This window comes from Halichoerus grypus, chromosome 13 (genome assembly GCF_964656455.1).
Source record: "Halichoerus grypus chromosome 13, mHalGry1.hap1.1, whole genome shotgun sequence".
NCBI lineage: Eukaryota > Metazoa > Chordata > Mammalia > Carnivora > Phocidae > Halichoerus > Halichoerus grypus.
The window spans coordinates 74,705,051-74,837,771 of record NC_135724.1 but is presented as its reverse complement, the minus strand read 5'-3'; the positions used below and the strand labels follow the sequence as shown (position 1 = coordinate 74,837,771).

The 132,721-nt window shown below is 43.9% G+C and overlaps 1 protein-coding gene across 4 annotated transcripts; it reads right to left on the bottom strand.

The window, feature by feature from the left end:
• Positions 1–42,951: 42,951 nt before the first annotated feature.
• Positions 42,952–106,144, bottom strand: PITPNB (phosphatidylinositol transfer protein beta). Of its 4 annotated transcripts, XM_078060825.1 has the most exons (12): positions 106,032–106,144; positions 101,481–101,511; positions 98,492–98,637; positions 86,818–86,909; positions 86,169–86,176; positions 85,583–85,657; positions 83,907–83,990; positions 64,166–64,243; positions 51,563–51,673; positions 49,810–49,932; positions 46,156–46,241; positions 42,952–44,967 (listed from the first exon to the last, which is right to left on the bottom strand). In XM_078060825.1, exons 1-11 carry the CDS (start codon positions 106,049–106,051, stop codon positions 46,194–46,196), a joined length of 816 nt encoding a protein of 271 aa, XP_077916951.1. In that variant the 5' UTR covers positions 106,052–106,144; the 3' UTR covers positions 42,952–44,967; positions 46,156–46,193. The 4 variants fall into 4 exon arrangements, with proteins under 4 accessions (XP_077916951.1, XP_077916950.1, XP_077916949.1 ...); XM_078060824.1 differs by lacking the exon at positions 46,156–46,241; XM_078060823.1 differs by lacking the exons at positions 86,169–86,176; positions 86,818–86,909; positions 98,492–98,637; positions 101,481–101,511; positions 106,032–106,144 and adding an exon at positions 52,157–52,327 and having other exon boundaries at positions 85,583–86,090.
• Positions 106,145–132,721: the final 26,577 nt, after the last annotated feature.

Here is a 132,721-nt window from a genome sequence, read left to right as displayed (position 1 = left end):
GGGTGCCCCGCGCGGGTTTTGCCTCGGGGTCGGCGCCAGTGCGCTGGGGGGCGCGCCCTGGCCTCCCGGCGCGTCGGGCTGGAAGGGGCGCAGGCGGAGAATGGCGGGAGCTTGGCTTTGTTCACCCCCCTTCCCACTCGCACAGTTCCCAACTCCCCACCCCTAACTGAAGCGAGACCTGCGGGTTGGGCAGGGGGCGGGGAGGTGGGCGGTAAGCGGTGCGGGGCGCTCAGACAATGGGGTCGCCAAGCACAGCTCTTGGACTCGCCAAGGAAAGTCGCAAAGAGTCAACTGCGCTTCAGCCCCGGGGCGAACCCTCGGTTCTCCACCGCTGTCTGTCTACCAGTGGCACCCAAGTTAACCGGCCCTCGGATTTTTCTGGAGGTGGAAGCAGACCTGGAACCCCGAAGTTAGGGTTCCGCTCGAAAAGACCCCGGCGCTTGCTCACTCCGCCTCACTGGGGCGCGCACAATTGTTCCCTATCCGCACACTCTGGGGTTCCCCGTTCTCAGTCGCCGGCTTCCGCCCAGAGGAGCCATGACCACTCGGCTACTTGTGGGGGAGTAGGGGGTGCACATCAGATGAACGCAGAGCCAGAGCCGCGAGGCGGCTGGGAGCTTCGAGAAGACCCGCGCGCAGAGGGTGCACCCGCCCCCTGGAGCACCCTACTCCGGACACCGGGGCCAAGGCCCAGGCCCTCTGCGGGCGCGAGTTTGGCCTCCTTAAGAGATCAATTAAACTGAAGAGGCCAAGGAACGGAATTGGGTTGTGATACTAAAATCAATAGGAGTAATTTAATATCTGCCCTGCTCTTTATGAAATATTTATCCCAATAATCTTAGTTAAAATGTTTAGATCTTCCTGATCCCCACTGAGGCTGAAATCTATCTTACAATTAGAAGTTGGGAGTTAGAGGGGATGGAGAGTAGGGAAGATGTTTATTCTGTGTGCCTGCGTGTGTGTATTTTCCTCCCTAAAGTGCATGCAAGGGAGGAAGGGGGAGAAGGCCTGTAATTTCCCTTGCCATAAAATAGCACGAGGCGATTTTGCTAGCAGACCAGCATTCTTCGGAGAAGGGGAGGGGGGAAAAAAAAGAACTTTCTTTGAAGTGCCCCTGATATCGCTATTAAATCTAAATAAAATTAAGCATGGTGTATAAAAATGCCTTTTCCCCCCACAAAAGAAAGTGTTTATCACCCAAGTCTGTCTAGCGTTTGCTAAATTGCGCATGAAATCTGAAATGAAATAAACGTTATAATAAAACCAACCCCTGAGCCCTTTTTATTTAAAAACCTCAGATTAAGCACTCCACCGTCGCGGGCAGGAGTTAAAAAGTTACCGCGTTGTGCGCACACCAATTCATTGCTCCCCGGAGCCGCTGCTGGGAAAGCAGACTCTGGGTGTTCCTGAGCCAAAATGCCAGGAAAATGGGCTCCACTTCGGGGGAGGGGAGGCGGGAAGCAGGGTCTCTTGGAGGGACTCCGGAAGAAAATAACACCCCTCCCAAAAAGAATACAAATGAAAACAAGGAATAAAAACTTGCAACTTTGAAACTCGAGAGAGCCAAGCCAGCTCAGATCCAAGGTCCTTCCTGGGACCTTCCTGTTGTGGGTGTCTACAGATATTTTTTCCTTTTGAAATTAAAAATGAAAATTACCCCCACCAAAAATGGGGTCCATAAATAAGCATCGGGAAGAAGTATTTGTACAGGGCGGTGGAGTTTTAAAAGGATTTTTCTGCAGGATCAGGTTGTTGGTCTGTGATTAAATATTGATTTTGTGTAATTAGTTTTCATGTGAACTATCCTCTTGCTGATAGCTTAGAGGTTTCAGAACTAGAAAGAAATGGAATCGGACATGGAAATTATTACTTAGCAAAGTGACAGGGAAGTGAGAGCCGGAAAAGACTGGGGCTTGGCTGATTTAGGCACAAAGAAATAAAGGTACTGGGTAGGCCTCCAGTGACCCCCACCCCCACCCAGGGCCCCAGGCCAGAGATGGGGAGACCCTGAGCCTCCTGGTCAGGAAGGGGACCAGTAGGGGGAATGGTCGCCAGGAGGAGGACCCCACATGGGCAAAGGCCTATGCAAAGCTCATGACAGCTGGTGGCACGCCTTGTCCAGAACCATCAGTGCTGGGAAAGATGGGTGTCTCCAGAGCCCCATGTGAGGATTGTGCCTCGTGTGTGTCTGGAGGGAATAGGGGAAGTTGGGACCTGTCTGGAGGCCTGGGTGGGCCAGGGCAGTGGGAAGAATGGCCCACAGACCTGCAGTCTGGGGAGACCCTGGTTGGGGTGTGCTCTCGGCTAAGGCATGACTTCACACGGGGGTGGGGGGGTCCCCTGAACACCTGGGCAGGTTTCCTGTGGAATAATTCTGTGTGCTCTGGGGGGTGGGGGAGTGTGGGGGGGTGGTGGGAGTATTTTTCTGGGGCTGTTTCCAAGAGTCAGTCTACAAGGTGTGTGAGTGTCTGAAAGCAGGGTGTGTTTGGGTCTGGCTGGGTTTCTGTTCAGGATGTGTCTGGATCACCTTTCCTTCACACAAGAATGTTGTGCGGGTGTGGGGCGGGGGGCCTGTGTTTGTGTCTTCGCCTGTGTGGGGTGCGTGTGCCTTCGAGTACCTCTGGGTGTCTCGCTGAGGGTCCCTGGGGGAGGTGCTGTCGACCCCCACCCCCATGTCTCTCTGTGTGTCCGCCTGTGTCTGTCCCTAGTGCGTGGGCCTGCCTCACCCCTCGTGTGCCCGAGTCTCTGCTCGGGTGTGTGTGTTTGCTCTGCGAGTGGGAGAGGGGGTGCCCGCCTGTGGCCATCTGTGCCCGTGGACGCTCCGGCGTGTGCGTGCCTTCGTGGAGTGGGCGCCTCTGCGGGTGCCTGGAGGCGCACTCGGCCTACGGCAGCCCGCGGCTTCTTTGGAACAGACACATTGCCCCCTAGCGCTCAGACGACTCTAAGTCCCCGGCCGCCGGCACCGAGCCGGGAGCTGCGGGAGCCGCAGGGTCCACCCCCAGGCCCTTCCTTCTCCTTCCTGTTTCCCTTCCTTTGGCCGGGGCCCTCGAGGGGTGCTGGATGTGCTGGCATTCGGAGGGGGACTCCCGGATGGAGAAAGGGGACAGCTGGACCTGGGCCCCCGAGCTACGGAGGGATGCTCCCAGCTGGTGACAAGCAGCGGGCCGCCCGGAATGGCCCCCCGGGGAGCTACCAGAACTCTCCCTCCTGGGGCTGAGAGCCTGGCATATTCAAACCAGCCGGGGAGCTCCAGTTTAAAAGGGGGCCCCCCAAACAGTGAACACCCCACTCAGCAAAAACACAGAACAACCGACACTCAACACCCTTCACCTAGTAGACACACGGCCCTCACACCTTGCCCCTCAGGTCCCCAACACCAAGACAGGCACCCTCGCCCACCCACACCTCCATAATGGACATGTCTGAACACCCGCTACTGGGTATGGAAGGCTCGGTGTTAATCGCTTTCTATTCGGGGCCCCATTGCATCCTCATAGGAGCCCCATGAGGTTGGGGCTCTGAACCCATTTTACAGATGAGGACGTGGAGCCTCACACTGGCCAAGTGACTTTCCCAGAGTCCAACTGTGGCAGAGCTGGGATTCCAAACCAACCCAGCTGCCCCTGAGACCTGGCTTTTCACCACTGTCTGCTCTCCCTGAATGGGATCGTTCAGGTAAAGCCCTTGGCACAGTACAGGGAACGCGGTAAGTGCCAAGAAATGGTAGCTGCCTTTATCGCTACTGCCCCTATTATCACTATTAATATGATGGTGGCTACGATGAGTATTATTAGTCTCTGTGTGTTTCCCTCTCCTACGCAGACATGAGAGAGCAAGGCGCACATGCGCACATACACATACCTATATCCTCGGCCTTTTCTCCCTTAACCCCCATGCCCTTTAGAGCTTGGGAACTCACAGGAACCACAGCAGGCCTGAGTCTCTATGCAGGTGGGCTCCTAGGGGCCCCCGACAGGACCTGCTTCCCCTGATGCCAAGGGTAGAGCGTCCACGCAATGACTCCCTCTCCTGAGTCAGTGGTGGGAAGGGTATGAGTTTTGGCATTACGTAGCCAGATTCAAATCTTGTCTTCACCGCTTTTGAGCTGTGCAACCTTGGACAAAATACTTCCCTCCCCCCGGCCTCAGTTTCCCCCACTGCAAAGAGGAATTACAGCCAGTGCGTATGGAGCATAAGGATTGGAGACAATGCTCAGAAAGAGGCCCGGAGCATGACAGATGGCCTCTCTTATGATTATTATTATCATTATTATTTCTTCTGTGTTTGGATCCAGGGAGGTGGAGAGCAAAATAATGATCCCAGAGAAATTGGATTGATTTGACAAATCAGAGCCTTGCCTCACCAGCCAGCCTTTGAGAGAAAGGACGATTCTGTTAGGTGGTCACCGCAACCTCCCCGACCTCACACTGTGTTAGTGTAAATGGGTGCAGGCCCAGCACCTGTCCAGGGAGGACCCAGGGCTGAAGCCTCTGGGAGGGCCCAGGTATGGCCGGGGCAGAGGAGAGGGACTCTACGCCTGATGCCTGATATTTTGAGAGGTCTGTCCTCCATCTGTCCACTGAGCGCCTACTGTGTGCCACTGGGCTCAGGCTGGGAACTCGGGAAAGAGGGGAAGCTGCAGTCCCAGCTCTCAAGCCAGATCAAAGAAACCGCCTCGTATTATATACTACATTACATACTATAAGGGGTAAAAAAATTGCGCTGGGAGAGAGGGGTTCTCAGAGGTGGGTTTTGAAGGTAGAATAAGAGCTTAACAACCAGAAGAGAGTCAAGGGACTTCCCAAGCAGAGAAATCAGGTTAGAGCACATGGAGAAGGTTTGGGCAGCATTTTGTTCAGAGCTGGATGAGGCAGAGGTAGGTCTAAAGCTCAAAAGGTCAGGAAGACCTGGATTGGGAGGACCACAAGGCACGTAGGAAAGTTTGGACATGGTTCTGGGGAGCCAGGAAAGGGTTTTAGGCAAAGCCAAGTGACATCGTCGGAGGAGACCTGAGGATCTCTGCTTTCTTTGCCTTTCAAGGTGGACCCAAAAGCCATTTTCACTGGTTTCCCTGGAAACAGGGCCTCGGATGGGGGAGAGCCCCGGGTTTGTCCCCAGGCGGGCAGCATGGAACAAGGCGGTACCCGCTGGCTTGCCCACCTCGGGGTTGTTTGCAAAGACAAGGACTACAGATGCTGCTCCCTGCTGAGTAGAACTCGGCCTACCTGGCCCTCAGCCAAAGAAGTCCAAGGGACATGTACAAGATGTCCCAGGTTCAAAGCCCAGTTTGCCACCCCCTGACCACATGACCGTGGGCCACACCTGGACTGGAGCTCCAGTTTCCAGCTCTATAATAACACCAGTCTCCAAGGGTGTCAGGGAGACGGAAAGCATGGGAAAGCACCCAGCCCATACAATATCATATATGTCATACATAACATATCATTATATCCTATATTATATTAAACAGCTACCCTATGAGGTAAGTTCTATCATTTTTCCTATTTTATACAGAAGGAAACTGAGGCAAAGAGAGGTGAAAAGATTTGCCGCAGGTCATCCAGCGAGTGAGAGGCAGAGCCGGACTCACACCAGGCCTTGCTTGACCCTATGATCAGCCCCCCACCAGTCCACAATCTATGCAGCTTGGGCCTGGGTCTGAGCCCCTCCAGGGGAGGAAGGGGGAACTGGTCTCTCCAGAAAAACTCCTCCTTCCCCTGCCCCTGAAGACTCCCAGCAGGGTCCCCCTGCTTCTCTGCTCCTTTCTGCACACCCCCTGTTCCCAGAGGCCTCTGGGGCCTGACCACAGCATTTCAATGTGAGAGAGTCAGTGCATTTCCCCTTGAGCCATACTTGGAATAAATAGGACCTGGCCACTTTGCAGCTCACCTGGCTGGGGAGGGCTCCCTGTACAGGAAAGGAGCTCTTGCCACCATAAAGCAGTCCAGCTTCCCAGGGACCCGGACACCCAGGGGCCGAGTCTGTAACCTGCTTCCAGCACCAAGCTGTCCTTGAAACCCGGCCTTCCCTGGGGCACACTCCTCTTTCAAGAGCCTAGCTCATACCCAGTACCCATATGCTTAGGTGTGACCCAGGGGACCAGAAGCGGGACCAATGCTTAAACGTAAGAATAGTAACGTTGATAAGAGGTGCCTCTTTTCTGAGTGCAGAAACCCCCCTAGACTTCATTCAATCTTGAAAAAGATCCTAGGAGATAGGTAGGTGCCTCTATCATCCTTAGGAACTTGCTGGAGCCCACGTGGCTTGTCCATGGCCTGGCCTGGTCTCAAACTCCAGGCTGTAGGATCCTCAGGCATTCGGCCAACCCGTCCATCCACATACGAGGTTTTCTCTTCCCCAGACAGCATCCAGCTCTGAACTTCTATTTTCCATTCTCTAAGCGGAGTGTGCTGAACCCAGGCCCCAGTCCCAAAATAACTCAAACCAGCTCCACAGGCTGGAACCGAAGGCCCAGCGGCTCCGTTGCCTAGTCCCGCCTCCCTCTGAAAAAGTTCTCATTCAGCAAAATAACAGGCAGCACACGTGAGGTATCACGCAGCACACAATGAGTCAGAAAATGCGGAAGTTTGGCGGGGTCCGTAATTATTCAACAAACCTATTTAGCATGATGTCCCAGCCCCCCACCTTCATTCTGTCCCTGCAGCCATCGGCGATGCGAGCTCATTACCACTGAGAATCTAGCTGGCAAACCAGCTTCATAAACGGAACCGAACACGCATATATGATGGGAAAACTTTGGACCGGCCGGTCGTTAGCCAAAGCCTTTCAAATGGCTTTGTCTGTTGTTCCCTCGTCCCCACCCTCCGCTGCTGGGAGAAGCGGCTGCATGGTGGTGTCTCCAGTGGGGTTGGGAGGGGGGCCAAGGCAAGGGGAAGGTCACCCAGCCTTGGACCAGCAGCACCTGGGGCCGAGGACTTGTCTGCCAGGGAGGATTCCCATGAGGACCTGGAGTCTGAAGCCTGGCTCTGTCAGGGTCAGTGGCAGGGACAGACCCCCTTAGCTTTCCACTTCGGAGGGAAGGTGTGGGCTGGCGGGGCTCAGAGCGTCCCCCAGATGTGAGACCTATGACCTTGGACATTCTTTTCTCTGTGCCTCAGTCTCCTCATCTGTAAAAGCAGATCCCAGCATACCTACATCAAAGGATGTTTGGGGGGGGGCGGCGCCTGCGTGGTTCAGTCGGTTAACGTCAGCCGTTGGCTCGGGTCATGATCTCAGGGTCCTGGGATCGAGCCCCGGAGCCCCGCATCGGGCTCCCTGCTCATTGGGGTGTCTTCTTCTCCTTCTGCCCCTCCCCACTGCTCATGCTCTCTCTCTCAAGTAAATAAATAAAATCTTTTTTTAAAAGGGGGTGTTTGTGCGAATACCATGAAATGATGTCGGTTGAGTGTCACAGTCTCAAACCCCCCCCATGAGGTAAGTGGAAGCCAGTGTAGGAAATGGGGGGGGCTGGCAACCCACAATGGGAGGAACACGTTCTCCTCTTCTGAGCGCTCACTGCACCGGCCTCCATGCTGAGTCGGCTCCATAGATTATTTCTAACTCCTAAGGCAACAGTACCTGGGGTTATGCATGTACCCATTTTAAAGAAGGGAACTTAGAGGAAGGTACGCCGCTTTGGGAAGGAGTGCGGGGAGATTTCCTTCGAAATAAGACCCTTTGCCTATGGCCCAAAAGAGCCAGATGGGAAATACGCAGAACTGCCCGGGGAAGGCTGGGACTGGGGCACCCCACCCCCGCCGCTCAGCTTGTGGAGCGGATCCCGGGGCTGTTGGGCTTTGAGGGCCCTTCCCACTCCAGTGAGGCAACGGAGCCCAGGCCGAGTCACTAACGTGCTGATTGGAGTCAGATCCTTGGAAAAGTTCACAAATTATCACTGTTTGGCCCGTGACAGTACGAACAGCTCTTCCTTGGCGAATTGTTCCGTGAGTAAGCAGAGGGCCAGGACAGTCCCGAGGTAAGCGGGCTCGGCCTCAAATGCGGCCACTCACAGTCACTTCACCTCTCCAAGCCTCGGTGTCCCCATCTGTCAAATGGGGAGAATAATGGTCCCTTGGGTTGTCCGTTGGGGGGGCAGTGGGACCCAGCACAGGGTACTTAGCACATAGTTAACACCCCATAAACAGCCTGCGGCTACTCCTGAAGGGCGGGCCGGCTCCCACAGGGTGGCCCTGAGGAGGATTGATGAGGTGCCTGTTGCACACTTTTGCTCCCTCTCAGCCCCTGGCGGGGCCATTCGACGCCCCCAGCTTGGATCCGAGGCCTGGCAAGGCCAAACACCCAGCCGGCTCCGAGGAGGGGCAGCAGGCCGGCGTCCCCAGCCGGGGTTCTCTGGGCCAGGCCCCAGCTGTGCGGGGGCAGGGGGGGGGCCTTCCCCTGGCTCCCGCCCACCCCAGCTGAGGCCCAGCCGCCTCTGACATTTGCCACCAGGCCACCTGGTGAGCTCTGGGCAGGCTCCCTGCCCCAGCTGCCCCCACCTCTGGCTCGGATGAGCTCATCTGGGTTTGGTAACTTCCAAAGCAGCCAGGAATGTTTGCTCAAATGTTCCAGGCCCAGGGAGCAGAGAGAGCAAAACGGTGCCCTGCGCCCCGCTTGTGCATGCTGAAAGCAATCTGCTATAACTCAGACAGGCTGGCTTCAGCAGGCCAAGGAGATGGATACAGCGTTTTGGAATCTATATCACCCAAAAGGAAAATGCCTCTTAAATCACAGAGAATGGGGAGGAAGGGGGAGCAGGGACCTGATGTCACTCCAAAGGCAGGGCCACGAGGGAGGGGCTGCCTCCAGGCACTGGACCTCCTCCTGCCACCAATGTCAGACCTACTCCTTTGGAGGATCTCAGGTGGAGGAAGGGAGGTCTGGAGGGGCTCACCCAACTTGGACCCGCACCGGGAGATGCATGCATGGGCACGCGCGTGCACAAACACACACACGCATATCCCTAGGTCCTGTCAGAATCTCTCCTGGCCCCTTCCCTTCCCTGGTTCTGGCCACTACCCTCTCCACCCAGACGGGACTCAGGATCTAAATCTGATCAAATCAGATCACATACATCCCTCCCCCTGCCCCACTCCCACCCTACCCACATCCTTAAAATGTACAGTGGATCCCAGTATTTGGGAAGAGAGATCAAATTCCTTGCCACAGTCTGCCGGCCCTAGAGACCCGGCTATGCCCACCCCTGTCTCTCCCCAGCCACACCTCACAGGCCCTCCCTCCATCCTTCACAGGACTTCACAGGCCCAGTGCCCACAGCTGGGGGCTCTTCCCTGCCCATGTCCCCCTCCCCCACGGGGAGGCACAGTCATCCCTCAGCTCAGCTACCACATCCTTAGGGAAGTCCTCCCCAGCCAGTCCTACCTGAAAAGCTGACTTCGGGACGTTCTCCTCACCCCGGGACTGGGTAGTGTGGCATTCGTTACTGTGGACATCCAGCCAGCATTATTAGCTCGTGAGATCCTTTAATGAATCTCTGTCCACCCCACTCAGTAGTGAGTGCCAGGCAGGCAGGGACTCTCCCTGCTTCTGGATTCTTCTGGTTTGCTGGCATCATGTAGGTACTCAATCTACATTTACCAAATGATTGAATGAATGAAGACATTGTGCCATCCAGAGGAAGGGGTAATATTGGGGGTCCAGAACATTTCTAAAACCTAGTAGATTAAGCCCAACGGTTTTGCCAACCAGCAAGGGCCCTTGTAGTTCAGTCTTCCCAGTTCAATCTTCCCTCCCACTCCAGGGCCCTCCTCTGGGCTCATTGTTACTTGCCTCTCTGGGCCCAGTAAACTCCTATTCAACCTTCAAGGCCCCACTTAGTGCTTTTCAGACTGGAGGTTGTGACCAATTAATAGATTAAAAATCCATTTAAGGAGTGTGGCATCTCCATACGATGGAATATTAGTCAGCCAGAAAAAGGAATGAAATTCTGATACATGCTACAACATGGGGAGACCCTGAAAACATCATGCTAAGTGAACTAAGCCAGATGAAAAAGAACAAACATTGTAGGATTCCACCTACATGAGGTGACTAGAAGACGTAGTCATAGACAGAAAGCGGGATGGAGATCACCAGGGGCTGGGGTAAGGGGCAGTGGGGAGTTATCATTTAATGGGTACAGAGTTTCCATTTGGGGTGATGAAAAAGTTCTAGAAATGACCCATGGCGATGGTTGCCCAACATGTGAATATACTTAATGTTGTTGAACCATACACTTGAAAACTGTTAACATCACAAATGTACGTTATGCATATTTATAATAAACAATAATAAAAGCCTTCAACTATCTGGGTAAGTATCTAAATAAGAATTATCTAGTGAAACTTTTGTTTCGTGTGTGCTTTTGTTAAGGTGTTTGTGTAAAGTATATTTCTGACTTTGGGTCAAGGTTAAGTAATTTTGAAAAACACTGCCCTCTGGAGTCACGGATGCTCAGAAGCCTGCCCTGACCTCGGGGAGAGTGAGGTGTTCCCCGACCTCTGTTCTCAGGCCCCTTCCTGCAGATGCTCAGTGCTCAGCAAGGGTCCCCTGTGGTCTAACCTCACGTTTATCTGTCGGTCACCAGAATCAGACCACAAGCTCATGAGGGCCCAGGGCTGTGTCACACTTATCTCCACGCCCTCAAGATGCCAAGCTAGGTGCCGGCCCATGACCAAGATGCAGCTGAGTTCGACAGTCCCAGATCTGGATTCGCCCAGATTTCAAGTCCCAGCTCTGCCCCCAGTATGCTGTGTGAGCTTGGGCAAGTCACTGCCTCTCTGGGCTTCCATTTCTCATTAATTATAATAACAAAAAAACCACTCTAATTTATATGGAAGGCTAAGAGATTTATAAACATCGACTCGTTCAACAAACGTTTGAGCAACCACCATATGCAGCTCTGGAGATTAAAAGGTGAGCAGGACAAGTGGGTCCTGGATCTTTATCTTTGTGGATCTTTATCTCATCAAATCTTCCCAGCACCCATTATATAGACAAGAAGACTGAGGCCAGAAAGTTCTGACTCTAAGCCTGGCCTCTTTCCTGCCTCCCATTGCCCTATGGGGGTCCCATGGCTGCAGAGCCCAGGACTTAAGAGGACTCAAGTTCTTTCTCATCCCACAAAGACTTCAGTAGCCCTACTGTGCACCTGGCTCTGGCCCTGGCTGGAGAGAGAAACACAGGAACAGTCTGTTGAATGCCTGGATGAGGGAAGCTCTAGATCTGCAGGAGCAAAGAGGAGACCCTGGAGGGGGGAGGGAATAAAGCTGGGCCTCCTGGAGGAAGTGACATCTGAGCAGAATATGGCAGGAGAAGCAGGGAAGGGCATTCCAGGCCGTGGAACAGCAAGCCAACAGGGAAGGGCCCCAGAGAGCTCCCAGTTTCCTGTTTGGAGGGCTGGCTGGGAAGGCTGGTCCTCTCTACTTGGCATAAAGGAAGGTCGCACGTGCGTGCGTGCGTGCGTGAGTGCGTGTGTTCGTGTGTGTCCTGGAGGCAGGAAAAGGCAGAGGAGAGACAAGTGGAGGGATGGGGGAGCAGCCTGGGGTCGGGGGGACCCACTGTTGCTACAGGGGAGGCAGGAAGGCCTAAGTCCTCCCTGGCTTCAGGTAACCCAGAATCTGCATTCAAGACACCCACTGTCTGAATGAAAGCGCAGGAAAGGCCCCTTCCAGGCCCATGGCTTCTTCCCCTTGAGAGCACCAGGCACAGCCCTAACTACTCATTGAGACCACTGCCCCTGAGCCAGACATGGCGTGGCTTCCCAGGCACCGTGCAAACGGGGCTGCAGTGGGCCCTGCACTTAAGGAAACCTGAGGCAATAGAGGGGAGGAGACGAGATTAGGACTCCTACAGAAGACAGTACACTCCAACAGACTTTAAGTGAGCACCTACTGTGTGCTGCGTACCAGGATTGTGATGATGAGTTAAAACAGATGCGGTCCCCGCCTTCAAGGGCCCCACAGTCCAGAGGGAGATGGCGTATGGATGCAACAGTGACAGGAAGTGCACAGGATTCCAAAGAGATCAGGGCCCCAAAGGCTCTGAAGGGGAAGAAGACAATAGGGGCCACACAGCAATGGACTCTGAGTGAACTGGGGCACAGGGAGAACACATGGGAGCTAACTGAGTGAGAGAGAGAGGGAGAGAGAGAAAAGTTGCCCCAGGCAGACAGAATGGCACAGACAAAGGCCCTGAGGCAGGAAGCACCACGGGAAGTTCAAGAAATGAGACAGACCAGAGAAACCAGAGGGGGTGACGGGGGCTAGGCCGGCAAGACTCACTGACCAGAGGAAGCCTTTGAAGAGTAAGGGGCAGTGAAATTCATTCATTCATTCATTCATTCAATTAATCAGTACGCATTTAGCATCTACTGTGGGCCTGTCTTTGCACGGCTCTGTTCTAGGCTCTGGAGAAACAATACTGAGTAAGACTGACGAGGTCCCACCCCTCACAGAGCTGACCCTCTTGAGATCTGACTTGTCATATTTCATAAGCCATCCTCTCCCTCCCTCCCTCCCTCCTTTCTATCCCTTCTCACCTCCTAAATTAAGCCGTTCCTCCCCAAGATTCTCAGTGCTCATCCTTGTGTCATGTTCCCAGCTGGAGAAAACTCATCTTTAAGTAGCTGAAGTGAGATGGGTAGTGACCCCACGTATTAACGTCCTAGGGCTCCCATAACAAAGCCCCACAAACTGGGCAGCTTCAAACAACAGGAATGTACTCTCTCACAGTCCTGGAGGGTAGAAGTCCAAAATCAAGGTCTTGGAAGCCTGCACCCCCTCTGAAGGCTCTAGGGTGGGGGTGGGGGTCCTTCCTTGCCTTCTCCAGCTTCTGTAGCCTCCAGCCATGCTTGGGCTTCCCAGGCTCGTGGACACATCCCTCCAGTCTCTGCCTCCACCCCCGTGTGGCCTCCTCCTGTGTGTCTCTATATTCAAATCTCCTTTTCCTTATAAGGACCCGGGTCATACTGAATGGAGGGCCCACCCTAACCCAGTGCAGCCACATTGTAACTTGATGACATCTGCAAATAAGAAAGACCCTCTCTCCCAATAAGGTCACATCTGCAAGTTCTGGGTGGACCTGAATTTTGGGGGTAGGCTACTCAACTCAGTACACTCTGGTTCTTTTAAATCAACTAGAACGTTTCCCAGGGACTTTTCCAAGATACACTGGATAAAACCCATGGATAAGAATTGTCCAGATTCAGGGACACCTGGGTGGCTCAGTCGGTTAAGCGTCTGCCTTCAGCTCAGGTCATGATCCCAGGGTCCTGGGATCGAGCCCTGCATTAGGCTCCCTGCTTGGTGGGAAGGTGGGAAGGCTGCTTCTCCCTCTCCCACTCCCCCTGCTTGTGTTCCCTCTCTCGCTGTGTCTCTCACTGTGTCAAATAAATAAATAAAATCTTAAAAAAAAGAATTGTCCAGATTCAGCAGGCGGGACTCAATTAGGTACTAAAATATATTTTATCGGGTAATATCACAAAGCACTCCATTCCAATGACAGTCAATCTGAAGTTCATCTCACACAACATTTCATAGATTCAACCAATAATTAACAACAACAACAACAAAATTTTTTTTTAAAGATTTTATTTATTCATTTGAGACACAGAGATACAGAGAGAGAGAGAGCATGAGCGGGGGGGGGAGACAGAGGGAGAGGGAGAAGCAGGCTCCCTGCTGAGCCAGGAGCCCGACGTGGGGTTCGATCCCAGGACCCTGGAATCATGACCTAAGCCGAAGGCAGACGCTCAACCATCTGAGCCACCCAGGCGCCCCAACAACAACAAATTTTTAAAGACCTAACTGCAGACCAATTAGGCGTGAGCAACATATACATTATCTTTCACTCAAAGCAGAGGAAAAGTTTGATTGTGATTCACCTCATTATGGGATACATTCCCCTGAACAGTTAATAATAATTATGTCATAAACTAGAGTTATTTTATAATTATATTATGATGACAAATATTTTATATAATATTTACATTATTATAATAAATATTTTATAATTTTATAAAAAGGTGTAATCTGAGGGGGCCTGGGTGGCTCAGTCGGTTAAGCGTCCGCCTTTGGCTCAGGTCATGATCCCAGGGTCCTGGGATCAAGTCCCACATTGGGGTCTCTGCTCAGCGGGGAGTCTGCTTCTCCCTCACCCTCTGCCTGCCGCTCTGCCTACTTGTGATCTCTCTCTGTGTCAAATAAATAAATAAAATCTTTTTTTAAAAAAAAGTATAATCAATTTCTGTTACTTCGATCAACTGTATGCCAATGATAACTATAATGATAACTCAAGCCAGAAAAAAAATACTGTAATCCTTAGAGCTTTATAGCCACAGAAAGCAAGACAAATATTTAAAAATTTAAAAAAAATATGTGTGCAATAATTTGGCCTAAAGATGAGGACTGAGTCTGGGTGGTGAGAATAATACTTCTTTTTAAAGATTTATGTATTTATTTTAGAGAGAGAGAGCACAAGTGGGAAGGGCAGAGGGAAAGGGAGAGAGAATCCTCAAGCTGACTCGGTGCTGAGCGCAGAGCCCAACCCAGGGCTCGATCTCACGACCCTGAGATCACAACCTGAGCTGCAACCAAGAGTAAGATGATTTGACTGGGCCACCCAGGCACCCCTGAGAATAATATTTCTATAGCACAGGGCATGGGCTTAAAGAACTCACTGGGGAGGGGGCGCCTGGGTGGCTCAGTCGGTTAAGCGGCTGCCTTCGGCTCAGGTCATGATCCCAGGCTCCTGGGATCGAGCCCCACATCGGGCTCCCGGCTCAGCAGAGAGCCTACTTCTCCCTTTCCCTCTGCCTGCCGCTCTGCCTACTTGTGCTATCTCTCTGTCAAATAAATAAATTAAAAAAAAAAAAAAAAGAACTCCCTGGGCTCCTACTCATGTTTCTGATCCTTCTCATGCTCCTGCAAGACAAGGCACAGTGAGGAAGATGCAGTCCAGGGGACCTCCGGAGACCACCCAGCAAGTCAGAAACCACTCCCCACCTGGGCTAGCACCAGCTCTCCTGACCCCCAGTTGTGAAATTCCTTGGACCCAGGAAATCAGAACCCGCTTCCCTCAACCTCCCCGAAGGACAGATGTCAGCACAACTCCTCCAACCAAAGACAACTACTTGAGAAGCCCTTGATGTTCTGCAGAGTCTAATTTTGCCCCAGAGGCGACCAGAGCACGTAGGTTCATTCTACACTCAGGTGGAGAGCCCGGCTTTGGACCGTGAGAAGGGGCTCCACTCTCCTGCATCTCTCCCGGCCACCAGGCCTCCACCACACCTCAGGAGAAATGTCAGTCCCCAGGCACGGACATTTGGGTGTCTCCCGGCAGCTGGAGGAGCGTGTGAAGGCGAGCTGGTGAGCGCTGCTCACCCCACTTCACGGAAATACGTTTCAGTGACCACAGACCCTTCAACCTGGTTTGACAAGCTCCCCCCAGAGCCTCTGGGGTCCGCATTGCAAAGACAAGCTCCCGACAGCACCCCACACCCACCTTGACCTTGGGCCATTTGGGAAACCACACACAGGGCCTGACCCTAGCCCTCGGGGAAGGCAATGCCAAACCCCTTTCCAAGGCCACTGCAGGGGTATGTGGAAGACAGACCTGTGCTGCCAGAAGGCCACAGGCCAGCCCCCGGGCACCCAGCAAGCTCGGCACCCTCCTGGAGCCTCTACTTCTTCATCTATAAAACGGGGCCGTCAAAATCCTGCCCTCACAGAGTCGCTGGAAAAGCCACTTCTTTTTTTTTTTAATGGAGGTGAAATTCACATCATCTAAAATTAACCATTTTTAAGTAAACGATTCAGTAGCCGCTAGTGCATTCACAACATTGTGCAACCACCATTTCTCTCAAGTTCAAACCTTTTCGTCCCGTCCCCTCCGACGGAAATCCCATTCCCGTTAAGCAGTCATTCCCCATGCCTTCTTCCCCCAGCCTCTGGTAACCACCGGTCCGGGCGTTCTGTCTGTCTGGATTTGCCTACTCTGGATATTTCATATAAATGGAACCATACGACGTATGACCTTCGTGCCAGGCTTATTTTCACTTCACATAATGTCTTCGAGGTTCAGCCACGTCTGAGGTTCATCCATGTATCGGTACGTCATTCCCTTTGTGGCTGAATAATATGCCATTGCATGGATATACATTTTGTGTGTTCATTCACCCATGGATGGACACTTGGGTTATTTCTGCCTTTGGGTTATTGTGGATGGTGCCATTGCAAACGTGTGTGTTCACAAAGTTGCTTCTTTTTGAAGCAACCCTACTAGGTACCAGGCGTGGTAGCCGGCCTTGGGAAAGCAACAGGGAAAGAGCTAGGAACACGGCAACTCCCTTGAGCTCTGGGCCTACGAGACACGGCAGGAGATGAGGTGTGTGAGTTATAAAGTGGATTTCCTGCTGGACAGTTCCTCCTCGGGTTCTCCAGCTCCTGGCACATAGCAGGAGCTCAATAAATATTAGTTGCATGAATGAGTGAATGAATGAATGAATGAATGAACGAACGAATGAACGAATGAACCAGTCTTTGTCTAACTCATTACTGCAGCCCCAGTGCCCAGAACAGGGGCTACGTGTTGTAAGTATTCAACATACATTTGCTGAATGATTGGTCCTAAAACCCAATGCTTGGGGCGCCTGGGTGGCTCAGATGGTTAAGCGTCTGCCTTCGGCTCAGGTCATGATCCCAGGGTCCTGGGATCGAGCCCCACATTGGGCTCCCTGCTCAGTGGGGAGCCTGCTTCTCCCTCTGCCTCTCTCTCTCTCTGTCTCTTATGAATAAATAACATCTTAAAAAAATAAATAAATAAAACCCAATGCTTGGTCCCACAGAGGAGTGTAGGGCTTGTGCTCAGATCCTAGTCCACATCTCAGCTGTGCTCTTCGCACGTCGGGTGACCTTGGCCCAAGTCCCTCGCCAACACCTCATCTGGAAAGCAGGGGTGGAGCTCATGCCCCTCCTGGGTTGACTTCAGGGAAGGGGTTGCTGGCCCCTGCAAGGTGAAAGCCCTGCGGGGTCACACGGCTGGTGGCCCCTCCCGCCCCGACAAAAGGCCCAGTTTAACCCAGTGCTGCGGCTGGAGCACAATACAGCCAGCTTGTGGCCAGGGTCTGCCGATCAGATTTCGAGTAATATCCCCGCCAGCCTGCCCAGGCCAGCAGACAAAGGCCTCTTTGTTGCAAATTTGCTTTTTAAATCCCTGAAGATATTAGCAATGAAGGCGTGATCACGCTGCAAGCCGGTTCAGAAATGGTGTCAGAAGCCTGTTCCAAACGTGAGGGTGATCGTTCAAACGGAATCTGCCCCTTGCTTTTTTAGTAACAAGATTAGCTCAGGGCAGACTTGGGCCTTGGACCTGGGCTGGGAAGTCCCTAGGGTGAAATAATCCTAACAGCCATCATTACAACAGTGCTGGATGTGATTCATGGAGCCCCTAACAGGTGCCAGCCTGCCTACGCACGTGACTGCCAACCCTCAGCGCTCGGGGAGGTTTCGACTGGTAGTACCGTTCTACGGATGGGAAAACTGAAGTGTAGGGACGTGTGGGTCCACGTGACAGAGGCAGCCTTGACCTGGGTCTCTTGGATCTTCTAAAGTTGTTTCCTGTGTACCCTCTTCATCCTGTTGATGGTCACAGACGTGGAATACATCCCCACCTCTGAGCTCTACCCCACTGGTCACCCGAGAGGACATCCGACAGCCACTCGACCCCATGCACACCCTATTCCTTCAAGTTCACACGTGAGCACCTTCCCCAGAACCTCTCCGGCCGACCGGTCTCACCTCCTCCAAAGGAACCCCATTGGCTCCAGACCATGCCTGCACATGAGTTTCTAATAAATGACCGTGACAGTTCTTCAGGGCTGTGTAGTGCCCCAAAGGACACAGACCCTTCTCTGCCCCTCAGCATGAGGACGGCACGGGGGTGGGAGGGAGGGGAGAACTTGGACTTGACTCAGAAACACCGGCTCTACCTGGATGTTCACAGGCTATGTGACTGAGGGGAGGTTCCAAGCAGATACACGTTCCTCAAGAAGTGAAGCTGTAGGATTACCAGATGACCTAGCAATTCCACCGCTAGGTATATACCCAAGAAAATTCAAAACAGATGTTTGTTCCAACAAAAACTTAGCCATGAATGTACATAGCAACACTATTCCTAACAGTCGAGAAAGGTGGAAAAAACCCAATATCCATCAACGGACGAATGCATGAGCAAAATGTGGTGAGTTTCTATGACGGAATATTATTCAGCAATGAAAAAAACAGTGAACTACTGATCTGTGCTACGACGTGGAGGATCCTTGGAAACATCATGCCAAGGGAACGAGGCAGACGCAAAAATCACATATTGTGACGATTCTGTTTCTATGAAACATCCAGAATAGGCAGATCCACGGACACAAAAACCAGGTTAGTGGTTGCCTGGTGCTTGGAGGAGAGGGGGATGGGGAGTTAGAGCTCATGGGTTCAGGGTCTTCTTCTGGGGTGACGAAAACATTTTGGAACTACATGGAGGTGGTGGTTGTACAACACTGGAAATGTACTAAGTACTGCGGAATGAGACCCTTTAAAATGGTTAAAATGGTGAATTTTGTTATGTGAATTTCACCACAGTAAAAAAAAATTCGTGTAATCGCTCATGCCTCAGTTTCCCCGACCTTCACACAGCTGTTGTGTTTGAGAACACAACAAAATGACGTATTCAAGGAGCTTGACACCCTGTCCACAATAACAGCCGCTCTTTTTATTTTATTTCATTTTAATATCTCAAAACCATTCTTCTGCCCCTCTGCCAAGATTCAGAGGTGAAGTGACTCGGCTGAAGTCACATAGTTAGGCAGGGGCTGTGGCAGCCCCCTGACCTGGCTGGGTCTGGGCCTTGGCTTATTGAGGTAACCATGCCCTGCTTACCTCCTCAGAGAGAAGGGGCATCTCTGGAAAAGAGGACGTTCAAATGAAAAGTTGCCACCAACTCCCCACCCTTCGCTGGGTGCGTTAGCAAGAGCCTTGAACCTGCCAGCCACCAAATGAGCCCACACGGGGCTCGATCCCACGACCCTGAGATCATGACTTGAACCAAAACCACGAGTTGGACGCTTAACCCACTGAGCCACCCAGGCACCCCCACCCCCCACCCAAATGATCTTTCTAGAATCAAACTGTATCTTGAGACCTTAGGCCCACTCTAAGCTTCTGACTTTTCTCATGGGACCAGGTCCTGTGCATCGTGAGCAGCTGAAAACAGTCTCGATGTTTATGTACTGAGAGCTCACTCCGTGCCCACATCTGTCGGGGGCCAGGAGGTGGTCAGAGTTAGGGGATGCGATGGGAGCTTAATGAAGGGCGCTTCACCCGAGCAAGAGCCAGGGATCGAGTCTGTGAGACAGGTGACAAATCTGCACTGAGCGTGCCACACATACGTACACGCTCCCCAGGGAGCACTCGGGGGACAACCCCTGCTCTCTTAAAACTGGACAGCACCCTCTGTCAAGCTAGGACCAGCTAGGAGCTGATGTGGACACGGGTCCTAATTTGGCCCTTAGCCATGATAAGCTTTGGGCCAGTCCCTCCCCTTCCTGGGGCCTCAGTCGCTCCCTCTTTATCAAATGGGAGTTTGGGTGACATCGAAATGTCCCTCCAGCGCTGTCCCCTCTGCCTGCAATTCTCTCACCTCCCCTCTTCCCCAGTGCATGGCTGCCTCACCCTGCACAGATCACCTGTACGTCACTTCCTAGAGGGAGCCCCGATGTCACCTAGCTCAGTGCTCCCTCGGGGGACACATCACATTCCCAGATTGTCTATGTGGTTGGAGGGCACGCCTGCCTCGGCCGCTGCCGCCCCAGCCCCAATAGCAAGCAGCACGTGCGTGCACCAGCCTGCAGCTAACGAGCAGGTGGACATGTCCGCACACATCTATTGACCTTCATCGCTACACCAGATTCTGTGCTGACACAACTTAAACCTGAAGTTCAGTTAAGCACAGAGTCATGCCCGGGACCCAGCAGGTCCGCTCCTCGGTAAATGCCCCAAAGGACTGAAAGCTGGGGTTCCAACCAAAACGCTCCTAGCAGCCTAAAAAGTGGAAGCAGCCCAGTGTCCGGCAACAGATGGACAGATAAACAAAACGTGGAATATTAGCCTTAAACAGGCACGGAGGACACATGCACGCCACACACGGATGCACTTGGACATCGCTCTGCTTACGTGGAAGAAGCCAGTCGCAAGACCATGTATCGTGCGATGCCATTTATGTGAAGTGGTCTAGAACAGACAAATCTACAGACACAGAAAGTAGATTAGGGGTGGCCAGGAACTTGGGGAAGGGGGGCATAAAGAGTGACTGTTATAATGGGTACAGGATTTCCTTTGGATGTGAGAATAGTCTGGAACTAGTTAGAAGTGATGGTTGCCCCACTTTGTAAAGGTACTCGATGCCACTGAATCACTCACTTCATTTTCTTTTAAAGGTGTATTGATTTATTTGAGAGAGAGTGCGGGGGGAGGGGCAGAGGCAGAGGAAGAGAGAGAATCCTCAAGCAGACTCCCTGCTGAGCGTGGAGCCGGACTCGGGGCTCCATCCCAGGACCCTGAGGTCATGACCTGAGCCGAAATCTAGAGCCAGCGGCTTAACCAACCAAGCCCCCCAGGTGCCCCTGAATCAGTCACTTTAAAATGGTCCAAATGATCAGTTTGTATGTATTTTGCCACAATAAAAACATACATGTACATCACTCCCCTTTCAGGCAGGAGGCGGCATGGGGGACAGGAAAGAGCATCAAAGGACACAGAGACCAGCTGAGCCCTGCCCCCCATGCTGGGCGCACTTGGGTAGTGAGGGAACCTCTCTATGCATCTCTGTCTTCCACGTTCCCGGTCTATTGCTCTTGGCTCTGCAGGACCTCACAGGGCCCAGGGGAAGCTCAGGCAGGAGAGCCCATTGTTTCAAGAAATTGTATTATGGCCATGAAAGCAAAACAGGGACCGAACTTTGGGCTCCACGCAGACAGGTGACGTCCCTCAGGTTGGCCCAGCCTTCTTCCTTTTTCCAAAGGGCCCTGTTTCACCTTGTTCTCACAAAATCCCTGGAACTAAGGCAGGCCAGAGAGGAGGGGTATACTCTGAGTGCGAGCTGCCAATGGGGTCTGCCCCGGCCGGCTTTCGAGAGCGTGCGTATGGGTGCACACAGGGAGCACCCAGGGGAGCCTTCAGGTGCCCGCCTGTGCAGGTAAGGGCCCGTCCGTGTCGCTGGCAATCTGTCTGGGTAAGTAAGGGCGAGGAAAGCGGCAGGCACACCGGCCTCAGGGCTCCTGTTGGCACAGTATGTCCATTCTCACCTCTGGCCCTTTGCACACACGCTGTTCCCCGGGCCTGCAAGGCTCGTCCGCTGTCTTTGCTTCCTGACGCCGTTGTCACAAACTACTCCAAACCTAGTGGCTTCCAATAACACACATTTGTTATTTTACAGTTCTGGAGGTCGGGCTCTCACTAGGCTAGAATTAAGGTGTTTCTTGCTGGAGGCTGGAGGGGAGATTCTGTTTCCTTGGCTCTTGCAGCTTCTCAAGGCTGCCCCTTGCCAGGCTCGTGGACTTTCCTCTTCCCTCTAAAAAGCCAGCAACGTGGCATCTCTCCGGCCATTCTTCCACAGTCACATGTCCCTCTGAACACTCAGGAAAGATGCTCTACTTCGAAGAGCTCCTATGATGACGGCGACTCCACCCCAGATAAACCAGGATAATCCCCCAGCTCCAGATTCTTAACCTTGATCACATCTGCAGAGTGCCTTTTGCCATGCAAGGAAACATATTCACAGGTTCTAGGGCTTAGGACTTGGACATCTTTAGGGGCCATTGTTCTTTCTGTGACGATCACTGCCTCCAACCCTGACCTCTTCCATTCATTCAGTGATCTCATGCCCACATTTTGGGCGTCTGAAATGTCCCACGCACCGTACTGGGGAACGGAGTGGTGACCAGAACAAACTCACCCTCTGCCATGACGGACCTCCCAGACTGGTGGGTCTCAATATAGATGATCACTGCCTCTAGGAAGCCCTCCCTGACTGTCCAGGGGGCTCCTTTGAGCGCTCCTGTGCCCAGGTGCTACCCCCATCCCAATGCTGTCATCTCGTAAGGTCAATGACCCATCACTTTAACTAGATTTTTTAAGGTCAGGAATGTGTCTCATTGACCTCCACATTGCCAGGGCCCCCATCTAGCACAGAGTGGGTGCTCAGGACACACCAGTTGAATGGGTGAGTCTGGGTCTCATCCTGGTTTCTCTGCTTCCTGGCTGTGTGACCTTGGGCAATCCCTCTCCCTCTCTGAACCCCCTTTTGCCATTTCTACAGCAGGTGCATGCAGCAGCACCTGGCTTCAGACATTGTTGCAAAAATTAAACCCGACAAGGTCCATCCTGCATATCGTAGGTGTTTAACAGGCCGGCAGTTTCTTTTTCTCTTTGGCCTGTTTCACGGAGGCAGATTCTGAGCTAAGTGACCCTTTGGGCTTGATCCTGGGCCTCAGGTCTCTCTATCCAAGAAGTGGGTTATAGGGGCATTCATCAGAGCCTCATCTATGTGAGGCGCACAGTATGGCTCCAGGTGTCACCCTCCTGAACGTAACTCCCGCCTTGGAAGCACCAAATGCCATTTTCAGAAGATGGGGTAGAAGTTTGAAAGCTACATGTTAGCTGGATATTCAGCAAGAAAGCCACAGGAAAAATGAAACCATATCTATCTGCACACAGTAGGTGCTTACTATCCACATCACGTGCTGGTGAGAGTCTGGACTTTGGAGTCAGGGAGAACTGAATTCAAATCACCACTCTCCCATAACCAATATACTGACCTGGAACAAGTGCCTTCAACATCTCTGAACTTGATTTTTCTCCTAAGCAAAATGGGATAAGAAGAGGACCTGCTTGCGAGGAAGAAATAAGATGAGGGATAGAAGCGCCTGGCGCATGGTCTGGTCTGGAAGGGACCAGATCATTGTGAGAGCAATGGTGATCAAAGAAAAATCTCATCACCACCGTTGAGGCACAAGCCAGGAGACAGGGCCCCTGGAAATTATACAAGGTCAGCCTCCGATTTCCTGTAACTCGGCGACTCCTACTCGCCTCACAACTTTGGAAAATATTCTCTTAGCATTTGCAATTCTTGATCTGGGCCCAACACTGAAATTATTGCAGACATTTGTTGTTTTTTTTTTTTTTTTTTTTTCTCCTCTTCTTTTCGACAGCTTGAGCAAAAGGAGCTGTTTTTGAATTTCGGGAGGGGAAAAACACACACGCGCACGCACACACACATACACCAAACAGCATCATTTTGCAGGACAGAATGTCCCCTGTGCTCGAGCTCCGGCTGGACTCACAAACACTTAGTGTCACTGCAGGTTATGTAAGCGTGGTTTGGGCCCACGAGGTTGGACGTGGCCTTGGGTTTTAAAAGGAGGCAGAGGAGTTTGGGTGAGGAGCTGTTTGGCTCAAAATAAATCCAGGAACTCAGTGCAGGGGAAGAAAAAAAAATTCTCAAGACTCCAGTGGAGGGAATATTTAGAGGTAGAGTTTGGAGCGTCAAGAACTCAGAAAACTCGGGCCAGAGTTCGGCCAACGTGGTTTCCTGTGCCCCGTCATGCATGTGAGTGAGGCTGAGAGGCCAGGGAATGTAGGGTGGGGGTCATAATGTGACCCCTTCAGTGGGATGAAGGGCAACATGCAGACCACATGACTCCTGGAAGGAAAACGCCATTTCTTAATATTTTCAAAAATGGTGTTTGCTTTTGTTCGCTGAGTTTACAGCCCTTCTGTTGGGGCCCCCGATTTAGTGATTCCTACTGGCCAGGGGAGCCAGTAAGCAAGATCTTTGATCCGGGGGTGGGTGGGAGCAAGAGATGTAGAGTACCCAATTCATCCTGACTTGCCTGAGACCTTCCCAGCATTAAAACTGAAAGCCTCACATTCAAGGAAACCCCTCAGTCCACAGGGGACAGGGAGAGCTGGTCACCCTACAAGACAGAGTAACAATGATGACTATCATAGCCGTTATGGACCATCTTCTAAGTGCCCCTTGTCATGCTAAGGCTTTATATAAATAAATCATCTTTTCAGGGATATTATGCCCATTTGACAGAGCAGGCAACTGAGACTCAGTGGGGGAAGTCAAACAGCAGGAGAGTGGAAGATCCTCACAGGCTTTTATTAAAATCAGAGATCCCTAGGCCCCATCCCTAGAGAATCCAACTCAGTGGATGAGGGATCTGCGTTTTATAACACACCCTCCTACTGATTCTATGAGCAAGTAATTTCAGTGTGCAAAACTCTACCCAGCTCCACTGGGAATGGCCTTGGAGAGCTGAACACAGAATGGAAGTTCAATGGAGACAAGCATTGAAGCTGAGGGAACAGCGTGAGGCAGGGCATAAAGTTGTGGGGACTGATGAGTGTGTACCTGAATATAATGCCCTCGAGGGACAGAGAAGGAAAGGAAGCTGCTGTTGACAGACCCAGGTCTGGGGGGCTTCAACACCAGGCTAAGGAATTTGGACTTTATCTTGAAGGCACTGGGGAGCCATGGGAGGATTTAAACAGTAGTTACAGGGTCAAATTTGTACTTTGGAAAGATGAGTCCAGCTCCTAGTCAGTAGTTATGCTGGAAGGGGCTGTGACTGGAGTCAACAGAACAGTTAGGAAGAAAACGAAAGAAGTCAAGCTCAAACTGGCTTGGAAATGCATTGACTTACATAATTGCATTAGCTTCAGGCATGGTTGCATCCAGGCGCTCAATTAAGAAACCAGTCTCTCTCCATGTCTTGGCTCTGTTCTGGCATCTTTCCAGATAGATCCTCTATCTTTGATGATAGGATTGCCCCCAGAAGCTCAAGGTTTGGCTCTGTGGCTTAGCAACCCCACCAGGAAGAGAATGCCTGTCACACAGTACTTTCAGCCTAAGTGTTAGTGCTGCCACTTGCTGGCTGGGATAGACCCATTTCTCAGCCAATCACAGTGGTATCTCACTGGCCAGGTCTACATCAAGACCCACACTTGGAGTTAGGGAGTGGGATCAGCCCCACTCCAAAGCCACGGTCTGAGATGGTAGAGGAACAGGTCCCCAAAGGAAAATCTGGATTCTATTTCTAGAAACCTTGATCATGGACCATGAAGGGGAAGGAGCAAAGTAGCCCAGCCTTGGGCTGGAACTGGATTCCACTGGATTACCATCCCTGCTTCCCTGAAGTGGAAACAGAGAGGTAAAGTGACTGGCAGGAGGTCACACAGTAACGCAAAGTGAGTCAGGTCTCCAGACTTCCTTCAGACAACCGCGACGGCCAACAGCTCACAATACCCTGCAGGTGGGAGCTATGCACACTCCCTGGTAACAACCCAGAGAAGCCACCCATGGAGTCTCAAAAATATAAGAAGTGACTCTCTCTAGAAGCTGCTTTCCTGCAGGCATCATCTCAATATCCACTAACTAAGAGAGGGGAAGCCTCAAGCAACTTCTCGTCTAGAGTCAGGACTGAACAGGGCCTGGAAGCCCCCAGAACACATTACTTCGTGTGGGGGACATGAAGAGAGAGCCGCAGGTTGCTGGAGCTCAGGTGAGGCCCCAGGGACTCAGCGCCCAGGCACGGTGCGTACTGACTCGCAGAGCTGTGACCGCTGGACTGGACTGGGGTCCTCGTGGTATAAGCAGGGCAGCAAATGGCCCCGAGTATCCCCTCACAGCACAGCATGGCACTCACCGTGAGACATTGCCCCCTGGGCTGTGAGCTCCAGGAAGCCAGGGGCCGTGTCGCCTGTGTGCTCACTGTGAGGCCCAGTGAATGGTTGTCAGATTAACGGATGGCTGCCCCCGTGGTCTTGCACACCTCCAGGCACGGGAGGCTCACTGCTGCCCAAGCCAGTCTGTCCCTTTGTTGAACAGTCCAGCGAGGAATGCCATCCTCAACCCCCTCAAGACGGCAAAATGACAGAACAAGACTCAGAGATCTCCCACTTCGGATTTTATTCTCAGGAGAGAATTCAAAAGTGGCAAAAACAAATTATCCATGTGACGATGTTTGTTCTAGTGTTGTTGTCGTGGCGGGAATCTAGGAACAATGGGAACACCTCACGGGTGGCAAAGACTGTGTGTGTGTGTATGTGAGTGTGTATATGTGTGTGTATATGTATGTGTGTGCCTGTGTACAGGTGTGTATGTATATGTGTGTATATATGTGAGTGTGTATGTGTGTGTGAATGTGTGTGGGTGAGTGCAGGTGTGTGTATGTGTGTGAGCGTGCAAGTGTGTATGTGTATGTATATGCGAGTGTAAGCGTGTGTATATATGTGAGTGTGTATGTGTGAATGTGTGTGGGTGAGTGCAGGTGTGTGTATGTGAGTGTGTGAGCGTGCAAGTGTGTATGTGTGTATGTATATGCGAGTGTAAGCATGTGTATATATGTGAGTGTGTATGTGTGAATGTGTGTGGGTGAGTGCAGGTGTGTGTATGTGAGTGTGTGAGCGTGCAAGTGTGTATGTGTGTATGTATATGCGAGTGTAAGCATGTGTATATATGTGAGTGTGTATGTGTGAATGTGTGTGGGTGAGTGCAGGTGTATGTGTGAGCGTGCAAGTGTGTGTGTGTGTGAGTGTAAGCGTGTGCATATGAGTGTATGTGGTGTGAATGTGTGTGGGTGAGTGCAGGTGTGTGTATGTGTGTGTGAGCATGCAAGTGTGTATGTGTGTGAGTGTAAGCGTGTGTATATGTGTGAGTGTATGTGGTGTGAATGTGTGTGGGTGAGTGCAGGTGGGTGTATGTGTGTGTGTGAGCGTGCAAGTGTGTGTGTATATGTGTGTGAGTGTAAGCGTGTGTATAGGAGTGTATGTGGTGTGAATGCGTGTGGGTGAGTGCAGGTGTGTGTATGAGTGTGTGAGCGTGCAAGTGTGTATGTGTGTATGTGTGTGAGTGTAAGCGTGTGTATATGTGTGAGTGTATGTGGTGTGAATGTGTGTGGGTGAGTGCAGGTGTGTGTATGTGTGAGTGTGTGAGCGTGCAAGTGTGTATGTGTGTATGTGTGTGAGTGTAAGCGTGTGTATATGTGTGAGTGTATGTGGTGTGAATGTGTGTGGGTGAGTGCAGGTGTGTGTGTGTGTGTGTGAGTGTGTGTGTGAGAGTGCAAGTGTGTATGTGTGTGAGCATGTGTGTGCACGCTTTAGTTACTCCGGAGACACCACTGCACGGACTGACTAGCACCCACGAAAACCGCGAGCCAGGGGAAGCACATAGACACACGGGAAGTGGGACGGGACGGAAGGTTAGGAATAGCAGAACGTGCACTGTGCCTGTGGCCACGTAAGCTAAGTGTGCACACACAGGACAGGAAGGGGAGGGACAGGACCAGAGTGCAGGAAGAACATCGCTGTGGGGTCAGGGTGGCAACACCTCAGCTCGTTTTTAGAGTTTCTTTACGGTTACATCCCTTCATCCCACCAGTACTATTATTCCCATTTTAGAGATGAGGACATCGAGGCCAGGGAGGGCAGCCATTTGCATACAGTGCTGCTGGGACAGTCTGGGCAGCTGACTCTGAGGGGGGACCGTGAGCCCCTGCGGGGAGCTGGGTGCCCTCCCTGGCCTGCGCCAGCACCTTCTACCGCCCTCATGAGAGCTGAAGACAAAACTCTTGCCTCCGGGGCCTTCTCTTCCCCTTGCCGACCATTCCTGCGCCCTCACTGTCCCCCCACCCTGTACCCCTGCCCCAAGACTTGGTCTCAAGTCTCCCACTGCAGACCAGGAGGGACATTGGCCAGAGGAGGCTCCACGACAGGAATGGCCTGGAACATACCCGCACTGCCACAGCCTGACTCGTGCGTGAGTCTCGAGAACAAAGGTCCCCCGCGCCCACTGGCGCCGCACTGCCAGGCGAGCCAACATGAGTGATGTGTCAGATGGCCCGGGGTGGCCATCTGCTCCTTAGCACACAATTAAATCTGACCCAGCAATGATGACTTTGAGGTATGCAATGGCCTCATAACCACAGTGCATCCCCAGGCCCCAGGTTCAGTGGAGAGTTCTAGAGTGTCACCAGTGCAGGTAAAAAGCATGGTACACGATGCCAAGAGAATGTGGGGCCACAGAGGGCTTCCCTGAGGGAGTGCCATACAGGCTAAGAGCTAAAGTTCCGGGGAGGTAACAAAGCAAAGAAAGGAGAGAGTAGTACTCCAGGCAGTAGAAACAGCATGTGCAAAGGCACTGTGGTAGGACCCAAAAAGATCAGTGTGACAGGAGCATAGGAAGTGTCCGGGGAATAAAATAAATTTGAACGGCTCCTAACCCCAATGGTTCCAGCTAACATTTGCTGTGTGGCCACTACACACGGCCCCACACAGCTTCTTATATATGATCTCTTTTCATTGTTACAATACCTCCGTGGTGAGGGTATCCCCCCCTCTGTTTTTCAGATAAAAGGAAATGGAAACTCAGATGTTGGAAGTCCCCAAAGCCGGGATTCGACTCCACCAGCAGACTCAGTCCCTGCAGTGGCTCCATGTGAGCTACTTTAAACACATTATTTCGATGCAAACTTTCAGCAACCTGTGACACAGAGAGACCTTTATTACCCCCACTGCACAGATGAGAACAGTGAGGCTCAGACAGGACATGTGACCTGTCCCAGGTCACAGAGCCGGGATCCGAACCCTGGTGAGCTTGGCTCCAAGCCCAGGGTGGTTTCCACAGTCTCAGAGCTGCAGCAGCTTCTAAGTGTCCGTCAGGGCCAGCACAGGCCTCACCCCGAAGTCAGCCCCACCCCTGCCCACGGCAGCAAGGGAGGGATTCACGTGTCATTCCTCGTTTTTGGTGGGGAGGCTGTGCAGATTACACTTGGGGGGACCCACCCGAGAGACGAGGGAGCTGGGGTATGTATCCCCCAACGCCCATCCTGCTCTAAGGCTGCTCCTGGGGTGGGGCTGTGGGCGTTAACTTCCGCCGTTTGCAGCCAGCCTGCTCACTCACCTGGCTGGAGAGCAGAGCTACTGCACTGTGTGCACGTGACCTCCGGGGTGGGCCGGGCCATGACATGTTGCAGGGCATCGATTACAGGAAGTTTGTTCACCCATCTGGTCTGGCAGGCAGCAACCATTTTTTGGACCTCCACATGGCTGGCAGTGCTATGGTCCGAACAGAGGGCAGCTTGGAATGGTAGAAACAATCAAGCACCTACTATGCAATCAGGCTGCAAATATAAATACGTTATCATTCCAAATGACATGTGCACGTGGGAGCATCAAAAGGCCACTTCACAGGATTTTGCATCTGTTACTCACGGGCTTTGGAAACTAGGGCATATGAATCTCCTTGAAACCTCAGTTTTTCCATCCATAAAATGGGCATGAAATCAGTATTCGTTTCATAGGGTCGTTGAGAGGATTAAACCGTAAAGTTCCCGGAAACAGTGCCTGGCACGGAGTAAGCATGCCATAAACTGTAATGATTCTCCTAGTTTTTTCTTCTTAGCACCGTATTTCGCCAAATCTAGGACATTATCAGTTGTAAACCACATCCCAATTTTAGAGCTATTAAAATGCAGGGTGGGGAGGGAAGGATTTCTTAGAATTGACAGAACATGGCATTATTCCTGTTTTCCTGATTGGGGCATTGAGGCTCCGGGCAGGGATATAATATGCCTGTTCCCCCACCCCCCACCGCCCGCCATGTTCTCTGCTCCTGCCCCAGGACAGGGTCCTTGCCAGGTCACCCTGGTGTCAGGTTCGGGCAGATTTTGCTGTTAATGCCACGTTGCATGAGCAGACTCAACCCTTTTCAAGCCGTGGATTAACTTATTTTACTGCTGTGTCAAAGAGAAGCAGAAGTCTGGAGCAATTATGCTGATTGGGGACCCCACCCACCCAACACTCTCCTCCTGGCCTCTGCCAAGATGACTCAACCCAAATTATCGTCCTAATTGTCTCAACCTGTGTGGACTCCCAGCTGGGGCCCTCCTTCCCCCAAACTCACATTACTAGTCCTTGAGTGCTGCAGACAGGAGGAGATATCTGCTGTCTCTGAAATGGAATGTGGACTTCCAGGCCCTTCCAGCCTTCTTATAAACCCCGTTTCCACTTCCCTCTCCCCTCTGCCCACCCTCCTCTGCATACATGCCTGGGTGTCAGTGGCCTTTATGAGAGTTCCTGCTTGGAACAGAGGACCGCTCCCTGTGGGCATCCCTGTTTCTCCACCCCTGGCCTTGCCTTACGCTTGTTGACCTGCCTAAGAAAGGAGGGGTATTACATTTGAATCCCCCTTGAAGGGAGGAATGATCTTGTATTGATGTTTGGATCCCACCCAGTAGAGCTAATGGCACAGAGAAGCTATTCAAGACACGTGGTTTGAATAAAGAGAAGGAAAAAAAAACAAACAAGAACCGAGGGAAAACTTGAGTCATGGGAAGAGAAAAGACCTCCAAGGCATGGGGTGCTATAGCTGATCAAACTCCTGCGGCAGCAACAAGCAGACAGAAGAGCCAAAGCAACAGATAGAACAGCAAGAATAAGCAGACGCTGCAGTGTTCCATGCAAATCAAGGGATCAACAGACTGTCACGGGGAGAGGGGAGGATGCACTAGGAGGTGGATTTTTATCTGCAGGCTTCAGTAAAGAATATTTTTTTTTTGGCCAAGCAAGCTCTTCTAGTATATCGGTTTTATGAATGCAGAAGTTGTATGAATTGAGCAGGTAGTTAATGAAAACCCACAAAAGAGGCAGATTGAGGCTCAGGGGACCCAGGCCTAGACTATACCACCATAGGCTGGGAGACACTGAAAGTCTGACTTACTTATTTGGGGATATATTTTTTAAGTAATCTCTATACCCAATGTAGGACTCGACTGACTTATTTTTGATTGGCAGGTGCATGGGAATTAACAGATTCCCTCAAGGACACTCATCCAGGAGAGCTCGATATTATCATCAGTCTGGCCAGACTTTCCCCACCAGTGTGTTCCCCTCCCTGCTACCATGGACATGGGCCACCATGTTTTTAATGTAGCTTCATCGTTCCAGGACACCTGCCACCCCTTTATGTACATATTTATGTATCCAAGAACAACAAATAACAATGGGTGGGTAGGTGGTTTTTAAGAGAACGTAAGAGATACCATCTTCTGTGGCTTATTTGCAATTTTCTTTTCCCCATCAGTATTAATTTTCGAGATTCATCCTTCCTCCTTCCAACTACTATAGAATATTCCAAGGCATGACCATCCCGTATGTTATCTGTCCACTTCCCCATAGATGGAGATGCAAGTTATTTCTAACCCTGGCCTACATTTTCCTTCTTTAGTTATCTCTTCTATGAAAATGAGGTGCCACAGATGACTTCCAACCTCCCAGGAACTGGGCACCTGAAATGCAGACCTCATCCTCCGGAAGTTCGCAGTCCAGTCGGAAAGACAGGACTTGTAGACTCGTATGTACAGGAGAGGGATTTCACTGCGTGGCTGAATGGGGTGCCAACGTTGTTTCCTAATTCTCAGCTCTGCCGTCGGTCTCTAAACTCCTCCCATCCCGAGAATGCTTTACACAGTGCCTGGCACTCCTGGAAGAATGAGCAAGGCCAGTGAGGGGTCTGGCACTGGGGGGGAGGGGGCGTGTGCACCTCCACTGATTCCATCGGGAGGCCCTGCCTGGTCCATCAATAACAGCCCAGGCTGGGCAGCTTCCTGCCCCAGACTAGCAGGACGCATCTCACGGCACACAGCGGGAATCCTCTGGCTGTTATTTATGTTGGCTGCAAAATCCAGGAAATCGCCACTGGATATATAGCCCAATGTCTCAGGATTAAATCCTGTTAGTATGAATCTCATTCCCCAGTATTCCCTTGTGATCCAGACCACGGGGCCCGCCCGATGGTGGATCCAGGTTTGTTGTTACAGGGAAAAAAGAAAGAAACCAGAGCCCACGTTGAGGAAGCTCAGAATCAGATGTACGGCCTGGTGGAAACACTGCCATATGCTTAATTGTGCTCCAATTACACAGAATGCTCCAGAATCGCCGCTCTGGGGTAGAGAGACGCTAATGGCCATCATTACGTTTGGACAGCCCTGTTCGGTTATATTGTGATCTTTGCAACTACCGTGTGGTTCTCCGAGAGTCGCCAGCCTGGTCTAACATGGGAGAAACGTCAGAGTGGCTCACTTGCACATGCTTCCTGAGCACCCAGTGCAGACCACACCTGGCTCTGGGAACGGAGGACAGGGAAAAATTGACTCTCATGGAACTTCCAGTCCAACTGGGAGAGACCAGCAGTACACACGCGTGTGCATGCGTGCACCGTGCAGTAGCGATAAGTGCTGTGAAGGATAAGGAACTATGACAGATAGGGGGAGGGCCTGGTTTTATGTGAGGTGGTCTGGGAAGACCCCCTTGAAGAGGGAACACTGGAGCATCCAGGTGAGGCAAGGGAGGGAGCTGTGAGGGAGTCTGGTGGAAGCGTGTTCTGGACTTCAGGAACAGCTGGTGCAAAGTCCCTGAGGCGAGTTGCCTGGAGTGTTGGAGAGTGTTGGAGAAGCAGCCAGAAGGAGGCCTGCGTGGCTGGAAGGGAGTGAGGGAGAGGAGGCCTAAGAGGGGGTGGGGACAGAGTGGGGGTCCCAGTAAAGGAGACCTGTAGTCTGAGTTACATGGCAGGGCTTTGAGAGGAGGAGGGATGTGACCTGTCTGATACTTAAGTGAAACCCTCTGGCTCCTCTGTGGGAGGGGAAGGGGCCAGTTAGGAAGGTCTTGAGCCACCACCCAGGAAGAAAGGATGGTGGCTAGACAGGGTCAGAATTGTGGTGGACACAGTCAGAAGGGACGATCGGATTCTGGACCTGTTTTGAAGGTGGAGCCTACACGATCTCAAGTAGGGAGTGAGAGGCGCACTTGACCCAGTCAGGGAGTGGGGGTGTTGAGCCAGGTCTCCTGCTTCCTTCCACAGCCTATCACTGGGGCCTTAGATGATGCCCTCGAGCAAGCGTGCTGATGGCCACTAAATCCTGTGGGTTCGATCCTTTAAGGAGCACCCAGCTCTTTTTGCAGTCGCAGACTCTATTCCTTGCATCTGCTCCCTCTTGCCAACCTGATGATCGCGAGCAGGGTGTGAGACCAGGACCCTGAGCCAAGGGCAGTGTTTTCACAGACATGCAATGCAAACCCATGCAAATAATCCTTTATGTTTGCACCACAATCCAGAGGAGAGTCTTTCCATCTTTATCATACAGATGAGGTGGCGAGATCTGATCACTTAGAATAAAGCTGGGGGTTGCACTCAGGTGACAGGGGTATCACCTGGCTGAGCTCTGCCAGTTGAGAAGCGAAGGATCCTGGTGCTGAGATCCTGCCGGGGCCAGACGCTGGCTCCCACTCCTTTACCCTTGGCCCAGCTTGTTTTCTGGGCTCCCTGGTCGCCCCCCTACTCAGCCTGGAGAACTCACACTTGAGTCCGTCTTCATGCACAGCTATGATTATTTGGGGAGCTGCAGACTTCCAACATTTGAAGGCACTAAGGGATGTTGAGCTGTGATAATCAGGTACAAGGCATCCGGCCTCTTGTACTTTCTGCCTGCAGAAGCTCCCGGGACGATCAAGGAAGAAAGAACGATTCCATCGTAGAACATTCGCAGTTCCTGTCCATTCCATTTTAGAATTTCTTAGATCTAATTTCTTATTTGTTCCATCTTGGGACTTCCAAGGTTTTCGTTCCTTTAAAAAATATCCTAGATCTAATTCCTGCCCTAACTAGAATTTCCTTGATCCAATTTCTAATCGAGTCCATCCCAGAATGTTGGAAAAGTTATGTGGGAAACAGGTCTGGGTCACTTTCCCTACCATGAATATTTGCTTGTATCTAATTATTCCTCCAGTCTGTTTGGAGTGTCGACTGCGGGCCAGGCACAGAGCTGGGAACTAAGAATTCAAAAGTGAATGGGGCAGAGCCTCTTTCTTCTCTGGAGGGTCTCACTGTCGGCGGGGAAGCAAACACTCTACAGAAGTAAACGATGATGGCATTTGGTGCTAAATTCATGCAAAATGTCCTATACATCCAATCTCTGCTGGGCACACGAGGGAGAGAGCATGGGCTCTGTGGGCACTTGAGGCTTCCAGCTACGGTTCCCAAGTTCAATTGTGCACCAGCGTCTCTGCTGGAAACTGATCAAAATGCAGAACCCTAGGCCTGAGCCCTCAGGGGTTCTCCTTCTGCAGGTCTGGAGTAGAGCCCAAGTAGGGTGACCAACTGTCCCCTTTTGCCCAGACCTTAGGGGTTCTCTGGGACGCAGGACTCCAGTTCTAAAAGCAGAACAGTTCTGAGCAAATTGGGACAGTTGGTCTCCCATGACCCAGGAGTATGCATTTTTAAAACACTCCCCAAGTGATTCAAACGCGGGTGTTGCACAGGGTCTCGTGGGAGCTGACAGGAAGCCCTGAGCCCCAGTCCTCTCTGGGGTAGGTGGGGTAACATGGCCCACCTCTGAAGTCCAGAGGTGGAGTAGGTGGGGAGTTTACAAGGGCAAGTTTGGCTGGCAGGGGCGGGGTGGGGGTGGGTGATCCAGGCAGAGGGGGCAGTCAAGACCCCTGGGAGTAAAAGTGCCAGTGCGGTCAAAGCACCCCGAATCTGCTGACCTAGATCTCCTTCAGAGCATTCCCAGCGTGGCAGGCTAGAGTGGGGAGAAGCAAAAATGAAAATGGATTGATTAGCCCAACTGGGCGGAGACGACTGAGCTTGTCGATACTGCTGAGCCAAATTTCCCAGCGGCCCCTAGCTGGGCACAGCTGAGCTACGGCTTCTGTGAGCTGCAGGATATTTGAAGGAAAGGCTCAACCTTGAAGAAGTATTAATGAAAATGTCACAGGCACTAAAGTCAAAGCAGATGCGAAGCCGGCTACACGGGCAGACGTAGCTGATAAGAAACAGCCCAGGAGAGAACAAAACCTCTTGAGATTAGGTCAAGGGCAGACCAAAAAAAAAAAAAAAAAAAAAGACATCCGGGGGTCCCCCATGGCAACCCGGAGGAAGGCTGCCGCTCCCATGAAACAGGCTGACGTTTTTGTGCTGCTGTGTTATATATTGACAGCCCGACAGGGCAGCGTTCGGAGGCCTCCACATCAGCAAATAAATATTACGTCTCCATCTTCAGCTAAGCAGAGCTGTGGTGCATTCCTATTACTTCATGTGGATTAACCATCTGGAAGTTGAATCAAGCCACAGAGTAAAGAATGGGATCCAATTTTGCATTCACCAAAATAAGCCGTACTAGTCTCAATTTATGGCAGATGGTTATGCAGTCTCAGCGGGCCAAAAAATCTCTCTGCAAAAGAATAAAGTTTATGCCAATTACTGTAATAGGAACCAGCACAACAACTGCGTGGGGTTGACTAAGATCGCAGATATCGCCGTACAGCTCGTAAACCGCGGGGGGCCGGGGGAACGATGGGGACCCAGTTAATTCATTAAGATAACGCGAGAGAAATGAGGAGCAGAGTTAGTCATAAAACAGAAATATTTCCTCGCCAAGGATGGGAGGGGATCGAGGTGGAAGGGGTCCTACCGGGATGTGGCCTCAGCCGTGCTGCCGGCGGGGGTCAGGGGAATGGTTGGTGGTTAATGGTTAAGAGAGACGGCCTGGCTGCTCCGTGGGAAAAGGCATGGGAGGAGAGGGGTTAAACGTGGGGCTTCTCTACTCCATTCATTCAGAACGGATCTGCTCGGTGGGCAGGCCCCGAGCCTGCAACGGTGGCCGGTGCTTCTGGCACCTGTCCTTAGAGCACCCGGGAGGGATGCTGGCCTCGTCAGAAGGTCAAGGGAGGGGTCTTCGAGGACCTGGACCCTGGGCTGAGGCCGAAGGATGAACGGGGGAGGGAAAGGGACTCTGGGCCTAGAGGACACCGTGGCCTTTGGTCACGAGATCCTGGATCACAGAGGCGAGGGGCTAGGGTGGAGAGGGTGGCCAGGCCCAGTCAGGCACAGTGAGGAGGTTTGTCCCTGTCCTCAAAGCAAAGATGGAATGAGGCGATCCACCTCCCTTTTGGAGAGCCCCTTGGCTGCAGGAAGCTCTGTCTCTTTTCAGCGGAGGGCAGCTTCTTGACCGGTGTGTACCCTAGTTTCCTCAAGGATAGGGAAATGTGAGAACTCCCCGCTCCCCGGGGCTGGTGTCAGGGTGGAAGTGTGAGCCATAGCAGGGGATGCTCAGGTGGAGGAGGGATTCACGCTCTCCCCCATGGAATGGGCCTGCCTGAGCCAAGTGCTGCCGGGGGCCCCCAGGTCAGCAGCTCCTCCGAGAGCGACTTCCACCCAGTCTGCACACCCTACCCCGAAATCTTCTGTGCCCTATGAAGGCTGGAGAGAGGATTAGGCAGCTAGCTCGGGGGCACATCAGGCTACAAAACTAAGTTGCTTGTCCCCCATACTACGTTCATTCGGCTTTTGTTATTTGTTTTTTAAATGAATGCTGCTGGCTTAAAGAATGTGGACGTTTGGGGCTGAAAATAAGGTGACCCGCTGTCCCCCGTTTGCCCAGGACTGTCCCGGTCCAACCTCCCAGGAAACTCCCCTATCCCGGGTGAACTGGGATGGCTGTTCGTCCTCACTGATTAGGAGACCAACTAAGCGGCAAATCCGATGCTGGAGAGATTTTTCACCCATTACTTACACATTTCTTGTCTCAGGGCCGTATTCCGTGTCAGTGTTAGTACCCCAACCTTCATGGGCAGGACGCAGGGGCTCAGAGGGGCTGAGACGTACTCACTGGCCTGCGGCTCAGTAAGTGGACGTGGCAGACTCGGAATGTAGGCGTCGGATGCCAAAACCCCCATGTCCATCGTGGCCTCTCAGAGGGTGGGGGGGAGACAGCAGCAGCGACCATTAGTAAAACCCGGTGGCAGCAGTCATGGCTGCCAAGCTCCACATTCTCTGGGTAGGCTGACAAGGAAGGGAACGAAGTTCTTCGCAAGCAACAGTCATCCCGCTGTTCCTCACCTGGCCAGACGACTCCTCCCGACTCACACAAAGCCTGAGCAAACACAGGGGCCAACATTGCATCCTGGTGGCCCGGAGCCAGGGCTGAGCCAGGCTGTCCTCAGCCACGGGTAGAGCGCCCCCCGGATCCTGGGGGCCAGGCGGCGCACAAACAGCCCCGGGATGGAGAGGACCGACGATGGGGGGTGAATTCCAGGGCAAGTGGGAGAAGCCCCTGCTTGAGGCCTGGCGCTCCCATGTGCGGGGAGCCCGCCAGCCGGAAGGCAGGCGCTGACCTCAATCACACAAGTGGAAAATCTGAGCCTGTTGGGTTTGGAAGGGGCTGGGAGGAATCCTGAAATCCCTCCCGCGACGGCTTTCTGGCACGCGCCTCGGAAGAGGAGTGAGCTCATGGGCCACCAGCTGCAGAAGCAAAAGATCTTAGCCCCAGTGATAAAAGGCACGCCGGGCACTCGCGTATGGGGAAGGCTTCTCAAGGCCTGGCGCAGTACAAATCGAGTTTTCAATAAGATTCTCTTGTAAAGTGAAACACCGAAGACAATTTGGGGGGTCAGGGGCGGTGGGGGAGAACTACCCACAATCGCACCATGTTAACAAAACCACCCCGGCGGCTCCCTTCCAGATGTTCACAGGCCTCGAGATTTCCTGCAGGTGAGGAGTGACTGCAGCTCTGATTTCTCACCTCGACGTTGCAGACAATGTTTGTGTTTGCACACGCATTTCAGAGTTCTCGCTAAACCTTTTCCCCCAAATACTCTGAGGTGACGTACACAGGAGGCACGGAGACAGGAGAGCAAAAACCTTCCACTTGCATAGCGCCATCGCACAGACCAAGTGTGGGGGCTGAGAAGGGGGGGCCGGGTTTGGTGGGGGGGGAGGTGAAGGAGTTATGCCAGGAAGACTGCCTGGAGAGGTTGCCTCAGCTGGACACAAACTGCAACATGGGAGCTGCCTGACACCAAAGACTGAGGGGGAAATTCGACACTGTCTAGGAAAAAATGTTTTCTTGGCTCTGGGCTCTGGGAAGAATCAGTCATGGAAGGTTGCTCCTAAGGGATGTTTAAGAACAAAGGGTCCTCGATAGGATTTTTATCATTAGGGCTGCTCCTTCCTTCGACTCCTAGTAAATGCCACAGGCATGGACCTCAGCGGTCCTGAAAGACAGGGAGGTGGATGGGCAGCGGCTAGGAGTGACTCCGGTGTGACTCCCTGGGTTATAACCCTGCTCCGCCGCTTTCGGTAATGGGACGTGGCAACATTAGTCTGGGCCTCAGTTTCCTCATCTGTAGAAAGGGGGGTGATAGCAGTACCTAGCTCACAAGGCGGTTGTGAAGATTCAGTGAGGTCATTTATGTGTCATGCTCAGAACAAGACCTGACATGCACTCTTAAGTGCTGGCTGTTTTTTGGGGGAAGAGTCCAGAGTAGGGATTGGCAAACTATGGCCCTTGGGCCAAATGCGGCCCACCACCTGTTTGTGTAAATAAAGTTTTATTGGAACACCACCACACTCGTTGGTTTACGTAACATCTAAGGCTACTTTCATGCTACAGAGGCAGAGTTGAGTAGTTGCAACAGAGTCTGCATGACCCACAAAGCCCAAAATATTTACTTATTTATTTATTTGGCCCTTTATAGAGAAAGTTTGCCGACCCCTCACCTAAAGAAAGGAATGGAAGGGCTCAAGCAATGTCTGCGCATGGGTGTTCTGGGCCTGATTCTAAGCCTCCCTCCGGCCTTACTTGGGAGAAGTCTCTCGTCCTACACAGTGCCTCTCTGGGAATGACATTTTGGAGTGATGGCCACAAAACACTCACAGAACCTCTTGGTAGGCTGAGTTGTTTCAGGGCTTCCCAGGCCATGGGAAAATGGAGTCAGCTCTGAGAGAACAGGCCATCAGTATTCCAGGCTGCGGGGAGCCGGCGTGCAACGGGATGCCCAGAGGCGAAGCTTTTGTTTAGCACATACATTAATAAACACTGTAAGCCACTCCTCCGTTCCACTTCATGAACCTCCCTCAGTCTGGAGTGCAAGGCAATTCTGCTATTGACTGATTAGCAGGTGGTGTCAGAATATGTAAGGGATCAACAAGGCGGAGGCATGTCATGGTGCTTTACCGCTTCTCAGAAATTCAAGGAGTAAACAGAGTCGACCCGGGGTTGAGTGTCACAGACTCTGGGAAAACGGGGCTGATTTTCTAGGCAAAGGCCTGGCTTTAGCGTGCCCCATTAGGAGTCACGAAGCCAAGCTCGGGTTAACCTGTTAGCAATGGTATCTAGAGAGCCAAATTCTAATCGCGGAAAACATGTAGGGCATCTATGAGCTTTTCCGTGAGCACAGCATTCAGTTTAACAGCCACAGATGGTATTTTCTGGACAACAGACGACAGACAGTGAAGTTAACACATGCCAGTTGAGAAGTTTAGCTAACCAGCATTATCTTCATTGTATTTCAGGCACCAACAGCTTTTGTTAGCCCATCACGGCTCTTACCCTTCAACTTTCGGTTGGTATGGGTTGGCAATCTGATGGCAAACAACAGCAACTGTCTTCCTATGCTGAGCGCTTTCCATGGGCAACATCCACGCTACGCACGGTCCCTTCCACCCAGGCCTGACCACCCAACGGCCAGGAGGTAGACGAGCAGTGCTGGCCCCACTTCACAGACGGCGGGAGGCGGCTCTCGCTGGTCGCTGGTCACTGGCCTTGGCTGCACTGCTCTGGGCCTCAGAGAGCCATGCAGGTGTTCCAGCAGGGGGGCGGGACAATCAGGGGCGTCCTAGAAAGTCACCTGTAGGTGGCACAGCCTGATTAAGGGCATCCGGGCTCTAGACCAGAGCTTGGCAAACTTTGGCCCCAGCAGCCAAATCCGGCCCACCACCTATTTGTGTAAATAAAGTTTTATCAGAACAGACACACTTACTTGTTTACATACTGCCCGTGGCTGTTTCTGCATTACAAGGGCAGAGTTGAAGAGCGGTGCTACACCCTATGGCCCCAAAAGCCTAAAATATTCAGTGTCCAGCCTTCGACAGAAAGTTGGCGGGCCCCTGCCCTAGAGGAGAGGGTGGTTTGGGCTGGGCCCCGGAGAGGAGTGCGAGGTGGTATCACAGACACTGGCGGGCACTTGGAAGACTCAGGGACCACAGGCTTCCTGGCTTGGGCCGTGCAGCCAGAGATGCAGGTACCTGATGGAAGACAGTAGGCCTGGGGGAAGGAGGAAAGACCTGAATCTGGTTTAAGACTTCTTGAGTTGGAGGAGCCTACCAAAGCTCCGGTTTAGATGTCTGAAGAGAGAGGGGGAAATGCGGACCTGGAGCTCCCTCCTCTGTCCTCTCACCGTCAGCTTCCAGAATTACTACATCCTGTTGCAGCTCATGTCACGCTTTAATTCTCCTACAGCAGACATTAGACCTTACTGATGTGGGGGCTATACTCCCCTCCCCTCTGACCCCAAGACTCAAAAGGGGTGTTGTACAGGGCGGGCAGGGATGCGCTGTGGGCGAACAGAGCAGTTTCAGAGTCCAAGTGCCCATCAGGGGAGGCGACCGGGGTTGTGGGGGGGGAGGGACAACGGCGGCTCCTGCCCACAAGGAGGTCCCAAGCTAACTTGGGATGCAAAACACACAGACTCAGAAGATGACAGCATCGATTAATCTACTGAGGCAGCACGGAGTCCACAGGTGCCACATGAGGGGTGCGGGCTGCTGCAGAGACTACATCAGGTTAAGGCCGGCTGCGTGGAGCAAGTGGTACTTGGGCTTTGTCAACCGGGTAGGAGTCTGACTGCTTGGGGACAAAGCGGTCTTCTCAGTGATCTCCTAGGAAGAGGGTGGGAATTCTCTGGGCTCTCTTTCCCTGTCCTTTGAAAACAGGGCACACTGAACCCAAGCCATAGAAAAGGCAACTGGTGGGCAGCCTATACTTTTAAAGGCTCCCCCACGTGACTCTAGGGTGCTGCCAGGGCTGAGAACCTCTGGTTTACGTGCACTGAATTTTTTCGAACCAGTAACCCTAGCAGGACAGAACAAATACTCAAGAGATGGGAACCCCTCAGATGCCTGGGGAGAGAGTCATCCAGGGATAGATTTTAATTTGACTTAACTCGATGGAGGAGAAACCATGAGGAGGTCAGGAAGCAGGGGTCCTCCACTCCCCAACCCCCACCACCCTAGGGGAGTGCAAGCGATCTTGGGGAGTTGGGGAAGCAAACCGAGTTAGTTCTGAATCCCTTTTAAACAGTAAGCTGGCAACATGGCACTTTCAGAAGGAAAAAAGGAATGGGCATCGAAGCATAGGTGCCTCCAAGTGCTGAGCACTGCTTCAAATGCCTAGCGTGGCCTCGGATGACATGGCCTTGGAATAGCCGCAATTTCTACTTTTCCCAATGCAGTCTCGTTGAAGAACTGGTTTTGAAGAGACCTGCTGTTGCTTAGTATTTCCAAGTCAGAAGACATAACCTCAAGTGACCCTGGCAGGATTCCTAGGAAGCACTCCCTGTGGGCAGTGGATGCTCCAAGCTCAGCGGGATAATCTTCCACCTGTCTCCTAGCGCTTTCCCTCCCTCCCAACCATTCTAAGTCCCAAACTCTACAACTGCCAGTGAGGGCAACTTGAAAAAAAATCCTAAGTCATAAAACATCGTAACATTCCGTGGCTCTCTGGATGTCGGACTGGAGGGTCTAAGAACAGGCAGAACAACATTCTCCTTTCCAAATGGTCAAGAACAGGGTAGTACACACTGACCTTGTCAACGCAGCTGGGAGGAGATGAACAGTTAGTGCCTATTCCTCAGAGACAAGACGTGAGGAGGAGGCGGGGCTGTGAAACTCTACAGCTTAGCAAGTTGGAAACGGGGAGAGAGGTGAGCTTTATAAAAGCCAGGTGTTGGGTCCACTGTGGTTTTAGATCAACCAGGAGGCAGTCTGGTAAAGCAACGGAACAGGAAGGGAAAGGGCGCCCCATATGCTCAGGGACACTGACCCTGAACACTGCAGCTGGGCACTCCAGGACTCAGCAAGAGGCCAGAAGGGGTGATCCTGACCCCAGGCCCCCTGCTGGCAGTGCCCGCCCAAGAGCAACACCCTAGGCTCCGTGGGTCCCCGCCGCCCTGCCCAGCCGCCTGCGGCCTGAACGTTTGCTTTCGCACCTGCACGATGTGGATGACGTCTAAACTCTCTTTCAATTATCCTACTGAACTGTAATCGTCTGTGCGTGTGTGTCTCCCACACTGGACCGTGTGCTTTTATTCATCTTGCTGCCTTTGGCGAGACCCGAGTGCTGAGCTTTAGCGCTCAGCATCCCGAATGGCAGACTGGCCCTGCAAACACAAACGCTAACTCTGAGATAAATACTAAGAAAATCACCTCAGGAAACAAAGATCACCTGGAAATAGAACATTCTGTATGAACCCATCCATGTAGCTGGCCACCTCTCCTAATGCTGAGCAGCTCTAGAATGTAAGATGGGACTACGAGAAAATAGCTGTGAGGTGTCCCAAAACAAGAAGAGTGGAAATGACAAGGTCTCAGGAGAGGTGAAACGCGGTCCCAAACCAAAAAGCCACCATCTTCAAACAATCAGAGGCTGATGACAAAATCCTCACTGAGTGCTTCTAGAAATACTATGGGTTTTCCCTATTTTTCCCCTTGAAACATAATTTTAAAAAAAACACCTCTGAGACTGCCAAGAAATAACCCTTCTTTAGTTTTCTGCTTACTTTTAAAAGCAGAAAATTATCTAAGAAAGCAAATGTAACAGGTTAATATGGTATAGGCACATTTCATGAATAGGAGTGTGCAGTGAAAAATTTTTAAAAACCATGTTTTTCCTTTATTTTTCCCACAGTGGCAGGGCCGCACAACAGAGACTTCTTGAGAAAGCGGCAGAGAAGTGGTCCGCAGTGTGCTGAACCTAGACGTGGCATTGGGGAAACAACCACTCAAGCACACAAGTGGCATTTTGTGATCAAATTTATTTTTTGTTTCAATTTCATTTACTTTGTTTTACTGTAATTTACACAAGAGACTGCCAAGTAAACTAGATATTTTACATTCACCACGCATTCCCTCAAATCTCCACAGTTGTTAGGAAAACATTAGAATCCGTGCGCTGGGCATGGATTTCCATGTGCGCCCAAGCTCCCAACGAAGCTACAGATGCCAGTGAGAGTTCAGTCCATTGAAAGGAGAGGGCGAGACTCTTTATTTCACAAAATTAGCAATAATCTTCCTTGCACCACACTTTGCAGACAATGATTATGCTTTGACAACACCTATCTTATAACAGTGCCCAGAGAGTAAACATCAGTCTTGATCCTGAGTACACAGAGGACATATCTGACGTGGGGTTCGGAGCCAAGGCTAAGAGGGCATCGCGGTGTGGCAGTGATCCTCAACACCCTCGTCTGACTCACTGCCACCACCTCAGTGGGGACACAGGCCGTATGGGAAAATGAGGAGCAGGGCGGGCAGGACTGTCAGCAAATCAGATTACAAACGTGATAGGACTACAGGGGCCAGCGTGTTGCAGGAAGGACGAGAGGTTAAAGACGACAGTTTGTGACCGGAAGGCTTCAACAATATCTTTCTAGTCAAGCTTCCAGGACTGACGGGAGAAAAACCAGATTTGGACAGAGAGAGCTGATAAAAATCTTACCTAGCTATGGTTCCTTTCTTAAAGAAGGAAGGAGGAGGAGGACAAGGCGGCAGCGGCTGCCAACCAGCACGTTCATGATGCTCACTCGTGACAGGTCCCAATGGCGTCCTACTAGAGAGCACCTCCCCACGGGCAGCGGAGCACTGGCCCCTCAGCGGGGCCTCCCAGGCAAGGAGACCGGCCTGTGCTGCCTCTGAAATTCTGCTATCTCAAAGGCGGCGCCTCCCCCTCGGGGTGTATTTCAATATGAAAAGCACAAAAAAACCAAAACCAAAAACAAAAACAAAACCGTCACCACTATCTGTATTCTACCGTGTCAGCTGTGAGGAATCTAGATCATTTGCATAGTTTCCAAGCTCTAATTTCAGAAAACAGTCATTTCAGAAACAAGACTCCATGGAAGTGCTCTACTTCCAAAAGTTTTCCTACAGCCTACGATGCTATTCATTTCTTCATCAATTTCTTTGTTTGCCTAACAGGAGCCTGAAAATTGTATAGTGTTTATTATAAATCACAAACCATCATCTCCATTTTTGCTAGGTTTGATGTAGAAAAATATTGAAATTTAAAATACAAAAATCCAATAAAAACCAGAATTTTTTTTTTTAAAGGATTTTTTCCCTCAGGGCAAACAAGTGAAAACTGGCTGGTAACTATACTCCTTACTAATAGACATTGTCCAATTTGAATTTAAGATAATAACCATCCAGAAATAAATCGTTATAAATACATTCAGAGTTTACATTCCAGATTCACTGGAATACCAAAAGATTTTGAATAAATTTTTCTGTGGGAGTCTGTTGCTTATGGGACTAAAATAAAAATTTATAAGATTTAAAAGAACAGAAAGATTTAAAAGAACAGAAAAGTAATAAAAGGCTATATATATTGGTCCACAATTTGACATTTATGAAACATACCAGCTAGTATTACATTGCAGTCAATTTGTCCATTAATGGTATTACTCTGATAATTATTAAAATCTGTTCCAGGTATATATATTGAAAATATTTTCTTTTGCATTCCTGAAGATAGGTACAGTACTTTGGAGAAGTTGTACTAATCCTTTCAGTATGTCTGTATGTACATATATACACACGTGTGTGTATCTTGATCTGTAGCTCTACATGCGTTTTACATACAGCTACAGATACACACACACACACATATACACGTGGGTGGGAACCTGTGCGTGTGACTACATCATCACAAGCACACATCTGGGAAACGTCAACACTGCAAGATACTGGTCAGATTCTTCTTCACTCATCACTGGCGGCACTTGTTCCCCTCACTTGACCTTGATTACGTAACTGTAAAAAAAAGCGAAAGACAGGGCAATATTAAAACACAGAGACGCACAAAAAATGTTATCGTGTCACATACATTCTCCAGGGAAAAAAAAAAATCCTCAACATGGCAAAACTTTTGCAGAAAACGTACCCCAACTACTACATTTAAAAAATTTAATCTCTTGAAGATTTTGGTTTCACTATGACATAACATTTTGTTCCATCAGGGAGAAAATAAATTGGAAGTGCAAATAAGTCACAGAACTTAAAGAACTTAACAAAAGTAACAATAATTTTTTTTTTTTTTTACATGAACACTGTATTTAAAGACAGGGCTCTGGAGGAATCCGGGCAGAGTTTCTGCATTCTTATTTATACAACTACTTGTGTTCACAACTGAATACTCCATTTCTCCCCTGTTCGATAATTAAAGAGCAGGGAGCACAGTAAGGGGGCAGCAAAGAACCACAGGGAGTGAAGAGAGTGTTCTGTTTTGTTCTTTCCCTCAATACTGTAGCTCAACAGTAACAACGGGCAGCAGTGGACTGTCCCTTTGTGTGTACTCATGCTGGTTCTGGTATGTGGGGTAGATTCTGAGGCTCTTTTTTCCCCTCGAGGAAAATCTTATCTGAGCATATAAATTTGTGTTAGGGAAATAAAGCCATAGAAATGTTTTATATTATAGTGAAAGCCAAAGTGTATTTATACATATTAAAGCTAACTGTAAAGGTAACTGAAGATTCAACGTGAAGGAAGACACTGAGATGTTCAGAAAAAATTTCAACTACAATGAATCACTAAGGCTGCCCTTCTGGAATGGGATGGAGGATCTCTGGTTTAAAATGCTTTTACGTATTTCCTTACTAACCATATATGGTTCTATTGAGAAATAGGTCAAATAACTGGCCGTCAATGAAGAATCAGCTGGCTTCCAGGAAGCACTACGTGATGAATGAGTATGCCTGGCAGTTGGTCTCTGGCCCTAACACTAAGAACTAACTGGAGATTACTAAATTCAACCTGTTCCACAGATAAAACTCTTACAGAATAATAACTTAAGTGTTCCATGTCAATCTCTAAAATATGTATCTCTTTAAATTCTAAAAATTAAACCACATTTAATACTTAGTCTCTGCTCAGCAAGTTAACTACCCATTACCAACAAGGTATTGGTTTTTAAACATTCTTTTTACCCAGGTCTTCACTTACACAGTTTGATATTGTCTCTGACCCTACAGGGGACTCATCTAGACATCAGCAGCCGACGTGCCTCGGACGGAACCCTTCTTACGCATCTAAACGTAAAATAAAATCATGAGCTGCTGAAATCACAGACTCTAAATTGGGTTAGTAAGTGAAGGCAGAAAAAAGATCTAGGAAGATTGTGAATGACCGCTGCCTGTTCATAACCACATCCACACTGAGAATGAAGTTCTGAGGTCCCTCTAGTAAAGCTGGTTATGTAAGGAAAATCCTGCAAAAGGCTTTTCTTACAACAACACAAAAAATGTATATCTATTCTTGAATCCAGGAAACAAAAGCTGGCAGAATGATGGTATGAAATTATCAAAGACAGCCAAGGGTAAGTGAACCGTTGTTCACTAATACCATGTGAGAAAACGCCCTGATGGTCTGATTCACATTTTCCTAGTCCCTAGACCAGACAGGAAGACACAAGGTGTGGCCACCTCTACTGCTTCTGAGACTAGAGTCCCTGAGAGGAGTTCTTTATGGGAAGTTTATTTAAAAGAGGGAGGACAAAAGGAAGAACAAGTGAGCATGGGAACAATGTACGAGAAACAACAAAGGACATAAGGATGCATCAGAAAGGACAGGCATTCGTAACAGCAGACCACAGACAATTCCAAAAAAAACTCAATGAGAAAATCAGAAAAGAATGGACAGAAAAAGGAACAGATGTAATAAACACATTTCTAAACCTCAACACTTCTCCCCGACCCCCAGAAGTGCCAGTTGTGAACAAACAGGCAGAAAGTTTACCCCCAGTACTTCTTTAGCAGCTGGGCCTTAAACCCGTATTTCTCTTTAGGATTCCAGGCAGGGGCATTCCTGTCATGCCTAAGCTTTCAAGATGCTGTTCCTTTTCTCCAGAGCCAAATCCCGTATGAGCAATATCCAAGTCTTAAAATATTTGCAAATTAAGAAGAGAATTACAATGTATCAAACTCTATCATCAGGTGTCAGGGAAACAGGACCTCAAGAAAAGGGGAAATCCCTGGGTGGTAGAGAAGACTTGGAAGTGTTAAGCCTCGTCATGAGGCAGGTGCTTTCTGGGTAGGCACTTTGGCCTGCAGACATGCTACTGCCCAGAGTCTGAAGACACTAACAAATCAACTGTTAGGGCTCGAAGCAGCAGCAATGTGATGTGGAATAAAGCACTCCCCAATGACCCAGAGCAAAATAACTTAAATGGGATTTTAAGTTACGATGATCAGCACAGAATGCTGAAATTGCCTTAAAATGTTTTTCAGATCTCTAATAAAGAAACGGCCATGTACCCCCAAACCCTGAACCAACAAAAGATTTCTACCAACATCATGCAGGAATTAGTCAGGCTGAGCCATGTAGGCACAACAACGATGATATCTTCTAATAAACGGGGCTTCCGTGTAACTACTTGTCTACCTTACGGACCTGCACGGAGAAGAAAGGAGCTGAGCCTGCAGGCCCTCGGCAAAAGATAGGAGCGAGTGTCCCCACCTCCTCATCGGGGCACTCGCTGTGTTTACACTGGGAATGCTCTCTGTCCTGAGACTGAGAACTTGGGATGGAAGTAAGGGCACTCTCCTAAGGGAAGAGGTCCCAGCCAAGTTCTGTCCGAGAAGTCCAGAGGTAGGCAGGGTTCAGAGCTCCAACCAGGGAGGGCTCCATCCCTCACCCTCCAACCATGACCTCTTTTCCTCATGTTATGGACAGTCCTCTCAGCATAAAAATCAAAACCAGGGGCGCCTGGGTGGCTTAGTCGGTTAAGCGTCTGCCTTCAGCTCAGGTCACGATCCCGGGGTCCTGGGATTGAGCCCCACGTCGGGCTCCCTGCTCAGCGGGGGTCTGCTTCTCCCTCTCCCTCCGTGCTCATGCTCGCTCGCTCTCTCTCTCAAATAAAATCTTAAAAAAAAAAATCAAAATCAAAACCAAAACTCCTCGAGAGCTCAAACCAAGAAAAGTAAGTATGTTTTGTTTTATCTCAGCACTGGCAAATCCTTTTTGAAGATAGCAAGGCTATGCCGTGAGCTTAGTGAGAATGAGTGTCAGCACGCTGCTTTTTTTCTAATGTTCAGCTGAGCCTAGCAGCTCAGGGCTGGGGACAGGGGCAGGTATCTCTGGGGCCTGGAGCACGTAGAGGGAGCAGAATCAGGCAAGGCAGGGGAGAAGGGCCTAAAACTGGGCAGGAGCAGGGGTGCTTCTTAGAGAAGGGCACTGGACTCTTGAAAAAGGGGAGACAAAAGTGGGAGAGGGGCATGGGGAAAAAAGGAAGTACCCATGACTTACTCTTGCCGGTTTAAATATTAGGGGCCAGCCTAAAACTATGGGGGTGAGGGAGAGCCCTCTATGTTTGCCATTCTATCACCCTACTCCTGAGATCCAGAACTCAGAGTCATACTATTAGTATGAGAAACGGAGGTCAAAGAGGCTTCTATTGTCTGGCCTAGAAACCGAACTCCAATTTATTATGTTGTCTCCATGGTAAAACATGTCCCAAATTCCAAAAAATCAACTTAAAAACTTTTGGAACAAAATCCATTCATAAGTTGGAGACTGCCGAAAGTTTACTTTCTGTATAAGATAAGGTTAAAACATTTTATTGCCTTATAAAGAAAGTAAGTCCTAGTCCTCTCAGAAGGTTTGTATAAAGCTAATTAGAAGCAGATCTGCTGTAATCACCAAAAGTAAGCAATTTTAAACACAGATTCTTTATGATGCTGTGTGCCAGACAAATAGATTTCCTTTTGTGCCAAAGAATGATTTGCCGCCATTCTCCTGTGATTAAGTGGGGGTCCTGCCTCACACACAGGCGTTTGTCAAACACTCCCGCCTGCAGGGCTTCCAAAACTGGGACTGCTGGCGGGACTCTGGATGACTGCATGGAAACCACTAGCCTATCCCGGACATTCCTTGGGTTCACTTGCCCCCAGGAGGGCCTTACTTTCAACTGAAAAGCAGTGTAGTCCGGAGCAAAAGCAAAACCAGATACTGAGAGGAAGTGGGAAGAATCCATCCCTGGCAGAAAGGGGGTGCCCACAGGATGCAGCTGCCCTGCTCACTGGTGGTGGGCGGGAGCTTTAACTGTGAAACATGGCATGCTGACCTCCGGCCCAAGCATCACCTCAATTTCTGCCTAAAGCTTATGAAGAGCTAAGGATTCAGTGCTAGCTGTGGGAGGGAAGGAGGCATTTCTGGCATCTGTGACAGTATAGCTAGGCTTATCTTTTCTACAGAAGAGGGAAGTAGGACTTACTGTGCTAACATCAGTAACTTACAGTGATAACAAAATGAGCCAAAGGCAACTTGGTCTGATCAAGTGTATGCCTAAAAGGACTATGAACCAGGTACCATCAGAGAGAACTGATGCATGACAAAGAATACGAAACCACTGGGCATCTTAGAGGTAACCAACTCTAGATCAATAAAGCTCTATTCTGCTTTCATGGAAGATGCTCAAGAAAAGAGAAATCAGAACATGCGAGGGATGTTAGTGTCTAAGAAACCAGATTTTGATGAGGGTAAATATTAAAAAACGGCTTGTAATGACACTCTTCTTAATCCTAAATCTACACTTACTCAGCGCGCACACAGTTTTAGAGAGTGGCAATGAGAGAATTTGCACAAACAGGGAAGTCTTACTGTTTCTAGTTCTTTCTGAGTTTCATCCTCCATTCTCCTAATGTCTTCCATTGTCAGATCAATCCACTTGTCAATCCAACAAAAAAGCTGGCGATGAAAGTTTGTAAATATCCTTTTTTCTTGCTTTTAAAACAAAGAAGAATAGTAGTGTAAGACAGCAAAAATCTAAGATTAATAACATATTAACTTTCTACGTCCCAATTAACCCACGCAATCTCCATATACCTGGTTTGAAAAGGCCACTTTGTCGATTAGTGGCAATCTTAGTTCCATCCCATTATCATTTTATAAAACAAAAGAAAAAGAAAAATCTCCCTGTGAAATGTGAAACAATCTTTCCTCGCAAAGGTAGCACAATTTATCAGGAACGGAAAAAACCATGGCGCGCACATTCTGATCCAACATCAACTCCTGCTAGACCTGATCTATTTTTACCTTTTTCTAAATCTCAGTGACCAAAGGTCAACTCGATTTCTTCTACTATAGACTATCCACAGTCATTCTTCTCTGCAATTCAAAGGAATACTGTGAGGTTGAATATAATGTGTACTGAAACTAAAGAATCCTGGTTCTTTGGAATAAGATGTTTATTTAAATCAAGAATTATTACACACTCTCCATCAATTTTTATACTCCCGTATTACTGTCACTACACACACACACACAACCATGTACATAATGAGTGGTTTTAATTGCTGCATTATTTAAATTTTACTAAACTTTCCCAAGAAGAGAGAAAAATGCACTGAACAGTGAGTACTTTAATACTTTTGGACAATCTTCAACTCTAAAATTTTTTTCCACGAACAGAAGGGACTTCATCAATTACACGTGTGACGAACTAGTTGTTAATCTATTACTATGATCCAAGAGGAAGGAAGGAAGCCAACATTTACAGAGTGCCTACCGTGGGCCAGCTGTAAGCAGGCCCAAGAGTAATCACAGTTTCCAGCACATTAGGACCCTTTTAAAAAAAATGTCAGAGCGGTTCCAGCTTAACAGCAGAAAAGTTATGGTGGAACAGATACAAGCAGTTGTGGGTTCAGAGGCGTACCAGGGGTTTCTTAATAATGGTAATAGAAGAAATAGTCATACTACAGGAAAAGTAGACATCGAAGAAACTTTTCATGTTCCCTATGTGTTTTCAACATGTGTACCTATTTACACAGCTCCAATTCTCCCCTTTCTAGATCAAATTGTCCATGTTACTTTCACTTTAATAAAAAAGACATAAAAAAGAGGTAATCAGAATTCGGATCCTCAGATTCTGTCACCCTAGGTTCAGAGTGTAACTATTCTCAGTAAGGACCTCTAAAGAAAACATCTCACGAGAAAGTGCAAAGTATGTAAGAAAGTGTATGTCAAGAGAGAGATGTGTGGAGGGGGTGAGTGAGTGGCCAGCTGAGCTGGGACAGAGGAGCCCCTCAGCAGGGAAGGCCTGGCCTCTCCCTCCAGCCGATGCCAGGACACCAGGTCCCCCATGCTGTACATGGAAAGGGCTCTCTATACAGCTGGGCAAACCATCGGGAAAGGACTTGGAACAAAAAACTCCTATGCTCTTCCCCAAAGAAAGCCACTTAAAACCTGCTGGCATTTGTCTTTGCTGTTTCTAGGGAGAAAAAAAAGAAACACAGAGAGGAATTATACAGAAGCAATAATTTTTACCTCATAAGTGAGAAAGAGCGGTGCTAAGAGAAAATACCCATTAATAGCTACCTAAATTTAAGTCACTGCATTTTGAACAGCCCTTTACCTTCTGAATGAAGTTTTCTACTTTGCTTTGCAGTCCCCACCACTTGAATTTGATGGTCACCAGCTTATAGGCACACATCTGAGGACAGTCAGGGTTGTTTGCCAGCTCCTTCTAGATGAAGAAAATCGAAAAGGAAAAATCATGACTTAAATATTTATGTTTTGATGAAAATTGACTGCTGTGTAACGACATCACAGACATACATGAAGAAAAGTACAATCTCGTATGTGTTTAATTCAGGTATCTGGAAATTCAAAATCATTTTAGCAAAAGCAGCGGTACTCCCCTGCTGCAAACCCTCCTTCCACAGATGAAGTTACTTCCTGGCTCTGCAGTTTAATAGGTGCATTGTTGGGACGCCTGGGTGGCTCAGTCGTTAAGCATCTGCCTTCAGCTCAGGTCATGATCCCAGGGTCCTGGGATCGAGTCCCACATCGGGCTCCTTGCTCAGTAAGGAGCCTGATTCTCCCCCTCCCTCTGTTGCTCCCCCTGCTTGTGCTCTCTGACAAATAAATAAATAAAAATCTTAAAAAAAAAAAAAATAGGTGCATTGTTGTGTCTCCAACTACACCGTTCAGATTTCATATTAAATACCCAATGCGATCCACCTCGCGCCAACAGTGAGCTCGGGTGCGTCAGGATGCTCCTGACGGCATTATCGCGTTCCCGCCGTGGCTGTGCTGAGGCTCCACGAAGAACCGTCGGGAAGCGTAGTCGGCTCCTGTGTCTTCTAACACTGGCACAGGGAACGGCACTGTTTGTTAACTGAGGTCGTTACGGTAAAAAAAAAAACAAAAAAGGGGGGGGACTATTAAAAAAAAAAAAAAAGGAACAAGGGAGAGAGGTGGGGGCTATCTGGATTAAAAGACTAAAGAAGTAATAAAATACAATGTCTATAATGTACTTTCAGAAAACATTAAAAAGCAATTAGAATTTGGAACTTCAGATTATGTCAACCTAGGTTCAGCCAAAAATCTTGTAAATATAATGCATTTGTGTAGAGAGAGGGGGAGAGGGAAGGAGAAAAGAGAAGAGGAGAGGGGACGGTGAAGCGCTAACAACTGGTGAATCTAGGTGGAGGTGCTCATTGTTCTTCCCAGTTTTTTCGGTGAATTTTGAAATTTTTATTGTAAAAACTGGGCAGGGAACTGCAATCTATGTATTACTGCCCATTTCTGTGAAACTGAGTCAGGCTTCTGCTTTGGGAAGTTCAAGGCACTAGCATGTTTATTTTGAGGGATGGGTTAAGGAGGGGGTGAGCCAAGAGCTTCATGTGGGTCTTCCAAGGTGTGTGTGCAGGAGAACGAAACCCTCCTGGGCTGAGCCAGAAGAGCGCCTGGGACAGGCTCATGCCAGTGAGCAAGAGCAGACACGGTCCTGCCTCTGGAGCTCACAGTCTGCATGGAAAGGACCATTCGGTAAACACTAAGCCCCAGGGCTGGTGTACTTACAAGATGAAAGCTATGTCTCAGGACCCTTTTGCCAAGTCTGAGTAAAACAGTGTGAGCTCCGTGCTTAGCTGGGGGAACTCAAGGGCTTAATACATATTACTTCTCGCTCTCCTTTATTCTTTCATAGAGTAGGAATTACCAGTTTGAGTTTGCAAAACAATTTTAAATAAAATTTCTCAAAAGGGTACAAAGTCATGTGCAACACTATGGGAGCACTTTTTATAAACACTGAATTGGTGAGTGAAAAGAGAAATGCAGCCTTCTATACAAGGGTTCTTCCCCCTTCTTCACCACTGTTCTCAGCTTCACCCCACACTCAAGACGCTACAATGCCAGCACCGGTCACACTGTGTGCCATGTCCCTTCTTGTCAGCTGCAACCCATTCGCACATCCCACTTTCAGGAGGTTCACTGTCTGTGGCAAATACTCGTTCCATTCAGCCATATGTACATACGTGTAAAAAATCATGAACTTCTACGTCATGTTCTAAAACCTCAAAATTATTCTTCATTTATGCAATCATAGCACCAGACCACATTTCCCCCCAAATCCTCAATAATGTTCCAGTTTCAAGGGAATTCTAAAGACAGGATAGATGAAAAAATTCTTTCTTGGTATTATTATTAATATGATTCCACGTTTTATAGAGTCCTGCATGACTGATCAACTTTTCTCAGAAAATCTCCTGTCATAACATTTCATCCTTTTTTTTTTTTTTTTTTTAAAGATTTTATTTGTTTGAGAGAGAGAGACACAGTGAGAGAGGGAACACAAGCAGGGGGAGTGGGAGAGGGAGAAGCAGGCTTCCCGCTGAGCAGGGAGCCCGATGTGGGGCTCGATCCCAGGACCCCAGGTTCATGACCTGAGCCGAAGGCAGATGCTTAACCGACTGAGCCACCCAGGCGCCCCACATTTCATCCTATTAATGAGCTGGTACATGGGTTAAATCAGTGAGGTAGCACCATTTGCATTTAAATGAAAACATGATATATACAGCAAACTGTCCTTGTACATGTGAGTTCTATGTCAACAGAAGAACTTGGTTAGCTGAGCTCCATTTTCCCTCCCATAAAAGAGTACTAATGTTAAAAGTCAGCATGGATGTGTATACAATCCCATACACTTTATGAACAAACTTAATTCAGCAAGTATTAAGAGGGTGTCATTTACAACCCTATCTGTCCTAGGTGTTGCAGAGGACACAAAAGTGGCCAGTAGAGTAATTACATGTGCATAAATAACGATAAAACCACTATCCTTGGTGCTAATGAACTCTACCAGAAGGGACACCTTTCTGTTGCTGTTGCTGTGGCCCTGGCCTGAGACATATTTGCAAACCGCCCCCCCCCCCAGCAGGCCCCATGCACTTCAGCTGGGCTCCTGTGTGTGAAAGTAGCCAGCCAGCCAGCCTTCCACAGGACACAACTAGCTTCTGAATGCCCAGCCTCATGGAAATTATCACAAGCCTGGCCTTTCACATATCATTTTTTTCAATAAGCCACGAGCCAGTGTTGAGGTACTCTCTAATCCAATGAGTGTCACTGAAAACCTTCATATGAAACACAATTTTGGTATATGAAGAATATAGTACTTAAACACCTGTTAAATGGTAGTGTTAGACTAGGAATAAGGGGACATGGGTTGCAGTTCCCATTATGCAAAGTAACTTTCTATGTAAGGCAGGCAGGACCCTTAACCTCTCTGGGCCTTACTTCTCTGTCAGTAAAAGGCAAGGCTCAACTTTTCATCCTCCACTGACGTGATACCAAAAGCAAGGATGAGTGAACTCAGTTTGTCCGGGGTTGGCGGTGGCCCAGTACTACAGGCGGTAAGCACATGTCCTTGACATCTGATAGCCTGTCTTGTCTTGCCATTTCCTTTAATTTTGCACTTTATTCTATAATGGGCTTAGTGCAATATCCCGCCCCCCCCATGCACTTGGGCTAAATTTTCTCTACAGCTGAGAACCTCTCATGCACCACGATTAGCCCTAAGATACCTTCCAGATGGAACATTCCAAGGTCCTATTAATTACAGGCTGCTGATCCCTTCGTTCTGAAACTCCGAATCATTGCACACCTCGTGCTAAACGAAAACCTTGGGTGTTTCCAGCAGAACACCAACTCCTCAGAATTCTCCTACCATTTTATAAAAACAGCGGGATGAAGCATGGTTCTAATTAAAGAGTAAGCTAAATTTAATACAAATATGCCCATACCACACTTGGGCTCCAAGAGCAGAGCATACACACATGACTTCCAACAATTACCTAAGTCTATTTCTCATTCTTTCTAGTGACTCTGGCAGTCTGTTCAAATCAATTAAGGTAATACTGGTAATTTACAAACTAACACTGATCTATAAAATTTAGTTTAAGTGATGGGACAAAATGAACCTGTTCTCTGAACTATCTTCCCCAGATTTAAAATGTGTATTCCAGTCTCACTGGCTTTTTGTTTTCCATAAAACTTGTAAGTAACTATTAAAGAGAAGAAAAATTCAGGAAATATGTACCAATTAAAAAACAAACAAGTAAACAAAGAGCCTGCTTCCTTTATTTCTTGGCCTAATTCTCTATAGTATCAACACCTTACAGCATAAAGCACAGAGGTGACTTACAGAAACATAATCTCAAATAACCAGAGCAAAAAGCTGAGAACAAAGAAGTTATGTATTTTTTTCTTCAGTTAATATATATGTGATATTTAAGGTCTCATTCAGTTCTTAAAATGACTCACGCAATTCGCCTCTTATTTCGAGCTATGTATGGCCTTAAGACTAATGGTTAAATTTAAAAATGGCTTAAAAAGTCTCCACACTTAGGGGTACCTGGTTGGCTCAGTCGGAAGAGCAAGTGACTGTTGATCTTGGGGCCCTGAGTTTGAGCCCCACATTGGGTGTAGAGATAACTTAAACTTAAAAAAAAAAAAAAGTATCCATACTTAATGGTGAAACCAAAAATAGAGAGATTTCCTAGATGTGGTTAAGTAAAAGCTGAAAGAATACTTTTGGCACCATCTTCTTGGGGTAGAATCTGACCACACATCATTACAGAGCCTTAAAGCTGTTCGTTTCCTATGTATACCACATACCCTTTAACCTGGTAATTCCACTTTCAGAGATGTATCCCAGTTCATCAGGTAAGGAAACAACAACACTACGGATTTATTTATAATTGCAAAAACCTGGACTTAACGGTGAAGTACTTCATAAACCTTCCAAACAATGGGCTACTACGCATACAGCCATTAAAAACCATCTTTTCAAAGAATGCTTAATAATGTTCAAAAAAAAAAGGCCTAATATGAACAGAAACAGGTATCTGTGCACGGTATAAACACTTATTAACAAAACTACATAACTCAGGAAATATAACAAATAGCAATAATTATATGGTGAGACTATGATTTTTACTTTCTTCTGTGTACAATTATTTTCAAAACCTAATAAATATATATCATTTTGTAATCAGGAAAAAAACCAATATGCTTCAAAAATACACTACAGAAGTTTTTGCCCTAAGCTGAGTATTTTAGGACAAAGAATTACTTTGCCCTAAATTATCTGGGTACTATTTCAAATCTTCATTCTTCTTTGACTATAAACAATCTAAATGTTTTCCTGCTTCTTTTCGTTTTGATGTTTAATAAATAAAAGCTACACAAAATCAAGCTAAAAGCTAAATTAAGATTTAAATATCTAACTTTAGTCCGGTCCATACTACATTTTTCCTAATCTTAAACTTCTAAAGTAAAAAGGAGGTACACATGCAGAGTAAAATATGATATACTCCTCAGAGTTATTAGAAATATTCTTGTGAAAAAATGTGTAACTTTTAAAATGTGAACAGTCTCAACGGGGCAAATATTTGGGACTCCACATTCAGATGAATGTTCTAGGATCCACAGAACTCAAAGGAGCTCCAGCTTGTCTGCCCGGCTCTCAGGAGGCTCACTGGGGCCGAGCAGAACTTCCTCTCTAGCCTTAAACAATACAAATGTTTTCCAACTCTTTCCTCTTCCACCAGGTAAAAAAATAACCCCAAGGCAAATAAAGCCAAAATCCAAATTCAGATCATTCACACATAATTCCAACGCAACCCAAACTTAACATTTCCTAACCTAAAGCAAAACAGGATTCACTCTTTCCTAAACCTAGAAGTAAATACAATTATTTTGCTGATAAATATGAGTCGTATGTAGATTAAAGCATAAAAATTTAAAAGAACAATTAAAAATAAAAGGTATAGACTGTTGGTCACCAAAAGACAAGGACGGTCAGAAGTTTTAAATGAAAACCCTGAGCTAATTGAAGAACCCCAAATTATGACTCATCTCTACAGAATTTAAATTTCATCTGTAAAACAGCAAGCACAAGCTAGTTGCAAAAACGTTTCCAAAATTTTATTTAGTTTGTGTATTCACTGAATTCCTTACATTTCATGTTTCTAACCATAAATGAAACCCCCAAAATCAAATTGTGTTTTTAATTTAACGATGCGTATTAGGTTACTCTGAGGTATGCGGACTGGGCCTGAGGGAGAGTAATGTATACTGCAGCCACGCAACAGAACCAAACAAAACGCAGCGTGTCTGACTGGAATGGTGAGCAATCAGGCCACGTTATCCACAAGAACTAGTTTCTTGTATCTGTGACAAACAAATATAAACAAATGTAAAAGACAATTAGAAAAAAGCAAAACAAACCCAAAGGCATTCTGGAAACTCATGTTCTGAAAATGTGGTCCTCTCACAGTTCCATGCTACACGGCAACTCCACACACACTTTTCCGGCTTAAAATGCGTTGGGATGAAGATGAAATTGGCATGTGCTCCAGTTAATCAGAATTAATACTTTGGAAGGACACAGCAGTTTCTGGTAGGCTCACACTGCCTCCATATTTTAATTTTTCAATTTAAGGCAATCTGAATGCTCAATTTCAGCTGTTGATTTCATAATGTAAGTTTCCAACCCAGATTTCACTAAGAAAGTTAAAAATAAATGCACTGCTGGGGCTGTTGCCAGTGCATCCATCAGTAAATATCAACAGAAGATTAGAGAATATATGTGAAGTATGCGTACTGAAATTTCAAGCAAAACCCAATTCCTCACTCAGCCATACCATTCCCTCAATTTTGTTTAGATTTTGGTAGCCATTTGGACAGACCTACAGTGGGCATTATATTCTTTGTAAGTACACAGCAAGTCCAACTTTGGTTGTGTTTTATTTGGTTTAAGGCAGTTAACTTGAATCCAGCAAATACTTACTAAGCCTCTCCTAGGAGCAAACCTCTGTGCTAGGCAGTGCCCCATTTAAGTAGGTCAGACACAGAGCCTATGGCTGAAAACTCAGTGTGTACCAGGGGACAAAGGAGATGGGGAAGGAAGACAGTGTGAGCACATAAACCACTACCCTGACATGAGACACACGAAGTACCATGAGAAAGGTCACCGACTAAGGACTTCAGTAGGGCTCAGAGGTGGAAGATTCCATCTGACTGGGCAAATGGGAAATGTTATATGGAGTAAGCAAATGTGAAATCAAAGTTCAAAAGAGTAATCACGGGTTAAACTAGTTCCATGAAAATAAGACACGAAAGCTTCCTTCCTGTGGCAGGACAGTCAGTCACATTTTCCATGTCTCCAAACTTAGTGTTTTTGTAGCTCACACCCATTTTACTAATCAGAACTATGACATGTGCTTCGTGCTCGTGTCCAATTCCGTTAGGAGTGACACTATGTAAAAGTGACACCACAGGTTCACCCTTCAGATAATACTCATGAAGAAAACATCGTCCCCGACAGAGTCAGTAAGAACTCTGCAAGGGGCCCATCCTGTCAAATCACCTCTCGAACTCAAGTAAGGCACTCCACCTGTCCAAGCCTGAATCCTTCGGTGCTGCCTGAGAACAGAGGCATTCAGTATCCAAGATAAGGTTAGAACTAATCATGTATCACTCCTGGGGTGGTCAGCTTCTTGAAGACATGGAATAGCTTTTTTGGTGTCCTCTGTAGGTGTTGGGTAATTCATACATACCAAGTGTTACTTATTTTTTACGATGTATTAAAAACCTAGTTTTCAAACCAAATGCTCAACAAACAAACAAAACAACCATGTTTTAAGGTCTGCTTTATTATAGATAATCCACAATGTGGTCTAACCAGAAACTAATTATTAAGCCTCTTTATGCCACCCACTATAGGTTTTTGAAAGTGAGATTATAGGGAGGGAACACGTTTTAAACATCTTCACATCCTTCCTGGGACTCACAGCGATATCTAGATGAAGACAGGAGAGCACCCTCAGTCTCTCTCCTTGGGGGGCTATCAAGTGTTCAGCAGCCTCTTGAGGACTCTTGGGCTGTTTTCTTGTCAACCTCTATCTCAAAGAGATTTCCACAACTGAGCTGTAACTTCTCCCACACCCTCACTTCCATTCTTCCCATCCCTGGCCAACAGGACCTTGAAGTATCTTTACTTCAGGCCACTGACAAGCAAGGCTTCCACCTTCTTTCCACAGATGTGAGGCAGGAGGAGAAAGGAGTCCTGGTAGCAGGGCAGGGAACAAAAATTAGCGTCCCTATACCCCACAAAGATGGCTACCCTCCACTAGCTTCAAGGATCCAGAACAGCCTCTCTGGTAATTCAAAAATGAGTCTAAAGCAGGACTGAGCAGGTAAACAGCATGACATAATGTTATGAAAGCTCCAACTGCCAGAGCTTTTGCTCCAGAGTGGAATTAGAACATTAACCGGACATGCCTTTATGGTTAGAAAGAGCACATAATACACATATAAAGATAACATAAAAATCCCAATTTCTAGATCAGTATCTTTATTTGACCTGATCCCCTGTACCGCAATGTTCAGACACTAGATGGATCTTCGAGACATGTCAAGCACTCTAAGGGCCAGACACTCTGGCAAAGCCTCCTACAAAGACCTTCACAGGCCTAATTATTAACTACCTCATATACGTAGACACAGAAGCTTAAGTCTTCATGAGGCGTCTGGATTAAATGAAGAAAGAAATGAGGCCTTGCCATAGGATAAAAATGACACCATAATCTTCAAAGATGGTGTTTCAATTTGTTAAAATGACAACTTTTCAGTTCAGAGGAGGTAAACTGGAAAGCTAAAGGAATCCACATGTACGTTGTTTTTGATACACCATTAGAATAGGCAGCCATACCAATGTCATAATACACAACAAAGCCCCCAAAACCGAAAGAAACCAAAGCATGTACACACACACGCATGTGCATGCAGTGCCACAAAGAAATAAACATTTAAATCCATAAGAAATGCACAAATCTACCTTGAAGCAAAAATCTTTATCAGGTTATAAATCACTCTATTCATATGCACAGAATCACTTAAATGTTGAACCCTACATAACAAAATAGAATTCATGTGCTCAGATTTTAAAAATTATCTTTTCAGAGGGAAAATGAATATATAACTAAGGCCCGCATCTCTGGGTCTGTAGTTTTCAAAAAACAAAAGGTATGTATCATACCACAGGCAAAAAAAAAAAAGCCTGTACTCTAACCTAATTGGAAAATATGAAAATCTATTCCCTGGCATCCCCATGATCCCCTGCTAGCAAAGACTCCCTAGCCTTTATGTGGCCTCTGCTTCATGGCTGACCTAGGCCAAGCACTCATTAAACATACATAACCACAAGGGGTAAGGAGGGGTGAGTCAAGATGAGTCTGACAAACCCAGATACTAAAACGAGGGAAGCCCTGGATACTAGATAGAGACAAGGAATATCTGTGTCATAAATAGGGTAGCTTATGCATAGATGTAATCAACCCCAAGACATGAAGAGGCTTTTCATTCCCAAAGACCCAAGCTTCCTGAGCTGGGAATGTGACATTCATTACTTCATTCAGTCCTGGCAACAACCTTCTGAGGCAGTTACAACGTCCCTCACATTTTAGAGATGTGGAAACCCAGGCCCAGAGCTAGGATTAAGTTACTGAAGTCACAACTTGTGACACATGGGATAAGGGAATGGATTTCACCCACAGACTCTCTGACCATTGGAAACGTACAACTGATACTAACAGGAATTAACAAATTCTGGCAAATACCATGAATACAGAGAGCCACAAGTGCCTTGATGCAACAGGGCATAAAAGATGCACTAGTGACTGGGGAGTCACAGGCTTCTGAGTCAGAAACTGCCATGTCTCCGCGCATTACACATCTCTGTGCTGAGCACGGAATCAAGTGCTGTAGAAACGGGAGGCGTCCTGCTGTTTCTCCTACAACTATTATCTGTGTTTCTCTGACCAAGTTTCCCATCTATATAATGAAGCAGTTGCACTTACCCCACACAAAGGTCGTGAAGATTAAACACAACCTTGCATAGTGCCTGGCACCAAAGGAGAAGTTTCTTTTCCACTCTCCAGTCTGCGCAGACAAGCAGTAAATACTGCAATAGTTCAGAAGAAGACACCAGTGTGGGATAAGTAAGGAAAAGTCTCAAAGAGATCACAGAGTTTGCACTTAGGGCTGAATACACTTTTGAGTCTGTTCTTGTAAGGGGAGTTTCTCCTGAGGGCATGCAATGGGAAGGAAGACTGAAGGGTGAGGGTGGGATGGCACATGGAAGGCCTCTGGAGGGCTGTGGAGCTACCAAGCGGCTCTGCCACAGGAACATTCCGACATACACTCTGGGGTAAGTGGGTCCAGAACAGGATTTCTTCGTCCTTTCTGCCCTAATTACCGTGTATTCCTTGCCTCTTCTCCTACTTCAGAAGTATAGAAATCTGCAACTATCATCCAGTGCTGCCCTCAGTGCCATGAGGAGTATAGTTACTGACAAACGGGGCCTCCTTACAAGAGACGCTGAGAAGATCAAGTCAGTCCACAGTTTTCTATATGCTGAATTAGCAGTTATTTGTCATCCTTTCTACTCTTTTATTTTCCTTCAGGGGAGTAAGCAGATGGTGTAATTACAGCAGGTCCCCTTTATCCATGGGGGATATGTTGCAAGTCCCCCAGTGGAGGCCTGAAACCACGGGCAGTACTGAACCCTATATATACTATGTTTTTTCCTACATGTACATACCTATGATCATGTTTGATTTATAAATTAGGCACAGTGAGACATCAACAACTAATCACGAAACAACAATTACAACAAAATACTATAATAAAAGTTACACGAATGTGGTCTTTCTCTGTCTCAAAGTATCTTCTTATACTGAGCTCACCCGTCTTGTGACAATGTGAGATGATAACATGCCTACATGGTGAGATGAAGTGAGGTGAACAACACAGGCACTGTGATGCAGCGTCAGGCTACCACTGACCTTCTGACCTCAGAAGGAACAACTAATTCCAGAATGCAGTTGACCACTGATAAACGAAACCTCAGAAAGAGAAACTGCAGGGGGGCAGGGGGAGCGGACGACGACACACTACTGGTTATTTCTGAGATCATGGTAATTCAATGAAATTCAGTTAAGCAGTAACTCCATTTGGAAGAGTAGCTACATCCACCATCATTTGGCTGAAGTTAATAACCAAGAGATAAAGGGGTGGAAAGGGATCACTATCAGCCAGCATCCTCTCAGAGAAATAATAAGCAACTGTCTCACATGCGCGCACGCACACACACAAACACAATGGGGGAAGAATGCTATAATATAACCTGAAAAAAATGTAAATTTCACATTATTTCTAAAAACTAACCTATTCTAGAATTTTAATTAATCACTGATTGATGATAAAAGACAAAGCAATTTTAGTTAAAAGGGTAAATCATAAATAAAAAAGGAATAAAAATCAAATTCCAAGTTCCTAAAAGGTTGGAAATTAGTCTCAACTTTGCGCTCTATTCCCTGTAAAAGCATCGTTAGCTAGCGTTAGGACTTAATGGAGCAAGACGGCCTTCTAGAAGATAGGGCTGCCTTTGAGGTGGCCACCCATCTACTGCTCCAACACGAGACTCTTTTTTTGGAAGGCCAGGTTAAATCTCAAAGGGAAAAAGACTTCTCCTCTGACTCAGTGTGAGTTCTAAAGTCCACAGTGAGAAATCTACAAAAGGGTGGGGAAATTCTTTAAATCCATTCAATGAAATTTAGATCACACATACTGAATTTGTTCCTTAATTTATAAGTGACATATATCACTTCCTGGGAATTAAAGTTAAAAGTCTCTGGCCATGACCATTCAATTGGGAGAATCTTGAACTGAACTCTACCCAGAGAACAAATGCAAAATTAAGATAATTATGAATCATTTCTTATAGAACAAAGTCAGACTCATTCTTCATTTTAGCTGATGTGCAAGACAGTCTGCAAAACAGTCCAACACCCATGGAGAACCACTCAATGGGTTATTTGTGGTGCTGTTATAGTAATCCTCTATCTGCAAGCAACAACTAGCACGCAGATTAACTTTTATCAATGATCGGTGACTGGATTCACCATGAAGAGATTGGTTACCAAGTAAAACACGCTGGTGGAAATCTGCTTTGGGCATGTTTAGGTTTTAATGTTCCCTGCTCCTGTCAAATTAACTGTAATAACTTGCCATCACCACATTAAGCCTTCTTTAAGGGTCTGTCGTTTAGTTTAGTGGCTATCTTTAAAATGCATTATATTTCTATAGCAATTTAAATGATTACCTTGACAGTGCTTTTCCTACTCCCATGAATAAAGTAAGGATGTGTTCTTTATTAGAAAACGACTACTTGCCATCAAAATTGTTCTCTGGTGTCCTGGTTTCCAGAACGTAACTATAAAAAGGCCAGGAACATGAGCTCAGGTGAATGCAACTTGTTCAGTTTTTACTAAGACTAAATTAAACTATAAACCTTCATTTAACATGGACTTTTGTACTGCTTCAAGTCTCAGAAGAGAACATTACAATCCCCAAAGACTACATCACTTGTCTCTTTTAAGAGTGATCGGAAGAGCGTTATGCTGAAAGTGACAGTCTGGCTGTGTTCTGTTTGTTAATACAGCACACACCTGCTGGCCAATGCAACTGGCTCTAAGTCCTTATCACAAATAAAACTATTTTTGTGCCATTTCTATTTTTCACTTAAACATCACCAGCTCTTCCAGACTAGGGACCTGTCAAGTGGTTTGTTGCCAAGACTCTGCCTGTCAGAAAGGTCAGCATCCAGTACCTTCCAGTTGGGTCCCAAAGGGCCTCTCTTGGTCTTGACTGACTGGAATAACGCTGGGTCTTCATCAGCTTTGTAGTCCTGCAAAGCAAAACAAAGTCAGAGGCAGAGAAGAAACTCAGAGAAAATTATTTAACCTTGCCAGAACAGCTCTTTGCAGCTACTAAAACACAGGACAGAAACTGATTAGACTTACTGTGCTTTTGTGTAAAAGGAGCAAAATGGTTCATTACATTAAGTTTTTGGTTTGGTTCTCTTTGCTTTACACACTTTAACGTTAAGGCAAGACAACTACATAATATTTAGTCATGAAAGTCTCGATGAGCAAGCCACTGGTTACCGAACAGCGACCTCCAAGAACAAATATTCCCACATTTTTTTTAACGGTTTCAACATTTTGATATAGTCATATTCGAGAAATAAAAGGTACTCATCCTAGTCTTGACAACACCCAGAGGTGATGACCGAGAGCGACTACTCTGGCTGGGAACACAGACTGAACTACCGATCCTGCAACACCCCCATCTCTTCCATGGCTGGGTCTGTGCCGGATGCCTCAATGACTAGGCCAGCCTCTCCAAACCCTTGTCCAGAGACCCATCAAGTGCAAATCCCTTGGCCTGCTCATAGAGGGACTGCACTCATGGCAGCTCCTCGTTGTCACAGAAGGCGAGGGAAGGGTTTACGACTCCGTGATGGGACTACCTCAGTTATATCTTGTCACAGGGGAATGGCCCTAAGACTTAGGTTTTAAGCAAAGTTCTATAGTGTGTGTCAATTCTATTTCCCTAACATCCTCTTCTGTACAGAATGGAGAAAATGAAAGAAGTAAATCTTTTTAAACCTGTCTGCTTTACCAAAGTTCTTTTGTCATTGCACACGTATCTACACACAATCCAGCAATAGGAAAAAACTCCCTTTGAAGAGCTGAAGTCCAGATTTAGAAAAACAAATGAATTTTAATGGTACCAGTGAGCAGAGGTCAGTTGGAGAGTTGAAAATCCTACAAAGGGAAGCCCTTGCCTTCTCGAGTAGAATTTCTGAGCCAAGGGTCCCTCATGGCATTCATGGAAGGACCAGAGACTTTGGGGGAAACGCCCAGACAAGTCAAGTATGAAAAATCATTGTTCTAGAGAAAACAGCAAGCACTGAACATACTCTAAAGTAGAAGACAAACTTTCATAAATCAAAGAAAACATGGTGAGAAGCAGCCACTCAGGATTCAACACTTACTTAGGGAATGCACATGACATGTCAATAATTACTGACAAAGTTATAGGTAAATTGTGTGAAGAAGGAAAAATGTGAGGTTCAATTAGAAAACAAAACTTCAGAAAGGCCCCCAACAGCACACCATAATTATTAAACAAGCACACTTAGCTGGCTACACTGGGTCTTAGTGCTTTAAAATACACAGTGTGGTGTAGCCACAGGCATTACGTCAGTCAGCATTATCCGGGAACGACAAACCTGGACGAGCCGCCTGCAAGGAGTTGGAGAACTGGAGTTACTCATGTGTCTGGGCACATCAGCAGAAAGTTCAATTACTGTCAACTAACACAAATTTTTAAATTCCGATTTAGAGCTACAACTTCAAAATTAACAACTTCACTGCTGAGCAAAGAACCAAGTGGGCAGGTGGTCTCAAGACCTGGGTTCACAGTGCAAAATCAGCCCTCCTGCTAACGTAAATAATCACGTAGCGCCATCAAACATTTTCTCTAGCTCGGAGGCTTGGAACTGAAACCTAGAGACAAGCTCACTTTTCCCCAAAATTGAAAATATTTAGCATTCTATCAAATAATCACTTTTGACACCATCTCCCTCCATCAAGGTCTACTTATTCCATAGCCACCACACATAGAAAGCAGCACACAAGATGCTATGAGGTAGTCCAAGGGCTCTGAGGGTGTAAGGAGAACCAACACACCTACTTGGTGCTAGCTAGCTCCTAGAAAGTCACAGTCGGGCTGGGAGAAAAAAAGACAGGCAAACAAAGAAAAGATAATGGAAACCCCAGAGAGCACAGGTTAACTGCCAACAGGAATGGAGAGAACTGTACTCAGAATCGAAATCAACCGACATAAGCCAAGGAAACGTATTCTTAAAAGGAGTTTTAACAGTATGTTTAAAGGTAGAAAAACCTTAACTGCTAAAGTATATGTTAAAAATTTTTAAGATTAGGGGTGCCTGGGCGGCTCAGTCGTTAGGCGTCTGCCTTCGGCTCAGGTCATGGTCCCAGGGTCCTGGGATCGAGCCCCACATCGGGCTCCCTGCTCGGCGGAAAGCCTGCTTCTCCCTCTCCCACTCCCCCTGCTTGTGTTCCCTCTCTCGCTGTCAATCTCTCTGTCAAATAAATAAATAAAATCCTTAAAAAAAAAATTTTTATGATTAAATTGTAATTATCTCTACAATGCCCAGAGGCCTGGCGAGTGTTCTATATTTCATCCTGTTTAAAGGGAAAATACTTTTTTTTTTTTAAACCGTCTCAGGTGTGACCTCACTGTGGGTATGCCATTCAAAATGTTCTTTTTAATGCAAAATCTGAGATATTATGGAGACTGGCCTGTGCTGAACAGTAAATATCAATTTCCCAAATCTGAGAGGCTGTCAGAGGATGCTCCACCATTTTATGTGCCATTAAGAAAGAACACACTCAGCCAATAAAGCATGCCACAACTGGAAGACAAACCCTAATTTTGAATGTATTAAAATGTGAGGAAAAGAGGGCAGGGGAACCTTAGAACTGATGAAATGGAGCCTACAGAACTACTGCACGATTATGGCACCAGTGAGGGTGAAAACGAACAGATGGATCAGGCAGGCTTCATTGACGACACTCCTTCAGGCCCTTCCCAACCCAGCTCCATCCCAGGGTGACAACTCAGGGCTTCTCCATGCCTATTTGATAAATTAATTAACTGAAGAACATGGAATAATGCTTCCAAACTTCTCCACTCTCTACCCAACACACTGTTGCAGTCTACTTGCCAGCCTCCATCATTAGTGCCAGTTATTCACTGCGATACTTTTCTGAACTAAGAGCTCACAGAATTATACAGGAAAACCCAACCTTGAAGACCATCCGAGCTGCCTCTTTCTGCAGATGAGGAAGCCAAAGTCCCGACAAAGAAGTGGTGAGTTGAAAATCTCTCTTGCCCTAGGGCTTCAACTCAATCCTTCTTAGCCTCCGTCCTTGGCTCACTCTAGTACACCACAGAGCAGGTGGCAGAAGAGCGTCCACAACTGCCAGATAAGCAAAACACATTTCAAAAACACCAAGAAGCAGCAGCAGCAGAGGTATCAAAGTAGATCTGCCTGTAAGGCAGGAGTGTGTGCATATAAAATACTATACACACATACACAGAGCTCCCAAGGTAAATCTTCCTGGCTTTTTTTTTCTTGACTAAAAAGCAGCAAACATTAAAGGTATTATACTGAAAACGTAACAGAACCCAATTATTAACAATAGCACCTTAACCCTGACAGATGAGGATAATGCATCTTGTCAAAACCTAGGAATTTTTGTGTTTTTTTATGTTGGTTTGAATACGTAAATGTTTAATCAGTTGAATTAAGTAGCAAGGTATTAAAAAGCGGGAAGCAGGTGTAGTTTTAACCACCTCAGTTTTGTACCTTTATAACAAACATTTAATTTTTTGGAACAGAATCGTCTTTGCTACAATTTTATTGCTGGGTATCTAGTTTGGTCTTTCCATTTGAAAACTGGCCGATTTATATCCGTATCACAAAGAACAAATATATTCCTTCATGTATGACAGTTTCAGCATACAGAATGCAACCTCAGCTACCAATTATAGCTGCAAATGAGCAATAGTGTGGAATGAGACAGCCTGCTGGCTTTGTTAGTATTCTGTCTCCTTTGGGATCCCATGGGGAATGGGGAGGCTCTGATGAAGAGAAGCCCTTGGCTCATGGTTTATTGTGCTTGCCACCAGCTGCAGACTTCTCATCTCATTAGTTCTTTTAGAATACTGTGGGTGAAGACAGCTGTAGCCTACTTGAGTCTTCAGCTCCTGGGTATTCTGAAGGCTGAATTTGCTATGCACTTTCTGTAATCCTTGGGAAAAAAAGAAAGCAAATTCACTAGGCCAAGGAAATGTATTTTTAAAATCACTTTTAAAAGTAGAAAAATCTTATTGCTAAGGTGCACTGTGTTTAAAATTTTTTATGATCAAATTTTAATTATCTGTATAATGCCCAGAGGCCTGCCAGGATAAGGGCTTAGTAAAACCATCATTATCAAGTTAGGTGTAATGTCCCTAGACGCTGCTCGTTCCACCAATACTTTAGTGGCCGAACAACAAAAAAACACAATGGTATCAGCATAAGGTAGATTCGGATTAGTGTTAATACAACTCTATTTAATTGAAAACTCTTATTTAAGTAAAAAAAGGAGGCAAGTGAAAGTCAAGACACCCTATGGAGAACAAATAAAATATAATATGGTAAATAAATGGCTTACTGAGTCTCCATGCTGGAGCCACAGAATACATTCATTAAATTCTCATAAATAGCTGTTTTCTGTCACTCGAATACAAAAGTTGTGCTACCTCTTGGGTGTACATCTGTTACTCACTACAGCTCTCAATAGAAACTCTCAACAGAAACCAGATTCATTCTGAAGACAAAGAATATTAGTTTTATGAATCTTTTAGCATAGTGGCTGTCCCCCAAAATGCAAGTACAAAATCTGTGCTGAGCCAACCTAAATGTCCTTGAGCCCAGATTTAACTCATGATTATGAATGGGGAAGTGAGTAGGAGGTGGGGGACTTGGTAGGAGTTTCTTGACAGCTTGTGGAAAAATCGAGAAGAGCTCCAGACACCAGAAACTGCTTAAAGAACCATACATGGGTTACCACAGGTGAAGCTAAATGTAAGCTGAGGAAAAGAGTGTCCAAACCACAAACATTAGCAACCCCTCCACACCTGCTTAAAAAAGGACACACACACACACACACACACACACACACACACACCCCCCCCGCACCCCTGCAAAAAGAAACAATTCTACAGGGTAAAAATAAAAACTTGAGAGAGATATTAGGATCCTGCAGCATGCTGTAAAATGCTTTCCTTTAGCACAAGATGATTAATTAGGTGTCTATTCAAAATAGCTCAAAGATAATCACGAAGTTTAGAATGCACGGGTATTGCTGCTCAACCTAGCAAAGTGTATTTCCTCTAATCACATCCTAAAAGTAAAGACCAGGATGAGGGTGAAAAGACCAAATTAAATATGAAGATAAGTAACAAACATCGTCTATTAGCACTGCCCTTCATTTTTCAGTACATACTGTGGCACTTGGAACACAAGGAGTTCCTGGATCCTATCACTGTTGACCCTAGTACATAACTAATTGGAGCTGACAAAATTCAAGCCAGACTCCAGAGGAGAAGCCCATTAAGAAAAATGTTTGCATTAAATTTTGCAACAGCAAGTAACAAAGGTGTAAAGACAAATAACATTTACGAACTTGTTTAAGAAACTCATTTCAACAGTTATTTTCAAATAAGCAGCTTTCTTTCCTATTTTTAATTACATCTCCCCAAGGACTCCTCACCCTTTCAGGTTCCCACAGAGCACCATTAATATAGTATAAGTAAATCTCATTAATTCAGGTCCTACCACCTTGGAATTCATAATTCGGACAGGGGCTGGACTGAAGTTTATCTTTGCGTGATCTATGAAAAAAAGATTTGCTACACAAATTAATAGAGTAACAAGATCTCAGGAGGGCTGTTTAAACAGTTCAGAAGTGTTTTAGAGCAATTCAGAAGCATTCATTTGCATATAATTATTATGCTAATTACAAATCATTCTTATCTATTCATTAAAGCAGATTCCCAAAGGACCACTAATTGTCAATAACTTGTTGGCCTAGTTTCTGTTACTGAATGTACCTCAGAGGAACAAAACTGCATTAAAAAATATTCTCTAATTCAGTCCTCTCATTAATCCTTACCGGCTTCCCACCAATGAATCCTAAAAGGAGAATTTTTAAATAACTGCACTGAGAACAGAAATGCAGTCAAACCTACAGGGCCGAAGAAAACACTTTTTTTTGTGATCTTTTTAATCTCATAGAGACCCTGCATAGAGATCTGGGGTGGGGGGTGAGGATGGCGTTGAGCATGGGAAGCAGGCAGAGGCTGTCAACAGAGCTCTATGTTAAAAGGTGGCCACAGCCCAGAACACAGTCTGGCTAGAGCACAGCGAGGTTAGAGCACAGTCAGGCTAAGCGCCTCTTGCATTCTTTCTCATCTTATCTGTATCTTAGTCTGAGATGGCCGACACTGTCATGCTTATGAAGGCAGACCTCCAAAGCCTCTGGAAGGTTACAAGTTAAAAGAGAAAGAAATCAGAATTCCAGGCCTGAAAAGAAGTTACAACCAAAAGCCTAATGTGACAGGGGCACCTGGCTGGCTCAGATGCTAGAGCATGTGACTCTTGATCTAGGGGTTGTGAGTTCGAGCCCCACCCTGGGTGTGAAGCCTACTTAAAAAAATAAAAATGAAAGTTTAAAAAAAAAAAAAAGCCTGATATGACAAATCCATCTCCCACAACCCAACAGGGAAACCAAATAGTTGTGCTCTAAATGAAATGTGGGCAAGTGGGAAAGGGGGTTTCTGGATAGCCCAAGGCTGGTAGGCTACTCCTCAGCCCTGCCCTCAGAGTAGGTGGGCTACTACTGGTTTGGGTAAGCTTGCATTTCATGCACAAATATACGTTTGTTACTACAACATATTTTATTATTATGTTTATATACTTATTAAAGCATTTTAAAATGAAGATATTTTAAACTCTTCACACCAACAAGTTTTAACATGTTAACAAGTCAATTTTGTTAAAGGTGCTTGTTAAACATTATTTTAAGATTAAATTGCAAATGCCCGATATGTAGTATGTTCAAGAAAGTCTTAACACAAAATGTATGTATTTCCTTAAATCACAATAGATGATAAACCTATCATATTAAATTCCTTAAACTAAAACAAGGGGGAAAGTCCTAATGAATATTCAGGTGAGCCCTTTCCAGCAAAATGTCCATGTTGGTCTATGAGCTAACCTTCAGACACAACTGCTCCTAAGACCCAGGACTCCAGTTAACCCATAATCACTAATTTAACAAACATTAAGTAGGAAATAATTGCAGAAAAAAATACTTTTTTTTTTTAACAGCAAGAGCAAAATCCAATAAACAGCATCATTCTTGCTACTATTTTTGGAGAACTTACTTATGTGCCAGGCACACACATTCTCTCAGTTAACCCTCACAATGTTGGAACAAAGGTAATACCACCACTTCTGGGGGTGGGAAAATGAAATCCCTTGCCCTTGTGGAGCAGAAGAACCAAGACTCAGATGCTGCTCTGTCAACACCCAGGTCAAACACCATACTTTCACTGCAAATATGATGTGATTTACATTTTTATCATTTGATAAGACTCAAGTACCTGAAAGGATTTTTGCTCCCTCTCTGCCTGGAGAACTTTCCCTAAGAAAGAGTAACACTGCTTTAAAAAAGAAAAGAAAAAAAAAAAGACGGGTGGGGGGGGCTTTTATAAGGAATACACTTTAAAAAAACTCGATTTGGAGCCACTTACGCTAATTTCTTTCAGCTGTTCAAAAATGCATTTTCCCCCCCTCCAGAAACTGGAGCAATTCTACTTCACACCTCACCACCTCCACCACCCCTCCCTACTTTATTTTTAAAATATGGAAGAGATCAAAAATAAACATTAAGTTAATAGGTTCTAGTTGAAAAAATATTTTATGCAAAACATACTGGTTCATGCAGATTTTTTAAGATTTATTTGAGAGAGAGAGGGCACACAAGCACTCTTAAGATTTAACCAAGCATGAAATAAGGTCATGGGGGGGGCGGGGAAGAGGGAGAGAGAGACTCTCAAGCCGACTCCAAGTGATAAGGGCTCGATCACCTGACCCTGAGATCATGACCTGAAACGAAACCAAGAGTCAGACGCTTAACCGACTGAGCCATCCTTCATACATTCAGATTTTTAAGAGAGATTTAAAAATCCCTTAAGATTTAAACCGAGCATGAAATAAGCAATATGTTATTCTCCCACAAGAGGGCACTGCCATCCAACTATGCCTTCAAATACACTAGCACATTCTCTAAATCCATGACTGGATGTAAATCTTTTAAGAGTTCCAAAAGCTGACCATGTAAGGTAGCAGAATAAAGTCGGAAACATTTTTACATTTCTTTTTAATAAAAACTATGCTTATGTTTATTTATATCCCCTTTAAGGAGGGGGGGGGAACCTCTATTACTACAAAAAGGATTTCGACAGTGGCTTGCTTCACAGCATAGAAAAGGTGAAAGGAGACGAGCATTTGACAAGCGGAAATTTTGTAAGCAAATGCAAAATCACTGCTACCTGAAAACCTGTATTTGTTTTGTTTTTTCTTTTCTCTGAATTCAAGGGGGCTACTATTACAATTAGGAGCTGGGTCAGACGTCTCACCTCTTTATTACACACACACTTTAATAAAGAGCTTTTGGCGCTCTCGCACATACATCAGAAATATGTTACAAACTTTTAAGATAGAGATTGAATGCCTAGCTTCATTTATGGCAAAAGGAAGAGGTATTCTACTAGATCAAGTCTGCTCACGCCAAAGAGAACAACTGAAACAGCGTTGGCAACCACAGGCTCTCCTCAGACTCAATGGATCTCAGCCACGGACTTTTAATAAACAAAAGCTCTCTTCAGGGCTAAAGAATTAGGTAGCCACTGCACAGCTCTAAGAAGTAGAAAGCCCTTCTTAGGAAGTAAGCGGCAATAGTTGGAATGAAAGTAACATCTAGAACTGCAGAAGCTTTTTGAAAGCTGTGAAAGATGATGAACCAGTGTTGACCACTAGCATTATCATCCATCAAAGATTAATTTGGAAGGTCTGTTAGGTTGACTCCCAAAATGTCATTTATGTGGCTCAAAAGCTGACAAATATTAACAATTTCACAAAGTCTGACCTAATATTTAGTTTTTTCCAGCCAGATTTTATGTTTTTAATTTAAAAAAAAATTAATCTTAAAAAGGTTTAGAAAGCATATTTTATGATTCTTGCATTTCTTTAAAATTACGAAGTTTTTTCTAAAGGCAGTACAGTAAAGCATATGTTGCCAAGACTATATACTCAAATGTGTAACATCTGGGCACCGTCTCACGGAATGTCTGATCAAAGAAAAAGATATGCCCGAATCCTTCCTAGAGCACCAGAAACAAGCATTGCTGAAGGTGTGACCAAAACTTACATGCCTAAATAAATTAAACCAAGTTTCATCAGCCTTCCAAGGCTGACATTCAAGAAGTCTCTTTTAAAAAGAGCAATAACTAAAAACAATATAATATACACTCGTGGTTTAAAACAATTAAAAAGTGTCAGACTGTTCAACACTCAAACAAGGTAATGATGTGTTCAAAGTAAAAATGGCTAAATGCAAGGAAAAGCAGGCCTTTATATATTCATTTACAAAGGCAAATGGGATTTCAGATAATCAGGTGTTGCTTAGCATTATTTCGGCTCTCAACTAAATTGCGGCATTGTTTTGCCTACCAAAACATACTAAACAAAAGGTTCATAAACAAAGAACAAATGGGCAATGCTAGAAAGAAGCAAAAAGCACAAACTTTAAAAACCAACTCATTTGCTTTGACATCACAATCCTTAAAAAAATTACCAAGGGATTTCTACAAATGGCTTAAGTGAGCAGTTTAGAAGAGCCCAACAATTCCATTATTATGTACAATTAAAATGGGCCAGGGCTCTTCTTTTAGTGAAGTACAAAACTCCAAGCTTCCAGGTTCTAGTCAGCCCTCGAACTCCAACTTTGGCTACAGCCTGGAGCCCAGCACTGATTTGTATCAGTTGTGATGGAAAAGAAAGAAAAAAAAGAAAAGGCCCTTTGGTGCAGGGGAACTTAGCACTGCACGCTACACAAGCAACCAACTCCAATTCACTTAGAAACACTTTAAAGTGTTCCTTGATTAAGAATCTTGAAATCCCTTCAGACAGATACAATTATTCCTTTATCTGGAAAAATATTTACCATACCAACACAGAGCAAATAGCAAGTTCCAACAGATGTTTTCTAAGTGAACATATGAGAAAACACATGAGGGGTGTTCTCCATTAAACAGTGCCCAGACCAAAAGACACCTTAGTGGCTCCAATCCTTTTATTATTCTATTGCATATATGCAAATTTCAAAATATCCCAGAGTCTAGTGGTTATGGGAGAGGGTGACCAAGGCCACTGCTGCTTTTCTGGGGAACCAGGGGAGATGGAAAGAAGAGCAGGTGGTTGGTTGTTTTAAATAAATTAAGCATGCTCTTAATATACTGTAAAGGAAGGAACATCATATGGTGAGAAGATGCTCTAGAAAGACAAAAATTAGCAGCCCTGCTTTTGAGTCCCCAACTTCCCTTTCCAGCGCTTATGTGGTTTAGAGAAGTTACAGCACTTCCCCTGGGCTCAAACTCCTTAACAGTAAAAATACAGGTTGAGGTGAATGTTTTGGAAACTGGCCTCCAACTGAGATTCCCTCCGCTTTTTAAAATCTTCGAAGAGTGCCCACTGTGCAATCTTCAGCACGTATAGTGTACTAAAGCATGTCCCAAGTGACCATGCACAGAAATCGCCCAGAGAGCTGGATGGAGCCCAGAGTGCCGCCTAGAGACTGACCAGGGTGGGAGCTAAAAATCTGCATTTCTAACAAGCTGTCCCTGGGCAAACCTAGCTTGAAAGGAAAGGGCCCCAAGCGTTTTGGCCAGAGTCCTAGCTAAGGCTCTGAGAAGCAAGCTGAGAGTTAGTCACAACGCTCCCCAGAGGGCCTCAGGAACCCTAAATAGAACCTCTTTACTTCCAAGCAATGTTCAGAGAACTGGACCTGTGGGCAGATTCAGCCACAACTGGGATTCCCACATGTACAGACCTGCCTTCTAGCCACAGTGGGGATGTTCTCCAAAGGAAAATAAGCAAGGGCGGGGGGGGGGGGGGTGAAGCCGAGTGGGCTGGACCAAGGAAAGCAATTCCAGGTACTTCGAGGAAGGGTGAGCTTGATCAGCAGCCCACCCCCTCACCTGGGAGTGCCTGTGTCCCGTGAGGTATCAAGGAGAAGGGCTGTGCTGCCAAGAGGTGGCACAGAGAGTGGTCCAGAGTTCAGCAGTGTGATGACCCAAGGACCACAGCTCAGGAAGTCTGGCTCCGCAGGGCAGGCATCGGGGCTGCAGCGTGGCTGTAGCACTCAGCGACCACACTGCAGGACACAACCCCCCAACGCTCCCCAGGGGGGTATTTACAAAGGAGAGGGGCTGGGAGAAAGGATGGAGACTTGGACTAAATATGACTTAGTAACAAGAGGGTAACAAGAGGTTAAAAAGAAGGAAGAGGTAGGAATCTGAGGTTTATCTTAAGAACACAAGCTTACTGGGTCACTCACATTCAAACGGCCCCTTCATGCTCTTCGGGGAAGTCCCCAGGAAGGACCCTATCAGTCAGAGCACACCCTGCACATCCTTTCTGTGACCCAGAAATGACCGGCAGAATACCATCTTCAGTGAAACACCACTACAGTTTCATATCATTAGTATTTCCTTATTACTGATGTTTAAAAAACAGTTGGATGTGAAACCATATCACTTTTAGACTTGTGAGCCTTAAAAGCTTCAATTAAACATTATTTCTATGAAAATAAATTCTTGGAAATGATAAAGTCACACAGCACACACTGCGGAGGAAGCATACACTATGGAGGAAGACTGATACAGTCCTTTCTGGTTACACATAAATACCTAAAAATGTGGTTCCAATTTCTTTCTTTTTTTCAAACCGTGCTCATTTTCTTTCAAATTACTTCCAAAAACGAAGGTCTCTCTCATGTTAATTGTGTGTACACTTCGGCTTACACTTTAAAGAGTCTTCCTCTCCTGGGAAGTGACTTTTGTATACAAATCATGAAAAGCTACTTAGACAAAGTGCTGGAGATGATTAAAAGAGGCCAGATTCGCATTTATACCTTAAAAAAAAAGCAGACGCAGATGTCAACTGACTCATTTGTGTATATTTTGGAAATAAGTTGAAGATATGCATGTGCATTTCATCAGGACATTTAAAGAATTCTCAACTTTTTTATTGTGATTCTGTATCAAAAACGACTTTAGAAATTAAGGAAGTTATATTCTGGTATCTTTTGTATGCTAGATAAAACCTTGACTCATTACAATTTGGTCTAACTAAAACACCTTTTAATATGACAAAGCTACTTGCTCATTTAGAAATGAATTTTTAGAATTAAAGGCATATCACATATGCTTCATCACCTAGTATAAGTAAAGAAGGAACTAGAGTAGCATTTTGTTCATTTAATATCAGAATGATAAAAACTTCAATTCCTCCAAATGGTCTTCTCCCCACTCCACCTTTTTTTAAACACAACAAAGGAAAAAATTGCAAATGCTTTTTGATTCACCAAACCTTTACTGAAAAGTTCACTTGATGTCATGCACTGAGCATCCTGCTAGGTCCTGGAAACACAGAGATGATGAGGTACAGTATAGTCTGGGCCCCCAGTGGGTACCCAATTTATTGAGGAATAGAAGAAGGCTTTTCAGGAGCAATTCCTGGGTTAGATTTGAAATGGAGGAGGGGCCAGGAGGGCGTAGGGGCTCAGGGATGTGTTCTGCTGGAACGGCACACCAAGCAGGAGCCTTCCTTCTTAAGGGATATAACACCTTAACCCTTCACTACAACGCTGCTTTCCCCCAAAATAGGAAACCTGCTTTGTATAGTGGCCAAAGGAAATTGAGTGGGGACATTTGTGCAGAAATCTTAGACTCCTCAGCTTGTTTCATTAGGCAATCACACATCTTCTAGAAAATTACAGAGAATGGTGGTTACAGTAACAGTTCTATACAGACTTTCCAAAGTAACCAACAACAAAAAAAATGAATAACCCATACATTTAAATATATATGATTTCTGAAGCAAACTACTGTGACCCTGGGTCATACTGACAAATTTTTACAACAAATCCTTGTTCCTAGAGTTACTGTGACAATGTCACCCTTCGATTATGTACATATGTCAAAGCATCCACTTAAATATTTAGTTACTCTGTGGGTCTAATCACATCCGTTCTATGCATGGTGAAGTACAGTTCGTAAGCACGGCCAAAAACCAGCAAGTCTACAAGGAGAGTGATATACGAGCTGTCTGAAACAAGCAACCCAGCAGAGAGTAAATCCTAAAAGTAATCAACAGTCACTCTGAATTAAAATGTTTAGGGCTGTATTTGAATTAAATCCACCTGCAGTGACAGAAAACCCCCACCAGGTGGAGTTAAAAGATGCAAGCTTCACTTCCAAATTCTTGGGTTTCCTGAACTCCCAACTATTTCAGATTTCTCCTGATTGAGAAGATTTGGCTATTTATCCTCTCAAAATTACTAATTAACGGCTTTTATTTCCTTTAAAGCAAGTAATAGGCAGGAAAGAAATTCAACCATTTAAGAAGTTTTGGGAAAAATTAGCTTATTCAAGAAAAATCGGAGTTCATTAACAACCAAATGAAAATCAATGGATTCAGTCAGACTGAGACCAAAACCTGTGGGGATTAAGGTGCCACAGTGTGAACTCTGATAGATCACCACATCTTCACAAGGTCTCCCTACCAAACATCCACCTGTTGGTCCAGTCAGAGTTACCAAGTTCTCAATTCTAGTGTCCCTTTAATTCCTGAAGAGCAAGTTTTAGGTACTAAAAATTGACCAATGCCATGGCAGACATCCCCTAAGATGACTCCCATAATGAGTCACACTCTTGTATAAGCTCCTCCCCTGAGCACAGATGGAACCTGTGACTTGCTTCTCACCAAGAGACTATGTATGGCGAAGGGCTGTCACTCCTTTGATTAGGTTGCATTACATGACCACTAAATTTGTGATTTGTCATGCAGCAATAGGAAACCGATACGCTAAGCGAGAAGAGGACATTTAAAATTCACTGCACACATTTCTGACAGACCTCAACTCTTCCACCCCGTTCCCCAGACATCTAGCTCCCTCACCACCGTTCATGAAGGAAATCACTCTTCCGACTGTCTTACACATTCTTCTCGAGCAGCTATACATGAGCAATCAAGTACATGCATACAGATATATTTTCCCCCTTTTACAATATTCAAATGGAAGCATCCTGTAATACTCTTTTTTATCTTTCTCCAACCACATTACCTTGTGAATGTGGCATTGTGCTCACTCCCTTTTAATAATTCAACTTAACTCCATCATACAGAAGACCCATAACGTTTTTAGTCCTTGTTGATGGAGACATTTAGACTCCAGAATGTTTCCAGTCTTATGTTTATACATTTCGCACTTCACACCGAGATCAATTCTTAGAAATGGAATTCTGCTGGGTCAAAGGGCATGTACATTTTTAATTCTGCAAAACAGGCTGCACTGATTTACACTCCCATGGGCAATGTATATGAGTGTTTCCTCACCCCTTGCCAACCCAGGTGTTACAAGTTGACATCAAATTGATTTTATACAAATTCTTGACTCAAAAAGGTTAGTTTCATCATTATCCTCAAGCTCATCAGGTTCACTCTACAAATACTGATGAAGTACTCACTCTGAAAAGGGGATGGGTTTCTGAACATGGAGAACAAGATACATCAATGAAACGAGTAAGGGCAGAGGGGTAGATGATTCCAACATGGGCAAAATCTCCCTGGAGGAAATGGAATCTGACCTACAGGACACACAGGCCTTGGACAGAGAGGGAGGCCCAGAAGGCACGCCAGAACAAACAGCGAGGAGAGGAAGATGGCAGCTTGAAGAGCAACAAAGCAGGGCCTTAGCTCCGAAGGAACCAAGAGTCAGTAGAAAGAACACTGGATTGAAGAGTTAGAATTTCCACTTCTGGCACTGGTTGAACGACCTTGAAAGAAACTAGTTTATCTGGGCTTCAGTTTCCTCACTTATAAAACAGGGTGGTGAGCCCTGAATCAAACTTTCTGTAGCTGCAGAACTAACTGTGTTCAAAGTAAAATTATAGTGAAGACTAATGTCAGACAGACAGAACCGTGCTGGGAGAGGGGGACGGAGGGAATTCCTCAGCCCCACTTTCTAGTGGCTCCATCCTGACAGCCTGAGAAACTGGTAAACTCCAAGAAATTCTTAGGATTATGCAAAGTACAGTTCAAAAGCAATGAGACCTGGATAGCTCAGGTCCCCTTCAACTCTAAAAACGATTCCAACTTTCCCTTCAGTGTTGGATAATGCACCTGCAACTCTGCTTGCCTACACCGCATTCATTCACTGAGTACCTACTATATATATAACTCAGGCACTCTTCTAGGAGCTGGGGAGACAATAGTTAAGAATACAAAGATTCTTCCCTCTGAGGTTCAATCTCTACTCAGGGAGAAGAGATAAAGAAGTAAACAAATTTATAGTATGTCAAAGAAATGAGGGTAAGAGGGAAAAGTGTAACGAGGGTGGGGGTGGACTGTTCCATCCATTAAATCCTACTCTCCCTCATGTTACGACTCTTCAATTCAGTCTTTACAGATTTTTGTCCTCACAGATCATTTTTTTCTTTCCTCTAAAATCCTGCAGCACTTTGGACCATGCATTAAGCCTCTGCCATTTGTTCACTATTTCACTGTGCTGGGCTTGTTTCACCCAGATTGCAAGCCTCTCAAAGGTTCTATCCCAATCTTGGATAGCTACTGCAGGACTATTCCAGCAGCACAGACAGAGCGACAGAGCCCGCACTCAATACCTGTTAAGGGCTATGAAAAACACTGTCATCTGAGAATTACAAATGTGTGCTTAACTTCCTTTTCCCAACACCACGGACCAAAATTTTTAAAGAACTTAAAAGAGCAGAACCAAGGGGTGCCTGGGTGGCTCAGTTGGTTAAGTGTCCGACTCTTGATTTCAGCTCAGGTCATGATCTCAGGGTCATGAAACTGAGCCCCACATTCGGGCTCTGAGCTGAGGAGTCTGCTTGAGATTCTCTCTCTCTCCCTCTCAGCCTGCCCCTCCCCATGCTCCTGTGCTTCCTCTCAATCTTTCAAATAAATAAAAACTTAAAAAAAAAAAAAGAGCAGAATCAAATGAACAAATTAATGCAACAGAAAACCAAATTGGATCTAGTAAGTAGTAAGGATGGCCAGGTGGTCCAAGTGTTTGCATTAGACGTTAATTCCTAGGATAAACATTAACTACTCAAGGCCAAAACTAGATGGGGTGGAACCTAAAGGGAGAGTGTCAGGGTGAATGTCTGTGCCCAAAGTGTGGAAAGAAGAGGATGAGCAGAAGAAAAGGGCAGACCCAGAGTCCCTGCCCCACTATGTCTCTTCCCCACCTCCTTGCCGGAATGGGTGCTGGCCCCACACCCCACTCCCCAATCTCCCCCTCAGCCTTCACACATCCTCAGGCAGCTCAATGCTCTGTTCCTCATCCCCAGGCTTCAAAACTGCCCAGGGTACCCTCGCCTCCTAGCACACAGAGTTCCCTTTTGCACCAGTCAGTATGCATGTCAAGGTTCCTTTTTTACGTCCAAAGGTCTAAGAATCCATACATGGTATCAGTTTACTTTCAGTATTCACAACTGAGAAAATACATAAATAACTACTGTGACACAGTTTTTCACAGCAGCACTAGTTACAATAGCCAAAAGGTAGAAACAACCCAAACCTCCCTCCCCAGATGGATGCATACACAAAGGGTGGTGTATTCATACACTGGACTGTTATCAGCCATGAAGAGAAATGAAGTAATGACACACACCACAGTGGGGATGAAAACAGGCTAACGTACAAGAAGCCAACACTGTAAGTCACATACTGCTATGATTCCACTTCTATGAATTATCCTGCATAGATAAGTCCATGAAAACAGCTTAGTGGTAGCCAAAGGCTGGGGGGAGGGAGAAGTAGAGAGTGACTGTTAATGGGTACAGGGTGTCCTTTTGGAGTGATGAAATGTTCTTGAACTGGACAGTGGTGATGGTGTGAAGGTACCTGTACTAAATGCCACTGAACTGTACATTTTGAAGTGGTTAAAATAGTAAATGCTATGTGTATTTCATCACAATAAAATAAAGTACTAGGAATTCAGTCAACTTTAAAATAAGTTTGTATCTTACTAATCTCAACAATGTAATTGGCAAAAAGGAGCTGTGAACACTGAAAAACAAAACCACACATACCTACTGATTTACTCCCCAAATAATGCTTGGTGTGAAGAGAGTTCTCAAAGCTCCTGCACAACCGTGGCCAATCACAATGCCAATAATGGCGAACATTTAGTAAACTAGGCGCAGCTCTAAGTGCTCACACTTAACACTGTGAGATAATTAGCCCCACTTTACACAAGATAAAACAGGCACAGAGAGAGGAAGCAACCCATCCAAGACTGAATAGCCAGCAGGTGGCAGAACCTCAGAACCTGAATCCAATCTAGTTTCAGAACGTATGTTTTTAGTCATAGCTCCACAGACTCAGAATACAGACACTTCTCATTCGGGCCCAATCCCTTCTCTTTCCCCATGTATCCAGCCCAGACAACGTTCCACCACAGGGAAGCACCCGCTTGACCTCTGCATGTGCAGTGCCCTTCACCTGGAGCACTGATCTCAAGTGCCGTTGTCACACCCCTCAAGGCCAGCAGCGCCTTCTCTCCTTGCTGGTCTAGGCTGGGGTGGAAAGAATGAGACCAGGGGCCTCCGGGGCTCTTACACAATCGGCCTTAACTGTTCCATCTACTTGCATTCATGCCTGCAAACATTGACTGAACTCCCATTTTAGCCTGAGAACAAGAACAAAGAACTCTTATGACCTCAGCAAAACCAAAGGTGCCTTGTATTCTGCGGGAGAACAACCTGGAATGCAAACCCATGAACCACAAGATCGGATTGTTTTGTCTGGCTGGCACAACTTTTTCAAACACCAACAATATAACCTGAATGCCTTCCCTGGGGCATCCATACTGTCACTAGGCATTATCTTGTGACCTGCTGGTCCAAGCACGTAGGCTACCCTGACCTAGCCCATTAACCGACTCACTCATTGCTCACTCCCAAGGATTTTTCCTCCTACCATCATTCTTTCACATGCAGTAAACATGGCTGGAAAAGACACAGAGAAATAAAAGGCAAAAGAGAAATCTGAATATTATTTTTAAAACAGAATATACATTTACTTCTGAGGATTAAAAAAAAGTCCTATATAATTTCAAAGGTGGAATTATCCTTAAAATTGAAATAATGGCAAATCACAGCACAACTAAAATTTAAGAAGTTCTACAACAAGGATCCCTCATTAGTGTTCACATTTCTAATCAGGGACGGGGTCCTAGCAGAACAGGACCTAGCCTAGCAGAGGGTCAAAGCTGGCAGTCTCAAACCCAGTGATTTCAGAGAAAAGATGGGGGACCTTTGTTTTAGAAGGTTTACCTTTTTTTTTTTAAAGATTTTATTTCTTTATTTGACAGAGAGATAGAGCAAAAGTAGGCAGAGCGGCAGGCAGAGGAAGAGGGAGAAGCAGGCTCTCCACTGAGCAGGGAGCCCAATGCAGGGCTCAATCCCAGGACCCTGGGATCATGACCTAAGCCGAAGGCAGACGCTTAACCCAGTAAGCCACCCAGGCGCCCCTAGAAGGTTTACCTTTAAATTTCAACAGCAAAACCAGACATTTTGTTTGGGTTATTTCTGTTCAGCCTATAACACTGCTCATGTTCAGACAATAAGCACTGAAAATGAAATGGAAAGGTCATGAAATAAAAATGCTAACTGAACACGCTGGGCTTTACCATGACAGAAGAACTCTTGCTCCAAAGCTTTTGCTCTCTACACCAGCATAAAGAGGGCCAATGGTTGTCATAACATAAAGTCCACAACTGTGCCCTGCAAAAACAAGCAGCACCAGCATACTCTAAGATAAGAACTGAGTTAATATTTTCAAACTGCAGCAAAGTAATACAAGGGTCTTACTTTGGGAGAATGCAGGTCTTCACTTCTGGGGGAGGGTGGGTTATTAAGTCAAAAGCCTAGAGTATGAATATTTACATCTAGTAAAAATCAAGATTAGAAAGCTACACAACTGGGGGCGCGTGGGTGGCTCAGCTGGTTAAGCGACTGCCTTGGGCTCAGGTCATGATCCTGGAGTTCCAGGATCAAGCCCCGCATCAGGCTCCCTGCTCAGCGGGGAGTTTGCTTCTCCCTCTGACCCTACCCCCTCTCGTGTTCTCTCTCTCTCATTCTCTCTCTCAAATAAATAAAAATTAAAAAAAGAAAAGAAAAGAAAGCTACACAACTGTTAAGCTTTCTTAATCACACTTTAAAAGTATAAGGGACCAACATTATTTACAGAAGCCCAAAGGAGAATTCTTTTGTAAAATAATGTTGTTAGTCTTTTCCCCCCGCAATGAAAACAAACCTCTATATATCTCAGGTATATTGGGATTTCTCAAAGGGATCATTTGTGAAAAGGTGAAATCCACAGAAGGAAACAAATAACCCTCTCTCCTACTCTCTGGTCTTTTTGCTGCACAGACCCACACCCAAACTCCAGGCTCACTGCAGTGTAGAAATGCAGGCCATACAAGAGAGAAAGATCGTGTTTAGATGTAAGAGGCAACAAGTTAAAATGCCACTGAGGAGTATGCAGTACTTACTGCTGGTTCAACTTGACTTCGATCTGCAATATCTATGTGGACAATTTCAACAGTTTTCCATGTGTTCGGATCTAAACCGTGTACCTATAAATGACAAAGAGAAATGAAACACAGCAAACTGTAGACTATTCTTATTAGGCAAACTATTACATATATAATCTTTATCTGAGTCTTTTAGACCACATTACGAGGAATAAATAAATCCAAATTGTTACTTCATTAAATTAACGGTCTGAAGTCTTAAGGGATCTAGAAATCTTTTGTTACCCTTGTATACCTAAAAAATAAGTGTGGGGAGGGGAGGAGGTGTGAGGATGCTGCCAAATTAACAGAAATCTGTCACCATTATTTTCTGGTAACCCTTAGAGATGAGTTATATAACAAAATGTACCTAACCTATGTTTAACCCAATGATACACGACCAAGTCCTTGTAACCTTTAAGTCCTAGACGAACATAAGGTGACATTATAATTAGATTTCAAGAAGCTACACCGTGAGGTTTAAAACCTTTCCTGAATTTTCAGTTTTGAAAGGACAGCAATTCCTCCACTCCTCATGTTAACTAATCATTTCTACAACTCCCTCTATGAACCAATTAAGAACTGTTTACAAATGCCAAAGTTTGTCCATTTGGAAGCTAGAAAAGGCAGATCAACTCATACACAGACTAAAGCACACCCAATGATCTCATTTAGATTCTAAATTTTAGAATTACTGTGGAAAAAAAAACCAACATGAAATGTCAAATGATCACCCGGAAGAAAAACTCAAGTCAAATACTACCAATTGTAATTCAAAAGTTCTATTAATTGGCACCAATCACATAAAAGCGAAAAATACAACATGAACTTAACCTCCTGTAACAGCGTAATGGTGAGGCTGGAGCGGCAGTTCTCCAACTGGAGCTCTTGAGCTGGATCGTGTACAACACACAGCATACTGAGCCCCACCCCCAGGGATTTTAATTCAATACGTATCGGGCGAGGGCTGAAAATGTGCATTTCTAACAAGTTCCCAGATGCTGCTGCTGGTCCAGAGACCACACTTTTGACAGCCACTGGGCCAAGGGCATCGATCCATACCAGATGGTTTGCCAAGTTCTCTAACACATCTTATCAAAAGTTAATGATTACACTGAGTCTTAAATGATTTTCTTGAAATTTATTTGAGGGATAAATGTGCTCCAACTTGTAAAAATCAGAAGCTTGTCAACATTTTTGTAAAACATTCACAGTTGCTCCTCCTCCTCGCCTTTTGGCCATTTCTCTGACATCAACCCAGCAAAGCAGAGTGGAGGTGAAAATTAAAGCAGTCAATTTTGCTTTGTAGAGTAGCTCTGACAAACATACAGAGATGAAAAGATGAAAGAAATCTAAAGTTAACGGCTAAAATCGGTTTGTGAATTTTATCTCTGCTCTCCCTGTCCCAGAGAGAGAGAGCTGATAAAAACAGCAACTCTCCCCACAGTCTGCTCCCGCACCGAGGCAAGGGGGCTGAAAGGGAATGCCCCGTTTGTTGCTGGTTGCTGGCCTGCCTCACTGTAATCGGACATGCCCTGGTGTGTCCAGGTACCGGTCTCCCGTAGGTGATATCACTCGGGTGATGACAGAATGGACTACAACAGTATTCCCATTTCCAGAGGCTTCTGCACTGAAAGCCCAGAGTTGAAACTTACATTTTCTAATGTTCCCAAGTCTGGTTTGTGCCATGTTTCAATTTTAATGAAGAAATCATCTTTCATATATTCATTCTGCAGAAAACACAACAGCAAAATGACAGTGATCTTTCACTGGTTCTTTGCGGCTTTTGTCTGCAGGAGCCTTCCCCAGCATAAGCATCCGTGCTTTGACTCTATAAGACCGATCCTCAAGTGACAAAGAATCATTAGCTACCTGTTTTTATAAACTTGTCAAGCAAACCAAATGCTGCATGCTTTTAAATAATTTAAACAACCCTACTTGTCATGCAGCATAGAGGGCTAATATTAAAGAAGCTGGGAGGTTTGGTGAGCAAATATGGCATTCAAAGGAAGTAGCAGAAGCAAAATAAAGTCAACAGGGAGGTTTTGAGACAAGGCTGGAAAAAACCCACTAACACTGTGAACATGTGGTGGAGTGTAGGCTGGTGGAAAGAGCACAGAGGAGGAGCCATGCAGCGGTGGGCAGTTTTATTTTAAAAAGCAATGAATGACTGAAAATAATTATTATGTAAAGCAAAATTTAAAGATGAAGAGTATGTGACACAAAAATAGTTTTACTCACCGTTACAACTGAGGCATAATTGACAGGTGGGCAATAAAAGGGGAAAAATTTCAGAATATTAATCGAAGTCAAAACAATCTGTCATATTATTTACTGTCACGATGATTAAACTCCCTGAAAACACAGAGCATTTAGTAGTTTATGTCTGCAAAAGTTTCTATACAAGTGACACTACAGTCTACCTTAGATTATAGAGTCAATAATCTAATTTTAAAACAATGGGAGAATAATGTCACAAAAGCAATATATCACTTTAAGGCCAAATCAGCAAACAACAGGAAACTGTTTCAGAAGTCTGCCATATTCCTACCCTACTATATGTGGCAATATGAGGAAAAATACTATTAAAACTACACCAAAGGACACTTCTGAGTGTGGATGACCTTTCAGGTCTCACCCCTGGAGCCAGTGAGGTCAGCGAGGACCTCAAGGTGCTCTCATCTGGGAATGAACCAATGCCCCTCACAAAGGTCTAGGGGGAGGAACCCAGAGAAATCTCTCCTCTGCCACAGCACCTGCAGTGACTACCCAAGAACCCACAGAGGACTTCCGTGAGTGTCACCCTTCTCAAAGGCATCGGCACCAGGAGTCCCTCTCCTCCTCAGCAGTGGGGCAGAGGCGGGGAATGAATGCCAGGAACCAGGCTTACTTGTTCTACAGTAGGGGTACGCGTTCCAGGCTTTCTCGTGAAACACCAAGGAGCCCTCCGGAGCAATCATCCTGACGAACGCAGGAACTTTGCTGTGAAGTGAGAAACATTGAATATATTTTCAGTAGTACCATCACTTCTTTGTTGGCATCTATTGGGCAACCTCAAAGAGTACTGTCATCAAAGGTGATTACGTTCTAAGTTTCATCAACTCAGGCTGACTGTTAGCAACATGTTTCACTTTCAATCCCAAAGTAATCAAGTGGAAAATTAATGTAAAACTACAACATGATTAAGAACATTTAGCTGTATACAGGATTTAAGGGGCAAAAAAGAAACAATTTTGTGTCGGGCTTCTGCTCTATTCCCCTAAGGTGAAATCTGAAAGTTAACTGAAGCTATTTAAGCTGCGCATAATACAACACAGAAATTCTCTCATGTGGTTAGACCACATTCACTGTTTAACACAAAAGAATCCCTAGAATATAGGAGTATCTCTGAATAAAAGTCTTTAAATACATTTTACAGAACAAACTTAAAGAAAAGTAACAATCTGAGGAACCCAGGTGGAAATGAGATCTTAAAACATATCCAAGTATTGGGGTGCCTGGGTGGCTCAGTCATTAAGTGTCTGCCTTCGGCTCAGGTCATGGTCCCGGGGTCCTGGGATCGAGCCCCGCATCGGGCTCCCTGCTCCGTGGGAGGCCTGCTTCTCCCTCTCCCACTCCCCCTGCTTGTGTTCCCTCTCTCGCTATGTCTCTCTCTGTCAAATAAATAAATAAAATCTTAAAAAGAAAAAAAAAAAGCATATCCAAGTATAAAATTTTGTATGTCTGGACGATGAATGTCATTTGCTGCCTCAAGTATAGTCGGAAAAGGGATAAGTATATAATACATGAGGAGTCTGTGCCAATTCATAAGGTAATCAGCAAAGATGCCAACAGGTAAGTAGGCAAAAGACATCCCCAGACACGTTACAAACAGAAAACACAACTGGTTAACAAACAAATGGAAAAATCAGTCTTTTCAGTCTTCAAAGAAATGCAAATAGAATGACCACTTCTAATGATTGTAAAGAAAGCAGTTTTACATGCATAGGCTTTTCATACAGATCAGATTCAAATCCCAATGTTAGCACTTAGAAGCTGTGTGACCTTGGACACATCACTTGGCTCTCTGAACTTCCCCACGAGTTGAACACAGTTCCTATGACCTACTCTGCAGGGTTATTGGGAGGATTCAGATTAATACCTATAATGTATTTATTAGCACATTGCATAATACAGTAAAAGCTCAAAAAACAGTAGGTACTGCTCTTTAATTATAATTTGACATGAAGCTGAGTACTTTCACGTGCCTTTCTTCACTTACATCCTCCAACAGCACTGCAAGCTACACATTAATTTATTATTCCATGTAACCAGCATTTAAGTGGCTAAATAACTACATGTCAAAACTATATCCTCCAACGTAAAGCCCTACATACTTTTTCTGTATCAGAACGGCTTCTCTGAGAACTGTCAAATACAACTTAACTTCCTAAGCTAGGAGAAAGAACAAACTAAGGAGGAGACTTGGGTCCCAGAAAGGACTTATGCCTCCATACTAAGATGGAGCAGGTAGCCAGAGGCATCCCTATGAATTTTGGAAGCTAAGCAAGATGAATGTAAGGAAGCCCCACCAGCCAGAGAGCCGTGCAGCTATAAAAGAGGTAGTGTGGATAGCCCCTTCGTTGCCTCCTCAGTACACAAGAACATATGTATGTCTTGGAGCTTCCGCTACTGTGGCAAATTAAACCACTGGAAAAGAAAAGCTGAAGCACTATTATACGTGACATTATAATCGAGATTCCAAGGGCACACAGATTTACCTGTGCCTTTACACCCTGAAAAGATAACAATAAAGGAGAATTCTTTGAGCACCCATTCTTTGCAAATCTAGAAGATTCATGCAAAGGGGCATAACCTCACAAAAATAAAGCCAAGATACCTGAAAATACTTTCATATTAAAAGTCAAAGACTATCTGAAGTCCACATTATTTCTTTCATTGCTCAAGAACTGAAACCAAAATCCCTTTAACTGGGAGAGGTCTCATCAGGGTATAACGTAATACATATGGGTGATTTTTAAAATATACCACAGGATTACCTATCCATCTAGAGTATGACAAACAGATCTATCACTGGTTCATGTGGTCAAAGTAGAAAAAGGCAGGAAAGAGGTGCCTGTGTGGCTCAATTGGTTAAAGGTTCGACTCATGGTTTCAGCTTAGGTTGTGCTCTCATGGTCCTGGGATCCTGGCTCTGCACTCAGTGGGGAGTCTAGGAAAGATTCTTTCCCCTCTCTGTCCCTCCCCCACAGGCCCATGCATGCTCTAAAATAAATAAATAAATTCTTTAAAAAAAGGGGGGGGGAACGCCAGGGTGCCTCAGTCCGTTAAGCATCTGCCTTCAGCTCAGGTCATGATCCCAGGGTCCTAGGATCGAGTCCCACATCTGGCTTTCTGCTCAGCAGGGAGCCTGCTTCTCCCACTGCCTGCTGCCCCCCCTGCTTGTGCGCACACTTGCTCTCTCTCTCTCTGACAAATAAAATCTTAAATTTTTTTTTTAAAAGAAAAGAAAAAGGCAGGGGAAAAAAACAGCTGCATACTAGCTCAGAAACATATTTTAATTATCCTATTTATTCCCATAGTGCCCAATAGTCTAAAAACCTTAAACATTCATCAAAAGCTCTAAAATTTGCTGACCCAAACAGAATACTGGCAGTCAGTCACTAAAGGTCAGCAAGAACCAAATCTACAAGAAAGTTTTAACATGTCTTCATTTTGCTCCCAAATGCCTGTTTTCTTATTTCCAGGATACTTTTCCACTATGTGAATCCCAACAATCAACTTTTTGACTTAGTTAAGAATGACCAAACCTCTGAGCCAGTTATTTCAAATTGACTCGCTTTTTACATTTAACACGAGAACACTAACAAACATCTCTCCTCAGTGAATCTAATTATGGACTAAACACAGGGAAAATGCATACATGGAGTAAATAAAATTATATTTCAATTCTGCTTTAAAGGAGAGAAATTTTCTTCAGTGGCCAACTTTAAAATATTCCTAACAAGGTGGTTCAAATGAACCACTTATATAATTAACAGCCTATACATTGGTTTCCTACTTCAGTATCACCTACCTAGGAAGTAAATTCTGTTTTGGAAGCTTAGTGTCTCAGAAAAAGAATAAATATTAACTGAATTAACAAAATGGAGGTAGGTCTTCAAAAATAAATGAACAAGGACATTCCTCCTCTTGTTCTCCCAACGATCATGAAATGTTCTCTCATGACAAACCAACACTCATGACAGTGCTTAACTCAAGGTAAACACTTCTAGATTTGTCTAAGAGTCAGATATAAAATAATGTCCAAGAGCACAAAAGGTTCTTTGCCATACATAGTCCTTTTCCCACCCCAACTGTGAATGCATATAAAGAACATTTAACTTCAGGGTAAAATTCAACCAAAACGTTCCATCAATTGTGTTGACAGGAAATAAATATTAAAGGAAATAAATATTAAGATTTAACTTCTATAACAATGGCTGTGAACCTGTTAAGTGGTAAGACAACTTTGTAACAGTGGTAGAGGAAAACAAAGGGCTTATATGGTTTAAAAGATATGTAATAAATGACCGTAATGTACACTGAACTTCTGATCTAGGAGCATTCTTTTTTTTAAAAATCTGTTCCTGAGATACATAACACCTTGGGAAATCATTTCAAACTGCACTTTTCCTGTGGAAGTTTTACATCCACTTGTAAACAAAATGAGCAAACTGCTGAGTTCTATTTTTCCATCCTACAACCTACTGTAAACATCAAAATGTAGAAAAACATATGGAAGAATCTGAAGACGAGATTAATTTGCCATAAATAATCTTTCATTTTATAATCAAATGAAATATACCTTAAATACACTGGGCACCTCACTCATTGACTCACTCAAGTATTTATTTACTGAGTGTCCACTGTACCAGGGGCTACGTAAATAACTGTGTAAATGAACAATTCCTATTCTGAGCTCACCTTCCAGGGAAAGAAGCAGGAAACAGAGCAGTAAATACCAAGAGGCAGTGAATTACCTCTCCCAAAGTGCAGCAGTCAAGGAACAGAGGACTGCACAAGTGAGTACCTGGTTTAAGGGTGCCCAAGAAGGCCTCCCTGAGGAAGTGAAAATACAATGGCGATCTGAGGGTGAGGAGGGCCAGCCACATAAAGACACAGGCCCCGAAGTCCTGAAATAGCTAAAGACTTGGCCTGCTTGGGTCACTACAAGGCTTCCAACATGGCTAGACTGTAGTGAAGGGGGAACAGAGGGACAGACACAAGATGAGGATGGTGAGGTGAGCAGGGGACAGGGAGATCACAATAAGACCCATTTTATAAGCCGAAGGGTTTGGGTTTTATTCTTTCTATGACGGGAAGCTACTGAAGGCTTTAAGAAGGAGAATGACACAACCAGATTTAAGTTTTAAGAACATTCTGACTCAATTTAGTAGTCATGTTAGTAAATGAAAATTAACTGGAGTGGGCAAGAGTGGATGGAGGCAAAAATTAACTCAAAATGGATTAAAGATCTATATGTAAGAGCCGAAACTGTAAAAAAAAAAAAAAAAAAAAATTTTTTTTTTTTTTTTTGAGAGAGCGAGCAAGCGCCGGTGGGAGGAAGGGGAGAGGGAGAGAGAGAATCTTAAGCAGACTACCTCCCTGCTGAGCATGGAGCCCAACACGGGACTCAATCTCATGACCCTGAGATCATGACCTGAGCTGAAATCAAGAGTCGGATGCTTAACCGACTGAGCCACCCAGGTGGCCCCTAAAACTATAAAATTCTTGTAAGAAAATGTGGATGTAAATCTTTGGGACCTTGGACTGGATGATGGTTTCTCTGATAGGACACCAGAAGCATAAATGACAAAAGAAAAACAAGTAAATTGGGCTTAATCAAAATTATAAACTTTTTAGGGGTCCCTGGGTGGCTCAGTCGTTAAGCGTCTGCCTTTGGCTCAGGTCATGATCCCAGGGTCCTGGGATCGAGCCCCACATCGGGCTCTCTGCTAGGCAGGAAGCCTGCTTCTCCCTCTCCCACTCCCTCTCTCGCTCTCTGTCAAATAAATAAATTAAAAAAAAATCATAAACTTTTTAATGCCTCAAAGGTCACTATCAAGAAAGTGAGCAGAAAACTCAAAATGGGGGGAAAACTGCAAATCATGTATAAGAGGCTAGTATCTAGAATATGTAAAGAACTCTTAAAACAGACAACCCAATTACAAAACAGGTAAAAGATTTGAACAGATATTTCTCCGAAGATCTACAAATTAACAGTAAACACATGAAAACATCCAAACCTTGAAATACCACCTCACACCCATTAAAATGGCTATTACAAAAACAAAACAAAACCTGATAACAGCAAGTGTTGACAAGGATATGGAGACACTGGAGCCTTCCTACATGGTTGGGGGGAATGTAAAATGGTGCGGTCACTTTGGAAACGGGTCTGGAAGTTCAAAAGTGAGGAGTTACCATATGACCCAATAATTCCAACTAGGAGAGTGTGTGTATGTGTGTGTGCGTGCGTGCGTGCGCACATCCAAGAGAAATAAAAACATATGTCCATACAGAAACTTGTACACAAGTGTTCATAGCAGCATTACTTATTAAGTCAAAAGAATGGGTGGCAAGAGATCAGTCTGGAAGCAACTGGAAAAGTTCAAGAGAAAGAGATAATGGTAACTTGCACTAATGTGGTGGGTATGAAGATGGAAAAAATGGGTAGAATAACAGGAAAAATTTACAAAATGACTTCAAATCCTGATTTGTGGGAAAAGAGTAAAATAACCAGACACAAGACTTTAAAGTTTTAAGAGAAATAACAAAAAGAGAGAGGGAAAGAAGTGCTTTCCACATAACAAAACAGATTAGCAATGAGAAACAAAATATACCATAAAAGGGAAACGCATTACAGAAGTATTTCTGATACTCTTCTGGAATAGGATCACTCTTTATTTAGACAACTCTGAAATGTGCAAAACTGAAGACTTAGAACTATACACAAAGATAAAACTTTGCATTGATGACTAATTTTCAACTCAAGAATGAATTACTATATTGAGCTGATATTTATCAATTTCTTATGTATACTTATTCAAAGATGCTCTCTGATGCGAATCATCACGTATGATCGATCTTTGCATTTTCAGGTGATTTAAACTTTTCATTTTTAAACATGAACGTAACTTTAGTTCCTGGCAAATGACTCTCTTGCTTACAAAAATGAGCTCTTAACTGGAACCACATGAAATTTTAAAACGATTTTCAATTAAACCTCTGTTGTTTCAACCTTTGGGGAACAAGACCATTCAGGAGTTGGCATAGCTTTATGAATTCTCCGTCATTCAGGACTGACTGGAGATGGTGAAGATATAATGCTGATGAAGAATAAAAGAGTAAAGCTGATTTTCCCCAAGAAGCGGAAAAAAAAACAACAAAAGGATTGGTCAGTGTGTTCCGTACTACGAAGTCTCAGGAGAGCTGCAAGTTTTTCTCTAAAATAACCATCTCAAAGGCTGCAACACATTTCCTTGCCTTGCTTCAAAATTCTTTGCCCGATAAAGTCTGTCCTCCTTCCCCACCATCCACGATTAAGTGTTTAAGTATATATTGAACATCATAAGGAAACACTCAAACTTCCATGGTAAATGGGGTATAAGACAAATATGTACACGTGAAATACATAATCAGGTGTCAAAATGAATAGACATGACAAAAAGTGATGGAGTCTAGGGAAGAAGAAAAGTAGTCAAGGAATGCCTCTGCACAGGACAGAGCTGAGCTATGCTCAGGAAACTGGGTTTATGGGCAACCCCACATCACAAGAAGAAAAGGACCTAAGGGGCTAAACATGGCACTTCTAGAGGACAATGAAGAGTCAGGCTTGCTTAGAGCCAATAGTTTTTATTCTGAACAGTTAATAACAATTGGAGAGACATGGATAATCCTGAGTGGCTTATTAAGTTTAACTTTATTCTGGAAGATGACTTGAGACTTTAAAGACTATGAGAACATGGGATACGGTGAAATCCATGGTCTTGGGAGAATTTCTCTGTAAACTCCTTTGGCATTCACTTCAGAAAATGGAAAATATTCTAACCCTCCCACAGGGCTCAGCAGTAGAGCAAAGTGATTAAGAGTCACAATGCCTGCCTGGGTTCACGGCCTATCTCTGCTACCAAAAGCAGTGACACAGGGGCTAGTTACTTATACCTTTCTGGACCTTCATTTCCTCACTAAAAAAGGTTGCTATGGGGAATCCCTGAGCTCCCACCTAGAGCATGTACAGTGACCAGTAAGGATTAGATCCTCTGGTTAGAATTACCATGGGCAACTACTTACCGTAAATTATCAAAGGATATGGAAAGATATCCTGTAAGATTATTACTTAAGATTCAAGAGGGCAAAAAAGTCAATGGTCACTAAATTATGGGGTTTTTTAATACCTTGCCAAGATTGTTTCTCAATCTTCTGGTTAAGATGAAGTGTATCTTACACCCAGAAGTGTTTTTGCTGAAATGGGAAAGCTTACTGGCCAGAGAACCCAGAGAAGTTGATTCCACTGGGTAAAGTGAATCTCAGAATTTCAAGTTATCTCAAATGTACAACAAGGTGTCGGTGGTCTCAGGCAACAAATTTAGCCTGCCGAGTCTGCAATTCTCTTGCTGCTATACAGTGATAGTGCACACAGCACTAGAAGTTACCCAGTGGAGCCCAAGCTGAAAAAGGGAACATACATTACTGGACACAAACTTAACTTCCTCAGGGAGTTAGCTCTAAAACTCTCTAGGAACGTGGGTAAGTCTACAGCATGCTGAGCTTGCTGTCCCTGCAGGACACTGCTGTCTGACAAGCTGCGAGGCCAGCCCCGTGTCGTGATTGCTAGCTTTCCTACGGCACAGTGAAGGCCTCAGCACTCACTGCTAAATGATTCTTTGCCCTTCCATAATCTAGTTATCCTGTGGCTATTGGGCCTTCAGCACAACGCTGATGCCTTTGAGCATGTGGACTTCTGACTGCCGTGCCCTGTGACTGTTCCCTCCCCCCAGACTACAGCAACAGTTGGTCCTGGTTTTGTCTTTATTGGCTGACGGGTTTTTGGTTGTTCTTCACTGTCAGAGAGGCTACCACCCGCCACACTGCCTGAGATCCATTAGTGCCATCCTCTTTCCTTTGTTCCTTTCCTGTATCAGGCCTCTCCATGCTGTCCCCAGCTGCTATCTTTGTGTGACAAAGCCAACCTTCCCTGGGCATCAAACAGCTCTTCCCATCCAATCAGACCCCCTTCCCTCCCTTCTCATGGGACACCTGTGCTCATCAGGTCCTGAGTGCTTGTTGTCAGGGACTTGGGACTGCCTACTTGTGACTAAAAAGCATGGGATTAGAACCCAGAGAATCCAGGTCAGTTACCATTCTGCCACTTACTAGCTGTGTGACTTTGGGTAAACATGCACTTCAGTATCCTCTTAGGTACAAGAGGCGTATCACCTATTTTTCAACAGGCGTAATAAGGAGTAAATGAGTGCGTGACAGGGTAAAACCAAAGGCTACTGGGAATGATTTCAGCTCCTTCTAGGAATGAAGAAGTCATGAGAGCACTGGGAGGCTGGCCTCCAGAGAGCCACGATTTTCCTTTATTTAATCTATTAAAAGCCTGAGAAAAATTCTGAACCTTGTCCCCAAATAAGCTCTGCAGAACAATAACATCTCTTGAACTAACCATATTTATATAGCCCTCTTCAATTTAAGAAATTTATTATTTATGGCTGGAATGTCATCTGAATCAGATGTCTCAAAATATTTATCATTTTTCTAATTAAAAATGCAGATTAAAAAAAAATTTAAATCACCCATAATCCCACCACCAAGAGAAAAAAAAATTAACATTTTAGTGAATCTCTTTCTAGGCCTTTTCTGATTAGTTTTTTAAAAATACATGTAATGTAGTGCATATTTATATTTATGTACATATTTGGCAACTAATCTTTTCCATGTAATGGTATATCAAACATTTCCCCAAACTTCCAACTCTCAGTTTTCAAAATGAAGGGTATTTTGAATCTATTTCATGATTATTCACACATGGACATAATACACCAACAGAAAGTTTTATATATTGAACTTTCTGGTTAATTTTACAATCCCCAGAGAAAGTTAAATGTTTACAATAAAAAAAGTTTTATGTGTTGGTAAAATTCAAGTAATGAGTAAATGTAAGATACTAAAGAATAAAACTAAGTATACATAAGCAAATTCAATAGTATAAATACTATGTAGATCATACCGTCTAGATGCCACATTTTTCTCCAACTGACACATTTTTTTAGATATACTTAGGGTGCTAACAAATTAACAGGAACCATGAATAAGACAGTCTTATGGGTAACTGATCAGAATTATTGCCTTCATTCAAATCTGCATCAGAAATAAAGAAACACTGTGTTCTAGGAGAAAAAAAAAAACACAATAAAATTTAAGATTCTGTAAAGTGATAATCTACTTTATATTCATGTATCAGTATAAACCAAGCAGTGGTCTTAAACTGAAAAAAACAGGAAACACTGATTGTCACAGCTCACCTACAACTTTAAGGAGCTCTACAAAAACATGGGTGTTACTCATTTCAATATGAAGACAATAAAGGCAAGAAAAGACCAAAGATCTTTCCTACCTTTTTAAAGATTTTATTTGTTTGAGAGAAAAAGAGTGAGCACGGGAGCATGAGCAGAGGGGGAGGGGCAAAGGGAGAGGGAGAAGCGGACTCCCCTCTTAGCAGGGAGCCGGATGCAGGACTCGATCCCAGGACCCTGGGATCATGACCTGAGCCGAAGGCACACACTTAACCAACTGAGCCACCCAGCCGTCCCGATCCCTCCTACTTTTAATAAATTTGAGGGACTACTGACAAAATGGACTCTTAAAAACCATTACTGATCTTTTGCCCTTAGACAAATACTGGTATGCATTTTCTGTTTTAAAATATTTATGCCGGGGTGCCTGGGTGGCTCAGGGCAAGATGTGTCGTAGGATCGAGCCCCATATCAGGCTCCATGCTCAGCACAGAGTCTGCTTGAGATTCTCTCTCTCCCTTCCTCTGCCCCTCCCCCCACTCACTCGCTTTCTCTTAAGTATTTTTTAAAAAATATTTATGCCAAAGAGAGAGATGAGACAGCCAAACTCAGGAGAACTTCTATAAACCAAAGAGAGAAAAACAATGAATGAAAGATTTCAACAGTCAAGTCACACAAGAAATTCAAATGGTCTACTAATAGGAAAATACATTCAACATCACTAATAAGGCCTGCAAATTTATTTTTTTTTAAAGATTTTTTTTTTTATTTGACAGAGAGACAGCGAGAGAGGAAACACAAGCAGAGGGAGTGGGAGAGAAGCAGGCTTCCCGCAGAGCAGGGAGCCCAATGCGGGGCTCGATCACAGGACCCCAGGATCATGACCTGAGCTGAAGGCAGACGCTTAAGGACTGAGCCACCCAGGCGCCCCTAAAGCATGCAAATTTAAACAAGAGACTATTTCTGCATATCAAATTGGCAAAAAAATAAATGGAGAAAAATATGGAAAATGAACACTACCAAACACTCGGAGGGCAATCTGGCAGTAATAGAAAATTTTAAATAAGCATGTCCTTGCAGCAAAATCCCACTTTTATATATTTCTCCTAGAGAAATAGTAACCTAAGGCATGAAGACATGTACAACCATGTTCACAGAAATATTATTTGTAACCTGCAAAAAGGAAAATATCTAAAACACCTAAATCGACTTATCATTTAGAGAATAGTTACATCACCTATGCTTTGTTCACACTAGGAAAGGTCACTCAGCCTTCAAAAGGAGGACATGGACATTAAATAACACAGCAGGGTGTTCACAATGTGTCACTCCATGAAAAACAAAGCCAACTGCAGAACCATATGTATGGTAGGATCCCGTTTGCCGTAGAAAACAAAAATAACACAAGTGATAGTTTATTTTCATTTTAAAAACTTATTTGAGGGGCGCCTGGGTGGCTCAGTTGGTTAAGCGGCTGCCTTCAGCTCAGGTCATGATCCCAGGGTCCTGGGATTGAGCCCCGCATCGGGCTCCCTGCTTGGCGGGGAGCCTGCTTCTCCCTCTCCCTCTGCCTGCCTCTCTGCCTACTTGTTCTCTCTCTCTGTCAAATAAATAAATAAAATCTTAAAAAAAAAAAAAAAAAACTTATTTGAGTATGTACAGAAAATGATCCGGAAGGAGAAACTGTTTCTAGTGATTCTCCCTGGGGTTATGAATATGTGATGGCAAGAGACGGGGACTAAGTTTTTATTTTATAACTTTCCCTGTCGTTTGAATTTTTTTATGAACAATTATATCACTTTTATAATTTAAAAAATTACCAATAAGGGGGGGGTTCTCTCAAAAAATTAAAATGCAACATATTGTCAGAGTAAAATTTAAAAAGTACCTCAGCACACGGCCCAGGAAGTTAGGGAGTTATCTGCTCAATAAGTAAGCTGGAGAATTAAGGCATCATCTTCAATAGAATGACTAAGTACCAGATGTGAACAATCAGCTTACCTCTTTAGGTGATAGATTTTGTGTGTATACTGTCCCTTTTCTCCATCCTTCTCATAAGGTTCATTTTTTAAGACTTCAATTCCTTCTCCACCACCAGTTTCATTCTTACTAGCTTCTGCAACAGAGTAAAGCTGCCCAACCTGATACTGGAATTTCAGAGCACAGAATTTCATTAAGCCAGTAGTACCTGCGGAAATTTCCTATGCTAACATCTTACCATATATGATATAGAAAAGCTTGTCCAAATCATTCAGCACATCTGTTCCATATGAAAACATGACTCAAGTTAAAAATTAATGTTTAGGAAGATTAAACACTAGGTGATCATACAGTTTCAACAAACTCTAATATTTTACAAGATTTCCATGATTTGAGAAAACTGCTAGTTACAAATACTCTGGGGTGCCTTCATATGTACTACCCACTTATCAAGAAAACACCTTGATGCCTGGCCCAGCTTTTTGTATAATATATATTTGTATTTTCCAAAGCACTTTCATGTCTATTCTATCTCATTTAATTTCACAAAATTCTGAAGAAAAAAAAAAGGCATGAAGGAATAGAATTGTTACTCTGCTAATTAAGAAAGATGAGCAACCAGAATACCACTGTCAATGATAATGAGGAGGTATATAAAGCATAATTTAAAAGCCTGAAAATACAAAGAACCATTACAGTCCAAATTTTAGTAGACCTCTGGGGTCTTTTTTCCAACGACTTATGCCTGACATGCCCAATTTAGCCCTTGTCCACCTCAAGAGAATCAATACTGGATACCCAGGATCAAAACTGTTAACTGTAAAGTTCTCCAATAAACAGAAACTGTTTTTAAAGTATTACAAATACACAAGAATTACTATAAAAGGCAAGAAATTGCTGACAGTGGCTTCTCTCTCATTTTAAAGTGAACCAGAATCCTCAATGGCCTGAACCAATACCTGTGAGTGGGCAGTACTGTTCTGTGCCAATCTGGAGCTGCTAACAGTTCCAACAAATAATAAAAGGCAAAGTTCTCATGTTCTAATTTGTTCTAGTGACTCAACCATGGCACGGTTTCCAATCTCTTCAAATTTGGCTAAATCTCTTCCTCCAGGTGAGGACAGCCTGAAGAAATGCTTTTCTTTGTTTTTAAGCACATTTTCAAAGAAAAGCTATCTCTAAAAATGAAATTACTGAAAATGAACATTTTATTTGAGACAAAAAATAGGAGTAGTTGTAAGCTCAGTAAATATTTATATTTTAAAAGTCCATGGGAATATGACACTATCTTGAAGCTTAATTTAAACACACACTAACTCAATCACTCAATTTGGGTTTAGGAAGCTAGAACCAAACACACTTCTTAAAAGCAACAAAGATAATTTCTGTAGGGATTTTAGACTGCAGAGAGAGTGTATTTCTTCTCTGGTTTTTGTGATACAACACCAGATTAGTCCAATAATGCTACAATCCTTAAGTCCTTTAAAATGTACTTTTCAACACTGTCATATTCTTAAAAGACGATTAAAATGTCTCTAAATCAAAAGGTAAATTTAATATTGGTCAGGAACAGAGTAACAGAACTTTACAAAGAAACAACTAAACAACAGTATCCAAAAAAATGTTATTAATGAACTGATATTTTGTGGCATGCCACTAGCCTTTCATTCTCATTTTTAAGACTAATTTAAATAGAGACAGAAGGCATGTTTAGTAAGTCTGAATAGAAGAAAAAGCTGAGATTATTTTCAGTGACAACACCAAGTCAGAAAGATTTCGACAAGTTGATCCAACTAACTGAAACAAAAGAAAAAATTTAACAAAAACAAATGTCAATTTCCACATTCAAGTTCAAACAATCAATTGCACAAGGAAAGCACAGGGGTGCCTGGTTTGTCTTGAGTGTTTTAACATGGGGAAACCTCAAGCACTACTGAGATACATACAGCTAAGTTCAAGTCTACTTTAAGCTGTGCCAGACAGCTACTCATTTGTAGTTCCTGCATTTTGGGTTTGTTTTTTTTTTCTCCTTTCTGTCTTCTGTCAGCTGTCACTTCTTAGGTTATCAGTTTGTTTTGTCCCACTTCCAATTCACTGCTTCTAATCTACTGTCAGCTCCAGGAAAACCAGATAACTGAGCAAGTGCAAACTGTGTGCAAGTTACAGAACGACCCAGAGGGCTTTGTGGGGTTTGCTACACATACCACATACCTCAGTTTCTCTGCTTTTATCTTCCTTCCTGGCTCTACCACAAATAGCTACAACCGAAGGACACGCAAGTTCTGAACAGGTAGTGTATTTCTGTATTATGTGCAGATCAAGGGAGACAATAATCTCTCACAGTTACATGCTGGTCGGACCACGTCTGGAATACTGTTTTCAGTTAAGAGCAACAACTACAACACAAGCGGCAGTTAGACCAGCTGGTGAGGAAGTCTACAGGTCATGTTATACTAGGCCAAATGAACATGCTGGGAATGTGTAACCCTGTGACCTCATGTAAAGAAGATGGAACAAAAGAACTTGAAGGCAGGAGAGAGAATGGCCAAAAGAAAACCTGAAGGGCTACCATATGCCAGACAGAATAGGCTTATTTCCCACTGCACAAGTGGAAGGAACTGTAAACAACAAACATTATAGGAAAGCAAATTTTGGCTTAAAGACAAATGTTTAAAATATCCAACAGTAAAACAGACTTCCTCTAAGCAGCAAGTTACTTAGCCTTAAAGTGCTTTGTTGAGGCTGGAACCTCCTTTCTCTGGGATACTGTAGCCAGAAATCCTGAACTGGGAAGAAGATTAAACTACATTCTTTAGAGCCTTCTGAAACAAGGCAGTGTAACAGAATTCATTTACAATGAATTATCTGTAATACACCACAATTCATTTTGTCACAAACTGGAATGTAAAGGTAAGTAAATACAACTTTAAATTGTATGACTTTAAATATGACTTTAACATATTGAAATAAGCTGTATCAACAAAATAATACAGAAAAAAGCAAGACTTACCTCCTGAACAGAACATGGCAAAACCACACGGCTAAAACAACAAAAGAAAAAAAAAATGTCACGTATGAAATATTTGGCTTTAAAACACAGATCTCTACACTTAGAACTTTTGCTTAAATCCAATGATGGCGTAATACAAGGATGTCATTGTCTTTACAATGCCTACAGCTCTAAATAAGAATTTTTAAATTGGGGAAATAAAACTACCATTTGCGGGCCTCAATGATCACTCCCATTTAGTGTTCTCATTGTACCAGGACCCCAAAAACGCAGTTGCAGAGATTCTTGTGAGGAGAAAAGGAACAAGAGAAAACTCATCACTGAAAATTACAGGGTACTGAATACATTATTTTTAGACTGTCTAGTCAGGTTGCCCTCATGAAATTTTTAGTATGGTTTCATTCTCCATCTATATGCTATATATTTTGTTTTTATGATATTTCTCATAGAATATATGTCTTGAATCTCATGAATGAATGCTTCCAAAAATTGTTCCCCACTACCCGATTATTCCTCAGTTTTATTAAACAAGTAAAAGGTCCCTTAGATGTAACAAGAAAAAACTTCACCAAGGGAAATACTTTGAAACTTAGAAATAGAACCCCTTCCAGGGCAGACGCAATATAAGGTTGATTGGTGTTTGATCTCGTCCAAGAGTTTGTTACTAGACCAACAAAAGGACTGAGATGGAGGCATAATGCCCCAGAATATATAATTCAAAAAAAATAATATTATGGTAAATTATATCAGAATATTGTATTTTATCACCAGATTTTTATAGGGAAGTACCTTCACTTATCTCTAGCATAAACTCTGAAAATCCCTGAATATCAATTATCTCACAATAATAGCTGGTGTCCAAGACAGCAACTTCTTTTTTTGGCCTGTTCTTTCTCAGACTTTTCCCTGCTAAAGGTACCAAAGCAGTGTTACATAAACTTCCATTTTAACTCTCTATTATAATGAGAGGGAAAAAAACCCCACAACCGTCACCTTGATTTTCATTTTACAGACAACTCCCAATAGTTTTTCCTCATTCCAACTTTTCTTCAGCTGCACTGTCCACCCACCCCTCTCTCCCTATTCTCCTCAAACATCTATGCCTGAGCCCTCACATCACCTTGATCTCCAACATGTATAAAACATGCCTCCTGTTATTCTCCCCTCCTTCACTATCAGGGGTCACTCATCACTCTTTGTCTTTCTGATAATGGTCACCTAAAGACAACGAACATTCTCAAACACCATGATTACTAATTCCTATTCTCATAAAAAATAAACCTGTTATACAAAAATCCTTGCATACCTAATCCTTTTAACTGTCTTCTCAGAGTACACACTGATTTGCTCACTGTCCCAGGAAGAGAAAATAAACTGGGGCCAAGAGGGTGTGGTGGGGGGGAGAGGCAGACTAGGATATAGAGGCTGAGAGCTTATTCTGGAAGATAAAGAAAGATATAGACAGAGATATAGGTTGGGAGCATATTTTTAGGGCCTGGAATACAATGGTAAGAAATCTATTACATTTATTAGGCAACAAGGAATCCAGGAAGGTTGTTCCAAAAGGGAAGTGACATGACTACAGCCAATCTAAAGAAGTCATCTGTAGCTGGTTAAAAAACATTGAGAGGCAGGAGTGTGGGGAATAACCATCTTTGAGGAGGCTGGGCAAGGGTTTACAAAGGCCTGAACCAAGATGACGGGCTGCAGAAGAAATGGAAGGAATAGAGAGGAAAGAGTTAAAGACTTCCCGGAACTTTCACAAAACCAAAGAATCACTGCTGAGTAATTTTAACAACTACTCACTGGTGGGAAGAACCTATTTTTATATAACAACACTTCAAGCAAAACTTATTTCACAAAATCAAAGTGACTGAAGAAGACATTCTGGATGAATAATGAGTCAAATAAATTCTTCAAGATTTGCTTAATGAAAAGTAAAAGGAATAGACAGACTTTGATTTTTTTTTTTCCTCAAAGCCTCATTCAACTTTTACAACAATTTGAAAATTTTCAAAATTCTCTGAAAATCCTCAGGAAAATAATCTTCCAAATGGAACTAACAACTAGTTCTTTAGAACTAGGACTTTATACTAATGGCAACTTCATCTATTGCTTAAATAACAAATTAAAGGGAACTCCCCCACCCTGAAAAGTCATTTCTAACCTTTTAATTTATGTCAAAAATAGATGGCATTTTTTAAAACAACAAACATTTGCCAAAGTATTTTACAGTTTAACATCTTCACATAGGAATGACCTATTCATTGCTCCTAACCAAAAACGATTTTAGAAAGTTGACTTGAAAATAGGAAGAATCATTTTTTTCATTCGACAACACTGAGCACTTACAGGATGGTGGCCTAGATGCTATGCCGGGTACTAGAAACAAGATAAAAACAGCCTCTGCTTTCAAAAAGTCTAAAAGGAGGAAAAAAAAAAAAGTCTAGGGAGACATACATGAAGAGTGAACATCAAAAAATGTAATTTATAACTCCTTAGGAAAAAAATTACGCACATTTCAGCATGTGTTACCTTGGCGCATTGAAATTTTTATAATGAAAGTAACAGTTTCACAAAAAGCATATCATGCAAATTCCCAATGGGAACTTCTTTCCATGAGTTAGCTTGATACTCCTCACATAACTGTCAAAGGGATCTACTGAACACTTAATTCACATTTTAGGAGGGAGGAAATACTCTAATAAAAATGACGAGATCTACGACGTAGATCAGTTCTGCAACTCACTTGCTATGTGACTTGGGCCAAGTCAATTTCCTTCTGTCTTGTTTCCTCCATTTGTCTTAATATCTGCCACCTACCTACATTACAAAGATGTCAGAGTAATAAATAAAACTTTCATGATACATTGTATAAACGACTTGGAAGAAAAACTTTATATAAATCCAGAATTCAACACTATAAACTTTATCCAAAAATGTGTCTTTTCTGAGGATCCCTGTCACTGACTAAAGTTGTTAATTTTTCATTAACTTAACAAGTACTTATTGGGCCCTTACTATTCTCCAAGGACTATTCTAAGAGTTGGGAATATGGAAGTGAACAAAGTAGACAAATTCATGGAGCCCGCATGTAGCAAGAGAATACATGTAGTAAAATAGAAAAAAAAAAGTGACTGTATTGTATGTTAGATGGTGATAATTGCTACAGACAACAATAATGCAGGAAAGGCAAATACCAAACAGTGGGGGTTGCAATTAGATCTTCAGAGGGACTCCCTAAGAAGCTGATACTTAAGCAAAGACCTGAAGGAGGTAGGTTAGTGAGATGAGGGATGGGCACTTCAGGCAGAGGGAACAGCAAGCAGAAAGGCCCTGACCTGAGCTTTTTCCCTGAAGTAATGAAATAACTATAAGGAAGCTTGAGCTTGAAATGGACCCGGGCACGTGCAGGGTAGTAAATGTGACCAGAGCAGAAGAGAAAATAGTGTAAGACCTCGTGGGCTATTTTAAGGACTTTTTTAATTCACAATGAGATAGGGAGGCTTTGGAGGGTTTTAAGCAGAGAAGTGACAGTAGTGACTTTCTAAAGGAAGTTTGAGAACACTAAAGATAAGGTGTCTTAAGATAACTAAATTAAGCCAAAATTTACGTTTAAGAATTTAAAGTGAGAAGAGCATTTGAAAAACCAAAGAACAGGCCATACTCGAAATCCCTAGTTGCCCACAGGATGCTGACGATACGAACCAGCTGTGACAACTCAACAATCATGGCTAAACATTTCCTGTGATAGTTACAGTGCTTGCCGGTGGGAAATGCCATAACTTTTCAGTAAAATCACTCCGCCGGTCTAATGCACCTGAAAACCCTTCCATTTGACAGGCCACGTGTTAACAATTCTTCACGTCAACCCCGTGAAGTAGGTGGAACCCAGTCACCCCATCTTAAAGATGTGAAAACTGAGACTCAAAGCAGAGAGACGGCTCTCCTGATTAAGTCAACTGAGCCGCCCTGAGGAGCGCAGTTTTTCCGAACTCCCAGCTCCTGCTTGAACTTCAGGGGCCTACGTCCCACCTCGAGTCCCGACACCGGGGCTGTCTTCACCTGGCAAACCCATCTTCCGCGGGCTGCAGGTAAGCTCCACCCCACACGACAAATCACTGTCAGACCCACCGCGCCTCCCCACCCTCGGGCTCCGACTCGGCCCCTGGCTCGGTCCTCCCGGGCGGGCGTGCGGGTGGGCCCAGGCTGGGACTGGAGGTGGGGGGTGGGGAGAAGGCGGGTCCCAGCGGAAACTCCCGGCCTCGCCTTCCCGAGCCACGCGCTCCGACCCGGACCCAGGCGCCTCCGCCCCAGGGGAGAGGGCGGCGGTATTACCACGGCAACGCCAGGGGAGAGAGTCTGGGGGCGCGCAACGGTGAGGCCTTCAGTGGGCCGGGGGCGCGAGCCGGGGGGAGGGGGCGCGCGCAGGGAGCGGCCAGCCAGAGGCTCGCTCCTTTCTAGGAATATTCCGCTTCCGCCACTTCTCAATCAGTGAGCCTCCCACCACCGCCGTTGGGTAACCTTGCTCGCGCCCACCGACCCACTCACAATTCCTTAATCAGCACCATCTTCCCGGAACCCCCTCACAGCTGCCGCCGCTACCGCCGCCACCGCCGCCGCTACCGCCCCTCACGGCGCCTGCGCGGCCCCGCCTCCTTACCCCCTTTCCCGAACCACCGCGGCGCCTGCGCGTCCACACCCTTCCGCCGCTACTCGTCGCGTCAGCGCGCGCTAAGGACTAGCTCCGCCCTAGTCTCGCGCCCCACCCCGGGCTCGCGGAGCTTCCACTGCGGTTGCGCGTCTGGCTCATAGTGGGGGCCGTAGAGTTTCTACTGCTGCTGCGCACACTAGGCGCGCGCTCGCGAGTGCCCTTCTTGCGGCTCCTCCCTCCAGTCAAGTTCCGTCGGGGCGTGTGTGCAGCTTACGCTCTTTGGTGAGTTTTCCAATCAGTCCTCTGAAGTCGTTTCCTCGTGACCAGCGCTAAACTTTTTCCCACTGCTTTTGAGAAGAGGTCCTCTCCTTGAACTCTCACTCCGAGGTCCACGTGGAAGACTTGTGTCGGGTTGGGGAGGCCGACGCCACCGCGTCCTGCTCCCGTGGCGGGCTCCGTCGGATTCCGGGGGACCGAGACTTAACTGGCTCGCAGCTCACGTGCATATTCCGGCAGCCTCGTGAGTGCAGCCGTGTGACCGTTGCTCACCTGGCTAGGGCCAGCAGCTGTGGCCACACGAGCTCCCCAGCCCCCGAATCCACCCCAGAATCCAGTGAGTCGACGGGAGGAGCGCCCTCCACTGGCGACGAGGTCCCCTGTGGGGGCAAGGGGTGCTCGCCCGTAAGACCCAGGAAGGGGACCTGGCTGGGAGGGCGGTCGCGCGGCCACAGTGAGAGCCCGCGCGACCATCCTCACCCAGGCTCCAACCTGCCTGAAAGCCAAAAAGGTGGACCTTCGGATGAGTGGTGGCCCCGGGGGTCACTCGCTTACTCTGTGCCAGGCACAGTTCCAGGCACTGGGGATACATCTGGAAACAAAATCCGCACGGTCCCTGACCTCCCTTGGGAACAAATCAGTAAGAGAGGATTTGGTTTAGCGGTAAGCGCTATTCCATGAATGAACGAAACAGGGTAATGGAGGAGGCAGAGGCGTCAAGGGAAGGCTCTCAGGAGGCCATGATTGAGCCTATGGTTATGAACAGCCCAGCCTGTGAAGGTGGTGGGGGAGACACTCCAGTTGGAGGGAGATAGCCCCTGAGGCTGGAATAAGTTTGGAGTATTTGAGGGGCAGGTGGAGGGTAGGTGTGGCTAGAACATTTTAAATGAGGGGGGAAGATAAGTTGGGACTAAATAGGTCACTAGGCCATAGTAAAGAACTTGAATTGTATTCCAAGAACCATGGGAAGCTGTTAGAAGGTTATCAGAAGAATAAAATGAACATTAAAAATGTTTGATATAAATCTGTGTGGTGTATCGTGTACTAGAAGACAGCCAGTGGAATTAGGGCTACCTCAAAAGTAATATAAACGAGATACTTACCAAAAAGCTAGAGATTTCCTCCTAAGGCAGTATCTGGGGATCATTTCTGTGATGCGTGAAGCACTTTGCTAGTTATGATGAGGACCATTCAAGGAAACGTGCCCTTTCCGGATGTTAGAAGTTGGGAGTAGCTTCCATCTATTGGGCACCTATCATATGCCAGGTACTGTGCTAGGTAATGGAGATGCTTTATCTCATTTCATCCTGAGAGCAAGGCAATGAGACAGGTATTTTAGCATGTTTTAGAAAGGAAAGAAAATGAGGTTCAGGGAGCCAAATAAAGTGACCTGTGCAGAAGTCATTCAGCCAGCTTGTTTACAGAACCAGGTTTCAAATCTGGGTTTTAACTTCAAAGTCTGGTCTTTCCACTGCACTGAGGGGTTTTTTTAGAAAAAAATGAATAGGAAGTTGGGGCATGCAGACAATCTATGACAAATAATTGTTCTCAATTATGGGAAGAAGGTGGTTATGGTCAAAATCTACAAGTTACTTAGTGAGAATAAAGTACAAATTTGAATAGTATGTCTCTGTGTGTGTGTGTGTGTGTGATATTTTTTAAGGTCGAAGGAGGTAATATTAATTGTCAAACTTGTAAGTAGTCATTTTATGTCATAATTTCTCCCAAAATGTTATGCAGGGTGAAAATACAGCTTTAAAAACTTCGTGGATGAATTCGTGGTTGACGTGCTTTATCAATCATTAAGAAAAATTTAGGATGTTGTTTAACTTTTCTTGAAGTTTTCCCACAAGTGTTCGTTAATTCCACTGTCTGCATAGCACAGTTGCTGCTCATCGTTAGTACTCAAATGTTTGTAAAATAAAGGGACTGTGCTAGATGGAGCATAACTCTGAACCATTATACAGTGTGGATAATGTTTCCCTTTGCCATCCAAAGATTGGTATTAAAACATTCAGGAGCACCTGGCTGGCTCAGTTGGTACAGCATGTGACTCTCGATCTTAGGTTTGTGAGTTCGAGCCCCACGTTGGGTGTAGAGATTACTTAAAGGAAATAAAATCTTAAAAAAACACCCAAGTTTCTGGGGCACCTGGGTGGCTCAGTTGGTTAAGTGTCAGACTCTTGATTTTGCTCAGGTCATGATCTCAGGGTCGTGAGCTGAGCATGGAGTCTGCTTGGGATTCTCTCCCTCCCTCTCCCTCTCTTCTCCCCTCTTGTGCTCTCTCAAAAAAAGAAAAGTATAAAACATTCAATACAAACTACAAGGATAAATTAAGAAAGTAACCAGTTTAGACGTATTTATTGAGGGGGAAAAAATACTAATTCAAAATTAGCTAGGTTGGTAGAAAACATGAAATCTAGTTATTGTGCTTTCTATCTGCCTAGGACATAAAAGTGGGAGAATGAGGGAATACTGAAGAGGACTAGAGAGCAGCAAAGACATGAACCATTACCCCAAAATGAGAAAGGAGGACATACAAAGAAAAAGATCATTACAAATAAAAAATTAACGGATTGTGTGGCATGTTCTTATTTGAAAACTAAAGATGTTAGATCTTGTGCATTTTGCAAATACGGGCATAATATGGGATATAACTTATTAGTAGTTGTTTCTGGGTATAGAAAAAAATCCAACATCTTTTAAGCCTAATGTTTCTTGTTCTTTGTTCTAACTTTCAGCCCTCAACAAAGGTAACTTTACACACAAGATGTGCAATTGCATTTAACTAATTCTGCACGCCTTGTATAATCAACAATCTCATTTCTGTCATTCTGGAGCAAAGAGCTCATTATAGTAAGAATAATGGTAGATTTATTGAGGCAGATCAAAAGATTTCTGACCATGAGCGATGTTTGGAACACTTATGCACTAGTTGATAAAGTACGACTCTGGTCAAAGAAATTCAGATGGTCTTTCAAATATTATAATTCAGTTTCCCCCCTTTTTCTTTTTTTCCTAAAGCAGACGTTCTTAACCAAAGGCTTTTTGGTGGGTGTTAGGGAATTTGTGAACCACTGAAATTACATAATTTTATGTTCATCTTTCCGGGGGGAGAAGTCTATAGCTTACATTGTCTTGCTTATTCTGCGTTTTGCCATCCTATTTTTACCTTCTTCCCATTCTAGAATTATCTTGGTTGAGACTATTTCTATGAAAACTAGAAATATTCCCACGAATGCTTTAATTTTGTCAAACCTTAGGGGTCGGCCATAGTATTTTGCCACCTTTGGGGACATAGGATTGGGCTTTGCAGTAGAAAACCCTTGGCCTGAATCCAGGCTCAGCCACTTGCTGCCTATGTACCTTGAGTAAATTATTTAATCTCTCAGAGACACTATCTCTACAAGGAATATCTATAACAGATTTGTTGTGAGGAATAAAAGGTATGAAGTGTGAAAAGAACCTCTCTCTTACTACCTGATACATAATGGGAATCATTTGAAAGCATATAGCTTTCAGAGAACAGAACACTAAATTAATATATAACTAAGTTCCTTCCATCCATCTCCCTTCATTCCTAGAGGTAGCTACTATCTGTAATCACTGTTCATCCTAATGTATGAATAAGAATGCATATATGAATGCATATATTCCTGTATGTATCCATAAATGACTATAGTAACTTACCCTTTCATCTGCAGAGTATAATATAGATTTCTGTTCTGTATCATCACCAACATTGGGTATTGTCAGAATTTTTCATTTTTGCCGCTTTTATTGGTTTTAGAATGCTATCTCACATATTCACTTGGCATTTCCCCGCAGTGTCAGGATCTCCATGCTTACTGTCCATGTTCTTATTTGCTCATTTTCCTATTGGTTTCGTTTTCCTCTTTTTGATTTATAGAAGAATGTATACATAGCCATTTTGGATTTTTAATTCTGTTTTGATTATATGCATATTTTCTATCTGTGGATTGTTATATCACTTTGTAGCAGGGTTTCTCAGTCTCTACAGTACTGACATTTTGGGTCAGATTATACTTTGTTGTGGAGACTATTCTGTGTCTTGTAGGATGTTTAGCAGCATCCCTGGCCTCTATTCACTAGATGCCAGTAGCATCTCTCCAGTCAGGACAATCAAAAATTTCTCCAGACAGTGCCGAGTGTCCCCTGGGGGGCAAAATTGCCTCTGATTGAAAACCATTGGTTTATAATGACTCTGTTGTGCAGTTATTTACCTTTAAGAAAATTTTATCCCACTAATATTTTTTTGAATATATATTATATCCCAGTCCCTGTGTGTCTCACATGACTTAACCCTAACCTATTTACTCATCACAGCACATGTAAAATAGATAATATTATTATCCCTATTTTATAAAGGAGAAATCTTGTTTATGTCTCATAATGTGCAGAAAATGTTAAACAACTGTACTAAGCTATAATTTACATACAGTAAAATGCATCATTTTAAATATACAGTTTTAAGAGTTATGTCAAATAGATACTTTGATAATACAGCAATCAAGGTGCAAGACATCTCCATTTCTATAAAAGGTTCCATGTGCCCCTTTCCTGTCAGTCACCCACACTCCCAGGCCCAGGCATGCTTGGAACTGCTTTCAGGAACTATAAATTAGACTTCTTTTTGTTTTTGTTTTTTTTGAGTATCATATCATCGAATCATATAGTGTGTACTTTTTTGTATCTGGCTTGCTTCATCCAGCATAATGTTTCTGAGATTCATCAGTATTGTTGCATGCAGTTAACTCCTTTGCACAGCTGAATGATACTCCTCTGTACAGATCTATCAAATTTTTTTAAAGATTTTATTTATTTATGAACAAGAGACCGCACAAGCTAGGGGCTGGGGGGGGCACAGGGAAAGGGAGAAGCTGACTCCCCACTGAGCAGGGAGCCCGACATGGGGCTCAGTCCCAGGACCTGATATATCAGATTTTGTTTATCCATTTATTTGTTGATGGACTTTTGAGTTCTTTCCTGTGTTTGGCCATTATAAATAAAGTTGCTATGAATATTTGTGCAGAAGTCTTTCTGTAAGGGTGCCTGGGTGGCTCAGTTGGTTAAGCGTCTGCCTTCGGCTCAGGGCATGATCCCAGAGTCCCACATCAGGCTCCCTGCTCAGCAGGGAGTCTACTTCTCCTTCTGCCCTTCACCCCACTTGTGCTCTCTCTTGCTCTCTCTTTCTCAAATAAATAAATCTTTTTTTAAAAAGTATTTCTGTAGATATGTTTTCATTTCTGTGGGGAAAATTTTCTTGGATAATAAGGGAAGTATATGTTTACCTCTAGGAGAAACTGCCAAATTGATTTGCAAAGTGGTTGTGCTATTTTACATTCCCACCAGCAGTGTATGAGTGTAGTTCCTCTACATCCTCACTAACACATTTTAGCCATTCTAGTGGATGGATATGTTGTGGTATCTCATTGTAGTTTAATTTGCGTTCCCCTGAATACTAATGACAGCACTTTTTCGTGTGTTTATTGATCATTCGTATATCTTCTTTTGTGAAGTATCTGTTCAAATCTTTTGCCTATTTTTAGGGGTGCCTGGGTGGTTCAATTGGTCAAGCATCTGCCTTCAGCTCAGGTTGTGATCCCGGGGGCTTGATCCCAGGACCTCAGGTTGGGCTCCCTGCTCAGCGGGGAGCCTGCTTCTCCCTCTCCCCACCCCACTTGTGCGTGCTCTCTCTCCCTCTCTCTCAAATAAATATTTTTTAAAACTTTTGCCTATTTTTAAATTGGTTTATCTTTTTATTATTGAGTCATGACAGTTCTTTATATATTCTAGATATGAGTCCTTTCTCAGATGTAGATGTTGCAAATATTTTGTCCCAGTCAGCTGCTTGCCTTTTTCATTTTTTTGTTGGTATATTTTAAACAACAGAAATTTTAAATTCTGAGGAAGTCTAGGTTATCAAGTTTTTTATTTTATGATTCATGTTTTCTGTGTCCTGCTGAAGACATCTTTGCCTACCCTACCCCAAAGTCCCAAAGACTTTACTATGTTTTTTTCTAGAAGTTTAAAAGTTTTACCTTTTATGTTTAGGTCTACAATCCATTTCAAATAAGTTTTTCTTTACTTATTTTTTTATTGTAAAATACACATAACATAAAATTATCTTAACCACTTTTAAGTGTACAGTTTGGTAATGTTAAATACATTCATAATGTCATGCATCCATCTCCATAGCTCTTTTCATCCTGTAAAACTGAACTTACATTCCCATTAAACAGTAACTCCATTCTCCCCTCTCCCTAGCCCCTGGCAGCCATCATTCTACTTTCTGTCTCTATGATTTTGACTACTGTAAATATTATATAAATGGAATCATTCAGTATTTGTCCTTTTGTGATGGGTTTATTTCACTTAGCGTAATGTCCTCCAGGTTCATATTGTAGCATGCATCAGAATTTCCTTTCTAAGGCTGAATAATATTCCTTATATGTATATATAGACTATGTTTTGCTTATTCATCTTCCTGTTGATGGACACTTGGGTTGCTTACACCTTTTGGCTATTGTGAATAATGCTACTACAAAAACAAGTGTACAAATACCTCTTAGAGACCCTGTTTTCAATTCTTTTGGGTTATATATCTAGAAGTGAAATTGCTAAATCATATGGTAATTCTATTTTTAATTTTTTGAGGAGCCACTATACTGTTTTTCATAGCTGCTGTACTATTCTATGTTCCCACCAATAGTGCGTAAGGATTCCAGTTTCTTCACATCCACTCCAGCTCTTTTTATTTTCAGATTTTTTGATAGTAGCCATCATAATGGGCATGAGGTGCTATCTCATTGTAATTCTGATTGACATTGCCCTAATCAGTGATGTTGAGCATCTTCCCATGTGCTTATTGGCCATTTGAATATCTTTTGAGAAATGTCTACTCAAGTCCTTTATTTTCAAATTGGGTTTTTTTTTGTTGTTGTTACTGTTGAGTTTTAGGAGTTCTCTGTTTATTCTGGATATTAATTCCTTATCAGATAGAAGATTTGCAAATATTTTCTCCTAATCTATGGGCTGTGTTTTTACTTTATTGAAACTCTTGTGATGCACAAATTTTTTTAATTTTCACGATGTCCCTTTAATGTTTTTTCTTTTATTGCCTGTGCCTTTGGTGTCATATCTAAGAAATCATTGCCAAATCCAAGGTCACGAGGCTTTTGCCCTGTTTTCTTCTAAGAGTTTTTAAGTTTTAACTCTTACATTTAGGTATTTGATCCACTTTGAGTTAATTGTTGTAGGTGATGTTAGGTAGGGTCCAACTTCATTCCTTGCATGTGGACATCCAGTTTTCCCAGTAACATTTGTTGTAAAGACTGTCCTTTTCCCATTGAATGGTCGTGTACCCTTGTCAAAAATCATCTGACTATATATACAAGGGTTTATTTCTGGGCTCTCTATTCTATTTATCTCTATGTCTGCCTTTGTGCCGGTACTACGCTGTTTTGATTACTGTAGCTTTGTGGTAAGTTTTGAAATTAGTAAGTGTGACTCCTCCAGCTCTGTTTTCGAGATAGTTTCAGCTATTTGGGATCCCTCTGTATGAATTTTAGGATAGGTTTTTCTATTTCTGCATTGGTATCTTCATAGAGATTGTATTGAATGTGTAGATCACCTTGGGCTGCTTCATTTTTTTTTGTAGGTATATCATGATTCCATTGTATAATGCACTATAATTTCCTAACTGGTCTCTTATCAGTAGCCACTTAGGTTGTATCCAGTAGTTTGCTATTACAAGAGTCCTGCAGTAAATAGCCTTTTACATTTCATATGTATAGAGTAGTAACCATAAGGTAAATTCCGGAAACTGGAATTATTAAGTCAATGGTATGTGCATTTGTAATTTTTACAGATTTTGCCTCAAAGTCCTCGATAAAGACTGTACCAGTTTATGCTCCCACCAGCAATGTATAGGAGAGTACCCATTTCCCCAAACTATTTGAACATATTTTCAAACATTTTTAAAAAACTTTTAATTGTAAAATATAGTACAGATACAAAAATTTTACATAGAACAAATTACCAATTAATTATAGAGAAAACAACACTTGTTCTCTCTGCCAGATTAAGAAAGAGAACATTGCCAGTCTCTTCATATTACAGCTACAACTCCCTCTTCCTTCTTGACTTTTCTAGGAATTACTTCTTTGCTTTTGTTTATAGTTTTGATCACCTTAGTATTCCCCAAACTCTATTGGTTAATATTTGCTTCTTTTAATCTACATGTAATCCTATCCTGTTACCCTCCAACCCCATGCAATTTGTTCAGGAAATTGGGTTTGATCTGTAGACTTTCCCACACTCTGGATTTTGTTGCTATCAGATCTATAGGCTTGACCAGGTTCAGTTGCAATATTTTTGGCAAACTTAAATTCATAGGTGGTAGTATGTTCTTTCATCTTTCATCATTTTATCTTTTTGTAGTGATAGTAGCCATTACCATTATTGCTAAATGCTTAGATCCATTAATTTATTAGGGAGTGCCAAGTGGTATGTGTTTTTTGTTTTTGTTTTTTTTTTATTCAATCATTTCTTGATGCCTTGGCTGGAATGCTTCTATAAAGAGAAACTGGCCATCCAGTGGCACAATTGATATAGGAAAGGCAGAATAAACCTTTGATTTTTGTCCATTTTTTAAACCAGTTTTCAAAATGAGAATTTGTTTTCTGTCATCCTCTAAAAGTAATCAATTACTATTTTTTAGTGTAGATTTAAACAAATTTGAAGTACTGCTTTCTATACTATTTGTATTGTTGTCCACACTGTCCTATCTGTGGCCAGTCAAGCCTCTTCAAGTTGTCTGAGTCCTTTTGAGTGTTCCTGATAGTCTGATAATTTCCTTTGTATCTGGTATGACAGGATCTAGCATGAAAAGACTGATCTTGGGGCGCCTGGGTGGCTCAGATGGTTAAGTGTCTGCCTTTAGCTCAGGTCATGATCTCCGGGTCCTGGGATCGAGCCCCAGTGGGGCTCCAGGCTCAGTGGGGAGTCTGCTTCTCCCTCTGCCTCTCCCCTCTGCTCTTGGGCGCGCGCTCTCTCTCTCTGTCTCTCTTGCTCTCTCAAATGAATAAATAAAATCTTAAAAAAAAAAAAAAAAAGAAAGACTGATCTTGCACATATTCTGCTGCCCCAGACTGAAATGTGCCATTTCACCAAGAAACTTTGATTTCTTTTAGTGGCAAATAGTATTTCTAGAGCAGAATCTTGTGCTAGGTAAGTCATGGCTAATGGGTTGGTAATTGTGGTTTTTTTGGCCTTTTTGGTAGCTAGAGCTGAAGGACTTTGTACATTTAAATACATAGATCATGTGTAAATATATAAATCATGTAAATATAGCATGAACACTTATTATAATCATTATGTAAATAAAATGTGTACATCTTCTAAATATGATTTAACATTTTGTTATGAATAGGTATTATGTATAAGTGATAAAATTTTCAAGCACAAATTATGTTATATAAATATAAAAATAGCTTTTTGAAGATAAAGTACATTATGAATTTATACTAATTCATACTAATTCAAATCCAGGACTATAGAGTCTTTAACCTCTTTTATATCTTTATCTCCTCAATACTGAAAATCCTGGTTCCTACTGAAGAACTTATATTTTTCTTTTTTTTTTTTTTTTTTAAAGATTTTATTTATTTATTTGACAGAGGGAGAGAGAGCAAGAGCAGGAACACAAGCAGGGGGAGTGGGAGAGGGAGAAGCAGGCTTCCCGCTGAGCGGGGAGCCCGATGTGGGACTCGATCCCAGGACTCTGGGATCATGACCTGAGCCGAAGGCAGACGCTTAACGACTGAGCCACCCAGGCGCCCCAAGAACTTATATTTTTCATTCCCATCCTGCTTACAGTTCTCTTCTACCAAATTCTATTAGTTTTCAGTTTTATTACTTTTATGATTTTTAAAGGAATCAGAAGTTTTGTTACTATATTATTTAAGTGTATATTTGAGGTATACTACTTTAAAAATGATTGAATTTTAAAAGTTTTAAAGGGCCTCGGAAATACCTGCTTCAGGTTTTCCCAATTTAGAAGAGTGGTACCACTGGGGGCGCCTGGGTGGCTCAGATAGTTAAGAGTCTGCTTTCGGCTCAGGTCATGATCCCAGGGTCCTGTGATAGAGTCCCGCATCGGGCTCCCTGCTCAGCGGGGAGCTTGCTCCTCCCTCTGCTTCTCTCTCTCTCTCTGTCTCTCTGTCTCTTATGAATAAATAAATAAAATCTTTAAAAAAAAAAAAATCACCTGGAAATCTTAGTGAGCTAGAATGAAGGTGGGAAGACCAGTTATAAGGTTTTACATGCATATGTTCATTTTCTTTTTTATTGTTCCACCCAGGAGACACTTACTGAGGCCCTGTGTCAGTAAGTACCAGCAGCATCTAGTGTACATGAAAAAGGATTCAGACCACTCTATTTTATTGAAGGAAATACTCATTATTATTGAAATGGATGTTGCTTAATGTGGCTTAAGATAACTAGTAGTATTATGAGATTTAGGTAGTACTTCACAACAGGGGCAAATGATACTTAAAATTGTAGCTTGCGAAGTTTTATTTTTTTCTGCAGAACTATGCTAGGTTGAATTACCTCCAAAATCTTGTGAATATTTGGTTGAGGCTGGTTGTGCAACTAGATCCCAGTGAGACAACTAATACTACTGTGCTCAAAGACCTATAATTTTTGTTGTATGCGAACATCTTTTATTTTTTTTATTTTTTGAGAGAGCGCGAACACAGGAGAGGAGCAGAAGGAGAGGGAGAGAATCCCAAGGAGGCTCCAAGCTCAGTAGCACAGAGGCTGAGGCAGGCTCCATCTCACCACCCTGAGATCATGACCTGAGTTGAAACCAAGAGTTGGACGCTTAACCGACTGAGCCACCCAGGCACCCCTGCAAACATCTTTTAAAGACTAGTTGAGGGGCGCCTGGGTGGCTCAGTCAGTAAGGGTCTGTCTTCGGCTCAGGTCGTGATCCCAGGGTCCTGGGATTGAGCCCTGCATTGGGTTCCTTGCTCAGCGGGAAGCCTGCTTCTCCCTCTGCCCCTCCTCCTGCTCATGCTCTCTCTATCCCAAAAAGAAAAAAAAAGACTAGTTGATGATCATGCATATATGTGCATTTGTGCTAGCTTTCCCTCTGGACCATTTCTATTAATGCCAGCATGTTAATGATGGAAGGAAATACTGGCTTTGGAGCCAAGAAAACTCTGGGTGCACCATTTATGGTATCTGAGTCCTATTTATAATATAGTAACATAGTAATAATATATAATTTGTTACATCAGATTAAAACTACTCAAAGACTTGATTTCTCCTTAGCCTCCATATCTGAAGAGATGTTCTTTTTTTAATTTTTAATTTTTTTAAAGATTTTATTTTATTTTAGAGCATGTGTGATCCTGGGGGTGGGAAAGTGGGGGGAGGGGCAGAGGGAGAGGGGGAGAGAATCTTAAGCAGGCTCCATACTAGGTGCAGAGCCCCACATGGGGCTTAGTGTTGCAACCCTGAGATCATGACCTGAACAGAAATCAAGAGTCAGATGCTTAACTAGTCAGTTAAGCATGCAAACGAGCCACCCAGGCGCCCCTGAAGAGATGTCCTTAATTACTCCTACTTCCTCTATCTTCTAACTAGGATTTCCTTTAAGTTTTTTTTTTACATTGTTTTCTTTTCCATTTACCTAGATACTATCTAATCCATTTCACCTTAATCTCGTGATTGAACTGTTACAGTATGTATTGCATAGTGTAGACAAGTGTTTGTTTTACTCTTAAGAATTCGTTGTAAAGGGGCGCCTGGGTGGCTCAGTTGGTTAAGCGACTGCCTTCGGCTCAGGTCATGATCCCGGAATTCTGGGATCGAGTCCCACATCGGGCTCCCGGCTTGGCAGGGAGCCTGTTTCTCCCTCTGACCCTCTCCCTTCTCATGCTGTTTCTCTCTCTCTCTCAAATAAATAAAAAAAAATCTTAAAAAAATTCCTTGTAAAATACTTCTGGCATAAAGAATAATAAAGAATAATATAATGAATATCTTTGTGCCTACCAGCTAATGAAGAAATCATTGCCAGTGAAGTGAAAGCCCTCATGTATACTTGTATGATTGCATCTCCCTCTTATTTCTTGCCTTCTACCCAAAGAATCACCATCCTGAATTATTGTAGATTAAGCTATTAGTATATTATTCCAAAATAATACACTTATCTATCCAGAGATGATAAAGATATTCTAAAAGTTTTAAAGCATTTTATATTTGGGTTGTTAATCTACCTGGACTTATTTTTTGTGTATGGTGTAAGGTATAGGGATCCAATGTTTTCTCCCTCACATGGGTAACAATCTTGCCATAGTTTATTTGAACAGTCTTTCCTCTGATATATATGCTGATACATCAAAAATTTTCCAAGATCTCTCTGCATGTGACAATTTTGTAAAATGTGTGACTATTCTTGAAAAACCTGTTTTCTCCAGTATTTGGACTATTAGGCCAAATTTATTCTTTGTGTTCAAATTTTCTAACTCCTTAGTGGTGTGTGTGTGTGTATTTGATACAATTTCTGAAAGATATGTGTTAAAATTTCCCAATATAGTGATTGATGTATTTTTTTTTCTCTCCTGGTAGTTCTTTCCATTTTCTTTCCATATATTTTTGCCATACAATTAGGTACATAAAAAGTAGAACTTTTACATCTTTCATGTGAATTGATGCTCTTATTATGTATAATACCCCTCTAGCAATGCTTTTACCTTTCTTCTGATACTCCTGTAGCTATACGAAATTGCTTTGGGTTAGTATTGTCCTGGGATATCTTTTCTTGTGTCTTTTTAAACTTGTTTATTATTACAAAAGCAATTTTGTAATATCCAAGTTGGAATACTGTAATAAATTCTCATGTGTCCACCCATCTTCAGCAATCATCAATTTGGCATTCTTGTTTCATCTACTCTCCCTCCCCAGGTTACTTCTTTTGGGAGATATTTTAGAGCAAATCCAAGATGCCATATAATTTTTCCTACAAGTGTTATTGTTTTCTGTTCCCTGACTTTCAACCTTCTAAGTGTGGCTCTTGTTAATGGATTATAGCCAGATTTTGTTCAGCCTTCATTTTCTGATTTTTAAAATACATTCTGATACTCTTTTACATGGTAACATTTCATTTTCATTTTCATTTTCAGAATACAGGTCTTTCACCTCCTTGGTTAAATTTATTGCTGGGTATCTTAATCTTTTTGGTAAATTGTAAATGGTATTGTTTTCTTAGTTGCTCTTTCTGATAATTCATTATTAGTGTATAGAAACAACAGCTTTTTTGTATATTGATTTTCTATCCTGCAACTTTACTGAATTTATTCGTTCTAACAGTTTCTTGATGGAATCTTTTGGGTTTTCTATATATGTCATGTCTTCTGTAATAGTGACAGTTTTAATTCTTCTTTACCAATTTGGATGTCTTTTATTTCTTGTCTGATTGCTGTGGGCCAGCACTACCAGTACTGTGTTGAATTAAAGTCGTGATTGTTGAATGAAGAGTGGGCATCCTTGTTCCTCATCTTAGAGGAAAAGCTTTCAGCTATTTACTGTCAAGTTTGATGTTAGCTGTGGGCTTGTCACGTATGGCTTTTATTATGTTGAGGTATGTTTCCTCTATACTCCCCTTGTTGAGGGTTTTTATCATAAGTGAATGTTAAATTTTGTTAGATGCTTTTTTTTTTTTTTTTTTGCATCTTTTGAGGTGATCATATGATTTTTATTCTTCATTTTGTTAATGTGGTATATCATGTTGATAGATTTGTGAATATTGAACCATTCTTGCATCCCTGGAATAAATGCCACTTGGATCATGGCATATGATCCTTTAAATGTATTGTTGGATTCCTTTAGTATTTTCTTGAGGATTTTGCATCTGTCTATACTTATCAGGGATATTGGCCTATAATTTTCTTTTTTTGTAGTTTCTTTGGCTAGTTTTGGTATCAGGGTAATGCCGGCCTTGTAGAATGAATTTGGAAATGTTTCTTCCTCTTCAACTTTTTGAAATAGTTTGAGAAAAATAGGTATAAACTCTTTATTTTTTTGGTATAAACTCTTTAAATGCTAGGTAGAATTCACCTGAAGCTGTATAATCCTGGACGTTTGTTTGTTGGGGGTTTTTTGATTATTGATTCAATTTCATTGCTAGTAATCAGTCTGTTCAGATTTTCTGTTTCTTCCTGATTCAGTCATAGAAGATTACCGGTTTCTAGGAATTTATCCATTTCTTCTAGGCTTTCCAATTTGTTGGCATATAATTATTCATAGTAATCTCTTTTTTTTTTTTCTTTCAAAGAGTTTTATTTATTTATTTGACAGAGAGCGAGAGAGGGAACACAAGCAGGGGGAGTGAGAGAGGGAGAAGCAGGCTTCCCATGGAGCAGGGAGCCCAATGCGGGGCTCGATCCTAGGACCCTGGGATCATGACCTGAGCCGAAGGCATATGCTTAACGACTGAGCCACCCAGAAGCCCCAGTAATCTCTTATAATCCTTTGTATTTTTGTGGTGTCAGTTGTAACTTTTCTTTCATTTTTTATTTTATTTGGGTTCTTTGTGGGGAGGGGGAGGGAGAGGAGGGGTAGAATTTAGCCGGAGATTATCAAATTTGTTTATCTTTTCAAAGGAGTCCTTAGTTTGATTGATTTTTTTTTCAGTCTCTATTTCATTTATTTCCATTCTGATCTTTATTATTTCCTTCCTTCTATTAACTTTGGGCTTTGTTTCTTCTTTTTCTCATCCCTTTGGTGTAAAATTAGATTTGATATTTTTCATTTTTCTTAAGTTAGACCTATATAGCTTTAAAATTCCCTCTTAGAACTACTTTTGCCACATCTCATATATTTTGGAAGGTGTTTCCATTTTCATTTGTCTCAGGGTATTTTTTTAATTTCCTCTTTGATTTCTTTATTGACCTGTTGGTTGTTTAGTAGCATGTTTAGCCTCCACATATTTGTGTTTTTCATGTTTTTTCTTGAAATTGATTTCTAGTTTCACACTGTTGTGGTTGGAAAAGATGATTGATATGAAGTCTTCTTAAACTTATTGAGACTTTTTTTGTGTCTAACATGTGATCTATCCTGGAGAATGTTCCATGTACAATTGAAAAGAATGTGTATTCTGCTGTTTGGGAGTGGATTATTCTGTGTAGATCAATACAATTTATCTGGTCTGATGTGTTGTTCAAGGCCATTGTTTCCTTATTGACTTTCTGTTTGGATGATCTATCCATTGATGTAAGTGGGATGTTAAAGTCCCATACTATTGTATTACTGTCAGGGTTTGTTTGTTTTTTTTTTTATAAGTGTTAATACTTGCTTTATGTATTTAGGTGCTCCTGTTTTGGTGCATAGATACGATTATTATATCCTCTTACTGGATTTATCTTTTTATCATGATGTAATGCCCTTCTTTTTCTTTTGTTACAGTCTTTGTATTAAAGTCTATTTAGTTTAATATAAGTATTGCTACTGCAGCTTTCTTTTCATTTCTGTTTGCATGGGATATCTCTTTCAATCTCTTCACTTTGTATGTGTCTTTAGGTCTGAAGTGAGGCTCTGCAGGGAGCATATGGATGAATCTTGGTTTTTTCATCTGTTTGCTCACCCTGTGTCTTTTGATTGGAGCATTTAGTCCTTTTACATTTAATTTTTGATAGGTATGTACTTACTGACATTTTGTTGTTTTCTGGTTGTTTTTGTAGCTGTTCTTTGTTTCTTCTCTTGCTCTCTTTCCTTCTGATTTGGTGACTTTATTTAGTGTTATGTTTGGATTCCTTTCTGTGTCTGTGTGTGTGTGTGTGTGTGTGTGTGTGTGTGTGTGTTGTGTGTAGGTATTATAGGTTTTTGGTTTGTGGTTACCATAAGGTTCATCTCTAACACTCTCTGTATATAGCAGTCTATTTTTTGATGGTTGCTTAAGTTCAACTACATTCTAAAAGTGCTACATTTTTAGCCACCCACTTTGTATTTTTGACATCATATTTTACATCTTTTTATTTGTGTGTTAATTATTATAGTTGTTTTTACTACTTTGGTTTTTAATTTTCATACTAGCCCTATAAGTGGTTGATCCAGTACTGTTATATGTTTGCTTTTACCAGCAAGATTTTTTTCTTTCACAATTTTCTTACTTCAAGTTACGGCCTTTTCTGCTTAAAGAAGTCCCTGTGACATTTCATGTAAGGCCATTTAGAGGTGACGAACTCCTTTAACTTTTTTTCATCTAGGAAACTCCTTATCTCTCCTTCAATTCTGAAAGATAATCTTGCTGGGTAGATTATTCTTGGTTTTAGGTTTTTTCCTTTTTAGTACATTGAATGTATCCTGCCACTCCCTTCTGGCTTGCAAAGTATCTGCTGAAAAGTCATCTTATAGTCTTATGGGTGTGCCCTTGTGTGTAACTAATTGCTTTTCTCTTGCTGCTTTTAAGATTCTCTGTCTTTAATTTTTGACATTTTAATTTCTATGTGTCTCAGCGTGGTCCTCTTTACATTTATCTTGTTTGGGGCTCTGTTTCCTGGACCTGGTATCTGTTTCCTTCCTGAGTTTAGGGAAGTTTTCAGCTTTTTCTTCAAATAAGTTTTCTGTCTTTTTCTCTCACTTCTTCTGTGAGAAGTTAATAATGTGAATTTTAGTACACTTGATCTAGTAGTCCCACAGATCCCTTTAGCTATTCTTAGTTTTTAAAATTCTTTCTTCTTTTTGCTGTTCAGCTTGATTTTCACCATCCTGTGTTCCAGACTGCTGATCAGTTCTTCTGTATCATCTAATCTGCATTTGATTCTATGTGTTTTTTATTTCAGTTATTGTATTCTTTAGTTCTGATTGGTTCTTTTCCATATTTTCTTTTTCTTGAAATTCTCACTGTATTCATCCAGTCTTCTCCTGAGTTTGGTGAGCATCTTTACAACTGTTACTTTGAAATCCTTATCAGGTAGATAGCTTATCTATGTTCATGTCGTTTCTTGTTGTTGTTGTTTTTTTATCTTGTTTTTCTGTTTGTTTGGAACATCTTCCTTTGTCTCCTCTGTGTCCTCCTCTCTCCTCCTCATCTGTCCGACTCTGTGTGTGTGTTTCTGTCTGTTAGGTAGGTCAGTTCCATCTCCAGGTTTTGAAGGAGTGGCCCTATAGAGAAGGAGTCCTGTGGGGCCCAAAAGGATGACTCCCTCTGGTCACCAGAACCAGGTGCTCCAGGGGTGGCCCTTGTGTGGGCTGTGTGCACCATCCTGTTGGCTGGTCTGTGACTGTCGCAGACATGCTGGTGGGCAAGACTGGTGCCCCAGCATGCTGACTGCAGTGCCCAACAGCAGCTGCTGCACGCACACTGGTGCGTGGGGCTGGCTCCTGGCACAGCCGGCTGAGAGGCTCAGACCGCTGCTGTGGGTGTGCTGCAGGGCCAGCCCCTGGTGTGGCTGTGTGCTGCTGGGTGAGAGCCACTTTGGGGGTGCAGGAGTCCCATCCAAGGCTCCCTGCTGTGTCCAGTAGGGTGGGAACCACATTGGAGGGTTACCTGCTAGGGTGGGTGGGTTGTGCGGACAGGTCCAGAGGTGAACACCAGGGCAGGAGAGCAGTCTAGCAAGGTAGATGGAAAGTGTCAGAAATGGCACCCACCAGTGCTAGAACAGCTAGGTAGAAGGAGGGTAAAAAAAAAAAAATGGCTCTCACCAGGGCACCTGGGTGGCTCAGTCAGTTGAGCGTCTGCCTTCAGCTCAGGTCATGATCTCTGGGTCCTGGGATCAAGCCCTGTGCTCCCTGCTCAGCGGGGAGTCTGCTTCTCCCTCTCCCTCTGCCCCTCTCACCCCCACTCATTCTCTGTCTCTCAGATAAATTTAAAAAAATAAAAAATGGCTTTCACCAGCACTTCTGTTTCCAGAGAAGGTTCCTACAGATCTCAGTACTATCTGCACATGCCCTAAACTTAATAAATCTTCACATACGACTTAGGTGCTTTATAAACTGTTGGGTCTGTGCTGGGTCTAGGAGCTAGTGAATTTGTGCAGGACCCTTTAAGAGCAGAGTCTTAGTTTCCTGTAGCCCTCCAGCACTCCCACGGTTAAGACCCACTGGTTTTTCAAAGCAAGAAGTTATGGGGGGCTTGTCTTTCCAGTACAGGTCCCGAGGACAGGGGTCCCCAATGTGGGGCTTGAACCCTTCACTCTTCAGGGAAGACTTTTGTATCTGTGGTATCCCTGCCACTGTGGGTTGCTGCACCAGCGGTGTCTGGTCTGTAGACCTTGTGCTGCCCCTCCTACCTGTTTCAGCGTGTCCTTTCTGTCTCTAGCTACAGGAGAGCTGTCCTGCCGGTCTTCAGGCTGACCTCAGAAAGAGTTGCTCTGTAAAGATTTGTAGTCTTAGTGTGTCCATGGGAGGAGGGCAGCTCAGGATTCTCCTACTCTTCCATCTTGATCCTCTCCCCACCTTTATTGTTTCTGAGAAGAAATCAGAGATTTTGAATCATTCATTCTTCCCTTATGTGTAATGTGATGTTTTCCTCCGGAAAACATTCAAGATTTTTCTATTTAATTTTGGTTTCCATCATTTTGCTTGTGGCTGTGCCTATGCATATTCTTCTTTGTATTTATCTTGGGGTTTTCTGAATTTCTTACAAGTTAATGTCTTTTACCCAATAGAGTGAGTTTTTGGCCATTATTCATTCATTCAGATTTTTTTCTTTCTTTTAGGAATCCAGTTTTACCTTTTCATTTTGTCCCAAGTCCCCAAAGCTCCATTCATTTTTAAAATATTTTTTTCTCTGTAAATTTTATCTAGTTTCTATTGATGTCTCTTCAAGTTCATATATCCTTCTATTATCCTCAAACTGATATTAACCCATCCAGGGAATTTTTTCTGTTAGATACTGTAATTTCAAATCTAAAATGTCCATTTAGTCCTCTTATATAGTGTCCACTTCTCTGCTAGCTTTTTTATTTATTCATTCCTTACAAGTGTTTTCTCCTTGTGTCCTTGAACATAATTGTAATAGCTACTTTAAATTCCTTGTTTGTAAATTTCAACATGTGGGGTCCTGTCAGGGTCAGCCTCCATTGAATGTCTCCAAGTATGGCTTGTATTTTCCTGTTTCTAGTTATGTGAAGTACATTTAGATTGTATCCTAGACATTGTGAATGATGCAGTATAAAGACTTTGGATTTTGTTATATTCCTCCTAAAGGTATTGGGATTTTTTTTGCTTTTAATTTAGTCCATTAGGTTGGCTGAACGGGAATTGGAAACTCATCTCCTCCACAGTGTGGAGCAGCTCAAAATTTTGTTCAGTTCTTTTAACCTTATTTGGGCTAGTTAGAGTCTGCTGTTCATGTGTGTGCTTCAGGGGTTAGCCAGAGACTTGGGCAGTGTTTATGACACAATTTGGGGATGCTCCTCTCTTGTTTTCTCCTTTGTAGCATTTTCTTCCTCACCAGCTGCTGCATTTGCCCTGAAATCTTTCCTCTTGGACAAGGAAGACTATAGATTTTTTTTTAAAATCTGCATTTTTGCCTCTTGGCATGGCATGGATTGAGGCCTGCCCACAGTAGAAAATGCAAAATCCACCCCAGTGCTCAACACTCCACTATAGACTTTCCTTTCTTTTGATTGCTCTCCAGTGCTTTTAGGTAATTTGTAAAAATAAATTTTGTCCAGAGTTTATAATTGTTATATGTGGAACTGTTATTCCTGTAGGTGTTACTTGGCCATGATTAGAAGCAAAATCTCTGGGCTCTTTTTAATGACTTAGTTTTGTAGACATTTGGGAAGAGCAGTTTCACATGGACTCTCATGAGTCCCTATTTTAAGACCTGAATTACATGATAGACAAAAGTATTAGCCACGACTTTACCATAAGCTTTGGCTGAGAGATTTGGCAGTAGTAATTGGACCAGGAACCCTTTATTAGCATTAGATCAAATTGAGTTATTTCTCTGAACTGTATGTCACGAGGATGCTGCAACATTATAGGGCGAGAAGTTTCAACAGGTCTTAAGTTTCGTATTCATCTAGAGTCCAGGGAGGGAAAAGTCCATTCCCTGTGGTCAGTAAATGTTAAATCATTATGAGAAACCACTTCAGTCTTGTAAATGATTCAAAATACTATATAATTTAGAGCAGTGATGGATTTGGGTGTGCCCAAGGAAAAGAAAATTGCCTACAATATGAGGAAGTTTCAGATACATAACCATCTGTGACTTGATGGAGGGGGGTGTAACATAAAGATGTATGATGCCATTTGTAAAACTAATTTCTCATTCCATCTAATCTCTTGTTGCCTAAGAAAATGCAGCTAGTAATTAAGATACCATTTTGGTCTTGCTTGTAAGTGCAGTTGCCTTCATTAAATTTCACACTTGTGAAAAGGAGCTATTAAGAGACAGCCTAAGGTAACACTTTTGAATAGCTAACTTTGTTAAAAATACGTTTTCCAAATTTCTTGCAATAAAATGTAATTGCATTTTCTGTTTTCACTCGTGTAGCATCTTCTCACATATTATCTATTAGAGATAAGACTTGGTGCTGGAGGGAATATTCCGCTAAACTGGAGGAGTACAGTGACTTCTGAGTTCTTTCCTTGCCATTTATAATAAATAAAGTTTTCTGGTTTCTCTAATTTTTCTTACAGTTCACTTCTCATAAGGTTAAGCGGTGTCAAGAGAGAGATTCCAGGATACATAGTATTTTTAAAACATTTGTTATTAAACTGGTTAGGAAGCAATCAATAATCACTGAGCCTGCATTGCAACACTAGAGTACCTTGATGGCATACCTATAAGTGAAAAACAAACAGGGTGGGGAAAGAAAAAAATAAAAACCATACAATTTTTTACTGTTCATAATAATACCAAATCATAGCCAATGAAAACATGTTCTATATAAAAATGGATACATAGTAAAATTATTGCTGTTGTGTACGTCAACAGTGAACTTCTTATATGACATGCTTTTACTATTAAATGTGTTGTGATTTTCCATTGGAATTAAGTCCTCATTTCTGTGGCTGGTTGACGGTCAGCCGTTTTGGCATTAAATGTTAGTATAACATCTAAATGTTCTGTGTCAGCTTAAGACAGATCTTAATTCAAATACCTTTTTTTTAAATTATGTTAGTCACCATACAGTACATCATTAGTTTTTTGTTTTTGTTTTGTTTTTTTAAAAGATTTTATTTATTTGACAGAGAGAGACACAGCGAGAGAGGGGACACAAGCAGGGGCAGAGGGAGAGGGAGAACCAGACTCCCCACTAAGCAGGGAACCCGATGCGGGACTTGATCCCAGGACCCTGGGATCATGACCTGAGCCAAAGGCAGACGCTTAACAACTGAGCCACCCAGGCGCCCCAGTACATCATTAGTTTTTGATGTAGTGTTCCATGATTCATTGTTTGCTTATAACACCCAGTGCTCCATCCAATACCCATCACCGGGCTCACCCATCCCTGCACCCCCTCCCCTCTAAAACCCTCAGTTTGATTTCTGGAGTCCATAGTCTCTCATGGTTCATCTCCCGCTCTGATGTCCCCCCCCTTCATTTTTCCCTTCCTTCTCCTAATGTCCTCCATGCTATTCCTTATGTTCCACAAATAAGTGAAACCGTATGATAATTGTCTTTCTCTGCTTGACTTACTTCACTTAGCATAATCTTCTCCAGTTCCATCCATGGTGATGCAAATGTTGGGTATTCATCCTTTCTGATGGCTGAGTACTATTCCATTGTATATATGGACCACATCTTCTTTATCCATTCGTCTGTTGAAGGGCATCTTGGCTCCTTCCACAGTTTGGCTATTGTGGACATTGCTGCTATGAACATTGGGGTGCATATGGCCCTTCTTTACACTACATCTGTATCTTTGGGGTAAATACCCAGTAGTGCAATTGCTGGGTCATAGGGTAGCTCTATTTTTAATTTTTTGAGGAACCTCCACACTGTTTTCCAAAGTGACTGTACCAACTTGCATTCCCACCAACAGTGTAAGAGGGTTCCCCTTTCTCCACAACCTTTCCAACATTGTTGTTTCTTGTCAAATTTTGCCATTCTAACTGGCGTACGGTTTTGATTTGAATTTCCCTGATGGCTAATGGCTAATGATGTTGAACATTTTTTCATGTGTCTGTTAGCCATTTGTATGTCTTCTTCAGAGAAGTGTCTGTTCATCTCTTCTGCCCACTTTTTGATTTGATTATTTGTTTTTTGGGTGTTGAGTTTGAGAAGTTCTTTATAGATTTTGGATACCAGCCCTTTATCTGTAGTGTCATTTGCAAATATCTTCTCCCATTCTGTGGGTTGCCTCTTTGTTTTGTTGACTGTTTCCTTTGCTGTGCAGAAGCTTTTTATCTTGATACTTTTATTAGTATCTCTGTCATACAGGAGAAACACTAACTGCTTCTTTCTCTCCACTAATTGAAGTCCACTGCATGTTTTTTAAAAGTGACAATATTAACATGCTTACTTCTAAAGTTCTTTCTCCACACAGGTGATAATATAAGCATTCTTCTCTCTATATATTAATTTTAATCTCAAAAGACCGTCTTAAAGAAAAGATGTCTAGTTTTCTTTTAGGTTTATTTTGTCCTTAGCTTCTTCTTAGAATTATTAATAGAATGTGCAGCTGTTATGGGTGATTTTGTGATGTAAATGCTTTTCTACAGAGAACAAGATGAAAACTCTAAATTTGCTGACTTCAAAGGTAAAATGCTTTTGAATTAATTCAACAATTTTTAATCTAATTTGAAATAAAATTACTGTAAGTTATATAGTTCAGAGTATGTTTTCTTCAAATTAATGCACAAAAATCTATAACCTTCTCATAAATGTGATGACCACCTAGACCAATGAAAGAGAAATTCTCATTTTCAAAGACAATAAAGTACTGAGGAATGAAGTTAATGAAATGTTTAAAAGTTATATGAAGACAACTTTATGACATTCTTGAAATATACAAATGTAGACTTGAACAAATGGAAAGATATTGTGTGTTCTTAAAAAGGATGTTTTAGTATCACAAAGATGTCAGTTTCTCTCCATGTTAAAAAATAAGCACAATCCTAGTAAAAATACCAACAAGTTTTTTTTTTTTTCAAGGAAACAGATTATTTATAAAATGCGTATGGAAAAATAAGCAAAAATAGTGAGGAAATCCCTGGAAAAGAAAGGTAATGAGTGGGCTGTGGGTTAGCCCTACCAAATATTGAAACTTACCATAAAACCTTTACAATTCAAAAAGAGATGAGGTAACAGAATAGACGTATTGGTGGGACAGAAGAAAAACTCCAAAAATAGACCCATAAACATGGAGATTTAGTATATGGATGTTGCCATCTCAAATCAAATCAAAACTGTCTTTTTAACAAGTAGTGTTGAGATCACTGGATCACAATTTGAGAAAAAAATATTGGATCTAAGCCTCACACTGCACACCAAAATAAGTTCAAATAGGTCAGAGATAAAATGTAAAAAATGAAACCATACAAGAGCTGGAAGAAAAAAATGGATGACTTTCCTTTATAACCTGGTAGTGTCAAAAGCCTTTCTAACTCTGGCTCAATCTAGCTATTAAAGAAAAGGTTGATAATTGTGACTCTATAAAAATTAAAGAGCATTTGCATGCCAAAAATACTATAAAGTCAATAGCAAATTGGGAAATAGTATCTGCAACCTATGTTACAGGGGCTAATCTCATTAAACTACAAGAAGCTCTCAAAAAATGAGATCAGAAACCAAGTAAAAGACTGGGCAGAAACTTGAACATCCGGTTCACAGGGAAGAGAGTCAAACGGCATTTGAATGCATTTAAAAGATGCTCAGCCCCACTCACAGTAACTCATAGTAAGTTCAAATCAACACCACAATCTGTGATACAATAGAATACTACTCGACAGAAAAAGGAACAAGCTATTGATACCGATATTATGCTAAGTGAGAGAGGCCTGACAGAAAGGCTACATACTGTGATTCTGTTTCTGTGACATTCTGGGAAAGGCAAAAATTTAGGAAATCAGATCCGTGGTTGTCAGGGACTAGGGGTGGTGGGATGGGACAGGAGGGAAATGTTTGGGGTGATGAAAATGTTCTACAGTTTGGTTATGTTGGTGGTTACGTGACCATGTTTATCAAAACCCCTCCAACTGTACACCAAAAAAGGTGAATGTTATTGTATGTAAATTCTACCTCAAAAAACCTTGAATTTTAAAACAACCAAAACCACACTATGATGTCATTTCTTTCTTACTAGCTTAGCAAAAATCTAAAAATTTTATAAGACTGTTGGAGATGCTGGGGAGAAACAAGTGCACTCACACGTAACTGGTGGTGGTGCGTAATGGCAGAACCCTCATGTAGGGGAATTTGGTGCTATCTAAAAAAAAATACATGTGCATTTATTTTATCCACTGACCTAGAAGTTCTGTTAAGAGCCTCAGAGTATATTCCATTGAGTACATAATTTATTATGTAACTGGTCGCCTTCTGGTGGACATTAAGATTTTTAACTTTCTCTTGCTATTACAAACAGTGCTGCAAGGCAAAACCACTTCACATGTACGCAGTATATCAGTAGGGAAAATTCCGAGAAATAGAATTGCTGGGTAAAATGAAAGGTACATGTTTAGTTTTGAAGAGTAGTGTTAGCAAATTGCCACCAGGACAGATTGTACCAATTTACACTCTTACCACTGTTGCATGAGTAGGACTATTTCCCCTCAGCCTTGCCAACAAAATGTGTTACCAAGTTTCTGGATTTTTACCAAAATTACCTTATTTCAGTTTTATCCTTTGGTTAGTTTTCTATTAAGTTGCTGGTCTCCTATATTAGAGAGATTAGCCCTTTGCGATGTGAGTTACAAATATTTTTCCCACTTTGTTTATTGTGTTTTGAGTTTGCTTTTGGTGATTTTTTTTTTCCTGTATAGAAGTTTTTTTGTTTTTATAAGGTTAAATATCCTTCATAGTTTATGGATTTTGAGTCTAGTTAAAAAGGCCTTTCCCAGTCTAGAGTTATTACAGAACTTTGCCATATTTTTTCTAGTGTCTTTATCAAAGTATTTTTCCATTTACCTCTGATTTCATATGGAACCCTGGTGTATAGTTTTTTAAATAGTGAGTATTATCCTAATGCTGTTTACTGAATGGCCTGTTTCTGCCCTCGTGGTTTGCACTGCTACCTGCACTGTGTATTAACTTTCCGTGTACTAGAGTCCAACTCCGTTCTTTCAGTTTTGTTTCATTTGTCTGCTTATTAGGTGCTAGAACCATACTTTCTTAATTGAGGCTTTTACTTTTTGGTACGGCTAGTGCCCCGTTCCTTCATTCTTTCCTTCTTTCCTTCTTTCCTTCTCAGCAGAGTTTTTCTAGATATTTCTACCTTTTTTATTTCCAAATGAACTTTTGAGTTGTCCCATCTAGTAGAACGACAAAACCCTCCAAAATAGTGCTCAGTACTAATCAGAAACTTATTTTTTAAATTAAAATTGTCTTAAATGTGTAAATTAGCAACAGGAAAACATCTATTTTCTTCCTAAGTAAGCACATAGCATACTTCACACTTTGAATACTAGAATTTTCAGCTTTACATTTGAAGGATTAAAATACTCAAAATAACATTGTGTAGTAAAACAGCAATCGCTATCATACAGTTATTACTAATGTAATAGCTCTCACAGTGTCTATAAAAGCATTCACAATTATATTCATTAAAGTGCTTTTAGTAATGTGTCCCTTTTTGTGTATAACTATTTACTTCTCTGACTAGTCTCCCATGTGTTCTAATGAAGCAAAGTTTCTTGTCATAAACATTCTTTTTTTTTTTTTTTTTTTTAAAGATTTCATTTACTTATTTGACAGAGAGATAGCGACAGCAGGAACACAAGCAGGGGGAGTGGGAGAGGGAGAAGCAGGCTTCCCGCCGAGCAGGGAGCCCAATGCGCAGGGAGCCTGATGCGGGGCTCGATCCCAGGACCCCGGGATCATGACCTGAGCCGAAGGCAGACGCTTAACGACCGAGCCACCCAGGCGCCCCTGTCATAAACATTCTTAAGTATTAGCTTGATATTATGATACAACTCTTACCTCCTCCTCCTGTTATCTCCCTCTATCCCTTATCACTTGTTTAGATCAAATTGCATCATTTAAACACAAATATTTTATGGGTACTTTGAAAATCCAAATATTTTATGGGCACTGCTTCGAAGAGCAGTAACACAGCCAAATATAAGCAAATTAAAAAAAAAAAAATTACCAGTTATTCTATACACC

Coding starts and splice junctions, on each gene's coding strand:
- PITPNB (XM_078060824.1), bottom strand. CDS start 106,051: ATGGTGCTGATTAAGGAATT. Junction 98,638..101,480: donor TGCCATGTTCTGTTCAGGAG/GTAAGTCTTGCT, acceptor CTGAAATTCCAG/TATCAGGTTGGGCAGCTTTA. Junction 44,968..49,809: donor CTCAGAAAGAACTAGAAACA/GTAAGACTTCCC, acceptor TTTTTTTTACAG/TTACGTAATCAAGGTCAAGT.